The 142,591-nt window shown below is 46.8% G+C and overlaps 2 protein-coding genes, 4 long non-coding RNA genes and 1 pseudogene across 12 annotated transcripts in view; 4 read left to right on the top strand and 3 right to left on the bottom strand.

Annotated features, from left to right (window-relative positions):
• Positions 1-4,790, top strand: part of LOC113630432 (uncharacterized) — a 15,116-nt gene extending 10,326 nt beyond the window's left edge. Inside the window, exons 4-6 of one of the 2 annotated variants that reach the window (XR_003436966.1) lie at positions 26-185; positions 2,520-2,663; positions 4,439-4,790. This is a non-coding gene — a long non-coding RNA (uncharacterized LOC113630432). Of the gene's footprint in view, positions 1-25; positions 186-2,519; positions 3,906-4,438 lie in introns of those variants that run through there. The other variant, XR_003436965.1, reaches the window with a different exon arrangement.
• A 212-nt stretch (positions 4,791-5,002) lies between these two features.
• Positions 5,003-14,186, top strand: LOC113630431 (uncharacterized). Its single transcript, XR_003436964.1, has 5 exons — positions 5,003-5,107; positions 5,332-5,529; positions 10,181-10,250; positions 10,785-10,994; positions 13,454-14,186. It is a non-coding gene; the product is annotated as an uncharacterized LOC113630431 (long non-coding RNA).
• A 27,919-nt stretch (positions 14,187-42,105) lies between these two features.
• BAIAP2L1 (BAR/IMD domain containing adaptor protein 2 like 1) lies at positions 42,106-128,138 on the top strand. Of its 6 annotated transcripts, none has more exons than XM_027125779.1 (14): positions 42,106-42,381; positions 64,754-64,829; positions 69,785-69,871; positions 100,176-100,237; positions 100,342-100,413; positions 101,669-101,806; positions 102,473-102,625; positions 105,310-105,477; positions 107,909-108,056; positions 109,786-109,993; positions 110,616-110,693; positions 112,386-112,566; positions 126,896-126,933; positions 127,523-128,138. In XM_027125779.1, exons 1-14 carry the CDS (start codon positions 42,331-42,333, stop codon positions 127,593-127,595), a joined length of 1,533 nt encoding a protein of 510 aa, XP_026981580.1. In that variant the 5' UTR covers positions 42,106-42,330; the 3' UTR covers positions 127,596-128,138. The 6 variants fall into 6 exon arrangements, with proteins under 6 accessions (XP_026981580.1, XP_026981579.1, XP_026981585.1 ...); XM_027125778.1 differs by having other exon boundaries at positions 127,520-128,138; XM_027125780.1 differs by lacking the exon at positions 42,106-42,381 and adding an exon at positions 48,101-48,105 and having other exon boundaries at positions 127,520-128,138.
• Positions 78,332-78,439, top strand: LOC113630830 (uncharacterized; annotated as a pseudogene).
• Positions 118,446-121,239, bottom strand: LOC113630428 (uncharacterized). The gene is made up of 2 exons (XR_003436961.1): positions 119,943-121,239; positions 118,446-118,795 (listed from the first exon to the last, which is right to left on the bottom strand). It is a non-coding gene; the product is annotated as an uncharacterized LOC113630428 (long non-coding RNA).
• On the bottom strand, positions 123,403-127,251 carry LOC113630430 (uncharacterized). Its single transcript, XR_003436963.1, has 2 exons — positions 127,140-127,251; positions 123,403-123,669 (listed from the first exon to the last, which is right to left on the bottom strand). It is a non-coding gene; the product is annotated as an uncharacterized LOC113630430 (long non-coding RNA).
• Positions 128,139-129,607: 1,469 nt separating the features above from the next.
• Positions 129,608-138,049, bottom strand: BRI3 (brain protein I3). Its single transcript, XM_027125786.1, has 3 exons — positions 137,737-138,049; positions 137,129-137,231; positions 129,608-130,002 (listed from the first exon to the last, which is right to left on the bottom strand). The coding sequence occupies exons 1-3, from the start codon at positions 137,876-137,878 to the stop codon at positions 129,870-129,872; spliced, it is 378 nt and encodes a 125-aa protein (XP_026981587.1). The 5' UTR covers positions 137,879-138,049; the 3' UTR covers positions 129,608-129,869.
• Between the last annotated feature and the right edge of the window lie 4,542 nt (positions 138,050-142,591).

Raw genomic sequence — 142,591 nt, 5'->3', positions numbered from 1 at the left:
ACAGCACCCTCTCTCCCTCTGGCAGGCTCTAAGGAGAGCCAGACAACCGTCGGCTGGCCACTTTGGTGGAAAGACCTCCTTCCACACCATCTGCACTCTCCTGTCCGGCAGGCAGGCCTCCAGGAGAATGACTGTGATGCCCACAAATTCACCTGATTAGCCTGGAACCAGAACAGGAGAGTGAGGTAAACTCGGGCGGGGGTTCTGGCTCTAGGCAGCCGGAGGCTCCCTCTCCCACGCCACGGATCAGCCTTGGCAGACAACCTGGATGCCAGAGCCAGGATGCCTCCTCCCTGGCCCCAGCTGGACGGCTCTGCCCACAGCTGTCTCCAGGCCCCGGCTTACCAGCCCCTTCTCGCTATGTGATATTTCTCCCAACAGGATATGATTCAATTGGCCAGGTTTCCATCAACTGAAATTGCAAACCCACGCCTGGCTGCCTCTGGGCAACTGCCCCCAAATCCCGGAGCACAGGAGTCCTGGGTCTTTCCAAATCCTCCTGCCTCTCATTTACTCACAGATCTTGGGTCCCACTGCAGGCAGACCCAGCCAAGGCAGAGATACGACTTTTCTAGTCAGCCTTGTTTTCCAGGGGCAGATTTTCGGTAAAGCTAACAAAGCCCGAGTGTCAGGACCCCTCCTTTGCTTGGGCCCCTGGAAGAGCTGGAAGATGCTGGCAGTCATAGAGTGTTCTAGGTGGGGAGAGAAGTCAGCTTGGATTCAGCAAACATGTCTCATAAATTGCCTAAAGGCATTGCAGAAGAAAAAGACCTAGATTCCCAGGGCTCCCGGTACTTGGTGGTGATTTCCTTTCTCACTGTAAATCAACATTTGCTTTCATACCTAAATCCATATTGTATTTATGTATCCTTTCTCTCAAAGAGAATCCCTCAAATGGGCTGAGCTTCAGGCCTCACAGACCTTGGATCCACTCCTGCTGGTTTCCCCTGAGTCCTCATCCGTAGGGTGCTGGGGATGAGGGGCTGCCCCGAGACAGGCAGCTCCATGCCTTCCAGACTCACAGGGACACTGCCCAGGAAGTGGGTTGACATCATGAGTCAGAGAAAGATCCTGAGTGTTTCAGCATATGAGCCTTCAGTGTGTAATGGACGTTGGAGCTGAGCTCTGCGCCCCCTGCACCGGGCCCTCCCCCAGAAGACCACCGTGGTTGGGAATACCTGCTTGGCTGGTGTAGCCCTGGGCTTCCTTCACATCACTGAAGGGAGAGACTGACATCTCTCAATAACACATGGCTCACGTTCCCTTCTAGGGACATTTTTCAGCTTTGGAAAAGAAAAAAACAACCTTTGAAAATTCCTTTAAAAGTTAAAGCATGGCTTTTGGTGCCTCCCCCTCCAAATCAAAAACATGTATTTTTGCAAACGACAGAAACATCAGACGTCTTCCCTCCGTCATCTGTCTGGCTGACACGTTTTTCGGGACAGGCGCTTGCAAGGCTTAATTTATGTCTCTGTGTGTTTTAAGGAGCTCCGTGCTATCATTCTGATCTGGGAGTTGCCGTGTGGCCCTGCATCTCTCAGTCTGGTCATTCGTCCTTTCCTCACCTGTGGAGAGTCCGCCCCGCCCTGCGCTTTGTTTTGTATCTGTCGGTCCCCTCCCCACCGCACCTCCCTGCAAGCCAGTCCATCTGGGACTGTTCAGGTGCCAGATCCCCCATTCAGGATAAAGTCTCTCACATATGGATGACAGCGCGGGAGGGGCAGTAGCCAGGGCCCCGTCCCCACGTGACCTGGCGGCAGGGCTCTGGACACTGCCAGCTTCACCTCCCTGACCCCTGCCTCCTGAGTGCACAATGGACACCCCTCCCTTTTCAAGAGCTGCACCCTCTGTGTGCAGCCATCACCAGAACTAATGCATGGTTCATAGGAGGCTCTTGGCCCGGCAGTGGGCGCCAAGGGAGAGGAGCATGAGGCCCACAGAAGCACTTTGGTTCAAGGAACATTCTTTCCCTGATGCACATCTGTGCTGCCTGGAAGTGCATTAAAAAGAATCAGATGAGCTGCTACTTCTAAAATAGGTTTTGAATGTGTAAAGTGCCCGGGGAGGGCGGGGGGTGGTGCCGAGCTGACGAGGCGCTGGGGCTTCTTTCCGGCTTTGTCCCTGAAGCACAGGGCACCATGTGCCCTGCAGGGGCCCTCCTGGGCAACTGGGAAGGGGACAGGCCTGCCTCAGCAAGGGCAGGGCCACCGAGGCCTCCAAGCCTCAGCACTCTGCTCTCTCACCAAGCAATGCTCTTTCGGCTCTGTGGCTGTTTCAGGAAGAGGAACGGGTCTCTTATCCTGGCCTAACAAGGAGACCCCTCTAGAGCCTTTGCCAGAGACCCAGATTCGAGTAAAGCAGCCAAGGGGCCCGACTTCCTGGCTGGTCCCAGCTCCACCACCCACCACCTGGGGGCCTTGGGCAAGTCACCGAGCTGGAATCAGGAAAAGTGTGCCCTCCTGACTTGAAACTCCCCAGGTGGTATCCCACCGATTTCTGATCTGCTTTTCTCTGTGCAGACCACATACTACAGGATATTCAGAAGGACCATTTGTCCTGGGGACCAGACCTACAGAGCTACGAGCCAAGGAATTCTGAATCAACAAGGCATGTAAGGCCAGGACTTGGGCACAAGGCACATGCATCAATCATGGCTTCCAGTGGTAAGTGACTGAAATCCCAACACAACTTGGTCTTGCTAAAAGAGGGAACTTATTAGCGTCTACAGGTGAAAGGTGGCTTCAGGCATAGCTGTATCCAGGCACAGAAACAATGTTGTCAAGACTCACTGCTGTTGCAGCCCAGGACTGTGCTTTCCCCTCTGTTGGCTTCACTCTCAGGCAGGCCTGGTCCCCATGGTATCTTCATGGCCTTACCAGCCCTGTGGAAGACGGTCTCTCTTGTCCAAGGGCTCAGCTAAAGTCTCAGGGCCAGTCACTGTGACCAGGAAGATGGATTGCATAATAAACTTGGGGATGAGGGGTGTCATCACTACCCAATCCACAAGAAACGGTGGGGGGAGACCCCTAGAGGAAATTCGGAGTCATCAGAAGTCTATGGACAGCATGCTGGGAAAAGAAAAACATTAGGCATCCAACATGGAGTGAAGACAGGGACCCCGTCACTGTTCTGTGCTGTTTAGACGGATTGAGCCAATAGTTCATGGTTTGGGGTTTGTTCTCCCTGGTGGTCAGATTAGAGGAGTGGGCATTTGAGCTGAGCTGCCGAGAGTACAAGTTTGCCAGGTGGGCAAGGAGGGAAAAGCATTCCAAGCAGGGGGAACAGCACAAGCAAAGCCATGAGGTGTGAAAATGCAAGGCACGTTCATAACCGGTGAGCCTCATCCTTGCAGGCATCATGCGGATGGCAGGGAGCACAGAGTGGGAAGAGCTTTCATCTGGAAGTCAGGCAGACTCAGGTGCAAACCCCAGCTCTGCCACCTGCTCTGTGAGATCTCAGCAGGTCCCTACCCCTCCCTGGGTTCTGGTTTCCTCCACAGGACACTGATGTGTGCTGGAGATTGAGTCCCTTATGTCACTACTGTTCTCTGTGAGCTTCCACTACCTGGGATATTTGCTGGCTTTACAGTGCCACCTGCTCTACCCACCCACCTCACACACACCCACAGCTGTCACCTGGGCCTTGCCTTCCCTGCTTTACTCCGTAATGCAAAAAACTACACTTCCCAAGCTCACTTGCCCTCTGGCTTCTGGGTAAGTTTGGTTAATAGGAGGCACTAGTGCATGAAAAGATGCTCAAAGTCACTAATCATTAGAAAAATACAAATCAACAATGAGATATCCCCTCACACCCATGAGGATGGCTGCTATTTAAAAAACAAACAGGGCTTCCCTGGTGGCGCAGTGGTTGGGAGTCCGCCTGCCGATGCGGGGGACGCGGGTTCGTGCCCCGGTCCGGGAAGATCCCACATGCCGCGGAGCGGCTGGGCCCGTGAGCCATGACAGCTGAGCCTGCGCGTCCGGAGCCTGTGCTCCGCAACGGGAGAGGCCACAGCGGTGAGACGCCTGCGTACCGCCAAAAAAAAAAAAAAATGGTTAAGGTGGTAAATTTTATGTTATGTGTATTTTATCCAAATATTTAAAAATTGGAAAGCAGGATGAAAGAAGCCAGGGTCTGTGCCCCCACTTCTCCACATGGTTCCTTTTCCTCCACGTCTCTGGCACCTGCTGCACAGTCGCTCCCTCTGCAGCCCCAGCTCCCGAGGGTCCGTGGTTCTTGCCGTGACTCCCCCTTCCACCAAATGGCTCCGGATCCCGGGGTCCAGTAAAACCACTTCCTCCCTTGGCCTCTCCAGTCCCAGGGATGGTTGTGGCTTCCTGCATTGCTAATCCATGAGTTGCCTCACTTTACCCTTTGGTTTCTCCACTCTCTAATCATTAGAGTAACCAACAAATTCACTCTTTTTAAAAATACCCAGGTGGTTTCTCTTTCCCTAACTGGGATTGTCTGTTACACAACCTAATGAATGGCTCATGTGGCAGGTGTGGGCACAGGCCTCCCCGGCAGCAACTCCGGCAATCCCCACTGGCTGGGGTACACTGGGGGCCGAGGAAGTCCAGATGTTTGGTGCCTCTGGGACAATCTGTTCAACCAGGAACCAAACCTAAAACAGCCAGCCTGGAGTCTCAGCTTCTCTGGCGGGTGGGAACACATGAGGCAGACACTCCACGGGTGCAAAGGAGAAGTCAAAAGAAATCCACGGGACTTCCCAGGTGGTGCAGTGGTTAAGAATCCACCTGCCAGTGCAGGGGGCGTGGGTTCGAGCCCTGGTCCGGGAAGATCCCACATGCTGCGGAGCAACTAAGCCCATGTGCCACAACTACTGAGTCTGCGCTCTAGAGCCCACAAGCCACAGCTACTGAGCCCGAGAGCCACAACTACTGAAGTCCGTGCACCTAGAGCCTGTGCTCCGCAACAAGAGAAGCCACCGCAATGAGAAGCCCGCGCACCACGACGAAGAGTAGCCCCTGCTCGACACAACTAGAGAAAGCCTGCGCGCAGCAAGAAAGACCCAACGCAGCCAAACATAAATTTAAAAAAAAAAAGAGAGAAAGAAATCCACAAGCATCCTTCAGATGGTGGTTCTGTAAGTAGCTGCAGTGTTTCATTATTTACTCCTGCTTGCAGCGGACTCAAGCCTGGGCTGGGCCCTCCTCCAACCCCACCCCACCCCCGGGCCCTCTTGTGCCCTGGGCTGGCCGTGGCGACTCCCTGGGAGGTTGGTCCATGACCCCTCAAATCCTCCTACTTCTCAGATTGGCCCCTGGTTCAAGGTCTGCGATCCTGAGCTCATCTCCCTCCGGTCCCCAGAGCCACCCACACTGTCCCCCAGGGCAGCCCTTCTGCAAAGCCAGGAGAGAGAGGAAAACCTGCCCCACTCAGGTGGGCCGCGGCCCGGCCGGATCCTGATGCTTCTTGTTGAGAGCCGCCAGCCTGCCTCCCGGGCACAGGCAGACAGCATGAAGAGGCCTCCTCACTCTGGACCGGTCAGAGAGGCAGACAGCAAAGGTAAGACCCTGCCAGGCTGCCTCCCGCCCTCGCCACACCCAGTTCCACTCCCCATTTGTTCTGCAACACCGCCCAGCCCCCCACGCCACAAGCGGCTCGGAAATCTGGGAGGGTCGCCGTCGGCGCTCTGCACCAGGCCCTTCTCGGGAAGAAGTTGAGCATCGCCAATGTCCTCCTCCAGCCCCGAGCCCAGCACCTGTGGCCCCAGCACCACAGCGCCGCCCTGGCCCTCAGCCAGCCCTCAGCTCTGCACTGGGTGGGCTCCGGCCCCTTGGAGGCCCCTGCCGTGTTTACTGGGGGCAGAGCCAGGAAACAGCCGCCCTGAGCGCCACCTCCTCTTGGGGCTGAGTCCGCTGGGTGCCAGAGACCACAGGCCTTGCCCGGTATTCACGGATCCAAACTCAGCGGGTGTCCGAACCTTGTCAGGCCCCATGGGAAACCCAGCCCTGGCCACCCCCTGAGCAGGAGGCTGAGCTCCCCTCCTCTGCTCCCACCTTGGCCCATAAAATAGAAACTGCTTTCACTTCCACCTCCCAGGAAGACTGTGGGAGAAGCACCCACCCGGCTCTCCCTTCTCCATCCCTGTCATGGTGGACAAGTGACCGCCGTGATCGATTGTCAAGGGCGGGGCTGGTGCTACCATGAATCAAAGACCACCCTCTGCCCGCTCACCCTGGGCAAGGGCCTGGTGGACGGGGAAGAAGGGACAGTCCTTCCTGCCTCTCACGTGGGGTGGCAGCCCCCTCCTCTGCCAGCCCACGCACCTGGGCAGCAGGACCTGGCCTTCCGCTCTGGCCCCCCCGTGTAGTAGTGCGGACCCGACTCCCCTCACTGGCCCAGCTGGAGTCTAGGTGGCAGGGGTAGGTGGAGGAAGTCAGGCAAGGAGCAGGGAACCCCCTTCCGGTTTCAGAACTCTTAGGGGCCTAATTCCCCTCTCTGGTCTCAAACTGTGCTTTTATTCTTTGAACAAAAGAATAACAAGTGGCCTGGAGTCAGAAACCGTTTGCTCTTTGGCTGCAGCAGCATTGTTCTCTGCTTGGGGGTCTAGCTGGTGTCAGGGTGGGATGGACAGACAGAGGGGCGAGCCCGCGGTGGGCCACATCCAGCCCTCTGCTCCAGCCCAGAGCATCCTAGTCTCTTTTTAGAACCTTCCTTGGGGCTGAGACAGCAGAAGAGAACAATTTGTCATCTTGTGCCTGGGCTTAACCCATTAGTCTTTGTTCAGACAATCTCTTTAGACCTTAAATAAAGGATTCAGCTTCTTCCCAAAGAGCTGAGGACAGCAGGAAAGGCAGAGGCTGTTCAGGAGATTCTTCACAGTAAAGAAGGAAGTGACCTTGGGCATCCTGTGTTTGGGGACAGTGTCAGGAGTTTATAAATATTCCCTCTTCCCAGCTATTGAGATAACCTCCCAGCTCAGCTGTACTGTGATAATGCTGACAATGGACCTCTTCTGGCCCCCTTGGTCTGTCTACCAATTGACTGACACTTAGAGGGTGTAATGGGTTGGATGGTGTGTCCCCCAAAATTCATATCCACCCAGAACCTCAGAAGGTGACCTTATTTGGAAACAGGGTCTTTGCAGATGTAATTATTAAGGTTAGAGTTGAGATCATACTGAATCACGAGGTGCCCTAATCCAGTGAGAGTGTCCCTACAACAGAGACTGACCACCTCAGAAACAGGGGGCCTGGCTTCCAGGCCAGGAACACCTCGGTAAAGGAACTTGCAGACCCTCATCCACCCGTTCTTCTCTGCCCGTGCCCACCCATCCCCATGAGGGTCAGGATGTCCCCAAGCCCTTCCTCCTCTTAGTAAACTATGCCCTGGGCACACCCCAAGTCCCTGCCAACAGTTTACCCCAACCTAGTAGTCAGCAAACTCAGTGCAACTGGCACATCCCAGGAGACCTAAGGACAGAGCAGGGATGTCTGCCGCCAGCATCCTTTCTCTAGCCAGAAACGACTCCAAGTTATTCACAAACAATACCCCTTAAAGCAAGCCTGAAGATTACTTTGCAGCCCTTAACTTCATGAAGCGTTTAGACTTCCTTGGTTTAATGAATTTATGTGAAAATCTGGTTCTCCAAATCTGTGCATCCTCCTAAAAATAGTAATTCCGATCTCAGTGTGTTTTTCACAGTGTCGCCCCTTTGACACTAGCGATATTCTAAGCTTCATGAATTCCTTTAGTAACATGACATTCAACAGTTAGGTGGGATGTGTGGCACCCACTGCCATGCCTGACGCAAAATAAGCTTACAAAAGATATTTCTCGCTTGAAAGAAATGCAGTAAGGCATGGTGTTCTCTTGTCTCTGCAGTTACCGCAGTGCAATTCTGACTCTACCCCTGTGGAGTTAGCACAAGTTTCACAGGTTCAAGGGTACAGTCCCCAACAAGACTGCACCCACTTCAGACACCAGCCACACTTTGGAGGCCCCCAGGCCACCCACAATTCTGATCAAGTGGCCACAAATCTGGAAGGTTTTCACAACCCCCATCAGGTTCAACTATTTGCTAGAATGACTCACAGGGCTCAGGTAAGTGCTGTCCTTCTGGTTACAGTTTCATTATAAAGGATCCAGCCAAGTGAAGAGGCCCCATGGCGAGGCCTGGGAGGATCTTCTGTTCCCTCTCCTCGTGAGGTCTGGGTGTGCCACCCTCCAGCATACCCATGTGTTCAACAGTCGGGAAGCTCCACCAAGTGTCAGGGCCCAGAGCTTTTATTGGGGCTTCACTGTAGGTAGGACTCGTTGAATCACTGGCCAGGTGACTGAACTCAATCTCCAGCCCTCCTACCCCATCCCACCCCCAAAGTCTGGCTTGTTTCTTAGTCCATTCATGCTACTGTAACAAAATATAGACGCTCTGTATAAACGCTATAGTCTATATTTTGTTATAGACTGGGTGGCTATAAACAGCAGTCTGTAACACCATAGACTGGGTGGCTCATAAACAACAAACATGTATTTCTCACAGTTCTGGAGGCTGGGAAATGTGGGATCATGGCACCAGCAGATTCAGTGTCTGGTGAGAGCCTGCTTCCCGGTTCACAGATGGCCATCTTTTCACTGTGTCCTCATATAGCCAAAGGGGCTACGAAGCTCCCTGGGGTCTCTTTTATAAGGTCACAGTCCCATTCATGAGGGCTCCACCCTCATGACCTAATCACCTCCCAAAGGGCCCACCTCCAAATACCATCAGATTGGGGGTTAGAATTTCAGCACGTGAATCTGGGGGAGACAAAAACATTCAGATTGTAGCAGGCTGACATCACCTGGCTCAAGGACCCAGCCTGCTAGTCCCGTGGTTGGTCTCTATGGTCTCTATGGCGTGGCCACCCCCATCCTGAGTCGTCTCAATAAACTAAACTTAGTTGTGGGCCTAGGAGTCCACCATGTATAACAGGCACTCCTATCACTCAGGGAATTCCAAAGACTTAGAAGCTCCCTCCCAGGAACCAGTCACACTCTTTATTACACAAGAGCTCAGATCTTGAGTGATTATTTTAATAGGAGGTGCCACTGAACACAACACCTGAGTTCTCAGATTCTGGTGGCCACTCTCTAAATGTATCTGGGTTAATCCCACAGCCTCATGTGGCAGCACCTTCCAAGAAATGCCATTAGATAAAAACTATCAAAAGATATTCTGATCTATATCCCGTCTATGACTCTCGAAGAATATCACGCATGGATGCTTCTTCATATACCTTTTCCTGTCTTCTGGCATTTAAACCCTCCTCACCAAAGCTGCCCAGGCTCCTCTCTCCACTCCCTACTGCTGACTCCAAGAATTCAGCCCTGGGACTTCCCGGGTGGTCCAGTGGTTAAGACTCCGCACTCCCATTGCAGGGGGCCTGGGTTCCATCCCTGGTCAGGGAACTAGATCCTGTAACCAAGATCCTGTGTGCTGCAACTAAGACCCGGCACAGCCAAATAAATAAATAAATAAATAAATAAAAGAATTCAGTCCTGACCTGGGCCCCAGTAGCTCTCAATGTTTCCCCTCCTCCCCCAGGAAATAAACTGAGCTACAAAGACCATGCCTCCAATTTCATGAAAGAAAGGAAGAAACTTTCCAAGCTGTGATGGTTAATTTAATGTGTCAACTTGACTGGCTATGGGATGCCCAGATTAAACATTCTTTCTGGGTGTTTCTGGATGAGATTAGCACTTGAATCAGTGGGATGGTCCTCCCCAAAGTGGGTGGGCCTCATCCAATCCACTGAAGCCTGAATAGAACAAAAGACCGAGGAAGGAGGGATCCACCCCTTTTCAGTATGAATTTCAAAGTTTGAACCAAAAGGGCTGCTGGTGAGCGCTTGATTCCTAAGAACCAGATACCCCTCCTCCCCCACTGGTTCCCTGGGCTCTTTGGATTTCAGGGGCAATTCATTTGAATTCCTGTTTCTAACCAACTCTGTTTCCTGAATTTCTAAGCAATCCAGGTGCCCACTACTTGGAATGAAAAGGAGAGCATGTGTGTCTGCCTGGCCTGATCATGAACTGTAGTCTTCAGAGGGGAAGTGATGCTTCTAGGCGTTCCCGGGTCATTCTCAACTGACCTCACCTGAGGACAGATGCAGTGAAGGGCACCCTTCCCTGTCCAGGGCCCTCCTCACAGACACCCCCAATTGTTTTTCTACAGCACTGTTTTGCCTTGGGGCGGGGTCCACACAGAGCTCCTGTCCGGGAAGCCGTGGTGTAGAGAAAGGATGGTAAGTTCCAATCCAGCCTCCAGAACTCACTGGGTAATCTTGGACATGTTATTGGATTTGCTGAGCTATTTCTCTGCCCACAAATCGGGGGCAGGAGGGGCCCCCTTGCTCAGGCATCCCACAGGCTGCCGTGAGAACCCCAGACATCAACCGTGCAGCAGAGACCGTGCCTCTGGGCGCCCTTCCCACCCCTTGCTCTTCTTCAAGAAGTCTCCCTCCTCGGGGCGGATTCCATGCCCCGCCCCCAGAACGTCAGCTTGCAGTGCCACTGGCACCCTCCAAGTCCAGGGTCCCAGTGGGGTGAGCCCCACCCACTGCTGAGCCCGACCCTGTCACTGGTGGCCGTGCTCCCATCCCCAGCTCAGGGAGGTAAACTCTACTCCCGTCCCCCACCTCCTCTCTGTGGAAGCAGAAGGAGCGTGGTGAAAGGGTCCCCAATCCCTCGGGTTTCCAGGGATCCTACAAGCCATGCTGTGATGCTTAACTGCCAAATAGGAGAGGAGAAACAAATGACGTTTATTCTCCCATCCCCAGATCTCCCAACCCCATCCTGAGCATTCTGAGTGGAAACCAGACCCCATGGGTGCCCAGCCAGGATCAGTTTGGCAGAAGTACCTGGAGTGTGAGAAACTAATACGATCCATTCAACTTGAAGGCTAATTTTATATGACTGTGTCCATTTTTCCCCCAAGAAATTTCACACCTTGACACAAACGAGGAGATTCTAAGAAAGAGAAATTTAATGTCAGTAGCATTTCCAACCATGGAGGGGTATGTGGAAATGGGCCTTTTTCTCTGTGACCAGTGGCTTCCTGCGATACATGAAAGGAAGACCGCTCCCCCAACATGGTGTCCCTCCCACGACAATAAAGCCCCAAACTGGCTCATCTCACAAGGACCTTGTACATCTGATGGCGTCTTTTGAAGGCAGGTCAGTGAGAATGATACCTGAGCTGCAACCTAGCTGGCATTACCTGGCATACAGTGAGTGCCCAATAAATGCTGGCTGGCTGGCTGGATGGATGGATAGATAAGAGAGTGAGTTATTCAACAGTCCCATCACAAGCCAACATTCATTAAAGCCTTTCCATAACAATCTAGACATAGAAGAGTTGTTTGTGGAAAGGCAAGAACCGAATTTGCAAACCCTCCTGTTGACTTCATAATAATTCATGCTCACCTGCGTCTAATAAAATATGGAAGCAATTCTACAGGAATGTTTTGTGCTTTAGCGATTCATTTAACTATTTCCTCCAGGGGGCAAGTCATAAATCCTCATCCAGATGTGTGGGGAGTTCCACGAATAAATCTGCAAATATCAAGATGAGATGCTCCCCCCTGACCCCCGGCCACACGAGTTCTTGCTAACGGAAGCATGAAAGTGGAGACCAGCGGAAGTCATTCTGGCCTCTGCTCCCAGTCACGGTCCCCAAGCCCAAAGCTCCCCGTGCCTGACCCCCCTACTGCAGTGACCTGAAACGGCTAAAGGAGCTGAGTGCCCAAAGCACTTTCTTCAAGGAACTTTCCTCTGTCAAGTCCATGCCCGGCGCTTGGCAGGACCTCAGAGAGATGAGATGCTCTCCACCCCATCAGCCCTAATTCGAGAACACCAGGAAGGAGGCTCAGGTGCCACAGCTGCTGCCACTGTCCCTGCAGGCCCTTCACTGGGCTGAGTCCGCCTGCGTCAGCTGCCCCCCAACTCCTTGCAGATTCAAGAACCGATGAATACAGATAGCAACACCTGCCCGGAGCTGCCTGGCGTTCCACTCACGTCCTGATTTTCTGGGTCACCAATTTTTTTAATTAAACTTTTAATTTTGAAATAGTTGTAGATTCTCATGCAGTTAAGAAAGATCCCCAAGTCCCAATTCTTCCTCAATTCTTCCTCCCCTGCCCCTGTCCCCTGTGGTAATATCTTGCAAAATAGTAGTACAATAGTGAGTCACCAATTTTTTAAAATGTCACATCCCATGTCTATTTCCTAATGTGTGATAAGAAGTATATTTTCACCCAGTGGAGGCTCTTGTCTCCCCGTTCCCACTCCCAAACCTATTTGACTTCACCACCCAATTATTTCCCACTTTGATAAAGAGCACAGTGTACACAGCCCCACATTCAGGATTTCTCTCCCTCTTCCTTGCATTTTCTCACTTTTTTTGGTGGGGGGCCAAAACAGTCCTGAATCCACCCACTTGTCACTCTCTGGACCACAATGACCCTGGCATTAGCCCCTGTCAACGCTCTTCAGCAGAACCAGCTAAAGAATTTGTAGGGCCCAGTGAAAAATGAACGTACAGAGCCCCGTGTTCAAAAACTATTAAGAGGGACTTCCCTCGTAGTTCAGTGGTTAAGAATCCACCTGCCAATGCAGGGGACACGGGCTCAAGCCCTGGTCAGGGAAGATCCCACATGCCACGGAGCGACTAAGCCCGTGCACCACAACTACTGAGCCCACGCACCACAACTACTAAAGCCTGAGCGCCTAGAGCCCGTGCTCCGCAACAAGAGAAGCCACCACAATGAGAAGCCCGCGCACCAAAACAAAGAGTAGCCCCCGCTCGATGCAACTAGAGAAAGCCTGCACGCAGCAACGAAGACCCAAAGCAGCCAAAAATAAATAAATTAATTAATTAAAAAAAAAAAACTATTAAGAATTTCATTATGGCAGCAGCACAGCATTACACCAAGCTCGGGGCATTGGTCCCACACCCACAAAGCCCCCCTGCCCCTCAACCAGAGACCACCAGGAGCACGGCTGTCAACAAAAAGTTGGGCTTGTTAATTTGATGCAGGAAGAGTGAACACACACCATGGGGAACCCTGGGGCATCTCAGTCAGGACCTCTTACAGGACTTGGGCTTCTGTCATATGATCTGGGGGAGGGTTCAGGGAATCAAGCCTTCACTCTGGGTTAGATGCTATCAGGAATGAGGGGTGGTGCTATGATTGGGCATCTTAATAATTCTTATATAGAAGGTAAGAAGGACGGGACAAAGCTAGAACTGTGATAAGTTTAAAAAGAAAAAAAGAGTCACGTTAGCCAGGATGGGAGATGTTTGGTTGATTTTGCGGTTTGGATGATGTCCATGTTTTGTCTGTGTTCAGACGTGATTTCAGAAGTCTTGTTGCTGTCTCAACCCATCGTGGTCACAGAGTGGCTTTGTCTGAGGTTGGTGATCCGTGAAATTGTTTATGTCCAACAGGAAAATGCCTTTTTCTCTTTCTCACCTGTCATCTCCGGCTCAGCTGCCTGCAAGAGCCCGCACTTGCCTCTCCATCTTCACGCTCTTCTCCACACAGCAGCCAGAGTGATCCTGTTAAATCGTAAGGCAGATCATAGCTCTCCTCTGCTGAAACTTCCAGTGGTCTCTGAGTGAGTTGAACTGTGTCCAAGTCCTAACCCCCAGTATCTGTGAATGTTAACTTAGTTGGAAATAGGGCCTTGCAGATGTAATTAAGTTAAAGATCTCAAGATGCTATCATATTGGATTTAGGTTCTAAATCCAATGACTGGTATCCTAATATAAAAAAGGTACAGAGTATAACTGAATCACTTTGCTGTACAGCAGAAATTAACACAACATTGTAAATCAACTATACTTCAATAAAACGTTTTAAATTTCTATTTCTTTCTCTAAAAAAAAAAGAGGGCACAGAGCACACACACACAGAGAATAGCAGGTGTAGACGGAGACAGACTTTGGAGGGATATAGCAACAGCCAAGGAGCACATGGGCCCACCAGAAGCTGGGAGAGGCAGGGAAGGCTCCCCCCAACCCAGATTCTTTGCAGGGACCATGGCCAATACCCTGATTTTGGACTTCTGGCCTCCAGAGCTATGAGAAAATACATTTCTGTCTTAAATCACCAAGTTTGTGGTACTTTGTTGCCACAGCCCTAGAAAATGAACAGTCCCTTACTGCAATTAGAAAAGAACTTCAATCCCTTCCCCCGACCGCCAACCCCCGTGGGACCTTCTTCTCTCCAAACTCTTTCACACACAACTTCTCCCATTGGCCCCCACGCTCCAGCCACACCTGCCTAACTTTTCCTCCATCGCACTGGCCCTTTGCACATGCTGTGCCCGCTGCCTGGCATCCACCCCTCTGATCTTTCTTTTTTTTTTTTAATATTTATTTATTTGGCTGCATCAGGTCTTAGTTACGACATGCAGGATCTTCGTTGCGGTGTGCGGGATCTTTAGTTGCTGTGTGCAGGATCTTTAGTTGAAGCATGCGAACTCTTAGTTGCGGCACGTGGGATCTAGTTCCCTGACCAGGGATTGAACCTGGGGCCCCTGCATTGGGAGCACGGAGTCTTAGCCACTGGACCACCAGGGAAGTCCTTGCACCCCTCTGATCTTTGCACAGCTGGTCCTGGTCATCATTTCGGTCTCCATGCAGAGACCACATCCTCTGGGAGGCCTTCATTAACTTCCTTGATTAAAATAACACTCCCCTGCCTGCTACTTACCCTCTATCCTGTTGCTGATTTAATTTCCTCTTGACACTGCAATTCTATCATTTATTGGTTCACGTCTGTTGTTTGTCTCCTCCCCCGACGTGCGGGCTCCATGGAGTTAGGAACATCCCTCGTCTCCCAGCTTATTTTTATTGAACAAACACACGTATCATGTGTACTGTATGCCAGGCACTCGGCCAAATGCTTTAAAAATGTTACCTCATTTAACTTTTGTGAATAAGATATTTTACAGATGAGGAAACCGAGGCACAGAGAGTTTAAGTCACTTGCCGAAGGTCACACAGCTTGTCAGTGGTGGAGGTACCCAGAGTCGATGAGCTTAAAGCCTCTGCTCGACACAGAAGACTTCAGTCAGTGTCTGCCAGATGGGTGGATGTCCCCTGAAGAGTGAGCACCAGCCCCTCACCGGTAACCTACCAGGTGGGAGGGAGAGGGACCTGTGTCTGCACCTCACCCACTGCTCCCAGTAAGGCTCAGGGGTGAGTGAGGGAGAAAAGAGCAGCACTGTGGAGGGTTCTAGAACAGCTCCTAGCCCCCCAGGTATGGGATGCCTCCCAGGGTGTCAGGCTCCTCTCTGTTCCCACGCCCCTCTCACCTACATCTCTCCAAAGTGCCCTCTGCCCAGCTACCTGTCCACCTGGGCCCTGAGCTCCTGCGGAAGGGAGTCCAGCGTTCACCAGCAGTTCCTGCACCAGCCCCTCAGTGCCCTGTGACCCCTGCTCTGTGACCCTGCCTCCAGCTGATCAAGCCCACCACGTCCTGGAGCTGCTTCGGCAACCAGGCCCCCAAGGGTCATCCAGGGCCTGGGCCCTGGGCCGTAGTCCACCTTCCTCCAGCTACAGCGCCTGGGGGTGTCTGAAGAAGGGGGTGTCTTCTTCTCTGTGCTCTGGCACTTTCTGGCATGTTTTGTATGATATTAGCACTTTGGTGTATTGGTCATCACTCCCAGGAAGCAGAAAGGAAGTGAGTGGATAGAGAAATACATTTTGTAAAAAGGAGAGGGAGGGCTTCCCTGGTGGCGCAGCGGTTAAAAATCTGCCTGCCAATACAGGGTACACGGGTTCAAGCCCTGGTCTGGGAAGATCCCACATGCCGCAGAGCAACTAAGCCCGGGTGCCACAACTACTTAGCCTGTGCTCTAGAGCCTGTGAGCCACAACTACTGAGCCCACATGCCACAACTACTGAAGCCTACACGTGCCTAGAGCCCGTGCTCCACAACAAGAGAAGCCACCGCAATGAGAAGCCCGCACACCGCAACAAAGAGTAGCCCCCGCTCACCGCAACTAGAGAAAGCCTGCGCACAGCAATGAAGACCCAATACAGCCAAAAATAAATTAATTAAATAAATTTTCAAAAAAAGGGGAGGGAGAAATGGAGGGGAAGCATCATCGGAAACGAGGATGTGAGCGCCGCCCGGGGAAGAAACTGGAGGTGGGCACGGCTGGACGTGAGGGAGAGAAAGGAAAATTATGCTTTCACCCCAAGCCCCAGAGGAGAAGAAACTGCTCCCGAGGGCCCGGCCGGCCACTTCCAGGGCCTCAGCGACCCTTCCGGCTGGAGGCCTCGTGGTCAGCCCAGTTCATGATTCATAGATCAGCGGTGAGTTTTTATTTTCAGGTTAAAAAAAAAACATAATAGAATAACTATCTGGTTCCTTAGACAACTCCTTTTCCTCAGCGGTTCTCTCGGGCCCTAGAAGGCTGTAAACAGAGTTTATGGCTGCCCCTGGGTTTCCTTTAAGGTCTTCGGAGCTTCTGTTTCCTGCTGGCTGAGAGGTGGAATTGAAAGCAAGCTCTCAGCCACGAGCAGCCTCTGTCTCCAGAGGCATCTGATGCCGCTGATTCCACACTAACGGGAGGCACTTCTAGATAAAGTTTTCCACCCGCCTAGTCCGTAGGAAAACCTACTACCAAAACATCCACCTGCCTGTTCTAGATCGAAAGAAGTATTTCCCACGTCTTCTAATCAGCATCCTCCACAAGCAATCAGGATCCGGGAAAGAGAGGTCTGATTCAGGAAGCTTCCCTGGATTAAAATGAGAGTTCTCCTCCACCTCTCTTAAAATTACATCCGTCATATGCGTTACGCTTCACTATTTACAAAGCAGTTTTGCAAACATGTTTTCACCTGGCTTTCACGTGTCTTCTAGGGTGAAAACTCACTCGGGAAGCTTTCCTGACATGACCCCAGCCCCCCTCTGTGAGCGAGGGAGTGGGGGTAGCCTCGATGGGCGGGTCTGAGTCCAGGGCCACTTTGGAGCCCGTTCGCTAGCGGGAAGGTCACTGTTATCTAAGGACTCACACGTCCCTAGGACTCACCTCTCTCCTTTGACTTGTGATCCTGGTGAACCTAGGGAGTGATGAGACTCAGGCCCGGCCAACCCTCCTCCCTGGCCCCCTCCTCCTCCTCCCATGCGGATGTAACAGAGGGCTGGGCTGGCCACCCCCACCCTCTTCTCTCATGAGGCAGCGAGGTGCTCAGTCCAGACCAGATGGGTCTTAGGGTCTGGGGGCCGATATGGTCTGTCTTGTTCTCTGCCTCTCTCTGATTGCATCTTCTGGGGCTGACAGATATGAATAATTGGTCTTTTGTCCCAAATTCCTGGACCTTAGGAAAGAGGGGGCTCCATAGGATCCAGCTTGGATCACAAAGTTTCCACACCAGGATTTGGGACCCAAGTCAAGAGACACTTCCTTACTCAGGGACCATGTCAGGGAGGAGGACATTTACAAGGCCAGATGAGGGCATTGCTGATGTATCAGTCAGGAAAAGTTAGGTTATGCTGCTGTAACAAACAGCCCCCAAAATTTCAGTGGCAAAGAAAAAGAGAGGGAGAAAAGAAGGAAGGGAGGGAGGGAAGAAGGAAGAAAGAAAAAAGAGAGAGGGAGGGAGGGAGACAGGGAGAGAGGCTGGTTTCTCATCATCTTCATTGTTAGCTGCAGGTCAGCTGTGGTTTTTCTCTCTGTCCTCTTTATTCTAGGACCAAGGCTAAAGGGGCCACTTCTACTGGCACATTCTGGGTTTTCAGCAGAGGGAAGGGGTAATGTAGGACAAGAAAATGGGAGGGGATCCTGAGAAAGACGGATGAGGGAGCAAAGAGAATGAAACAGATCCTTCCTGACCCCCAGGAGCTCCACCCACATTTCATCCCATGGCCAAGCCTGATGTCAGTGGGTTGGGACTTGTAATCCTTCCTTAGGGATGGCCCCGTAGGGACGAGCAGCTGATGTGGCAATCAAACGGCTGCCCCACCTGGCCGCAATACAAACCAGAGTCTCACTTGTCTGTCCCTACTGTGTGCCGCCAGGCTGTCATGAGCAGCTCTCCTAACTCAGAGCTGAGACTCAAGGATACAGGGCAAAAGTGAATCCCATTTTATAGACAAGGAAACTGCAATTTCAGAGGGCGAGTTTGGCAAAAACAGACCAGATACTCCCTCAGCCCACCTTCTCCTCCTGGGCACACAGATGACATTTCCTGGTGGACTGGTTCTAGGACACAGAATATGCATAGGACTCATGCATGCTGCTTCCACACCCGAATATAAGCCTCTGTCAACCTCCCACCCTCTCTCTTCCCCTCCATTGTTCGCTGTGAAGGCCATGTTTCAAGACGGCAGCATCTAGAATTGGAAGGAGCGGGAGTCCCAGAATCAGCACTCAGCTTGCTGCCCCGCAGAGCCCCCGGATCTGCAGCACACGGAGATCTGAGTGACAAACCTCCAGCGTGGCAGGGCACGGAGAGACTAACACACCTCACAACACAGTAAGTCAGGACGCGGAGCTGGGGAACCGTGAAGCTGGGAGACGGGCCCCAGGTATTTGGGTTTGGTTTCCTCCAAAAGCGGAGCCTGTGACAAGGACTGGGTCAGGTAGTTGTACTGGAGGTGATCACGGGAAAGAGGAAGGAGGGAGCAAAGAGAATGAAACAGATCCCTCCAAAAGAGATGGGAGGTCCTGACCCCCAGAGGCTCAGGTCGTAACCTTATTTGGATATAGGGTTGTTGCAGTTTGTTGAGATGAGGCGATACTGGAGAAGGGTGGACTGCTAATCCAAGATGACTGGTGTCCTTATAAGAAGACAGAGACACACAGGGAAAGCATGTGATGACAAAGGCAGAGCCTGGAGTGATGCAGCCACAAGCCCAGGGATGCCAAAGGGAGGAACCCCCTACAGCTTTCAGGGGGAGCATGACCCTAACACCTTGATTCTGCAGTCCTAGTCCCAGAACTGTGAGCCAATACACTTCAGCTGCTTTAAGCCACCCAGTTTGTGGCACTCTGTTGTGGCAGCCCTAGGAATCTAATAAGGCGAGAAGAAGGAAAAGCTCATCAGCGGTGACTGAGCTGCCTCCCCTGAAGGCCACCGGCTCTCAATCCACCCAGGACACCTGAGCACCCAGGAGACTGTGACTCAGACTCGTCCCTCCAAGACCACGGACTGGGGCATCTGTGCACCAGCTCCTGCTTCCACTGGTGAAGGCTGTCCCTGGGGCCCGCTGGTGGCGGGGCCACCCCTGCACATGGCCTGAGCTTACCAGCTTTCCATTGAGCTGCAGATGACGTCAGAGGTGGACGTGGGGACATGGGGTGGGACAGGCGCCAAGAGCATCTGCTGCACCAGGACGTGGGTCCTGACCCATCATCTCTCTGTAGCACCACTTTACTCCAAGTTCAAGATGAAGACTGAAAGTCACCCAGGCAGATGTACCATTCACCGTATGCACTTTGGGACCTCTTATTTCATAGGTGTGCATGGATGAACTTGTCAAGATGTTACGAAGGGGAGAAAGAAGGAAGGGGAAGAGGAGAAATAAGGAGAGGAAAGTCAATATTAGTATCGTCATTTCAGGGAACCTGGGACACAGATTAAGTGATGTTTTCCTGGCAGCACGGCTAGCGAACATCTTCACACTAATTTACACGAAGCCCACCTGACTCCCAAAGCCCACAGTCATCTTGAACACAGATGATTTTTTTTTCCTTTTACAACCTGAAGAATCCACAGTCACAAGCACATCTGATCTGGTAAAGACAGAACGGGGAAGTAAACTGACGGAAACGTTGTCCTTGCTTGTGATGAATCGTTAGAAGATATACATGTATTTATTTGTGCACAAAGATTGCACAACCTTGGGTATGGAGCCACACACTTTAGGGGTTTGAAGGGGTGAAACGAACAGGCTCAGATTCCTGACACCGACACCTTGTACTCTCGCTTTGTAAGACAAGATGAAGATTTCTAATTTTGCTCATAACCAATTTAAGGGTCATGCTGGCTGCTATAACAAATAAACTGCGTCAGGGCTCAAAAAAAGTCACTCACCTTGGAAGTTTATTTCTTGTTCACTTAGAGTCCTGAGTTGGGATCTGGAATCATCCTCTATGCAGTGATTCAGTTACCCAGGTCCCTTCCATCTTGTGGCTCCTCCAAGGTTACTATGCTTGTCTGCACCAACCCAAGGGAAGGAAAGAGAGTTCTAAGACACATCTGGTTCTTAAAGGGTGACTATAGAACATATCTCCCAAACCAGGACACTTTTGAGAGTGAAAGGGGGTGTTATTAAGAATTATACCAAGACAATAAACTCAGTAAGGGCAAACTCGGATATATGATCTCCCTACTTCATAACCACCTTGATCTGGAAACAACCCGCTTCACTTTGCTTCACATGCTGTTGGTGAATATGGCCACATGGTATTCCACTGATCTGTTTTTGTGTGACGAACCACACTGAAACAGTGGCTTGAAACAATGACCAAACATTTTTTGGTTCACAAATGTGGGATGATCTGGGCTCAGCTGGGTGGCTCTTGCTCAGGGTCTCTCACATGGGGGGAGGGGGGCCAGGAAGACTCAACCGGGGGCCTCGTGCACATTTACCTCCCCGTGGTCTCTCCAGCATGGCAGCTCCAGGGCAGCCAAACTCATGCAAAGTGGCTCAGGCTCCAAACGACACATGTCACAAAAGAGAGCCAGGCGGAAGCTGCATCACCTTCTGAGTCCTGGCTTGGAAGTCCCACAGATCACATCTGCTTACTCTATTGGTTGAGGCTGTCACAAAGACCCACCCCTGGTCCACCTCTCAAGGGGAGAGCAGCAAGTACAGATGAGACCAGAAACAGTGTCAATGTCATTTTTGGGAAAACACAGCCTGCCAGGTATGAGCCCACCAAAACATGAGAAGCGATGGGTGCTGCTGGAAAACAGAGACAGGCTGGGCCTCCCCTTCCCACCTCTCAGTCAGTTCAGGCTGCCGTAACAGAAATACCATAGACCAGGTGGCATGTAAACAACAGACGTTTATTTCTCATGGTTCTGGAGGCAGCAAGTCAAGGACCAAGGCATCAGCAGATTCTGTGTCTGGTGAGCACCCGCTTCCTGGTTCACAGATGACATCTTTCCTTGGTATCCTCATGTGGCAGAAGGTGCAGGGGAGCTCCCTGGGGTCTCTTTTATAAGGGCACTAATCTCATTCATCAGGGCTCCACCCTCATGGCCTAATCATCTCACAAAGGCCCTACCTCCTGATACCATCACCTTGGGATTAGGGTTTCAACATACGGATTTGGTGGGGCACAGACATTCAGTCCATAGCACCAGCCCAACTCTAAACTCTAAGATGGAGAGCAGGACTTAGTGGACACTTGGCCATCTCTCCCACACCAACGCTGTCTGCAAAGCAGCCCACCACTTGGTCATTGGGCCCAGAGAGGATGGCCGGGTCCTGCTGCGGCACCTGTGAGATGTGGGACCACAGGAAGAAGGGGGAAGTGGGAGAGAGCTTTGCCCCAACCTCAGAAGCAGTTTCTTCCATGGGGTCAGTCTAGGCAGCATTGGACCTTGTATGGGAGGAAGAACCCAAAAATGTGGGTGCCCCCCAGCTTGGCCTGGCCTGATTATTCCACCATGAGCCAACACAAGGCTGGCAACTCATGGTCAGCCCATTAGAAACGTTTCTTTTTTTTTGGAAAAACAATAATATCGTTGGTGGCTAAAAGTTATTATTATTAAATGAACTGCTTTGTAAATGAACCCTGGGAAACATCTTAAATGTCAGCTTAAAGAAAACCAGCCATTTCTGCTTTCCCATTCTATTGGAATCCCAGCAAAGCAGGAACTGTGCTTTCCAACGCTGAGGCGTGCTAGACCATAACATGAGAGGAACAGTTCCTAGAAGGTTCTAGAAGGACCCACTTGGTCTACACCCAGAAGTTCTCCTATGCAGCCACTCAAGGCTCCTACCCAACCTCATCATCTGTGTCTCTTCCTTTTCTTTTTTAATAAATTTATTTATTTGTTTGTTTGTTTTTGGCTGCATTGGGTCTTCATTGCTGCACACGGGCTTTCTCTAGTTATGGCGAGCGCGGGCTACTCTTCATTGCAGTGCACAAGCTTCTCATTGTGGTGGCTTCTCTTGTTGTGGAGCACGGGCTCTAGGCGCACGGGCTTCAGTAGTTGTGGCACATGGGCTCAGTAGTTGTGGCTCACGGGCTGTAGAGCGCAGGCTCAGTAGCTGCGGCACACGGGCTTAGTTGCTCCGTGGCATGTGGGATCTTCCCGGACCAGGGCTCAAACCTGTGTCCCCTGCCTTGGCAGGCAGATTCTCAACCACTGAGCCACCAGGGAAGCCCTCTCCTCCTTTTTAAGGAGCATCTTGTCTTCCTTAACAGGTATGATTTCCGTGGTGGTTAATTATATGTATCAACTTCGCTGGATCACGGGAGATATATATATATATATATATATATATATATGTCCCGTTCTCTGGAGAACCTTGATTAATACAGTTTCCTTTTTGTGCCTAAAAATTCCTCTTTTTTAAGAGGTTCTTTTCTCTCCTTCCCCTCAGCTCATCATCCCTATCCTGTAAATATTACAAGATGAGAAGCGATTAATTCACCTGCAAGAAACAGGAGATCAGACTTCTGCCTTGTTTTTTTTTCATTTTATTGAAGTATAGTTGATTTACAATGTTATATTAATTTCTTCTGTACAGCAGAGATTCAGTTATACATATATATACATTCTTTTTCTTATATTCTTTTCCATTATGGTTTGTCACAGGATAGTTCCCTGTGCTCTACAGTAGGCCCTTGTTGTTTATCCGTTCTCTACATAATAGTTTGCATCTGCTCATCCCAACCTCCCAGTCCTTCCCTCCCCCCTGCAACCCCCCCTTGGCAACTTGCCTTCTTTTCTAATTACAAGTTTCTATAGAGGGAAACATTTGAGTTTCCTTTGCACAAAAAATGACAGCGATTTTCCAAATTCCTGATTTCCTCCATGAAAAGGTCGGGTGTGTGTCCCAGGGCTATGAACACAGAAGTTCTCACCTGCAAACTGACGTCTGTTCTGTTTAAGTGACATTCTCATGAGAATGTCCAATCTGGGTGGATTTCTACATAAAAGTAGAGCAAACCTCCACTTTCCTCATGAGGGTCTGAGGAGACGGGTCTAGCTTAAGTGAGGGTCTCTCTACCACAGCACGGCAATGGCCCCTCGGCTGCCCCTCGCTCCTCCTCTGGAGCTCCATCCCCTCCTGCCACAGGGCATGGGCATGGCAGGGCATGGGCAGTGGCGCGGCCCTTCCAGGCCCCCAAGAGCCCCCTGACCACATGCGACTCTTCCCAACTCCTCACTCACCTTGGTAGCTTGGAATCAGACGTTGTTCCCGGGAAGCTCATTGGTGTGAGACCACAGGTCTGCAGACAAGAGGGATCTGGACGCCCCCTCCAGGCCCAGCTCACTAACTTCAGGACCCCCGGCTCTGAGACCAGCCCCCTTGGGCCCCGTCGTCTCAGGTAGGCGTGCCGATACCTTTCCCCCGAGGAGTACCCACCCCCACTGAACACACAAACCCTCGTGGCTCCCCAGGACTGGGCCGACCAGACCCCAGGAGTTCGAGGCCCAGACCTGGACGCTGTCACTGGAAATAGGGAAATGCACCAGCAGGTGGTGGGTGCTGGAACCTTTTTGCTTTTTAATGGTTGGGACCTCAGTTATGTTCCCAGCAACGAGTGGCCTCTTGGCTTTTACCAACAGAAGCTTGTTTCCGAGGGGCTGTGAGGCCCAGGAAAGTGTGGGTCTCTGAGCTGTACCCACACTTCACAGGGGAGACTGGAGTAAGAGTCACAGGTGAGGTCACCTTGCTGCGTTAGATGGGGGGAATTCAGCTGAGAACACCGAGTGCACCTCACTCTCAGTCCAGCCCATGGCCCACGGCAGCAGGACCCCATGCAAGACCCCACTCCTGTCTCTGTCTGTTACCCCACCTCCCCCTTCCACAGATAACCATTCCGATGGGCTCCACGTGTACACTTGTTTTCATGTGTGCTCTGAAACACCTGTGTTGTTTTTGGTGCAGGTATTTTAATGGCCACAAATGCAAGCACTGTGGGCCTCATCGTCCTTCCGTTTCCAGGCAGCTCTCGGCTTTAAAAATGCTGCTTTGCGTTCATCTAACCCGTTACCCTGGCTGCTGCGCAATATTTTGCTGGGTTTCTGACCGCCTTGCCTGACCCCTCCCTGAGCGAGAACACCCAGAGCGCCTTCACCTCCCCGGGCTCAGTGATAGTGGAGGAGCATCCTCTGACATGCCCTCTACACACCCCTGCACGACCATCCCGGGGTAGCAAGCATCTTCTGAGTGCTGGGAGCTCTGGCTGTGCTATCTCAGGTATGTCCTCCGTGGACACAGAGGTGTCCTTTTCCTCACCTGCCGGGGGTGAGAATGCCTGGACCGGGCGGGGTGAGGGTGGGGGGATTGGATGAGGACATGCAGGTCTGGAAGAACTTTGAGACGCTGTTCTGTGTCAGAGCTCATTAATTCCCAGAAGCCACCCCGAGAGGGACATGTGTGGACCAAAGACCAGGGTCACCTGAAAGACTTGTACCAAGACCAGACGCCCCCCCAGGCCTGTCCTTAGCCAGGTGGCAATTAGTAAAATTCAGTGACATTTGGGTCCCCAACTATAGAGCCAGTTCTCCTCCCTCTAGTGAAAGTTTCCAGTTGACTAGGAAACAGGGATCTGGTAAGAGTGACAAGCCTGAGCAGCAAGAAGGGATGGGCACCGGATCTAGGGGGGCAGCTGGCTTCACGGAGGAGAAGGCACGATTCTTCCGCTGTGAAGTGGGAATGGAAAGCGGCGGGCAGACGGTGGCAGGAAGGAGAGAGCTCACTCTGCTGGCTTGTCGTTCCTGGATGAAGTTAGAGACGGGGGCGTCCGCTAAGCAGAAGGTGGTTGGGTAGGAGCTTGGGCAGCCGAGGAGAGAAGAGGAGGTACGAAGTCCTCATTGCAGAGAGTAGGAGAACAACCTACGGGGAAAGTAGTGGGATTGCCGGGCAGCACAGGGATGCTGGGAGAAGATGGAGAAGAGCCAGCCAGTGTGTGTGTCAACCACGCTGGGGTGTGCTCAGTGGGGGATGACGGCAGGAGAGAGACAAGGGAGGTGATTAAACGAGGGGTGATGAGTAAGGGAGGGAGTCATTCCGTGAGATGGTGGGAGCTCCGGATGAGGCTGGCGGGAGTGCTAGAGCGAGTGGGGGGCAGGAGAGATGCTTGGATCTCTTTTCCAGATAAAGTCAGGGTCCCGGGTGTGACTACAGGAAGGGGTGACTGGATCGGAGTGTTGGAAAGATCACTGGAGGTGAGGGAATCAAGGTAGCGAGAGACCAGGGGGTAGGATGGTCCATCCACATGGGTCCTGGAGAATAAGACAGGAGGATGGAGGAAACAGTAAGCCAGGAACCATGTCCCCAGCGAATGAGATGACCAGCAGACGGACAGCAGGTGATATGGCTGGGTTTTGAACGAGAAGGAGATGTCACGGGAGCACGGAGGATACTGACCCCTGCAGGATTCTGCAGTGCGCGGGGTGTAAGAGAAGAGCACCCATGAGTGGGCACCAGGCGAGGCGGCGAGCCAGGTAAGAGCCAGGAGAACACACCCAGAAGGGAGTTTGCTGGCCATGGATCTCACGGTGCCATCAGTCAAGTTTGAGGAAGGATGGGGGTGGGGAGGTGCGTTGAGTCAGAGAACATGCAGATCTGGAAAGACGGTCCATGGCTCGGAGGCTTGGTCCTTTTTAGGGTTATGGATTAACAGGGGAAGCGAGGCATGATGGGAAGAGCCCTGTAATCCCCTCAGGGGGCACAGAATCAGAATCGTTCCAAGCTCTGGGTTTGAATATTGTTGGCACTTCAGGCAACTGCTGGAGTGACAGCTCCCCTTGGTGGCGGAGGCAAGTAGAAGCTCTGCAGGGGGGAGCCCTAATCTTGCACCCAGAGAACAGGTGGCAACCGGGGCCCCAAATGCCTGCAGCTGAGGGGCGGGGTGGCTCTAACAGCAATGAAGCTCAGGTGCACCACCTATGCCTTTCCCATTATCCTTACCTGTTGGAAGATTCCAGCCCAATAAACTCATTGTCAGGAGTAAAAACCAACAGTCTCCCCATGTGTCACCTCTCCCCAGAATGTCTGCACGAATGGCTTAAAAACTGCTACCTTGTAGAAAGAAATGTACCTCCCTCCAACAGTAGAAGTTTCCTTCCTTCCAATGGTAGGAAGGATCCTGAGCTAATAGACGTGAGTGTGGAATACCAGCATCAGAATTTTCCCCTCCAACATTTTATGATAAAAATTTTCAAACTTAAAGAAAAATTGAAAGAACTTTGCAGTGATTACTCGTATACCCACCACCTGGATTCTGCAACTAACATCTTATTGAATATTATACTTACTTTATCACATATCTATCCAACTAGCCATTTCTCTGTCCAGTCAACAAGCCATCTAATAATTTGATGTATTTCAAAATGAATTGGGATGTCAGTGCATTTCATCCCTAAACACTTCGGCACATAAACTATTAACTAGAGTCCAATATTTGTTTACAGCCCTTTTGTTTTTCTTTTGAGGTAAAATATGCATGCAATAAAATGCACAAATCTTCAGCGTACCATTCAATACATTTTTGACAACTGCATACACCTGTGTAACCCATATTCCCATCGAGACAGAATAGCAGCATCAGCCCAGAAAGTTCCCTCCTGCCCCTTCCCAATCACCCCTCCCATCTCCCCAGACAACCACTGCTCTGATTGTTCCCATTACATATTTGTTTTTGCCTGTTTCAGACCTTAATATAAACAGAATCATAAAGTACAGTCATCCCTCTGTATCCAAGAGGGATTCTAGGACCCCAGAGGATTCCAAAATCCAAGCATGTTCAAGTTCCTTATATGAAATGGTGTAGTATTTGCATAAAACCTACTGCCCTTCCTCCAGTATACTTTAAGTCATCTCTAGATTACTTATAATACCTAATACAATGTAAATGTTATGTAAATAGTTGTAAATACGATGTAAATGCTATGTAAATAGTTGGAAATACTATGTATCTCCAAGGTTGGTTGAATACAGATGTGGAACCCGTGGATATGGAGGGCTGACTGTATTGCAGCAGCTGGTGTAGCAGCATCATATTTGAGAAGATGCCAGGTAATTCTAATAGACCTCTGGGCTGGGAACCTCTGCTCAGAACCAGGCGTTTTCTCACATTATGGTTGAGGAGACTGAGTCTGTGAGTGATTTGACGTTAGGTCACAGCTTGTTGGCTACAGACCTGGACATTGAACCCAGGTCTCCTTGCCAATGGCCTTCTGTTGACTGTACAACAGTGGTCCTCAAACGTCAGCATCCATCGGAATCCCTGCAGGGCTAGGGTGGGGCCCAAGAGTCTGCATCTCTCACAAGTGCCCAGGTTATGCTGTTGCTGGTCCAGGGACGGCATTGGAGAACCACAGTTCTAAAAGCCAAGAGTAAGATTTACTATTGGAAACTAATGATGTATTTGTACAGCTGGCCCAAATGGGTGAGCATCGCAACAGGCAAGAGCCGGAGGGGGACTAGACGCGGGTGGTGACCATATTGCAGTGCAGTGTCCTCATCCCAGCTGGCTTTCTTAAGATCTTTCTCAAGGGTTCCATTCAGCATTCACTCTGCAGGACTCTGTCATGTGTGTTCTGCAAGAATATCCGCACTTCACCTCATTTTCCCTTTAACTGGGGGGAGCCTCCCGCCTCTGCTGAATCAGTTACACATGTATCTCAGCTGATGCCAGGGCCCCTCCTCCCTTCAGCCTAGTTTATCTAGTTGTTTTCAAGACCCACTGGCAACTTCCAAAGGCTGGGAGCAGAACCCCTCACGTGCTGTGGGGGGGCATGTGGTGAAAGAGGTGCTTTTAGGGGAACACACTATATCATTTTTTCGTTTAATAGCTATGCATTGATTTTAATGTGCATTAAGAAAACAGCAAATCCATGAATTCACACCTACTGTATATTACTTAGACCAGTTCCTCTTTAAATAAGTTTAAAAAATGAATGATTTGAAGAGCCAATATTGACAGACTAATAAATCAGGTGCTTATAGGTGTGTGGCAAAGTCAAGGCTGACTAAGCCCTGAGAAACCTGCTTCAGTAATTCCGGGAAAAAGGTGGGCTGTGGAGTCTCACAGAGCAGCATGTCCTGTTAGCAACACTCACATTCTTTTTCCCACAAGCTTTAAATCCTTGTCCTAAAACATCAAAACAACTCTAGTTCTTTTGCATTTGTATTCTATGACTTATTTTGCATATTATTCTCAGTATCTTACAATAACTTGCTTTCTTTAAGATATGTGAATTTACATATTTGCTGCAATTTAAAAGTGTGATTTTTATAACATTTCAGAACTAGGATTCTTTTTCCTTGAGGAACACATTTTCAATTTTATAATGAAATTCAGCTGGAATATAAGACTGCATATAGGAAATTATCTTAGAGACAAAATTTCAATATCTTTTTCACTTATAAATGAGTTGCAACTCTATTCAGTTACATTCCTTTCTTTATTTTACACTCCACCTCATTCCATATAGACTTGAGATGACTCTAGCAAGAACACATGATAAAATAAAAATTTTAAAAACTAAGACTGGGAATTTAAAGTAAGATGTCAGGGGGAGGGAAAGTAAAAACACAAATATGCAGGCTTTACAGGTGCAAGTGGTTAATGTAGTAAAGTTGAGTTTCAAATTTGGCTTTGAGCTCCCTGGCAACTGAAGAGAAAAGAGACACACAATCTTTTCATGATTTTCATTTTGGTGAAAGAGAAAGCATGTCAGTTACTCAGGGAAAGCAGAACTTCTCCCAGGATTTAGCAAAAGATGAAATTTATTAGGATGGAGGAGCATTGCATGATGCAATGGACCATGACCTTGACATTCCTAAAGCAAAGAGAACAGAATAACCTCCCTGACACCATCAAAGGTGACAGTAAGCTCACCACATCGTCTTCCCTAATCCTCATCTAAGCCCTTAGAATCGGCCCTGGCTATAACGCTGCACTTCAAAGTTTCTCTTTATAACCAGCCAAAGTGTTTTGAGACGTTAAACTATTGATACCATCTTTCCGTCAATGACTCCCAAATTTATATTCTCCTAACTCCAGACTCAATCATCCAGTGTCTCCCACACATCTCCACTTGGGGTCTAGTAGACATTTTATTTATTTTTCCTAAGAATATCATTTTTATTGTCATCATAGAAGTAACGTATTAATAAATATAAAATAAATGAAGAGAAGTTAGCCAAATTACATTTTTTTTTTTTTTTTTTTGTGGTACACGGGCCTCTCACTGTTGTGGCCTCTCCCGTTGCGGAGCACAGGCTCCGGACGCACAGGCTCAGCGGCCATGGCTCACGGGCCCAGCTGCTCCGTGGCATGTGGGATCTTCCCGGACCGGGGCACGAACCTGTGTCCCCTGCATCGGCAGGCGGACTCTCAACCACTGCGCCACCAGGGAAGCCCCCAAATTACTTTTGAGTAATTATTTAAGATTTCTTTTGTTGTTGCAATAACAAACACCCTCAAAATCTCAGTGACTTAAAGAAACAAATGTTGATTTCTCACTTGTGCTACAAGGCTCAGGGACCTAGGCTGACTGCACAGCCTCCATCTGAAATGTTTCTAGTTTCCACGTCCAGGGGCAGAGGGAAGGCTTTAGAGGGTCTCTCATCAGCAATTAAATGCTTTGGCCTGGAAGTAACATCATTTCTCAATTCATTGGGCAGATCTGGCCACATGGTTTCACGCAATCACAAGACCAGGGAGTAAGATCCTACCATGCGCCCAGAAAAGGGAGAACTGAGACTATTTAGAGCATTAATAACTACTATAATTTTGCCTGTTTTTATCATTTGCCACCCCCAACTCCCCAGAACATGAGCTCCACAAAGGCAAGTATCTCTAGTGGTTTGCACATAGTAGGTGCTCAATAAATATTTCTTCAAGGAATGGATGGATTGCATGGTTAAATTCGTATCTGAAACAGAATGTTAGGAGTTAACTCTAAACCCCAAATCAAACGCATATACTGCAAACGTGCAGGAAAGAGGTGCTTCATCTATTCCTGGGCTGCTCTGGAAGCCCAGGAAATTATTTTCAAACTTTTTCCAAGGAGGGGTCCAATGGCTCTCACCAGGTTGGCACAGGTGCCTCTAAAACAGACCAAGAAAAAGTGATCCAGGAGGAAGGGGAGTTTGGCTATGGCAGGTACAATGCCAGACCCCACAGCCAATGTTAATATGTTAAAGGCATCAGGTGTGTCACCTCAGCTCGCCTCTCCGTGCCTCAGTCTCGTCTATGCTTTGGGCCCGCGGTGGGGATCAACTGGACAGGTGTTCTCCAAACTGGCCAGCAATTCACAAAAGCTGGGGTGGTGGGGCAGGGGTGGAGGGGGCCCCGTGCTCACCCGTGCAACCAGCGCGCCATCTAGTGGGCAGAGCGGGCAGTCAGGGCAGCGGGCACACACCAGGCCCTCCTGGACCCTGGGAGGCAGCTGGTGCTCAGGAAGGTTTAAGAGGCTCCAAGTCTATGCAAGCCCCAGAGCAAGACCGTCCTTTTCACCTTCCCTGCAGGGCAAGCTGGAACTCCAGGGCTGGGCGGCCCAGGGCGATCATCTCCTTCTGTCCATCCACACCTCTCTGATTCACGGACAGCAACAAAAGGACATTCAGGAAGAACAGGACTAGACAGGTGAGGTGAGGGTGACAGTTGACTCAGCACAGAATTGACTCGGTGAGCAAGATATCTTAATGCGGCATTTTAGAAAATCAAAATTACTGCAAAAAAAAAAACTATGACGAACAAAATAGCAAATCCTCAAAGAAAGATGGGCTCATTTTCCTGACCTTTCCATCCGCCTCAGACTCCAGTAGGGTTCACGGGGCATGTTACAGGCCCTATGCCTCACCAGCCTGGCCCCGGGAGAGCCCTGGAGGGAGCCAGGGGCACCTGCCACGTCAGCCAGGGGCCGGGCTGGGCCAGAGCCTGGGGTCCAGAAGCATGTCATCACCAAGAATGATATGGCCCTGAAGAAAATGGCCAACTCCAGTCCCAATGGGTATTCCGTTTACCCAGGGAAGAAGATTGGTCTCCATACGTTCTCTGCCGTGGTGGACACAGGCACTGAGCTCGGAGCCCACCCTGCCCTCAAGGGAGCCACCATAGTCGAGCTAAGACACATAAGGACAGGAGCAGGGCATGAGGGGATTCTCTGCCTGGACTTTAAATAACAGCAACCCCAGGGGAGACTAGAGCTCAGCTTCAGAGCAGCAAACCAGGCAACAGGAACGGCTGCCTCTGGGCACCCTTTCCCTGCACGGCTGAGGACACAGCTTCCCCCTTCTTGATTCCTGTAGCAAAGTGACAGGGTGACCCCTGAGGATGTCTCCCACCCTGAGATGCTGGGGTCCCTCCACAGACACGTCATCACACCAAGTTAATGCCCAGGGCCTGCCGTCCTTCATCTCCTCCACTGAGCACCAGCCAGAGTGGTGGCGTTTATCTCCAAGACAAACAGAGCTGCCCCCATATCCATGACTGGCTGTGTTTACCGATGATGTCACATCCATCCCAGGCTTCCTGGTGACTCAAGGGTGAGCTGCTGGTCAAGGTGAGTCATACTGTGACCCACCCAAACAAGGAAGTATGTGGCTCCCTGGAGTGACCCAGCTGGAGTGAAACCCTACAGATGAGACACGGCTGCTGACGTAAGGAAGGTCGACGAAGGGGCGTCTCAGAATGCCCACCCCTCACTCAGCACCTTGTGGCAGCCTCCATCAGTGCCCTGTGTGTAAGGCTCACAGCATCTCATTCCCATGTTTCAAATGAGAAAAAAAAGCCTCAGAGTGGGGAAGTATCCTGCCCAAAGACACACAGCAAGCAGGTGACCGGAGGGTTTGCTTACTCACTGGTGCAGAGGCAGCAAAATCAGGCCAGGAGAAATGATTTCAAAAGGCAGAAAGGGGAGAGAGGTATTCCAGAGAGGCAGGCAAACCAGGTTAGAACAAATCTATCAGGGAATGGAGATCTCTTACATGTGGGTTCAAATTCCAGCAGGTTCCTGGCTTCTTCCAAAGCAGTCTTCTCCAGACGGTTACCCAGGAATGGTTGCTTTCAGCCTGGTCACCTGGCCCTTTCTCTCCCATGACAATTGCTAAATATCGGTGATTCAGATGGGTGGGCCATCGAAAAACATAATAAATCAACAAGTGTTCACTCTGCACAAAGTAATGATAACAATAATTAAACTTAAAATGCATCTGTACAGTAGTTGCACAACCTGTGAGGGGTGTGGAAATTCCATGTGCCTCGACCAACAGGCTCAGGGCCTGAAGGTGAGGGGGAAAGAACTGGCCCCCCGCAGATCTCAGCGTGAGCTGCAATCTCTGTGACGGTGGAGTGAAGTGATCTGGAGATCAAAGGCAGCCTGGCAGGGGAGGGAAGGGGCAGGCTGCAGCCTCAGAATGTGAACCCGTGACCTCCCTTCAGCCAGCAGTCCCAGGACAGGGTGACTGGCTGGCCTACACAGCTGCTTCTCGCTCCTGTGTATTCTGAGAGGGAGCCTGGCCGGGTAGCTGCGTCTCTAGAGAAATGCCACAAAAGAGGCCTCTCGCTGCCCTCGGGGTCATCTGCAGGACTGTCCACCCTCATTCCGATCTACCAGGACATGGAGGCCCAGGGACAGGATGTGACTTGCTCCAAGTCACATAGGGACTGTTATCACTAAACAGAAATGAAATTCACCAGGCCTACCATCCAACTCCCTTCCCGCCATATCAGGCACACCATCCTGGTGCCCTGTCCCATTTCAGTGGCAGCAGGAGACCCCTGTCACCAAGTCACAGTGGGGACAGGCCTCAGGAGCCTAGGGCTACCCCGATGTCGAGTCAGGCTGACAACAGCCTGGCAACATTACAAGGCACAAACGCTGTTCCTTTTTCCCAGCTGCTGTTTCTACATGGAGGAAGAATCCGTTGAGTCTACACCCAAGGGTCAACCCGATAACCCAACATCTAGCTCAGTCAGAAGGAAAGGAAATACACCCAAATATTTTGTCTGCTTAATATCAAAGATCCAAATGTTTCGTGACCTCAGAAGCTCTGGTATTCTGTGCCAAAATCTCATCTCCTTTCGCGTTTAGAAGAAAGCTGCTACTATGGGAAAAATCTTCCAAGAATTATGAACTCAATTACAGCCCTAGAGATGGTTCTATTATTTTAGTTAACAATAATGCATGAAGACTTTTCTACTCAGGGCCCCTGGGGATATTGTCATCGTTGTTGTTTGGTGGGAACAATGGCTGACTCAAAAGCAAAGCAGGGGATTTATCTCTCTACACGGTTTTTATTTGCCAACTTTGAAAAATGATTCAGAAATGTGTCTCTTGGAAAAGTGGGTGTAAAATTGTGTTCTTCAATTTAAGTAAAATAAAAGTGCTCTTGGAAAGTGGCCTAAGGATATAAACTCACAATAGGGGATTTTCCAAGAGAGTCCCAATTTTAATAACATTCTCCCCCTTTGGTCTCTATAATCACGTACTTATTTGACAGTCCATGGGTCTTTTTTGTTTTCTCTCCAAAAGATGGTCATCCCCCCAGATGAAGAAATGTAAATATATTTAAAGTTTCAAGAAGCTCTTTTTCACCATTTGGATTTTTCATTTGAAGGTTCATTTGTGTTTGTTGACTTCAACACAATCTCAAATTCTCCCAAATTTTAATGACAATGTACGTCACTTTAGGAATGCTTTCAGCAACAAAGAACAGAAAACTCTGTGCTCACTGATACTGTCAGGTCCTCCTTTTCTCTCTCTCTCCACTTGCCAATCTCAGTTTGTTGATGTCAGTCTCATCTGCTAATTCGAGCTTGGAAGATGGCAGCACCGAAGTCACATCTGCTTTCTGGGAAGCTATTAGGGAGCCAAGCAAATGGCTGCCTGAACCCCCAACTCTTTTGCTTTTTCCCCCTCAGCAGATCTTTGTTTACTTCATCTCTTTGGCCAGAACTGTGTCTATTCTGCCATTCCCAACTCCAGCCCACATGGTAGAAAACTTGCCGTTATGTGCCTGCTTGTTGCCTTACCAAGGTTATAGCAACTATAGACTTTCAATATCTGTAAGCACAACAGATGAAGCCTAGAATGCATGCTTTTCATTGTTAAGTGCATCCTATTGAGAGAATTAAAATAGCAAAGCTCTTTCTACCATGAATCTGTGACTCCTACTTCTGGGCCCCAGGTACCGCCTGACACCATAGCCAAACGCCTCCTAAAAGTTTTATAGTCATTGGATACTAATGGGACATTACAAACCGGCTTACGTGGCAAAGTCTGCCTTTAGCACTCAGCAGAGTTTCCATTGATTCTCAAGATTTCTTGTACTTCCTGGTCAATGTCAGTAGGTTGGGGACATTTTTAAAGAAACACATAAATTACTACTCAAGGCCTTTGCTTAATTATTTATAATTGTATGCATTTGCCTAATGGAAATTTTCACTTTGTGCTGAATTTCAAGATCCACGGGGATAATACTTCCCCTTTTAGTAAAAGGTTGCATTCTCTCATCGTTTATTGCTCTCATAGATCCATGGAAATTCACAGTCAGAGCAGAGGCATCGTGTAGACAGAGAGAAAGGTTACAGAGGTCTGAGCTGGTCTGGAAACAAATTCACTGGAAATGCCAGGGCCCAAAGTTGAAAGGGCCCCATGTGATGAGGTGGTACCCAGCAGGCACATGGATACAAAGACGGGTGTGTGATAAGTGGGCTTGCAGACAAAACAAAAAAGTTCATCAGAGACAGGCTTCTGCTCTCCCTGAAAGAGAATTGAACCATTGAAAGACAGATCATCCTAGTGGAAAAGAATATTCCCTTCTATTCCACCCCCTCAGCGCCCCCTGCTGTTCACGTTGTGGAACTGCTTGACAATCCAGGTGTTTTCCTTGTGGCTTCACAGCAGGGACAGGGAAGGAAATGAGAATTGCTTATCTGGCTCAATAGATTTCTGTAAAAGCACTTCAGAGCATCTTTCCCCAAGTCTTCTCTCTCAGAAAAATTCCCAAGTGAAGGTAAAATTGTTCCAGAACTTACTGTGCTTGTTTATCAAGGGAAAATATTGGGCATACCCAGCAACGATTTAAGTCCTACAAAGAGGAAACTTGCAGATGTGGTCGATGTTTGGAATTTGCTAAACACAGAAAACAAATCTGCTTAGGAAAAGAAAGTCTGGAGCTCTCTCTGCTGATGCTTTCCCATGGAAAAATCAAGACAAGGCAGAAGAAGATAGGCCAGGCAGATCCACTTCCACAGATTGGCCATTTCCCCGTGAAGCCAACTCACTGTGGTGTTTTCAGGACAACAGACCAGTGTCTCCCTTTCTGCCCTTGGAAAAATAAAGAATGCTCAGGTTATCTTGGACTCTGGCAAAGAGCCTCTCTTTACAGAGGCCAACCTGCACCTAGAGAAAAAGAAAGACTTCAGAATCAGCACTGTGGACAGAAGTTTAAAAAAAAAAAAAACACAGACAATTTTAGAACTAAAAGTAACTTGAAGACCAACTACCCTATTACAGAGGTGAAAAAAACTGAGACCAAGAAGTGAAAAATGCCTTGCCCAGGCCCACATACAGATAGAGACAGACTGGTACACGATCCTTCCTGCTTGCCCAGCCTTTATCACTCCATAAGCAGTCTCACAAGGAAACTACAAAGGCCCTTTTAGGTTTCTGGCTGACTGACCCAGAATTTCTCCAGCTACAAATACTTTAAATTATAGGTTAAACGTAGGAAAAATATGTTAATACATAGCTGAGTTTGCAAGAAAAAAGGAAAACAGATACCAAAAACACAAAGGGAAGAAAACCAAGCCCTGGAACAGAGGTTATGGCAGCTCTTAGGGGTGTGGATGGGAGTATGGGAGCTGGAAATGGACCCAAATGTTCAGGTGTTTTGAATGTTAGGTGTTTTACCTACATGAGGACTGTGTAAAAAGGAGAGCAGACACTAAGACCCATTCACACGGTGGGACCCTCAAAAGACCACGTGTCAATAAGAGGGGCACTCAAAAATACTTAAATACTTATTGGCCCAGGGGGAGGACATGGGAATTTGACTTAACTGGGGTCTTGAACAGAAAAAATATATATATCCCAAGAGAAATTAACAGCCCAAGCCTGTGACATGGGGCAGGCGCAGAGTCTGAATTTTACAGTCTGCTGGGGGAGCTCCTTGGAGTACCTGGCAGGAACAAATACAAAACACTTCTGGAGGAATACTTTACAATTCAGGTCACATGGGGTTCCTAATGACAAATGGATCACTACAAAAGATGACCTCATAATTAAAAATTACCAAAATAGGTAAGGAAATGATGGGTCCACCATGCCAGAGAATCAGCAGATACAACCATGGATGAAAGAAACAATAAACAACCAAACCCAGCAAGATTAAACAAACAAACAAAAACCACACAGAATTATCTGGTAGAGACTATAAAGTAATATCGTAAATGATGAAAGACATGAAGGAATAGAAACCTGAGGAAATAACACTCTAAAAAATAAACTGAAAGATCTATAGCAAGAGATTGGATTAGTAATTTTGAAATTTCTCACAAAGCAAAGTTCAGACCTAGATGGTTTCACTGATGAATTCTACTAAACGTTTAAAGAAAAATAAATACCAATTCTTCATAAACTCTTCCAAAAAATGGAAGATGAGGGAACACTTCCCAACTCCTTCTATAGAGCTGGTATTACCCTAATATAAAAACCATTCAAAGCCATCACAAGAAAACAATACACCAATATCCCCTATGAATATAGACACGAGTCATCAACAGAATACTAGCAAACTGAATCCAGGAACGATAAAAGTATTATATACCATGACTAAGTGGAATTTATCCCAGGAATGCAGGGTGGATTCAACACATAAAAATCAGTCATTGTAATACACCAAATCCACAGAATAAAGGTCAAAAAACACATGATCATCTCAATAGACAAAGAAAAAGCATTTGACAAAATCCAACACTCTTTCATGATAATAACTCTCCATAAACTAGGAATAGAAGGGAATTTCCTCAGTCTAACTACTAGAACTAATGAACAAGTTCAGCAATATCGCAGGTTACAAGAATCAATTATATTTCTGTACACTTGCAATGAACAGTCTGAAAATGAAAATAAGAAAACAATTTCACTTATAATAGCATCCAAAAGATAAAATACTTAGGAATAAATTGAGCAAAAGTATAAAAGTTGTACTCTGAAAACTATAAAACGTTGTTTAAAGAAATGAAGGAAGACCTAAATAAAAGGAAGGACATTCTGTGTTCATAGATCAGAAGGTATAATATGGTTAAGATAATAATACTTCCCAAACTGATCTACAGATTTAATAAAATCCTTATCAAAATTCCTAATGCTTTTCCTGCATAAACTAACAAGCAAATCCTAAAACTGATTTGGAAGTACAAGGCACCCAGGGTAGCCAAAACAATCTTGAAAAAGACAAAAAACAAACAAACAAAAAGACAAAGTTGGAGGACTCACACTTCCCAATTTCAAAACTTACTACAAAGCTACAGTAATGAAGACAGTATGGCAGTGTCGTGGTAGGATAGATGTATAGATCAATTGAGCAGAATTGAAAGTCAAGAAATAAACCCTTACATTTACGGTCAAGTGGCTTTTTTTTTTTTTTTTTTTTTTGCAGTACGTGGGCCTCTCACCGTTGTGGCCTCTCCCGTTGTGGAGCACAGGCTCCAGACGCGCAGGCTCAGCAGCCATAGCTCATGGGCCCAGCCGCTCTGTGGCATGTGGGATCTTCCTGGACCGGGGCACGAACCCGTGTCCCCTGCATCGGCAGATGGACTCTCAACCACTGCGCCACCAGGGAAGCCCTCAAGTGGCTTTTTATAAGAGTGCCAAGACAATTCAATGGGGAAAAGAATCATCTTTTCAACAAATGGTGCTAGAACAACTGGATATCCACAGGCTAAAGGATGAAATTGGACCTCTTCTTATACTACACCCCAAAATTAACTCAAAATGAATCATAGACCTAAAACTATTAGAAGAAAATATAGGGGTAAATCTTTGTGACCTTGGGTTAGGCAATGGTTTTTTAGATATGACACCAAAATCAAAAGCAACAAAAGGAAAAAAATAGATAAATAGGACTTTAAATGTTTTTGTGCTTCAAAGGACAACCCATAGAAAAGGAGAAAATATTTGTGAATCTATGTATCTGATAAGGGACTTGTATCCAGAATAAATAAAGAACTCTGATGACTCAATAAGAAGATAAAATAACACTTTAAAAAAGGGCCAAGGATCTTAATAGACATTTCTCCAAAGATGATATACAAGAAGTACATGAAAAACGCTCAACATCATTAGCCACTAGGGAAATGCAAATGAAAACCACAATTCAAACCCTGTAGGATGGCTATAATCAAAAAGAAAGACAATAACAAGTGTTGACAAAGATGTGGAATGCTCATACATTGCTGGTGGAAATGTAAAATGATGCAGCCACTTTGAAAAACAGTTTGGTGATTCTTAAAAATGTTAAGCACACAATGACCTTATGACCCAGCAAATCTACTCCCATGCATGTACATAAAAGAAGTGAAAATATACATCCACACAAAAACTTATACACAAATGGTCACAGCAGTATTATTCACAATAGCCAAAAGTGGAAACAACCTGAATGTCCATCAATGGATGAATGCATAAACAAATGTGGTTTATCCATACAATGGAATATTATTCGGCAATCAAAAGGAATGATGTAGTGTTAGATGCTACAACAAGGATGAACCTTGAAAACTCTGTACTAAGTGAAAGAAACCAATTGTAACAACCATATATGGTATGATTCCATTTATATGAAATGTTCATAATAGGCAAATTTACTGAGACAGAAAGCAGATGTAGTGGTTGTGAAGGAAGGTCCCTGTAGGCTGAAATCCACATTACAGGGAAATACTGTAGTGGGGAGAACATTCTAGGCAGAGGGAACAGCTAGTGAAAAGCTCTACAGCAGGGAAATTCCCTGGCAGTCCAGTGGTTAGGACTCTGTGCTTTCATTGCCGAGGGCATGGCTCAATCCCTGGTTGGGGAACTTAGGGGAAAAAAAACCCCAACTCTACAGCAGAAATAAATTTGGCATGCTGGAGAAGTTAGTGTTGCTTGGATTGGAAGGAAGTTACAGAAAGGCAAGTGAGTTTTCAATTTACATTTGCTTTTTCAGAATAGGAACACTTAAAGCCACATCTAATCTCTGGGTCTTTAAATGGTAATTTGCCCCAAATTACTATTATCGGCTTGGACCCCTTCGGTCACAAAACATAGTGGAATTCTTGTGGACATCCCAGGGCACCCATCAAGGCAGAGAGCCCATTGGCAGGCCCCACAGTAAGTTCAGAAGAAGGCATAAACCTTGGACTTCCTTGGTGGTCCAGTGGTTAATTTAAGACTGTGCTCCCAATGCAAGGGGCACCAGTCGGGGAACTAAGATCCTACAAGCTGCACGACACGGCCAAAAACAAAAAGGCATAAACCTCAAAACAAGAGACAGTTTGGAGTGGGGCTTTCAAAATCTTATTGATGTTGTCACCAGCAATTGCATCTTACAACTTTTGTTAACATAAACAGGATTTTTGGTTATTTAAACACAAGCAGGAGCTAAGAGAGGAAAGCTTGGTTGCCTGCCCCTGAAGGTGTGGAGCTGATCTCCTCTGAGGCCAGGTCAGCCCTTCAGGCCGGGGTTCCGGGCAGTTGGAGAGCAGCTGCAGTGCTTTCTCAGCAGGCAGAATCTGCCTCTCACCTTCTCCTGAGTCATTCCTTTCTATTGATTCACTTTACTTCACGCTGAGCATCATGAAATCTCAGAACAACTAAGACTGAGGGTTTTCAAGTTTGCATGAAACCACACACCTGAAGAGCCTAATACAAATGGCATTTGGAGAGTGCGCCCATCTTTTTAAACCTATAGCACATTTGACTGTACCTCTACTACAGCTTTCATTGCAGTCCTCCTTAAATTCTACCTCCTGTACATGTATGAAAGGCTTGGGTCAAGGCCAGTATGCTCTGCACTCCTCCTGCCCCTAGGAGAACCCCTGGCACAGAGCAGATAATCAATACTCTCCTGTTATTTGGGACTGAGTGGCCCTAGTCCTGATGTCGGTATAGACCAAGAGCTGACCATCCTCTAAGGCTTCTAAAGAGTTCAATATGACAGTTAAATATCTGTTTGAAGATTTGCATACAACTGTGAACCTGGTCCTTCAATCAAATTCCAACCTTGGAAATCAAACTGGGCCATCTGAGGTATGTGCTGGTTTTATGGTGGTTTATTAATTGCCCCAAACCACAATGCTGAGCTGTGGGGTGTTAAAGGTTAAGCCTCTGCTCTCTTTCCAGCTCCTCGGCTGACTGCCTTGCAGCAAAGGGTGAAATGACCCCATTCATCAGAAGGCACAGAGGGAGGTTCTAAAACAAAAGGTAACCAACCTGACCTGCAAAGTTAAGGCAGCGATTTTCAAGTTTAAATAAAAACCGACAGACATCTTTGAAGAGCCCAATAGGTAACGGTGATAATGATACGGTCATCAGTTCACTCAATATGGCAAATAAAACCCACCTGGCAAATCTTATGAGTCAAATGCTAGAAACCTGTTAGGAAAGAGGCAGCTGCTTCCACTGCCTGAAGCCTAGGGCTGTTGTGTTATTTCCCCCAACACCCAAGGACACATAACCTTTTGGTTCCCAAGCATGATATGCTTTATAGCTTGCAAAACCTGATAACATTGTCCCAGAGTCCAAGTTGTTGGTTCTAAGTCCAGCTGCATCTCATGCTCTGGTGTTCCCACCTAGGTCACACAGTGCTTTCTTTGTGTACATTTCCCAGTGAATTTTATAACAGGAGCAGTTTAGAAGCCTCATGACCTAACAAGCCCATCAAAGATGAAATTGCACCCAGATAGAAGTTTTTAAAATCCAGCATAAGATCTCCTGCCCTGTTGGGTGAGTGTCTCAGATACGAAGCCGTGTTTCCCGCTCGGAAAACGGGAAACTTTTCTGGATCCTCAGGGTCTGGGCTGGGGCTGGGATGGAGACAGAACGGGGAGTTACTCCACAACACCTGCACTCACCACGGTCTTCTAAATCTCGATCTTGTGAATAGCACGATCTTGTGAATAGCACGGTTACATCGCATTGAATTAAAGGTCCTTCTTAGAGCAAAGTTTAAAAACGTACTGCTATTTCTGTAACCAGATCGTGGCATTTATTAATTTTTTCATATATCAGGAGCTTCCAAAAAGGGCTGCAAGTGGCAGCCCCTTTCCTCCACCTATGAGAGCCTATGTCCTGGGGTCCCGCAGATCTTTGAGGTCAGGGACACGGGTGCGCAGGAAGGGGTCAAGCAGGGAAATCAATACAACTGGGGGACGTGGGACCCTCTTTCCGAGTCCCCAAAAGGCAGCTAAGGGTAGCGCCCGCGGAGAGCGTGGGTGTCAGGGCATTCGTCGCCCGCACTGAGAGGGGCACTACAGGGCTCTAGGACCACAAAGGCCTGACGGACTTCGGTATGGGCTCCAAGCAGAACAGCCTCGCGGGGTCCGGGCCCCAGCGCCCCAGCGGCCCAGTGCGCCTCAGGTGGGGACGGTTGACCCAGCTCACCTTCGCCCCGCCCACATGGGGGCCGCTACACTCCGCCCACCCACCGCCTCAAGAAGAGTTGCTCGGCTCACTTGGCTCAGCGCGCCTCTGCCCCGCCCACACGGGCCTCACTGACCCGCCCACCACGGGCCGCCCGCTCGGCCCGCCTCCTTCCCACTGCCCCTGCCGCCTCAGGTGGGGTAGTCCCGCCCACTCGGGCCGCCCCGCCTCGCGGCCGCCCCGCCCACCCCGCCCGCCTCAGGTGGGGCCGCTTGGCCAGCCCTGCTCGTTCCAGAAGGGTTGGGCCGCTTCTCCTCAGTTCCTCCAGGGCGGCTGCGGCGGTGGCGGTAGCGCTGCAAGTTTTGACGTTTCGGACGCGGAGGCGCGCGCCTGCACTCCCCGGCCGACGGCTGTGGAGGCGGCTGACCCTCGAGGGCCCCTCAGCCGCGCCCCGGCGCTCCCGCCGCCCAGGGTCGGGCGGCCACGAGGCCCGGCCGCGTTCTCCCGCGCTCGCCAGCCCGGCGGCTGCAGCCATGTCGCGGGGGCCGGAGGAGGTGAACCGGCTCACGGAGAGCACCTACCGGGTAAGCTGGCCCGGGGCGGCCCAGGACCCTGGGAGTGCCGGGGTTCGGGGTTCGAGGGCGGGAGTCCCGGGGACAGTGGAGGCACGGGGGTTCGAGGCCGGGGAAGCGGGGAGGCCCCGCCGGCGGCCGGCAGTCCTCGCCGGGGGAGACGGTCGGGATTTTTCACCTTCGGGGTGAGGAGGGGACTTTACGCGGGAATGTCCTTCCCTCCCCCATCCTCTCCCCTTCTCCCCTCCCCCTCCTCTCCCCTCCCAGCGCTGGAGACGCCCAACAGATTACACATTTCACAAGCAAACGTCTGTGGGGAGAGTTGGGGGCGGGGGCGTCTTGTGTCGCCCCTGGGGCGCGTCCTCCTCCCCAGCTTCTCCTTGGGGTCGGTGACCGCGCCGGTGTGGCTGCGGCGATTAAGCTCTCGGAGAGCAAAGAGCCAAGCTCGAGTTTCCTCTGAGAATGTAGGGGGGAAACTCCCAGGTAATTAACAAGCGCCAGGTGAGCTGAGCTCGGCGCGGGGGCCTCCGGGGGGCGCTCCCTCTGAGACCCTGCCTCACGCAGCTTTAAGTTCAGCTTGGCTTTTTAGACGTCGATTATTTTGTGAGGTTATGGGAGTCAAAGAACGCCCGAGGTTTGAATAAAATAGACCTAACCTCAAGGAATGCGTCGATGGTCATTCTCGTAACTTTCACTTATTACGAGCGAATGTTTCCAGAAACGAACAGTTTTAGGATTAGTGGCCAGTTTAGTAAGTTTAAGTACTTATAAATGAATTCCAGTTGAAATAAGATATGTGTTTAATCATCTGATATTAATAGAATACAAAACAACTTTTGTTTTAATTCGGCTTAGGCTCATGGAACTCAAGTTCCCTAAATTCATTTGTAGCCATTTTTAAGACCCACAGTTGGGTCATTTTTTATAGTTTTTTTTTTTAACCCTAAAATTTAGTTTCTAGTTTTGCAAGGTCTGAGTGAATTCCTGAAATCAGAGTTTATTGACTTTTGTTGGCTAAGGATAAAAGCATGAAAATAGTTTCATAATCCTTCGAAGTTTAAAAGATTGGCTCCCTTCATCTGGATACACAAATACTGTCATATGTAGATTATACTGCATAGGTAGATACAGTAGGTACAGTTGTCATGGTATTTTGGGGCTCAGTAAGTAAATGTGACCAAATCCGTTCCTTGTTCATGTTTCCTTAATAGAGGGCAGTTTTTAGAAATCCCAGAAATTTGAATGTTAAAGTTTTACCTTTGGGTTGAGATTGTTTAATATTTAAATGATCCTGAAGATGGTGGGGTAGGAAGTGGGGCATGTTGATAAAGTGTGTAAATATAACATTTTTACTCTTGGACTTGGGAGTAGTGGCTACTCTGATGACTGTCCAGTTAAGGACGGTAAAACTGTACTTTTGTGAGGAATGCAGATCATTGCAAATTTGAGTGGAGTTGTGCTCCTCCTGCCTCCAAAACACAGACACATATATCTTTCCAACCTGAGATACCAAATCTGGCATGCAATCCTGAAGTCACTCTTCTCTGCTTTTTCTCCCAGTTCTTCCTGACTTTCACTTTTAGTGGTGACTCAGTGGAGGGACTGTACTCAAGTGAATTACAGTGCCACAAATGCCAATGTCGCATTACTCAAAGAACTGAGGCAGGAGGGAAAAAGTGTGGATTTTATAGTTTTGGTTATGTGTATTTATAGACATAAAGCATTGTAAATCATTTTCATATTTTGAAAGGCTGTAATACACTGAAGATTAGAGACCAGTACCTTATTGCTTTCTACTCCCAGGTGTCTTAAAAGATACAAAAAGCTCACAGATGTTTATTGACTGACTTTAATCACCATTTCCTCGTTAATGTTTGGGGTCATGTTTAGGTTGGGATGGTGGGATAATAATTTACATCTCCAGATAACAAGTTTATATGTAATCTATGAAGTGGATGCTGCTAGCTCACGCTTTGACTATGATGGAAATGCACAGTGAAATTTTATGTTCACAGGTCTTGATTGAAAGCCCACCATCCTTTCACCACCTCCTCTTTGGGTTTTTCCCCTCCCCCACCCCACCCCACAAAGACGAAAGCTGAAAACAATTTAAGTTTAATATGGTAAAAATCTCCCTGCAGTGTTGATGAACCTAGAAAAGAGGTCTCCTTTATGTTACCTGGCAAACCAGAATGTTTTACTAATAGAAACACAACCTAACCAGGTGTGTTTACAAAAGCCACCTGCAAATGAGATTTTATGACTTACATGGGTTTTAGATTTTTTTTTAATACTCAAATTTTTCTAACTTTGAAAAAAAGGAATACTTTAGAGAAAAGGAGGAATTATAAAGTGGTGTGATCCTCTGTATGCAGTATCAAATACCTTTAAATATTTATTTAAACATTTGCTGAGTTTTCTAAAATGTATACTTAGACAAATGATTACTGGAGAGCCATGCTAAATCCCGGGAAGATGTGTATTTTATGGCGTCACAAACAAATGGCATGGTAGTAAGTCCCAAAATGTCAGGTAGTGTCACTGTTGCTAATTAGAATTAAGCCAAAGATCCCTCTCCCTCCCCACTCTTCAGCCTATACTATGCCCATAATTTTCCCACAGCAGCTTGCTTGTGATTTTGTATGGTTTTCTAATGAGTACGTGCTTTAGTGGTACAAGGAAGAAGTAAAGTTCAAAAAAAACCCTTAATTAAAAGTAACCACACACACGCAAAAAGTAACCACAACCTTCCTAGAAGTTAGAACTGTTGGTCTTAGGAAGTTGAGGAGGGCTGGATGTGATGTCATCCAGGGATGTCACCCCTACATTAATCTTGCTGAAGCAGCAGTGATGGGGAAGGGGACACAGAGGTCTTTGTTTAAATGCCACCTTCTCAGAGTCCCACTCACACAGCTTTAAAATCCCAGATGATGCCATCCATCTCCCAGTCCCACCTAAGCCTACTTTACCTTCCCCCACTCCTCACAGTGCTTATGACCTTAGCATGTAATATATATTTACTTACCATATATGTTTATTCCTACTCCAACTAGAATGTGAGCTCCCAAAGGAAAGAAGCTTTGCTTGGTTGTGTTCTGAGCAATTAGAACAATTCCTGGCACCTAGCAGGTGTACATATTTGTTGAATAAATGAACATTTAATTAATTTCGTTAGCACCTGTCCTGTGCCAGTCTCCCCTCTCCCTCCCTTGACACTGTGTTTCATTCGAAGTGTACATCAGCCGTCTAGGTGGACATGGATCTTGTATACCATTGAGAAGGTGAGGCCCAAAGTCTGTGAGAGACCAGTGCCCACATGCCAGTTCCCCTGCCAGCCTCCATCCCTCTCCTTTTTTGTATAGAAATTTAGCTTGTAGTGGCCAACAAATGCACAAACCAAATGCATTTTCATACTTCAGTCATCTAAGATGTCACGCAGAAGTCTGTCATCGTTAACTCATCTTCATTGACATGTTTTGAACAAACCTTTCTTTAAATAAGAAAATGAGGTACTTTTGTTCTTTCACTGGGTAAAGCGAGCAGTCTAGGCCTATGTGCTAGGTTTTGTTTGTGTAAGGGTGGTTTATTTTCTCGACTTGGGTTTAAGTGGGGACATGTAAGTGAAAGTCCCTGCCTGGTTGGCTTCCAGTGTGGACCGTGGCATATAGGTCTAGCTTTTGAAGCTTTCAGTTGCTATTTATGTTTATTGTTGTTGTTGTGTAGGCTACTTGATATCTTCATGTGTTCCCGCCATAACACTACTTTCTTCAGGTATGCTGAAGATAAAATGGGACTTGCAGAAGACCGGACAACTTGCTCTTGGCTCCATGATGACTAAAAAAGGGGATTGTAAGAATCAGGTGCCAGGTAGCGGCAGAAAGCGGTGCCAGGTATCGAATATTAAACCGCACAGCCCAGTATTGTAGCTTTTTGTATGGTAAAATGAAAACACAAAGCCAAACACTGAATGTCCTTTCTTGTCATAACATTTTTCTTGATTGGAAAGAGGTTTTAGAACTACAATAACATTGCTAAGCAGACAGAGCAACATCCTTTTTAATGAAGGCTGGGGCCACTTGGACTTGTGACACCGAGTTTCAGGTTGCTTTTGAGTTTACACTTGTGACATTATTCCAGGATTAGGCATTAATTCTTGCCTTGCACTTTTATGGTAATGAGCTGCAGGCAGACCTGCAGGGGAAACCTAATGTCTGTGCAATTGCAACCAGTTGGATTTTTTTCCCCTCAACATTCCACACAGGTATTTATTCTGTACTTCAAAAGTAAAAATCATTATAAAAGCAGCACAAATATTCATTTAACTTATCTGTTAACATTTGCAAATGTATATATTTTTATTTCTAAAACTTATTTTTATTGAAGTATAGTTGATTTACAATGCTGTGTTAATTTCTGCTGTACAGCAGCACAGTGATTCAGTTATACATATATGTACATTCTTTTAAAAATCCTTTTCCATTCTGGTTTAATAGTTCCCTGTGCTATACAGCAGGACCTTGTTGCTTATCCATTCTTATTTCTAAAACTTTTTATTGAACTTTAATATGCCCACTGAAAGGTTTGCTTAGGTGTATAGAGCTCACTAAATTGTCACAAACTGAACCCACGTGTGTAACCAGCACCCAGATCAAGAAGTAGACCACGACCAGCCCCCAGAGTCCCTCTCATGGCCCCTGCCAGTCACTGTGTCCCCTCCAAGATAACTGCTCTCCTGACTTCTAGCAGCGCTAACTAGTTTGGCTTATTTTGTCTGCCTTCTTTCACCCAGTGTGTCTGTTGGATTCATCCATATCACTGTAGTAGTTGTAGTTAGTAGATCTAACTCCACTGTAGTTAGTAGATCCCCCGTGCATGCGGGATCTAGTTTCCCCACCAGGGATCAAACCTGGACCCCCTGCACTGGGAGCATGGAGTCCCAGCCACTGGACCACCAGGGAAGTCCCTGTTATTTTTAATTTGGGTCTTCTCCCCACTTAGATTGTACATGTTTGTGAACAAGTCCCCCAGATTATACTTCTCAGCATTTCCCACAGTCATTCATGTTTTATTAATTTACATGTGTGTGTTGGTTTTAACCTCAGAGGCTCTTTAAAACTATATTTTTTTCTGATACCAGAGAATTTCCAAAATTTCTATGAATATTTACACCAAAAGTAAAAGCCACCCAGAATCCCACAGTTAACTCTTACTGTCACTCTTTCCAGTATCTGTCAGTACATCTTTCCATGTCAGTCAGTATTGTGTGCTTCATCACTTTGATGACTCTCCATTCTTCATCAGAATTTATTGATCCACTCCCCTTTTCTTGGATGTAAGATGGTTGCCAATGCTTTGCTATTAAAGTACTGCACTGAACATCATTGCAGGTAAAGCTTTGCACAAATCTGGGATCTTTTCCTTAAGCTAAATCCCCAGCAGGAGTTGTGGGTCAAAGGGTAGTCAACATTGTAGAGCATATTTGTGATACATTGCAAAATGCCCTCCAGAAGACTTGCCCCAATTTATGCTGTAATCTGATCCTGTGAGAATGTACCTTTCCTGAACCTCAACCAATTAAGTAGGTCTTTTAAAACTGCTTCCTTTTTTCTTTTTTTTTTTTTTATAACCTTTAGAGGGTTTAAAAAAAAAGTAGTAGAACATGTATACCTATAACATAGAGTAGCTTGTGGACATTGGCTGGGAGAACACCCTAGATTTCATGTCTAGCACTACCGGGTATAATTTCCCCTATAAACTTTGTACTTGTAGATGTGTCCAGAGTAATTACAGCTCTGTGGCCCCTGAGGCCTGTATGTTTCTGTTCTTACTTTCCTCAGCCTTGATTTTATACTTCTCTTTATGTTTTCCAGACCTTGAGTCGGTCTTTCTGGTTTATCATTATTTTAAGGACTGTGTTCTGGTTGTAACTCAGATCTTTATGGTTAAAGGTAAGAGTTGTGGAAATGAGATGAAATGTTACTGGTTTCTCTCTCGTTCCAAAATAAATGAAAAATATTACCAGAACGTGTTCCCAATCTAGGAAGCAAAATAAATAAGCACCCCTCAGAGATGTAAGGGATTGCTCAGGGCCTTCTAGAGCTGTGTTCTGAGAGAGAACAGCCAGTGGGTGAAGATACTTCTGGGTTTGTTGCTTAAACTGGTTTTATTTGTATGGTAATTTGGAGGTTAAAAGTCCCTAAACAGTAGCAATTCCTCCAATAAAAATATTAACGGCTAGCTGTGGTTAGCTCTAGGGCAGGGGGCAAGGGGCTTTTACTTCTTACTTACAGTCTACCTTCTGGGGTGTTTACATTTTATGTGAGCGGGTTACTTTTATAATACTTAAGCTAAAAAAACCCCCCTAGAAATTGATAAATCTATTCCATTTTAATGGATAAAAAGTTTTAAAAACTAAGGTAAAGTGTGCCACTTTCTACCTCTGTTTCGCAAATTAACCTTCTGAGGGTAAACCTAATTTAAAATCTTACCATTTTCTCTTAATTTTTACTTATGCGGGTACATTTTTAACTTTTACTAACCTGAGACTGTGAGTGCAACAGAAGAAAAATTCAACAAAACTGAGAACCAAATTCTAGTTCTTACAACTATCTTTTCAAAGTCTTACTCCTGATGTTGCAAGCAGCTGATCCACTTCGAGTGCAGCTGTATCCTTGAACTGTACGAAAGCAGTAAGATGGACCAGAAAAGGTACAAAATTGGTGTTAACAACCTGCCAAAGTAAGAAGGGATAAAAGTTCAGATGATAAGAACATATTGCCTATAATAAACAGGAAAAAGACCTGGGTGTGGGTCAGGACAGATCTCAGATGACAAGTCCAGCTACTAGCCACCCTAAGTGCTTCCCTTTGACCTTCCGGATGGAGCAGCCCCCTCCTGAGTTAGGAGAAGAGAAGCTCCAGTCTGGGGGGGCTGGGGGAAGGGAGGGGAGAGGAGGACCAGAGACAACCCTGGTCACCTCTTGGATTCGGATGCCTGAGACCTAAGCCAACAGACCAATCCATTTCTGGATGCAAAAACTCAAGTGACAGAAGAGAATCAGGAAAATCGCAATGATAATTCCTTATATTTAAGTGCTGCAATTTAAAAAAAACTTTTTTAATGGTTTCAATTGACCAAATGGTGTATTTTTTGCGGGCTTCATCTTACACTGGGAGCAGCTTGAGGTGCCGGCCGTAACTATGTCTGATGGTACAATATATTTCTAAGTGTGTAAACACTTTAAACATGCAAAACGCTGTTCTTACATGACAGTCCAACTGTTGTGCCCCTGAGACAGATGACTTCTTCAGCAAACCAGTCCATCCTTTGTGTTACCCCACATTCTGGTATGTACTTGATAATGCCATATTCCTCCATTTGACCTTGCCTTCAATTTTCACATCTGTGAACAAGGGTGAGGATAGTACCCACCTCATATGGTTGTTGTGAAGATTAAACATAATAATGAACGAAAGCTCTTAGAACAGTGTGTTGGCTGCGAGCAGTAGTAGCTTGTGTTTGCTGGACCATACCACCCTACCTGCATTGATTTTCATGTGTTTTGTTTACTGCTTATCCTCAGCATCTAGTAGAGTGACTGACACATAGGCAGGTAAAAGAATAGTATTAATATTATTGGCACAAATTTGTCTCTCAATCGACGAGCTGTACACTCCTTGAGGATTTTTTGAAATCTCTCATTGTGCTGATGGCACAGTAAGAACTCAAATATTTGTTGAATAAGTACGGATGTATGCTTATCTCACAGTTTGTAACTAAATCCTCACCTGCTCCATGGCCAGTGAAACTGAGATGGCACTAACAATCACAGCTACCGTGTTCTGAGCATCTGTTAGGGATGCACTAACTAAGCTTCCCACCTACATTTATTCCTTCTGCAGCTCTCTTCTTGTGCCCCAGGCTGTACCAAGCACTGTGGTCACCACTGGAAACCACCCTAGAGAAGAAACAGCCTGTGCTTTTCTAAAGTTTATAATTTATGACAGGACAACAATGCCAGCCTTTCCCCTCCGCCTTGGCCTGCCCGGGATCATCACTTCTGCGTCCTTGCTCCTTCCCCCCACCTCCAGCAGTACCAGAGGCGTCCTGCCTTTACCAGTTCCGTTCTTCAGACTTTGTTTGCTTTGTCCCAGTATTGGAAGAAAGGAGGAAAAGAGTGATGTATGAGCAGGTTAAGGTCAAGAAGAGTTTCTTAGGCAGTTTGTAAGAAGTCTTTGGAAAGTTGGCTATATGAGAGAAGTAGATGAAAACAAAACAACAAAAGTTTTAGAAGTTTTGATTCCCCTTGCTGGTATCAGAACTGTATTTAACAAACTTGAACTATTTTTACATTATTTTGGGTTTTTGAACAATATTTCTCAGATTGCAAGGGCTGGGATTTTTTTTTTTTTTTTTAAATTTATTTGTTTGCGCCGAGTCTTAGCTGCGGTAGGCGGGCTCCTTAGTTGAGGCTTGTCAGCTCCTTAGTTGTGGCATGCTAACTCTTAGTTGCAGCATGCATGTGGGATCTGGTTCCCTGACCAGGGATCAAACCTGGGCCCCCTGCGTTGGGAGCATGGAGTCTTGTCCGCTGCACCACCAGGGAAGTCCCAAGGGCTGGGATTTTAATGCAAAGCAGAACGACCTGTCTCACAGGATCTTATTGAGGGCAGTTCATTAGAATTATTCCAGATATTATGTAAGAGTGGTGTTTGGAAAGAACTAGTGAACTAAAAAAAGGAATGTCGCTTGCGATATGAAATCAGCAGTTTACTGCTGACGCTTGAACAACACGGGTTTGAATTTGTACAGGTTTGCTTATACTTGGATTTTTCTCAATAGTAAATACTACAGTATTGCACCATTGCATTGATTGAATCTGTGGATACGGAGGGCCATCTATACTCAGATTTTCAACTGGGGAGCATGGGCACCCCTACGCCTCATATTGTTCAAGAGTCAACTATACTTTGATCTGGTAAAGTTCCTGTTGCTTGTTAAGTACTTGGGGACTTTCTAAACAAATGCAACTGAGCACATGAGACATTCTTTCCTGTAAATTCATTGCTTGCTTTTTATTCCGTGACACACCTTTTAAAATTAATAATAACCAGGCAGGCAAGAACACTTAACCAAATGGTCTAGCGCGCCCTGTAGCCTTCAAAGTGTATGTCTGTCAACAGCTATTTTAAACCCAGTAACTAATCAGTTACTGTTTCCTTAATACATGCCATCTATCTGTGGTAAAGTTATATATTTCTAAATGATTTTCAAGTTATATTAAAGGTGTTTTGCATTTCTTACTTTCACCATGTCAATCTAGATTGCCTGGGTATTTTTTCATACCTGTCTCCCTTAGACCATGCATTTTCTTCTTTTTTTTTTTTTTAAAGATTTTTTTTTTTTTATGTGTACCATTTTTAAAGTCTTTATTGAATTTGTTACAATATTGCTTCTGTTTTATGTTTTGGCTTTTTGGCTGTGAGGCATGTGTGATCTTAGCTCCCCGACCAGGGATCAAACCTGCATCCCCTGCACTGGAAGGCGAAGTCTTAACCACTGGACTGCCAGGGAAGTCCCGACCATGCATTTTCAAGGGCTGGAACTCTTACCTCATTCATCTTTGGGTTCTGTACATCCAACATAAGGTTAGGCTCACTGTATGTGTGTAATAAAGAGTGAACAAGTGTGTAGTTGTTTCAAAGGCCCAAACGTGAGGACTTTACAAGTTAGTGGAGTGATACATAAGTACGTGTTCTCTAGTACTTGCCATGATCTCCCTCCCTCCCTCTGTCTCTCTCTCTCTCTCACTCTCTCACTCTCACTCTCTCACTCTCACACACACACACACACACACACACGCGCGAAAATACCAGGAAAGAAGCAAATTTCCAGATTCTGATCGAAAGTTATGTAAGAGTTGTCCTAGCACTGTGGCTTATAGGAAGGATTATTTCCATTCTTTCAAATAAGAACATGGACCTGTAGGAACCAAGCAAAAATGAATGCTAATATTATCATAGCTGGAGTTTCAAGAAGTGATTTTTTTTTTTTTTTTTTTTTTTTTTACCGTACGCGGGCCTCTCACTGTTGTGGCCTCTCCTGTTGCGGAGCACAGGCTCTGGACGCGCAGGCTCAGCAGCCATGGCTCATGGGCCCAGCCGCTCCACGGCATGTGGGATCTTCCCGGACCGGGGCACGAACCCGTGTCCCCTGCATCGGCTGGCGGACTCTCAACCGCTGCGCCACCAGGGAAGCCCAAGAAGTGATTTTTTACTTTAGTCTCACAGGTACTACTTCCTCTGAAGTTCAAGGTCCAAAAGTTGCTTGAAATCTGGGGTAGGGTCCCCAAATCCTCTTGCTGATGGAGGCCAGTGTGGGCCAGACATTGCTACCATGTCTGATAGCATTGGCAGTTAGTAAGCTAGGATTGCCTACTCTCAGCCTGGAAAGGGTTTTTAGTGCTGCCAGGAAATACGTGCAGCTATATGGAGTTATAGCACCTGCTGGACCTTGGACCCAGTGTAATCATCTATACTTAAAATTACAAGGAAGGGCTTCCCTGCTGGCACAGTGGTTAAGAATCCACCAGCCAATGCAGGGAACACGGGTTCGAGCCCCAGTCTGGGAAGATCCCACATGCTGCAGAGCAGCTAAGCCTGTGTGCCACAACTACTGAGCCTGCACTCTAGAGCCCTCATGCCACAACTACTGAGCCCGTGTGCCACAACTACTGAGCCTGTGCTCTAGAGCCCACGAGCCACAACTACTGAGCCCGTGTGGCACAACTACTGAAGCCCATGCGCCTAGAGCTCGTGCTCCTCAACAAGAGAAGCCACCGCAATGAGAAGCCCGCGCACCACAGCGAAGAGTAACCCCCACTAGCCACAACTAGAGAAAGCCCGCGCGCAGCAACGAAGACCCAATGCAGCCAAAAATAAGTTAAAAAAAAAAAACTACAAGGAAACGTGGTTTCAAATGATTCCCCTCATAGACACATGTGAAACTTTTGTCTAGTGTTTAAAGTAAAATGAAACTTTCTTTCACTGAAAGTGTTGAATAGGGTTCAGGCCATTTTTTTTCCCCAAGTTATGTTATCAGATGGTCATGAACACTGATTACCTATAACATGGTTCTCCCTCCACAATTTTCTTTAAAAATAACAATTGAAAACTAGTACACTAGTTTACTGGGTGGGATAGCTCTGGGACCTCATTTTCTTGACACGTTTGATAATTTCTTCCAAAACGTTTGAACAGTCATAGAACACACTTCTTTCTCACACCAGTATGTTGGGACCTTTTTGTTTTGCTTAATTGTGCTTTGGCTTCAGAGCAGTTCAAGCTGCCTAAATGAGTAGGGAAGGTGGAGTTTTGTCACAGAAATCTGTTTCTTTAACCAATGAAATAAAAGGTCCCGGAGATGTAATTGCTTCTAGTAACAGATCTTAAGAAGCAGCAAGACGTACCTTTCTGGTTCTGATCACACTGGTTCTCATCACTTGGTTGGTTCTTAAAGGAGCTTGGGATCTACCAGATGCTCTCAGAACTCTCTCAGAATGTTCTAGGAGAGGCAAAGCCCAAAGAGGTGGCCCTGTTCTTTACTGACCACTAGCCCAGTGGCTTCTGGTGCAGAGGTCATGTTGCTGGGGGGGGGAGCCATGGAACCCTTGGCGCCTCGTGGCTTCATTTCTGGCATGCCCTTTGCCCTCTGAATGAAGGACCACTTTTGCAGAAATAATTATCTACAAACCAAAGCCTGGTTATGAATAAAGAAAGGAAAGGAAGAAGGAAGGCAAAACAGTGTTTAAGTCATAGTGAAAGTTTCATGGAGTGGGGTTCCCTCTGTGGGCTGAAGATTTCCTATGACACTGTCCTTCTAGAGGGACACGGTAATGATTTTTTGCCAGAGAAAAAGAAAATGGAGGAACATTTTTGCCAAACTCCTTCCCCAATCATAGCTGGAAAGATAACTGCCAAGCAGGAGATTGGTCTCAAAATAGCTGGGTTATCTTTTTCTACTAATGGATCTAACTGATTGAGCAGCGGAAGTTGCTGCTAACAGCTACATGGGCATACATGCTCTACTGACCAGGAGCATTGTTCTCTCTGGTCCTGGACCAGTGTTCACAGAGGACAGTGGATGACCTGCATCTCAGCACATCTGGGTCTTCTGTGGGCAGGCTAGTTAGAAACCACAGCTTTGTGGCATTTCTCAGCATTGCGGATTTAGACCTGAACCCTTAGCAGCCTGGGATGTCGAGAAGAGCAGGGTTTTTGTTGTTGCTGGATTGTTGTTGTTGCTGTTTTTTTTTTAATAGCTTTATTGAGGTGTAACTTATAAACTATAAAATTATAGTTTTTTCATCTATTCACCAGTTAATGGACATTTGGGTTGTTTCCAGCAACGTATTTTTTTAAGGACTGTGTTATTGCCTAATACTTAAAAAGTAATTTAAATGTCAACTTGGAAAAACATAGGGTTGGGGAGCAAAGTTCACAAGGAAAGATGTGGCACTTGGAGATTTTGTAAGCCTGTTATGCCTTAGTAGGTAGAGGGCAGAATCTTGCAGCTTCTATGAGCCTCTGTTGGAGCTGTTACGTTGAGCTAATGAATCTGCGAGCAGTGCATTACCTCACTCCACCAATCCTTGCTGTGGCTAATCAGCCCCCCGGGCTATTGTGTCTGTGTGTTCAGATGAGCTAAAGGCACGTGATGCAGCTGATTCGTCCACGAGCACATACATCTCATATAATTTTAAAAGAATTCAAAAACTGCTGCTGCGAGTATACCTTGGGCATTAGATAGTCCAGGTACTGTTCTTGGTGCTGGAGGTGCAGTGGTCCTTGGCCTTAATTTACTTAATTTCCTTAGTTTCTACTAAGGAGACAGAGTAAACAGGTAATATCCTGTAAGGTAGTGACAAACCTTTTGATGAAAGAGAAGCAAGAAACAGCTGGAGAGAGGGCGGGAGGAGGAGGGTGGAGGAAGCTGTCTCTGAGACCCAGGTGGGCGGGTATCCAGGAGAAGGGCCTCCAGGCAGAAGGAGAGCAGGTGCAGGATCCCTGCGGTGGAATTGGTTTGGCCTGTTCCGAGCACAGCCCAGAGGCCATTGGCCTGGAGCGCAGAGATGGGGGTAGGGAGGGGAGGCCACAGCCCAGACTGGCTTGATTGCAGGCATGATCCATGCTTTTGGTGCCTCTTCTTACCCTGTGGTGAAAAGGACAAAAGTCACTAATGACTTTATTCCATGATAGACTTGAGAGCTGAGGATAAAAACCACCTTTCATTGTTTCTCTTCCCCTGCTTAGATAGTTCCAGTCCTGTGTCCTTTTTTTAATGCTGACAAGGGAAACGGTTTACTGTACTTAAAAAAAAAAAAGTACTGTTTTTCACCCATTGGGCAAAAAAAGTATGACACCAAGTGTTGGTGATTGTGGTAAAATAGCACAGCGGTTGTAGGAGCACAGATTGCAGCAGCCACTTCGGAGAAAGTAACAAACCCGAAAAATCTTCACGTACCCCATGCCCCAGCAGTTGTATTTCAAAGAGAATTCTCACCCACGTGCACAAGGAGACATCGACAGCTTCTTGCCACACAGTTGGTGTTAGCAAAAACCTGGAAGCCGCCTAAATGTCTCTCGGTAGAGGAAGTCCAGAAACCAGCTCACGCTGCTGTGCGGCCTGGAAGGTGTGAAATTGTGGGGCAGCCCGGCAGCCTGGAGTCTACGAGTAGAAGGTCTTTTTCCTCAGGGAACCCTAGTTTCATTCTTAGAGCCTTTCAGCTGACTGAAGGAAGCCCAGTCAGATTTCTGAGGGTAATCTCTTAAAGTCTACTGGTAGTTAGCCACATCGACAATTCCTACCCGGCCGCACCGAAATTAGTATTCAATTGACTAGGTACTGTAGCAGACACATAAAATTAGCCCACAAAGGGATACCATACAGAAGTTAAATCGGAATAAACCCAGTTAATACATATCAAGGTAGACAGGTCTCAGAAGCATAACACTGAATTTAAAAAAGGATGTAAAATGTATTACATGATACTGTTTATTTTATTAAATGTACAAAGCAAAATTATTTATCAATCCTGACTATATGTGTGTATAAATATGAGTTAGAAAGTTTACAGTCTTAACTAGTGGTTCTCTGGGGAGAAGAAAAAGGGATATGAGACTTGGATAGGGTGGCCGAAACACCTTGTGGTTTCGCAGTGTCGTTCTGTAACGTTTTGATTTCTTTTCAGCAAAGGAAATTAATATGACAGTGTTAACCATTATGAATTCTTGGGAGGACTGCAGGTAGTTGGAGAATCTTCTTTTTCTCCCCCACTCCCTCCTTTTTTTAAGGGAAAGAAAAGGAGAAGATCAGAAATACTTGCCCATGTAGAATTGGTCCATATTGTGATGCTATTGGAAGATTAATTATATTCATCTAAAATCAGGAGTAAGATTACAAGCAGGCATCCAAAAAGAAAAAATATTGTAGAGACTCCCATAATTTCTCACCCTAAAATAGTGCTCTCTGTCATAAAAGCGTTTTCATCCCACTTTATTGCACAATTCTCAAGGAACTTGTCTGGAGGCCTGAGTGGTGCGCGCAAAGGTTAGTGCCCAGGCCTGACTCTGCCTCTCACTGCCTGTGGGATCTTCGCTGAGGTTTTTGTTTTGTTTTGTTTTTTTGCGGTTCGCGGGCCTCTCACTGTTGTGGCCTCTCCCGTTGCGGAGCACAGGCTCCAGACGCGCAGGCTCAGCGGCCATGGCTTATGGGCCCAGCCGCTCCGCGGCATGTGGGATCCTCCCGGACCGGGGCACGAACCCGTGTCCCCTGCATCGGCAGGCGGACTCCCAACCACTGCGCCACCAGGGAAGCCCTTCGACGAGGTTTTTACATTTAACATCTCAGAGCTTCACGTCTCATCTGTAAAATGGGGAGGATAACCATCGCCTTGTTAGGATCTAATGAGCAAACCCGTGTGAAGTGCTAGGCACAGAGCCTGAAATGTAGGCTGCAGAGTGTCAAAATGTATCTCAAAAGGAAAAAAAGAGTAAAGAGTTTTGAACTGAATAAAGCAGATAATAATTACACCTCCAGTTTCCTTTGTACTGCAGACTTCTGGAGGTTTTTGCGTTCACGGTCTCTCTCATCCTGACGTGACGCTTTGAGGCAGGAGAGCCCGGATCGTTTGTTTTCATGTTACAGAAAGGAAGCGGTAGTGCCTGGAGACTTCTGTGTAAATAGGAATGCTCATCCATCTGGAGAGTTGACTAATATTTTCTATCTTCTGTCTTGCAACGTTAATTACTACAGTTGATTCAGTGCACTGTCAGGTGCCTTGAAGAACACACAATAGGTGCTCCATAAATATTAGTTATTATTTCAGTGAATTCTTGTACCCCTCATGAGGTGGAAATTAGAGGTTTTCCCATATAGAGGAGGAGACTGAGGCTCAGCATGGAGGGATGCGATTTGCCTGAGGACTCAAGGCCAAAGTATTTTTTATGCAATAGTCCCCCACCCCTCAGGTTCATTGCTACTAGGGTGGCATGTTACAAATTATAAATGATACAAATTGATACATAATACAGGTTGCTAGCTGGTAGCCTAGATAGATCATACAGACTAGGGGGCCAAAACATTGTTCACGTTTGACTGACAGGAAGCATTTTTGTGTATTTATATCTTCGAATATGAGTATTTTTGCTCTACCTCAATATTTCAAACAAAAAACATCTTAGTTGTCTAACTTTCCTTTACTTGGCTTCTGCTCCCCATTCAAGATGGGTATGAAAAACATGGCTCTTCTGACCATCAGTTAGCCCACAGGCATCTGCCTTTTTACCAAATTTACTCATCAGTACTTTCCCTAAAGGCAGGGGACATAATTACATACTGATGATGTTAGTCTAGGAACAGCAGCTTCCGACAACACATGCAAGAGGAAGTGAGATTTTTTACAAATGACTTCTATCTAGAAGTATTCTCAGTTAGCCCTTATGAACAGGTATTCTTGTCACATGAAATTAAAATGTGCCTTGATTAGTTTAAGCATTTGTGACATTGCTAGATTAATTTGTATGAGATTATTTAGAATAAAATATCGAAATTTTCAGAGACATACAGTACCTGAATCAAGTTATAAAAAAACTCTGTGTTAGAGATTCTTAAATCACTTTTAAAGTTTATTCCAGTGTAAATATAACCCACACTTTTCAACTGAGAAAATTAAGCACTGAAATATCAAATAAGTTGTCCTTGGTCTTGTAGAGAACTGGAAAAAGAAATGGAAAGAGAAACTAATTCTTAGGAATTTAAAATCAGCTCAGTTTAACTAGCTAGCTAGTCATAATTGTATTTATGCTTCATAGTCTATAGTTTCATACTGGTAAAGGTAATAATTTTTCAGTAATGAAAGAAAAATCTAAATGGTGAGAAAGTTAAAAACCATCGTAAGATTGTATGATTCGTTTTAAAATTATGATCTGTAACGGTACAGGAGGCAGAGGAAATGTATGAGATAAATGGACCAACTAGAAATCTGGTGGAAAGTGCCTGTAGGGTCTGAGTGGCCTGTTCCTCAGCAGTTTTGGAAATAGCTGAGCACTGATTCTCCAGTGCTGCGGAGCTCTTGTGATAGGACCAACCCTCTTCATTATGAGACACAGCACAGGTACAACAAGATGTTGCCAGTCATCTTATTTTAGCCTAGATGATCCATATTCTTCCCTGAATGAAGATGAAACTCATTCTGGTTCAAAGTGGTTTGCCACATTATCCTCCTTGCCAAGCAGTAACTGTTGGGATACATCCTAAGCTTTTGTTATAGATGGTAACAAAATAGTGCTTCTTGGCCCGATAATGCCTTTTATAATTTATTTTGTTTCTGTACTTGGAATCTTAAACCTTTTATTCCTAGTGCCAAACTTAAAATGGATTTGTTCATTACTGCTGGTGATTCTCTCTACATTTGAGGCTCTATAAACAATTCAGGTCTTGCCAGGCCTTGACACAGCATGACCTTTGACCCAGCTGCTGCCCTCCCTCCAAAATATAGGACCCATCCAATTCACAAGGACATGCACTGTAAAAATTTTATGGATTGTGGAATATGACAGCGCACTGCTTTTTTGTTCCTGGGTTTAAAAATAACATGTACTTCAGCTAAAATAACTAGATTAATGGCCAACAGCCAGTGTCGAAATGGATTTTCCACTGTTCAGAGAGGCCAGAATTTCCAAGGGAAACATTTCTGTAGCTAAACCTAAAATAAAGAATTGAAGTGTATGTTGAACTTACAAGCTTAAAAATTCTTATATTTTCTCTGAAGCTGATTGTAGTCTCACGTCTTAGTTGAACTTTTTTCCTGTTGAATCATTTGGATAGTGGTTTATGCTTGGTATTAACTTTGGAAGTTCTCATTATTTCATTGTTTTTGAAATTTTAAGATGGGAGTTATATGTAAACATTTCAAGAATTATATCAAGAAATCAAATTATACTTTCCCATTATTTGAATACGCTGAACAAAGAATAATCTTAAGAAAAAACACAGATCTTAGCTTCTCTTTGTAACTGCTTATCTGCTAGAGGACGGAGCTTGCTCTGTTGATTTCCTTATACGTATTACCATCTAGACTCAGCCACGTGAGATTATTTTAAGAATTTTAAATGATGTTTTAAAAATAGTTTTATCTTTTTATTAGAACTTATATTCTTACCATCTAGACTCGGTGTTGTAAGATTATTTTAAGGATTGTAGATGAGGTATTTGAAAAATAGTTTTCTTTATTAGAAAGCAACCATTTTCTAATGAAGTTATTAGATTTTAAAAATTACTGCAATCTCGTACATTGCCGATGAGAATGTAAAATAGTACAGCCAACTCTGGAAAACAGTGTGACAGTTTCTTATGAAGTTAAATGTACACCTACCATGTGACGCAGCAGTTGAACTCCCAGGTGTTTATTCTAGAGATATGAACACTCATGTTCACACAAAAACCTGTACATGATTGTCCATATCAGGTTTATTTGTAATTGCCAAAAACTGGAAACAACCCAAATGGTCAACAGTAAAATGGATAAACTGTGATACATTCATTCTCTGGACCACTGATAGCAAAGAAAGGGAACAAACTTGATACGCCCAGCAACTGGGATGGTTCTTAAGGGCATTGTGCTGAGTGAAAAAGTAAATCTTAAAAGGTCACATACGGTGACCCACTTATATTACATCCTCACAGTGACAAAACTATTGTGACTGAGATCAGCGGTTGCCAGGGCTTAGGATTGGTGGGGAGGGTGTGGCTGTAAAGGGGTGGCATCAGGGAGATCTTTGTGCTAATGGAACAGTTCTGTATAATAACTGTGGTGATGGTGACTGTTACACAAATCTATACGTGTGATAAGGTGTCATAGAAACAAAGCACACACCGTGCAGATTAGAGACATGAAAACTGGTAAATCCAAATAAGGTCTGTAGTTTAATAGTGTTGTACCAATGTTGGTTTCCTGGTTTTGACGATGTACTGTGGCCATATAAGTTACCATTGGAGGAAGCATACATGGGAACTCTTTGTACAGTTTTTATAACTTCTTGTGACTCTTAAACTATTTCAAAATTAAAAGCTTAAAAACAAAACAAAGAACTTGAGGAAAGATAATAGAAATAGCAGCTGTGGCGACAGGTCCCCGTGATCAGGTACTGAGGCTGACCATCTTGCAGAGGGACTGGTGAGGGGTCAGCCTTGGCTCTGGAGCTTCATGGCTGCTGGTTGTGAATGAGGCTCAAACAGCTGACTGACTCCAGGAAAACAAGCTGAGTGGACTTCCAGTTAAGCATGGCCTATTGACCTCAAGTCTTTTTCTTCTCTTCCTTTTGAGAATACATTAAAATGATGGCAAAGGAACTTAAAGAAAACGCCTGTAAATCCATAGTGTAGAGACCTGAAAAAGGAAATATCAGTTGACAAAAGGCCTAAAGAAATTTGGGTTGTTAGAAATGGACGGAGGTGTGGTAAACTGCCTTAAGAGAACTGAAAGAAACTGCAGAGATGAGTACCAGTGAGAGCTGAGCCCTTCACCCCAGAGAACCCCCAAGGCTGGGGAACAGGCCCCACAGAAGGTAGAGATGGAGGGGACACGCAGGGCTAGAATAGGAGTTACACAGGTGGTTAAACTGCCAGGTCCCCTTTCCTGCCCCAGCCACCACTATTACAGCTGCTCCCTGGGCGTGGCAGCCTGGAGATTCAGTCTCAGGATGTGTTGAGTCAGAGGCACTCTTGACTTGGAGACACCAGCTGAGGTACTGGAATTCAGGAAAAATCAGCACAGGAAACCTGTGGGATTCCCAACCCCCTTCCAGACCTGGGAAAGCTGACCACCTGGTGATTGCCCCTTCCCCCGCCCAGTGATAGGAAATTAGAAACTTCTCTGGAGAGACCCAGTGGCCCCTGGTTACCGTCACTTGGCCAGTTTCTTTACAGCTGACTTGCTGTCCAGTCACTCTGAATGAAGCCTACTGGTCAGTAGCCACCCTGTATGCACGCGCACACACTTCCAGCCAACATTTTAGGGCTTTACTCCTAAATACAAACTGACAGTCAAGGATCACCAGACATTTGGGGAAAGCCTCCAACACAAAAGACAGTTGGATACCAAACAATGAGAAGAAATAACCAGACAGTATGGGGAACTGGCAGAAAATATCCCCCAAATTACAGTTTATTCAGATAAGAGATGATACTGCATCCGTAAAACAACAGGATGCTTTTAAAAATGAATAACCAAAAAAACCTGAAAGAGCCCAAATTAAAAATATGATATCAAAAGTTTGAAAAGCATCAGAGGAGTTAGAATGTACAGTTGAGGATATCTGTCAGAGACAGAACAAAAAGTGGAAAATCAGAGGAAAAGGGTAAGATGATTAGAGAATAAATCCAGGTCATATAAAATCCTCCTCAGAGTTCCAGAGAATGAAGAGGCAAGAATCAAAACAGGAACACTTTTCAGACCTGAAGGACATAATTTTCTCTATGGGTAGGGTCTGTTGAGTGCCCAGTGAAATAAATGAAAAAAGTACCCACACTGAGACAGACCACTGGGTAGTTTCAGAGCACAGGGATAAAGAGGAGGGTTCCAGAGATAAACAAGCCCCCTCCCACCACCTGCCCCCCACCAAAAAAAAAAAAGTCGTATACAAATGACAGCTGACTTCTCAATAGCAAAACTGGATATTGAAGACTGGAGCAATATCTTTAAAATCCTAAGGGAAAATCACTTTCAACCTGTAATACACAGCCCAGCGAAATACCAGTTAAATGTCAAAGTAAAGATAATTTCAGACGTGGGGACTCAAATTTACCTCCTGCGTCATTTCTTAGGTCACTCTTGGAGAATGATCTCCAGCAGATAGCAATAAATGAAGAAGGAGGGGGCTTCCCAGGTGGCGCAGTGGTTGAGAGTCCGCCTGCCGATGCAGGGGACACGGGTTCGTGCACCGGTCCGGGAGGATCCCACGTGCTGCGGAGCGGCTGGGCCCGTGAGCCATGGCTGCTGAGCCTGCGAGTCTAGAGCCTGTGCTCCGCAACGGGAGAGGCCACAACAGTGAGAGGCCCGCGTACCGCAAATAAAATAAAAATAAAAAAAATAAATGAAGAAGGAGGAAGATGTGGAATCCAGCTAATGAGACTGTCACACAGGGGACCAGAAAGGGACATGCAAGGGCAACAGTGTGGCAGGCACGGTCAGGCCAGACTGAGTAAGAGGACGGAGAGTCCTTGGAGGAAGTTCTGGGGGAAAAAATGGAATGGAAGATTAGCTGACAGCTTTGTACATTTGAAAAACAGTGATAGGCTCCTATGAGATCCGACGGAGCGTGTGGAAACATTTAAGGTAGATACATAGAAAAATCTAAGGCAGGGGTGGGAATGAGACAATTATTAATCCCAGGAGAAACAAAGAGTATATCAAGAAAGGAAGCATAATTCTTTTACATTCCTTGCATTGTAGTGACCAGTATTTACAAAGTCATAATAAACCTTGACTGTTGATTTACCAGGAAACTGTTATTTAATTATATAGGAGAGACTGAGAAAGGGAAAGTAGGGTTGTCTACCGTAGCAGAAATCCAGTACTTATTGTCCAAAATTGAGAAGCCAAGAATATTCATCAAAACTATGGCAGCAAATACAAAAGAGCACTTGCAAGCAAGCTGTTATGTGGGTGTAAGGCCAGGGGTGGGGAAGGGTTGGGGCAGGGGTTCTTTTTCACGATAAGCCTTTATACTGTCTAATAAAGTTATTATAGTCTTTTTCTACTAACTCATAATGGAGGACCTTTTTATCCCGAAGAGTAATGTGTCAAGTATCTGCCGCTTTGGATGTTGTATGGTTTTTTATTCTTTTTGTTGCTTGGTCCTCTACAAACAAGGTACACATTTTGGGAGAGGGGTAAAGGGATCTGGCTGGTCTATCTGGAATGATTCATATTGTGAACCTTATGGTTTGTAGGTGTGACAGATGTACTGTCACCGTGTGTTCTGGGTCACGAAGCCAGAGACCCACAGGAATGATTTCTTGTCTGTACTTCAGATTTAGGGTAGCATTTTAAATTTAGGCCAATGTTCTAAATAGTTGCCTGTTTTATACTTGTCACAGCACTTCTATGTTTATGACCTTCTAGTGATATAGAAATGACACTTTTAAAAATGAAAACCATGACATCTGCAGAGATAGAGCATCATGAAGTCCATAATGGGAAACCACGTCTCCCCCTCCACTGCCATGAGCACAGGACCTACCGCACACTCCATGAATAATGAATGAACTGATGGCTGGGAAAAAAAATGCCAGTGACCACCTAGAAAGAAAGTTCTAGGCTAGCCTATGTCTTAGGGCCGTCAGCAACACCCACCCCCATCCCTTCCCCAGTAATTAGGCAGAGCAAAAACAACATCTCTTGGAAATTCCCATTCTACTGATAGCCAAAACACTGCCCATATAATTAAGTTCCTATCATGCGCCCCTGTTTCTTAGCACTATCATGACAGCCATTAACTTACCTAAACCCAAAAGGGAGCATCAGCTTCTGGACTCATGGCCCCCACAGGGTGTACTTTGTAGAGATGGAATGTCTGCTACCTGCTTCATTTACAGTAAATTCTAGGCAGCTCCTGGGCAGGCAGGGAACTGCCAGGGTCACATGCACCTCACTACTCCATCAGTTAGGATGGAAGTGCTCTTCACCATTTTCAAATCATGACTTTGTGGACGGTACCATCAGGCACACGTGTGGATCCTAGGCTATGCAGTGACACCATCTAAAGATTGCTTGGTCTGCTGTTCGCTTATTTTATTAATTTATTTATTTTTGTTTGTTTGTCAGAATGTTATGGAACAGTTCAATCCTGGGCTACGAAATTTAATAAACCTAGGAAAAAATTACGAAAAAGCTGTTAATGGTAAGTCTGTTTTCTAAATTTATAAATATAGAATGCATATGAAAGCCATTCATTAAATATTTTACTTAATTATTTTTAAATGCTACTGAATTTTTAAAATATCTTTAAATTGGTAGAAACCATTTATAATTAATCTGTAGAACTTTGCAATGATAGGATATTAGTATACTTGAAATGAGTAAGTTGAATAATAGGCTACCAAAAGTGACATATCTTAAATATCAGATTTTGCTTTTTGACACTGCTTAATCTTTTATATCATTGACATAAACATGTTTTCTACTTTTTACACCAAATTCTTTGTAAACTAATAACATATATAAAAAGTGTACTTAAAATTTTAAGATCCTGAAGCATAGGAATTATTCTCCTTTCTATTTATGTAGAAGAATTTCTTGTCTTTGGGTGTATCACTTATGATAGTAATATGAGAAATAAAATGTTTAGCCTGAATGGAAAGACATCTAAATTAAAGGTTGAACTTAGATTCTCATTTCAAAATGAGTGCTTAATTTAAAATGAACTCAGGCATTGGCTTTTGTCTCTCTGTGAACCAGAGTTGTTTGCTGGTTTGAACAGATTTCATCTGAGGAAGCCAATGTGCATCTACACATGCATTCCCCTCGCAAAAGGGGAACGTTATCAGTGATCACCTTGATGTGGACCATTTTTTTAAAGTCTTTATTGAATTTGTTACTGTATTGCATCTGTTTTATGTTTTGGTTTTCTGGCCCCGAGGCATGTGGGATCTTAGCTCCCCAACCAGGGATCGAACCCATACCCCCTGCATTGGAAGGTGAAGTCTTAACCACTGGACCGTCAGGGAAGTCCCTTATCAGTGATCACCTTGAAAACTCAAGATGCTAACAATCACCAAATTCTAACATGGTCAGAACAATTCTCCATATGTAGCAAGTGTCACCCCCAAAATATTCAGACCCCAGTTTCACCACCTACCCTGGTTCACTAAGACCAGCACGTAACATAAGTAGAAAATTTAGTTTCCAGCGGTTTGAGATTTGAAGAAAGCTTCAGACCAAGCTTTGTGTCTTTTTTTCCCCTCTTCTTTCTCTCTTTCACGATACCCAACCTTTGGCTGCTCCCTGATGATGTTTTGAAAATAAACCTGCGCCCTCACACCCTCAGTAAGCCTGCTCCAGGAAAGGGGAGGTGCTGGCAAGACTCAGGACTTTGGATTACGGACGAACTATCGTTTCAGTCACTGCAAAAGTAAACTGCTTATTGACTTCCTTCTGGATCTCTGTGCTCTTGGCCAGACGTGTTCAGTGTCAGGAAATGCAGCAGGCCTGAGATTTCCCTCCCTCTCCCTCTAGCCGTACCAGTGACTTCTATGGGTGCCCCCTCCCTCCTTCAAAGAACTGGAGCCTTGTTTTGGAAGCTGACTCTCTCCTGATGATTACCTAGTCACAAGACCACAAAGTCATCGCTTTATCCATCCCCGGGAAGGAAATCACTCTGACCTGCAGTGATTTTTTTCTTTCTAGCACGAGCTGCCTCTCTGAGGCAGAGTTTTACAAGGTGACGCAGTGAAGAGCCCACAGCTTAGCCTCCTGCTAACAGGGCTTCTCCCCAGCAGCCTCTACCACTTTAACACGTCCTGGGGCCTATTCTGCGTTTCATAATGTGTTCCAGGATTTCTGCAGGCCATCTGTTTTTGGCTGAAGCCATTGAGAAACTTCAATAAAATGTGTAAAGTCGTTGGTAAGAATCTGTAGTATAGTCGAGGATGCCAGATGTGCATTCAACAGTTAGATTATAGCCCAGCGCAGCAGCACAGCTGATGAAGAGCATAGGCCGAGCAGCGGCACAGGAGTTTGAGAGGAGGCCGGTGGAGTATGGAGTAGGCAGAGGCCGTGTAGGAGCTGAGCCAGCTGACAGACATTAGGTTTCAGTAGGCAGACGCTGCTTACTAGTGCTTCAGGCAGAAAAGACAGCATCCAAGCCGATACCAGGGGTCCACGCTAGCATGGGTGAGAAGCTGTGAGGGAACAGTAGAACATAAGGTGGAATAAGGTCCTACTATGAATGCATTTGGATGCAGCATCTGTTACCTATTGCCGCATAACAAACTGCCTCTAAGCTTGGTGGCTTAAGACAACAATAGTTCATTATTTTCAGTCGTCCTGTAAAGGCTGTGCAGTTGTCTGTACCCCTGGGACTCTGCGGTTGCAGTGGACTGGGGCTGAGCTCACTTCCTCTCTCAGGCATAGCTGGCTGTCCCAAGAGTACAAGCCCCGTGGGAGTTATGCCTGCTGGTACCCCATTGGCCAAAGCAAGTCACATGACCAAACAGCCTGTCAGCATCCTAGACAATTATACCACCTGGGAATTCCGGGAGGTGTGATTCATTGAAGGCCATGACTGTAAAAATCTACGATGAACTCTGTGGAGTGTGACAGGCTTACCCTGTGGCCAGTGGGAGGCCATTGAAGGCTTTTGAGCAGAACTGTAACCTATTGAAATCATACTGATATTTTAAGGAAAGTTTTTCTGGTAGAAATGTGTAGTTTAGGTTGATGAAGTAGTTGATCAACCACTAAAAATTAATAAAGCTTCATTCCTTAAAACAGTAAGTGGTAGAAAATCTCTAATATATCCACAAAAGGGGACAGAATTATGAAAATATTAGTTTATTTTTCTGGATAAATTATAATTTTTAAGTTAATGCAGCTTTATCATAAAAGCAGGATATTTTACTAGACTAAGAAGGTTAAACAGTTTTAAACATAAGTCGGCAGTTAATGGAAAAATTTCAATGTGTGGATGCAAACCAAAAATTTTATGTAAGTGCTGTGTAGCCCTGTGTTACCATTCCCCCCCGTTAATTTGCTTTTTAGCTTATCAGCACCTTGCAATTTGAAATCTTCCCACTAAAATACTACATATATTAACTTGACAGTTTACTGGCTATAAACCTTGTTTTTCGGTGGAGTCATCTCTTTTTCAGTGCTAGCTGAGACCAAAGAGTCAAAAAGCACCATGATTTAGAACTGCCGGGGTTGTGTGCACTGCCTCTGCTTCGCCATTGACCTTGGGCATGTCCCAGAATATCTCTTCTGTGCTCCACTTCGTGAAACGGGGTGATAACATCATCACCCTATGTCTTAATGTAGTGTGGTAGATTAATTAATTTAAGTAATGATTTGGAAAGTTTACATAAATGCTATTTGTTACTGCTCTTTTTTATAATTACGCTTTACAGTTATCCTTAGTCTTATGAAACAATAGTATAGTAGAGCATTAGATTTCATGAACTTGTATATATATGTAGTAAAAGCTGTAAGTTTCCTAATTTTTTTAATTCTACAAGACTTGCAAAAATAGATTAATTTGCCTTGAAAATACTACTTTTTTTGGCCTGCAGTATCTTCAGCGGGACTTGGGCATTAATTCATTCTGTGACCTCCTCCCCCACCTTTTTAAAACTTGAAATACCTTTTAAAATTCATCTTTTAAAAACAATACCCATGGGCTTCCCTGGTGGTGCAGTGGTTGGGAGTCCGCCTGCCGATGCAGGGGACGCAGGTTCGTGCCCCGGTCCGGGAAGATCCCACATGCCGCGGAGCGGCTGGGCCCGTGAGCCGTGGCCGCTGAGCCTGCGCGTCCGGAGCTTGTGCTCCGCAGCGGGAGAGGCCATAACAGTGAGAGGTCCGCGTACTGCAAAAAAATAAAAATAAAAAAATAAAAATAAAAACAATACCCGTTATAAACTGGTGTGGCCTCAGGTTTTCCTCTCAGTGAGAGGAAAGGAGCCTGAGAGGGGTTGCTTAGGGCTCTTTTATCTCCCAAATCCTGTGGTCTCCAAAGCTACCGGGCAAAGTGATGTCTGTGTATGAAGCTGGCCTTTGAGCAAGATAAAATATTTTCTCCAAAGTCACACTAAGTAGGCTAGATCTTATTGAAAAGCTTGCTTGTTGTACACCTTCAGTCTCCTGAAACCCAGCCTGTGTAAAGTGACAGAAGGAGTGGGTATTATCAGCTTCCATTAGTTTGTCCAATACTCACACTGTTAGGGCATTTTATAGATTCAAACCGTTTGTTTCAAAAAGGATAACTAACTTGTCCAAGAAGGTCATGTTGTTGGAAGTAACAGTAGAATTCAAACCCAGATTTGTCTTGCTCCTGACTCCCACCTACAACCTCCCTGCACCCTCCAAAAAAGAAAAAGGAAAGGGGAAAAAAAAGGAAAAGAAAAACAAATCAGAAGCATATTTCTGTACCTTATAATGTAGTTTTCAGAATCAGTTTGAAAGGAGAAATGTGATTTTTAAGATAATTAGAATCCAGCTTGTATAGCAGTAAGAGTTTTCCTGTCTCTGCCAAAAAAGAGCAGAAAGAAAAGCAGAGCATTCAGTTATTTTTCAGGTAATTTCATTTTTTTTTTTGAAATGATAATGTATTTCAGATTTCATAGATTTCTCTCCTGGCAACAAGTATGGTAGTTGCTTGTGTCTCAGAATATCTTTTTCAATAGAAAAAGTAAAAATGCCGTAGAAGGCCCAGGCGCCTAGACAAGCCCACACCAGCCCCTCTAGCTAACAGTATTGCAGACCTGTATTGCTGTAGAATGACCAGCTTGCTGCAGTGGATGTGTTCCAGCCCCAATTCTGTGTTAGGAACATATCCCCTCTGGAGCTGGCCTGAGGAGCAGGCAGAACCTTCTCCGGACCCCCAGCCTCTGCCGCTGCTGAAGGTTCCCCAGGGCTGGTCGGAGGCGAGGATCCCGTGAGGGCTTTCCGGTGGGTGGGGGGCCTGCAGGAGTGCAGTGGAGGGACCTCTGCCCCTGGCACAGCTCACAAGCTCAAGCCCTGCCCCCTGAGAGCCACGCTTGCCTCAGCCGCGAGGGACTCCGGGGTGTTTGGAAGAAAACCTCTGTGTCGTTTCCTCCTTTCCATGTGTAAGTGATGATTGTGTGTGTCACCTTCCCTGTCTAGCTATGATTCTGGCGGGAAAAGCCTACTACGATGGAGTGGCCAAGATCGGTGAGATTGCCAGCGGGTCCCCTGTGTCGACAGAGCTGGGTGAGCTGACCGTCCGTTACATATACACCCAACTTGAGCGCGGTTCCGGAGCCTTTGTCGTGCGAGCCCTGATGAGAACATACAAAGTGGCCCGGATCCAGAATGGAAAAGAGGGCTAGCCCAGCACTCGGGTTTGTTCACCTCTGCGGTGATTGACTCCTCCGTGGTCTGTCCAAAGTGGAGGCTTAGTTAAGCGCAGGCCACTAGGAACTGGGCTTCTGCCTCTGAGGTTTGGGCCCTAGTTCCCTGCTGATCCCTGAAGCGTGAAGCCGGGGGAGCCTTGAGCCACATTTTTAACTGAAGGGGATGTGCACGCAGCCTCCGGCCTCTGGCAGAGCGTTTCCTGTGACTCACCTTGCAGAGAGTCCAGCCTCTTTACGTTCTGCTCTTGGCTGTCGCTGCTTCCACAGTTGCTCTCGGTTGTGATTTTTCCGGTTTTGCTGGTATGAATCGATCCCCTGTGCACACGTGGAGGGCGAGGGCAGCCGCACCCTCGGCAGCACCAAGGCTTCTATTTACAGAGCCGGTTCACTGTACCATCTCCGAAGCGGGGAAAGGTGGATTTTTTTTTTAATAGTCCCACACATAACCATCATTTTAATAACTTGTTAAATATGTTTTACTTGACAGAGGGTAACATTTCAGAGTTTAAAATGTTTGTCAGAATTTGAAAGGTTCAGAAAACCAGAGGAAAGGATTGGTAAAGTGTGTGTTTTAAAGAAATGTGTGTTCCTCTCCAATTAAAACGTGGAAAGGGAAGCAGAGGGGCAAAGGCGCATATGTTTAAGGTTCAAATAATTCACACCATTCGTATGTTAAGTGTCTTGAGGGTTTTCAGGATTGCTTGGAAAACTCCTAACTGACCCATAAAAGCCAAGGAACAAATTCAAGGTGTGATGATGGTTCTGGGGTTGGGGGCTGGGCTGCTGCATCTGCAGTGGATCTGGGCGCTCGTTAACATTCTCTGACAGCTTTTGTACCGGAAGAGTTCATAGTCTTGAAACCTGTAGGCAAAAGCTAAGCCTGAAGTGATGCTGGGTGATGAATAAGTCAGTACTGCGATACTGAATAGAATCAGTTACGAGTAGAAAATTTTCAAAGCGCTGACTTGTATTCTGTTGTTCTGGCAAGGTCTGAACTATAGTAACTCTGTCCAAAGTGGATCAGTTTAATAAAATACACACTGTGTTATGTAGACAGAAGCAGACAGTAAAATTTAGGACATTTGAGGGATGATTGGGGTGATTATAGGGTTCCAAAAATAGAACTAAATTAAAAAGAAACAGCCTATTTGTGTCAGGCATCAGGGGAAAAAAAAGTATGACCCTTATGTTAAAACATACGGCGCTTTGACTCACCGTCATTCAGTTTGCCTTTTTAATGTTTTATGATTCTTGCCACTGTTTAAATAAGACTTCTGTTCCACACCTTATTTGATTCAGCTGTGAGTTCATAATGTTGAATCAGCTGTTTCCACAGCAACCGTGTTGTTATAAACACGAGCTTAAAATTTCGGTTTCAATAAGGAAAATATGTTGCTATGGTGCAGTTTCTTTCATGTGTTTGTATTTCATTCAGAGGGAATGGAAATTACTTGCTGCCATTTTTGTTCCAAGTTGTCCTTTTGCTTATATTCACTCTATCATGTAGTTAATTTCCTACTCATTTGCAGCCATTCCATGATAAAGTGCAATCCTAGTAGGAGTTGCTTTTGGAGGCCTAACATTTACTTCTTTTGATTTGCTTAGTTTTTTATTTTGTTGTTAAAGTTTAGACTAAAATACTACCCTATATCTGTTTAAATACCTGTATGGAAGAGCACTGGACAATTCATAGAAAAAAGAGAGACCTAAAATTGATTGTACCTTTCTTGTTTTTCAAGAAGATTTTCTGATCTAGTTACTGACATTTTGGTATTGGCCTTCATACTTTATTATGAAACTTATGTTACAAATTCCATTTGTTAAAAACTGAAGGGGTATTACATATGTGAAGATTATGAATCATTTCAAAATTTTCATTCCTGAAGAGTATTATCTCTGAAAAGCCTTTCTTTTCCCACGCCCCACCCCCGCAAAAAAAAATCCTATAGTTATACAATTTTCCGTTTAAAATTTTTGCTTTGGGAGGAAAATACCCTCTGGCTAAAAATATTTACTTAATTCATAGAAATTTGTAGTGAGGATTCAACTTGGAAAACTTGGCCAAATACATTATTAATGTAAATCAGGGTGGCAAAGCTAAGCATTTCAGTCTCTTCTCATTTTAGAGGAAAGAAAAGGTGTGTGTGTGTGGGTGTTGATTAGCCTTTTACTTTTTGTCTTCTGGGTCAGCCTCTGTTAGTAGCACAGGGCTGCAGCAGTACCATTTCTGACTTCTAGCTATGGGTGTTTTCATTTTGATATCCCTCTTTCGGCATCAGCTCACCCAGTACTGTGTGAATCATTTAAGATGCTCTTGCCCACGAGTAACAAAATACCCAACTAACAGTAGTGTAAACAATAAGGATGTTTATTATCCCACATAAGAAGGCCAGGAACAGGGGGTTCTTGGTTAATCATTACTAAGGACTTTGGTTCTTTCTCTCTTTCTTTCTGTCCTAAAGCCCAGCTCCTCATGGTACCAGGGTGGCTGCCCTGCCATTGCTAGTCTCAGGCATCACACCCTCCCTCTTCCCACTATGTCCAGAAGCAGGAAGGAGCACGCTTTACAGAGGAGGAAACCTTTTCCCAGGAGCCCCAGCACACACCCTCTTGTTCTCTCTGGCCTGATTTGGATCACACGCCCATGACCCAGCAGCATTGTTCCCAGGCATGGTTGGCCAAGGGATACATCGAGGGGGAGAGGGCACAGCTGTTAGGAGGACACCCGATGGTGCCACCAGTCAGCCAGCTCTGGTTATCAGAGGTCTTGTTTCAATGCCTTTTAGTGAAAGGAAAGGACTTAACACGCGTTACTGCTTTAGCTGTGCTGTGAGCTGCAAAGTGCTGCTGCGTTTTGCTTGTGTCTCTGATTGGGATAGTGTTTTTCTCCCACATGGGTTGTGTGGTTTTACTATCGTGTGTGTACTTCACACTCTATTTATGATTGTTGTTTCTCCAGTAGACCACAGCCATCCTTCCCAGTCTATTCCTATTTGGAAAGTGGGACTCCCAAGCACAGAAGATGAATTAGGGATGTGGGGTAGTTTTTGTTTTTCTGTCCTTTTGCTTTTCTTCTCAAGCTTTTGGGTATCTTTTCATCACAAACTCTTGGGGCATCTTCCCTGCCTCCGCTTCTCTCTCCTTTCTTTCCTCCTCTCATCTTCCTCTCTGCTGACGTACCTGCACGGTCTCACAGCCTCTTTCATCACTGCCATATTTCTTTCCAGGCTTTTCTTCCGGTGAGTTTGTGCCTAAGAGCCAACATTGAGTGCTTGCTCTCCTCGGGCGCAGGACCCAGTGCCTGACAGGGCCTTTAGTTCAGCGTCTCATTTAGTCCTCAGAGCCGTCCTGCACAGATCTGGGTGCAGGCGCTTCCACTGTCTCCGTTTTCCACGTAAGACCCAGAGGTGAAGTGTGTGCCTGGGTCACACAGTTAGCAGGTGGTCCGACTTGAGAATCTGAGCTCTTCACCTCTGCACTTACTGCACTTCACTGAGGCGAAGGGAAAGGAAAGAGGCAGCCAATCACGGGTTGCTGAAGAGGAAGAAAACAGGAAGCCCACGACGGGGACCTTTTCAAGAAGGAGATGAGAGGGAATCCTTGGTGTCAGAGCAGCCGAAGACTGGGGAGGGGCTGGCAGGTGTGGTGATTGGAGCTCACTGGCCCCCTCAGAAATGGTGGCTTCACTAGGGTCCTGACCATAAACACCAGGTGTTACAGGGTTGAGGAAGATGGAACTAACAGAAGTTTTACTTACATGTGTATGCCTTCTTACACGTATTGCTTGACTTTTGTACAGCTGTGCTTCACATAGAAACTCAGGTCTCACTAAGTGCGTGCTGTGTGCCGGGTCCTTCGTGTGTTGCCTCATCTCATCCTCAGGAGCCTCGTGGATAGATGTTTCCTCTGAGGTCTGCAGAGTGGATGCTCACCCCGCGTTTCCCTGGGGAGGCTGGTAGACCATAGGGTAAACTTGGCAGTCACAGCCTTCTGCATGGTGGTGAGATAACCTCCATGGGCAACCACATTGGGTCCTGTGTCCTTAGCCATGTGCTCTGCAGCCAAGCAAGGCAGAGCAAGGGCTGTGGGGGTCATGACCTCTGCGAGAGGATGGTAGGCGGCATTGGTGCTGCTTGGGAACGATCCTGTGACCCAGGACAGGGAGGCCAGGCCAGGTCTTATTTTCCCCTGAGACTGCCCAACACCTGAGAGATGCTCAGTAAAGCTTGTGTTGTTACAGTGCCGCTGTCAACTTACACCACCCTGGGCAACACGTCACCTTATGAGTGGTTGGCAGGACTAAGGGAGAGGACAGCAACACGTTCTGGGTTGTTTGAAGATGAAATGAGATAATGTGCCTTGTGTTTTCTAAAGTTTCACAGACCAGAAAGATGCCTCTCTGTTGCCGCTTCATATGTTCACAAGTATTTGAGAATTCAAAAATCAGTACCAATTTTTTTTCATTGACATTATTCTCTTCCATAAAGTAGGTGATACGTTTGTAAGAATATACATTTTTGCTTGATTATTCAAGAACAAATTATTTCAGTTCTTTCCATTGTATCTTCATTTTCTATTTCATTAATGTCTACTCTTACCCTTGTTTTCTTCCTTGTACTATCTTTGGGATTATTCTGCTGTTCTTTTTCTAATTTCTGAAATGATACATTTAACTCATTAATTTTAAATACAGGTAGGCCCACAAAGATGACCATACAAGTTAAAACCATGCAAAGCCATCTTAATAATCAATGGGGAAAATTATGATTGTCCTGTGACCTTTAAAAATGTTTGCCAGAAACATTAAAAACTCTCTCACTTTCAGTTATAAATGTGTAAGGAAATGGAAAAAATAAAACTGATATTTATTTAGTACACAGTACTTTAAAGCATTAGAAACACTGATAGTTAAAGCATTTTTATTTATTTGTAAAAAACTCGAGTCGTTTCAACAACTCTTGTCGCCTTCTTGTATAACTTAAGATACAATATGCTTTCGCAAATTGTCATGCTCCTTTTAAGCTTGGATCAGCTTCCAGCATTTTATCCTCGGTGATTTCAATGTTGTGAGATAGCCTTGAGAGTTCCTTTAATGTGAAGTTTTTTGGGCTGGTATCACTTTCTCGGAAACACCTTCATCCTTTTCACCACAACCGCTTTCCTCAATTATGTTGATGATTCTGGGCTTCACTCCATTCTTGTGGCTGTACATCCAGGGTTTCTCAAACAGTAGCAGTGTTGACGTTCCCACAGGCAGGTATTTCTTCTGTAACTCCATTTACAGTCATTGTTACCACTTTTAATGTCTTTGCTGTACTTCCTCTTTCAGTTATTCATATTTGTAACACATCACATGGGTTTGTTACTGGGAAACAGGGAGGCAACACACCTACACACTTTGCTGTCTGTGTGCTCTATCTGCAGTCCTTGCAGCAACACCACACTGTCTTAATTACTGTAACTTTATGATAAATCTTGATATCTAGTAGGAGATATCAAGTAAAGTAAGTAGACCTTATTCGAGATTGTCTTAGCTATTATAGGACTTCTGCATGTACACGTTCTTTAGAATCAGCTTGTCAGTCTCACTAAAAAAAAAATATCGGATTTTTGACTATAGATTGAATCTATAGATGAATTTAGAGAGAACTGACTCAATCTTCTAATCCATGAAGATGGTATATCCTTTTAATTACTTGAGACTTCTTTAATTTCTGTTAGCACCATTTTGTAATTTTCATTGTAGAAGTCTTGCACATTTTTATACATGCATTTTTAGATACTTATGACATTTTTGTCCTATTGTAAATGGCGTTTTAAATTTTTTTATTTTCTTTTTTTATTCTGTTGAGATTTCAATTTGTCATTCTTTTTCATTACTATAAGTTCTATTTAGTTCTTTTGAAATCTGTGAATTTTTATCATTTTAATAGCTTTATTGAGATCTGATTAACATGTAGTACAATTGCCCCGTTTAAAGCGTATAGTTCAGTGGTTTTTAGTATATTCACAAAGTTTTAAATTATCACCACAGTCAACTTTAGAACATTTTCCTCACTCCAGAAAGAAATCACATACCCATTAGCAGTCACCTCCCATTCACCCCCAACTCCAGTCGTATTTAACCATTAATATATTTTGTCTCCTATAGAGTTGGTTTTGCTGGACTTTTCACATAAATGGAATCATACAATATGTGATCTTTTGTCACTGGTTTCTTTCACTTAGCACAATGATTTCAAGGGTCATTCACATTGTAACATGTAGCAGTACTTCCTTTCTTTTTATGGATGGATAATATCCTATTGTATAGATATACCACATTTTGTTTATCTGTTTTATCAGTTGATAAGATATTTAGGTTGCTTCTACCTTTTAGCTATTAAAACATACTGCTGCTATGAACATTCATGTACAAATTTTGTGTGTACATACGTTTTTCTGTCTCTTGGGTATATACTTAGGAGTAGAATTGCTGGCTCATATGTTAACTCAATAAATTTAACCCTTTGAGGAACTGCCAGAGTATTTTTCAAAGTGAATGCACCATTTTATATTCCCACCAGCAGTGTATGAGGGTTCCAACTTCTTTAAGTCCTTGCTAACACTTGTTATGGTCTGTCTTTTTGATTATAGCCATCCTAGTGAGTGTGAGGTACTACCTCATTTGAGTTTTGATTTACATTTCCCTAGTGGTTGATGTCGAGTATCTTCATGTTCTTACTGGTCATTGCATATCATCTTTGGAGAAATGTCTATTCAGATCCTTTGCCCATTTTTACTTGGGTTATTTGTCTTTTTATTATTGAGTTTGCCAATCAACTTTTAATAAAGTTTTGTTTTTCTCTTTTGATTCTTTTTATTATCAATGCAGTTTGAAGTTCTTTCTTTCTTTCTTTATTGGCTGCGTTGGGTCTTCATTGCTGTGCGTGGGCTTTCTCTAGTTGTGGCAAGTGGGGGCTACTCTTTGTTGTGGTATGCGGGCTTCTCATTGCAGTGGCTTCTCTTTGTTGCAGAGGATGGGCTCTAGGCACACAGGCTGCAGTAGTAGTGGCATGCGGGCTCAGTAGTTGTGGCTCACGGGCTCTAGAGCACAGGCTCAGTAGTTGTGGCACGTGGGCTTAGTTGCTCCGTGGCATGTGGGATCTTCCAGGTCCAGGGCTCGAACCCGTATCCCCTGCATTGGCAGGCATTCTTAACCAACGCACCACCAGGGAAGTCCCAGTTTGAAGTTCTTGACAGTCTAATTCTGCTGATGCTTTATTGTGCCTCTTGATTCTCATTCATGTGGAAATATTTCTGTATGGGTTTTATTGTCATCTCATTGTTCTCTTCCATGTTGGGGTCACCTATGGAGGTGTAAAAGTTTTGCCATTGGAAGTCACCAAGAAATGAAAAGTAGAAATGCCAAGGAATGGTGGAGCTTCTCTCATTTAAATATGTTTAATTCTTAGAAAATAAAAATAGTTGATGGAATATGACTTACCATTTGATAAAATTCTTGTAAAATATTTAGAATGTGCAAATGAAAATGCTCCTTTATTTTCTGTCATATCCATACTAACAAAGGTATTCTGCCAGTTTTGCAGGGAAAGTGACTCAGATTTTATGGAAAATATCTTTAAATGTCTAAAATTTGTAAGCTCTTCTAATTATCTAAAACTTAAATAATGGCAGGTTTTAATTTTCTATAAATAGGCTAGATACACATCCTTCTCCCAGGAGTCATTCCTGATGGTTTGCTCTTGAAAACGAAAGGTCCTTTATGACTAGAGTCTGTTCTCCTATTATAGAGACTATTGAGGAAATGTGTCATTGCTTTTTCTCAACTATAATTGAAAGTAATAGGAAAATTCTAATGATTCAAGAGAATTGCCAAATTTTAGTCATTTTTATGTTAAATGCGCTGAACCACTAGAAGATAACAGTAAGAATTAGCATATATTTTGAAGTAGCCTTCAAATTCGCTCTGTTAAAGCATCACCTTTTATCAGTTGTACCTTAACTGAGCAAACAAGAGCCAAGGGGCTGGTCAGCACTGATTTGAAACTAAAATTTTATTGGGCCACGGCCGTGCCCACTTGTTCATGTGTTGTCTGCAGCTACACTGGCAGAACTAAGCGGTTGCAACAGAGGAGACCTGAACTGTTTACAACCTGGCCCCTTGCAGGCCCTTACTTGACAGCAGAAGGCCTTTAGGGTCATCCAGTTGCTTAAGCCACTCAGGACGGAGCCATCGTGTGAGGGATTTGATATCCTTTTCTCCAAAGAAAAAGCAGCTCCTTACCATCTGCGATCTAAGTGCTTGGGTTTAATTAAGACTATACTTTCCAGGATCATTCCTGTAGTCTGTTACTAAATGCTTGGGTTTAACACACATTAACAGCATGATCCCAATAACCACAGCATGTAAGCAGCTCTGGGGCGACACCGCCTTGCCCTGTTGGGAGAAACAAACGAACAGACAAATGCAAAGCCAAAGACCAGAGCTCTGTAGTCAGGATTTGGCAAGTAAAATATTTTAATCCACTGTGTTTGTTAAATAGTAAGTCATATGAATAATAATTCATGTGACTCAGGTCGTCAGGGTGTGTACCTGTAGCTGTGCACATAAATCCTTATCACAGATACACAGTTCAACTCAAGGAACAGTGCTCATTTAAAAGAGGAAACTGAAATTTGTCTAAAGCTTCCAGTTTTGTCCCTAAATCAAATGACGTTTATTTTCTAAGACTTAGGAAATATGGAAATGGTGGAAAGGGAAAACAGAAATGGTCAGGGGAAAATATTTTGGCAAAATATTCAAAAGAAACTTTGAACCAGTTTTTTCATCTTTAAACCATAGAAAAATAAAGCTTGTTCTCACTTATTTCTCAAGGAATAACAGGGGACTTTCTTCAGGGAGTTGACAAATTTCCTGTGAGGTATAAGGACCTCAGCATTACATAAGTTTAGACTGTGTTATTATGTTCCAATTCAGCCAGCTATTACATTATTTATGTATGTATGTATGTATGCATGTATGTATGGCTGCATTGGGTCTTCGTTGTGGTGCCCAGGCTTTCTTTAGTTGCATCGAGCAGGGGCTACTCTTCCTTGTGGTGCGTCGGCTTCTCATTGTGGTGGCTTCTCCTGTTGCAGCGCACGGGCTCTAGGTGCGCGGGCTTCAGTAGTTGCAGCACGCGGGCTCAGTAGTTGTTGCATGCAGGCTCTAGAGCACAGGCTCAGTAATTGTGGCACACGGGCTTAACTGCTCCGTGGCATGTAGGATCTTCTCAGACCAGGGCTTGAACCCGTGTCCCCTGCATTGGCAGGTGGATTCTTAACCACTGCACCACCAGGGAAGCCCACATTATTTTGAATCATCTGTTAAATTGTTTGGGCCAGTTTCTTAAATTGATCACAAAACAGAAGATTTTATCTCCTCACCATCAGGGAACCTAGAAGATCATAGGTTTTCTTTTGTTATTGATAGAGTGTTCATTGGTCATGCAATTAAACAATATGTATTTATTACAGTTTTGTCTTGTTGACACTCAAAATCCAACCTGACAGTCTTGGGTCTTAAAAATAAGAGCAGAAGGGACTTCCCTGGTGGCGCAGTGGTTGAGAGTCCACCTGCCGATGCAGGGGACACGGGTTCGTGCCCCGGTCCGGGAGGATCCCGCATGCCGCGGAGCGGCTGGGCCGGTGAGCCGTGGCTGCTGAGCCTGCGCGTCCGGAGCCTATGCTCCGCAACGGGAGAGGCCGCAACAGAGAGACGCCTGCGTACCGCAAAAAAAAAAAAAAAAAGAGCAGAAAACAGTACGTGAAAAATTTTTTAGATGTTATTCATTCAGAGAAATATCATAAATAGATTCCTAAGGTCTAGATAAAATAAAAGAATTCATGCCAGAGTCAATGAGAGAGCTAAGTTGAGTCAAAGCAATTGTTGTTGACCAAAACCATTTATCTTTTAGTTGCAGGTGAGGCTCACTTTTTTTTTTTTTTTTTTTTTGCCGTACGCAGGCCTCTCACTGTTGTGGCCTCTGCTGTTGCGGAGCACAGGCTCCGGACGCGCAGGCTCAGCAGCCATGGCTCACGAGCCCAGCCGCTCCGCGGCATGCGGGATCTTCCCGGACCGGGGCACAAACCCGTGTCCCCTGCATCGGCAGGCGGACTCTCAACCACTGCGCCACCAGGGAAGCCCGAGGCTCACTTTAAAGAGATTAAAATCCTTTCCGCAAATATAGGAAACAGTTAGTAGGGAATTTATTTTATTTGGTTAGCATTGTACCTGACGTATGCATATTAACTCCAGTACTCATCGTGATAGCTCTCTGAAGTGTGGGTACTATTATTATTATTATTTTCATTTTACAGATGAGGAAACTGGGGTTCAAAGAGAGTTAAATAACTTGCCAAAGTCACCCAGCTGGTTAACGGCTGGTTAATTTGAGCTCAGGTAGTCTGCCAGCTGTGTGGCCTGTTACGCTGATTTAATTTTCTACATGTTGAAAAGATGGGCTTTTTCTGATGTGATTTATTTTATGGCAGTCAGATTGTCCTGTCCATTATCGTTCAGCAGATAAAAGGTTGTGTTAAATAGTGGACCATCATATAGTCTGAAACTGATTCATCATGTGAGTATGATTCTGTATTTTGTGTTTTTATCAGATATAATCAAGAGTTTGTATTTTGTATTAGCATTTATTACATGACCATTTATTCCAACTTTGCAAATGACTTGCCATTTCAGTTTTCAGGTGGCACCTCGTTGGGAGCAAAAAAAGATCTAACTGTAGAGAAAGATAGGCTTATAATTTATAAATGTATAATTTATAACATCTGTATAAGCACATACCATATAAGTCCATATATCATCTAGGCATATTGGTATAAGTATATATAAATTTCTAAAACTGAGAGGATGTTCTGTGTTGTAAATTGTACCTCCCTACAGAAGTTATTATAAGAAAAGCATTCCTTCTTCCAGCTTTGAAGTAACCATATGTGCAGATGATGTATTATAATTAGTAAAAACTACAGGTATAAAAGCTAAGATGTCAAATCAAGATGAGTCATTTTAACATTTAATGCTTCCTGACGGCATGATGGGCACATCCTGAATGTCAGTCTGAATGTCATTACCTATTTTTCAATGCACTTTATGATACTTGCCCGTTCTCTTAAATCTTTGAATTTTAAAGTGTGTGAAGGGAAAATTATCTTGTTTAAACCCAGTTTTCACAATTATTTAAATTGGTCTTTTTCTCCTCAAAGGATATCATGTGTCCTGTCAACTCCGGATGGGGAGAGGTTAGGACTCCTTATTCTCAGGCTCTCAGCTGTGGCCAAAGAACAGCGGTCAGGGGGCCGCAGCAACTGTCCAGGTCTCCACGAGGCAGGGGCCTGAGGGCTCCGCCTCGTGACCGCTTCTTTCGTCATTCACATCAGTCACGAGAGCCACCGCATCCTCTCACAAATGCCCACGGGTGTCTTACTCTATTCATGGCACTATGCTGGGCTTGAAATCAGGAGTCAAACAAAAACACAAAGTTCTAACACACAAATAGGGGAAGGGACTTCACAGCAAGAAAGAGTGGCTCTGGTCAGAAGCACCAGACACAGCAAAGGGTACGGCCCCTGCAGTAGGTTGAGGGGGGAGGACAACGAAGTTAAAGGGAGAGGGACACGGTGGAGACAGGTGTAGTTAGAATCGTGGTGCGGGTGAGGCCTGCCTTGACCCTGCCGGCCACATGTTCCTAAGCACATGGGCATGCTGCGGAGGAGAGTGACAGCCTTGGCGGGGGGGACGTGGTAGATTCCTTGTTAGCGCACGTGGGGTTCTGAATGTTTTTGGTCTTCAGCCACTTGGAAGTAAATGCACTTCCTTAGGTACTCTTTCCTGGTCTGGATGCCTTAAAATTATTAAAAGTAAGGATGCCAGTGTAAATCAGCTATCCCTCAATTGAAGGAAAAAAAAAAGTAAGGATGACAAAGGAGCACATGAAAAGATGGTCAACACCATTAGCCATTAGGGATTTGCACATCATAACCACATGAGATACCACTTCACACCCCACAGCAGCTGTAATCAAAGAGACAATAGTATGTGTTGGCAGAGATGTAGAGAAATGGGAACCCTTGTGCATTGCTGGTGGGAATGTAAAATGGAGCAGCTGCATTGGAAGAGTCTGTCAGTTCCTCAAAATACAGAGTTTACCTTATGACCCGGCGATTCCATTCCTTCGATGTCTCCTCAAGAGAAATGAAACATACGCTCATACAAAATCTTAGCATTATTCCCAGCAGGCACAAGGTGGAGACAACCCAAATGTCCAGCAGCTGATGAATTGATAAACAAAATATAGTATATCCATACCATAGGGTGTTATTCAGTCATAAAGAATGGAGTACTGACACATGCTACAACATGGATGAACCTTGAAAACATGCCAAGTGACAGAAGCCAGATTAAAAGGCCACGTATTGTAAGATTCCATTCATACAAAAGTTCTAGAGCAAATTCGTAAGAGGCAAAAAGCAGATTGGTGATTGCCGAGGGCTGGGGAGAGGGGAGAATGGGGAATAACTACTTGATGGGTACAGGGTTTCCTTTTCAGGTAGTGAAATGAACTGGATAGTGTGGATGGTTGTACAACATTGTGAATGTCCTAAATGTCACTATTGGTCAATTTAGGTTATGTGTATTCTACCACCAAAAACCCCCCAAAAATAAGTATGCCACTCTGAGAAGTCCCCAATATATGGGATATCCTAATTAATTCATACTAAAAACAATATAATAGACACTGTAATGATTCAAGAGGCTAGTGGTACACATTTCCCAGCCCCTGTGAAGGGTTTTAGTTGGCCCCGCCCTGATGGTCCTTTAGCAGTGTCTGCTCTAGGGAGGTTCCAGAGGGGGAGATGGCAGCAGTTACAACAAATGTGCCACCACTGCCCTGCTCAGTGAAACTTTCAGTGAGAAGTAAGCTCTAGGATGAGCTTAGAAATGTTTGTTGATGGACTAAATGAGTGTATCAGATAAGGGTGTTGGGCTCTTTGCATTCTAACTCTATGAATCAGGTTTTTCTGGGCTTTCTTGAAACCATGACTGTCATTTACAGCATTAGTAAGCTTGGTCCCCACCTTCAGGGTATCTACAGCTTAGTAAGAGAGATTATGAAAATATATACATACATAGCTTTAACACAGGACCCAGTGCAAGAGTAAAAGTTACAAAGGCTACCGGACTTCATGGGAGGAGGCAATCACACCCACATGCAGGTGGAGGAGGTAGAGACAGACTGAGTCAGGGGATGCTGTAATCCTGAGTAGGAAGGGGTTGGTTTCTGGTGGAGGGAGCAGGTGGAGGGGACGGGGGATATTTCAGTTTGCCTGGGATTCAGGGTTCATGGAGAGGATTGTGAGTGTAGGTTAGAATTGGAGCCTTATTACTTTGAGTGATAGGCTACAGATTCTGTGTTTGTATGTCTCATTTCAAATTGAAGTAAGAATATTATTAGCACTAAAAGGTTTTGCATTATTAAAAGCTGACTAATATTTTAGGAGCATGAGTTCAAAGATAAAAATTATGAGATGACTAAAAAGGCAAATTAAATGGCATGCTCTTTACAACTAAAAACTGGACTCTTAGTGTCCAGAATAAGTCTATTCCTGTAACTCTTGAGTGCAGTGAAGCTAATATGTGTATATGTCTCGGGTATTTATAACTCAAAGCCATAGCTGATAGCAGCTTCCATTTTTATAACAGTAGAAACTTGTGACATACTAAGGTTTCTTTTTTCTCTTCATATGTATATGATTAAATGTTTTAATATCTCACTTTTATTCTCTACTCAATCCTGCCCAACTTTGCACGTCATATTAATATTTTAAAACAACTTATGAATCCTCTAGGAAGTTTAGAACTTGTTTTATAATGAGTATTAAAATACACTTCAAGCTTTTAAAAAATTAATGCTTTTACTGAAAAATGAACCTAAGAAGCAGTTTCCTTATTATTTTAAAATGTCTGTTTTAAAATAATTAAAACCCGTGGCTATATAAACTATCTTGGGCACTGCTTTTTTTTTTTAATCAAAGTATAATTGATTTATAATGTTGCATGACTTTGTGGGGTACAGCAAAGTGATTCAGTCATATATATATATATATATATATATATTCTTTTTCAGATTCTTTTCCATTATAGTTTATTACAAGATATTGAATGTAGTTCGGTGTGCTATATACAGTAGTACCTATATTTTATATATAGTAGTTTGTATCTGCTAATCCTAGACTACTAGTTTATCCCTCTCCCTGCTTTCCCCTTTGGTAACCATAAATTTGTTTTCTATGTCTGTAGTCTTATTTCTGTTTTTTAAATAAATTCATTTGTATCATTTTTTTAGATTCTACATATAGGTGATATCGTATGATATTTGTCTTTGTCTGACTTACTTCACTTAGTATGATAATCTCTAGGTTCATCCGTGTTGCTGCAAATGGCATTGTTTCATTCCTTTTTTTTATGGTGGAGTAATATTCCGTTGTATATATTGATATATACCACATCTTCTTTATCCATTCATCTGTCAGTGGACACTTAGGTTGTTTCCATGTCTTGGCTATTGTAAAGAGTGCTGCTATGAACGTTGAGGGGGCACTGCTTTTTTAACTTAACATTCCACACATATTTCTTTGAATTCATAAGTAATCCATTTACTCATCATTTTGATGGCTGCCTACATTTCACTTCTTTAAATTTTCCTCTGTTGGCATGGAGGTGGAGTCCCAGTGCTGGGGAGGAGGGTGAGCATTGTGGTAGTGGGATGACTACAGGGTTTGTTCTTTGCTCTTGTGAAAAATTGTCCTTTAACTAAAGAAAAAAGTCCTTCTATGGTTTTCTGAAAAGCACATAAAAGCAAATATTCAGTAATCAAGGGATTACAGTAGTTTTTCTTTCCTCATTTAAATAACAGTATGCTCAATTCAGTGAGCATCTCTGCTAGGCATTGTTCTGATCACTTAGGGATAAATCAATACGTACAAGTCCCTGCTCTTGGGAACTTGCGTTCTAGTGGGTGGTAAACAGGTCTAATTTGCCGGGCAGTAATGAGGCGAAGGGCCACTGATGGAGGAAAGGGGTGAGCGCAGCTGGTTTGGGAGGGGCGTCAGGGACATGCAGTCAGGAGGGAGAGCGGTCCCAGGAGACCGTTCCGTGGAGGCCGGCAAGTGCAGCGTTCCTGAGGCTTGGTGAGCTTGGGTCCCAGTTGGGAAGCCGGTCAGTTGAGGTGCAGTTCAGGATGGGGGGAGGGAGGGGATGAGGGCTGGAGGTGGGCTGCGCGGGTGGGACCAGGCCCTGTGGGGCCTTGTGGGTCATGGTAAGAACGTTGCCTTTTGACCTGAGGTGAGGGTGAGGGGCCTCTGAAGGCTTTGGACTCCGGAGTGGCAAGGTTCTTCCTGGCTCTGCTCAAAGAATAGGCTGTAGAAGGGTGGGAGCAGGGACACGGGCTGGGAGGCTGTTGTCCCAGTGCAGGTGAGCTAGAACGTTGGGTCGGCCTGGGATTGAAGGGAGAGGCAGTGGGCTTGCTGTGCACTGGCCGCCACCTGTGAGAGGGTGTGGTGGATGAGGGGTCAGGGTTTGTTCGTAGATGTCTTAGGTTTGGGATGCCTGTTAGACCAAGCGGAAATGTTGAGGCAGCAGCTGGAAACGTAGGTCCGGAGTTCATTGAACGAGTAGCTTTTTATCCCTGTGGGCAAGACGGGCCCTCTTTCGCTCTCGCAATGTGCCCTGTGGCTTCCCTCAGTCGCAAGGAAACCAACAGTTATAAGCATCACAGCGAGTCAGATGCTTCACCTCTGTGTTCTCATTTGATTCTTGCCAGGTCGTATCGGGGGCTGTTTGTTTACATGTCCATCATACAGATGAACCAGGGATGCAGGGACCAGCCCTCCCCACCCCACATAAAGCCTCACAGCCACAGTAACGTGCCAGTCGGGCTGGCAGCCCAGCCCTTTTCTGAGCGTTCTTCCCCAGTGTAGCTGTACTGCAGGCTGTGGGGTTCCCTGCCGTTTGCAGTGGATCATCATCTTTTTATGCCTCCCTAGTTCCTTTCCTAAAGCATGTTTTTAGTTTGTTTCAAAAGTTTAGGTGCATCAGGCAAGGTGGCCATCGACCGCTCTGTTTGACTTGGAGTTAGGGCCTGTGTGTGTGGTGTGTTTGGGCTGTGACAGGTGTGGGGAGGCTGATTGTCATGGGCTGCCTTGGGGATTCAGTCCTCTACTTTGGTTTTACTTCCTGCACAAACCAAACATTGAGCTGAAATGGCTTCAAGCAACCAGGCCGGCCCTCACCCAGTGCGGCCGTGCCTCTGTGATACTGCCCCCCCAGAGGTAGCCTGTTCCATTTTAAAACAGCCCTAATAATTAAAGTGTTCTGGTGGATGTTGGGTACACATGCCTGTCCCTGTAATTCACACATACTGGGCATCATTCTGTCCTAGGGTACCCGGTAGGGAAAATCTAATTCCTTTTGCATATTTGAGTGAGGATGCAAAGTAGTTGAGAGCACAGGCTCAGGGTCGGACATGAGTTCAAATTCCAGCCCCACCACCTTTAGTACTTTTGTAATTTGGGGGAAAATCATCTAACCTCTCAAAGTCTCAGCTTCCCCTTCTGTACCGTGAGGTAATAGAGCTACTTCTTCTTGGGCTGTGAGGACTAAATGAGGCCATTTCTGTAAGGCAGCTAGCACCGTGCTTGGCACAAGGCAAGGACTTGACACCTGTAAGCTGTCCATGAGGATCATACAGTTGTCATCTTGCCGTCTGAAGTAGAAGAAGGTGAGGAATACTTTTGAACTGTGAAAGCACCAAGTTATCCTGTTTGCTCAGTTGTCCCTTTGGAGTAAGAGATATAATAAAACAGATTCTGGATTTTGTGGAATCTCCCTTAAATTCACGTCATAATAGGACTGACCAACATCCACGTGGGAAGTATGGTTTTAGATTAATGTCTTTCCATCCAAAAGTTGGGAGCAGTAGCCCAGTTTTATTTTGTGTTTTTAAACTTGCCTAATTAGAACTGGTTGCCTTAAAAGAAAACAATAAAAAACCATAGTCTTTTGGAAAATTTCTTCACTTAAAAATTTAAGATGGTTTTACTCAGTAATACTGGATGGAAACTGTCTCTTGGTGCCTCCTCTACCTGTGTATTGTCCTCATCTTTGTTTTTGGGGGTCCTGTTTTAATAATTTTAAAGAACCTAAAATTTTTTCAGATGTAGCATTTTTCAAGCTTCAGTGAAAATGCCTGCAGTCAATTAGTGGTTCCTAAGACTAACTGGTTGTCAGCTTCATTCATTATTGATAATGCACACCTGCTTTCATTTTTGTTGGCATCAAAATGGTTGTATTTTAACCTTAATCTACTAATCGATGAAAAAGGAGAATAAATAATTAATGTTAATTTACCTCACTTGGTGTAATAACTTATGGAAAACTTCTAATGCTGTATTTTACATTCAATGTAAAGAAGACAACTGCTTATAATCTGTATATGGATGCAAAATTGATAAATTATTTGTGTGATATAATTGATACACTTGAACAAATTCACATTGTTCTTTTAGGTAAAAGAAGAGTAGTACATTAAAATCCAACTTGGGAAATATTTTCATTGCAAATCCTGTACTTTGTTTAACTTGACAGCACTTATGTGTAGCAGGTAGGCTAAATTAGTTTAATTGCTAATCAAAAATGAAGTGGATAATAAACATTCAGTTTGCTTCCTGAATCAATCTAATGACAGAATTATCACCTAAGCCCTGAATCTCCACCCTCCTTGACATAATACTTGGTTATAATTTTCTGAGGGGACATCTCTACTAGGTATTACCTTAGGTATTGAGAAGACTAGATCTCTGATATTGTGGGATTGCATTTGCTTTACACCTAACTGAAAAGACTTGATTTTAAAATATCCAGAAGGTTTTCTAGTGATAATTCCCATTGAGATTTAAGTCCTGTTGTTAGGATAATAGTAATATTTTATTTTTAAAAGCATTCTTACATAAGCTTAAATTTAATTCAGTGTGTCAGTCATATGGGGTTTATTAGTTTCCATTTTTTCTTTCTGCAGACCTTATTTAGAAAAAGAAAATGTTTCTTAAAAAAGGAAAAATGTTTTAATGTTTCTTTTTCTAGCTACCTTCTAAATTCACTTTTCTTCTATTGCCAAACTTCCAAAACAAGTAGTTTATACCAGCTTCCTCCCTTCTCCCTCGTCTCTCCCTTCCTCTCCCACTTTTTATCAGGAAGCTGGAAGGAATCAAACACTGAGTGTCTAGTGTGTGTCTTGCTCTTAGCACATTCCACTTGTTAGGCACTTAATCCTCACAACTCAGGTTGCCAGGTGTCCAGCACTGAACCCACAGAGTCTGGGATTGTAGCTTCTTGCTTGGCAAAATGAAAATTTTATAAACAAATATGTCTCTTGTTTTTTTTTTAAAAAAAATTATCTTGTTTGTGACTCAGAAGCCTCTGAGACTGGACCTCAGTGTTACCAAATCTTGGTGATAGGAAACGAAAGATGACAGGAACTTGCTCCTGGAGCCCTGAGGATGGAAACAGCCCCACCTGGAGCCAGCCGGCTCTGCTGTGGCTGCAGATGGATGCCCAGTGCTCACACGTTAGGGACCAGGCATTTGGGTTCCGCAAAAGTCACTTTTCCTGTAGGCATTTCTGTAATCAATATATTTATACCAATAAAATCAAACACTACAGATGCCACTTTCTGATAGGTCCAGCTTTTGCTGGTTTTCTTCTCCTGCTATCACTGAACTTCCATGCTTCACTGCAGTCACCCTTTCATTTGTTTGTTCAGTATATTCATTAACAACCAGACTTTTAAGGCCGGTGTGTTCCAGGCAGGCACTTGGGGCCACAAAGGTAACGGAATCAGAAGATCAAGTTCTCTTCCGTGTGTAACTGCCAGAAACATTCAGACACTACGTGTGTGTTCCTCCAAGCAGGGTGCTGGTTCCTAATCACTGCAGGTTCCAGATGACTGCTGTGAATTTATTTTTAATTAATAGACTTTAGTTTTTAGAGCAGTTTTAGGTTTATACAAAATTGAATAGATCTCACACAGTTCTCACACACACTCTCTCCCCCACTCACTATTTCCCCTGTTTTTAACATCTTGCATTGGTGTGGTGCATTTGTTACAAATGATGAACCAGTATTGGTACATTACTATTAACTAAAGATCATAGGTTATATTGGGGTTCTATGAGGTTGACAAATGTATAAACAGCCACCCCCCACCAGTCCTTGGCAATCACCGATCTTTTTACTGTTTTTGTAGTTTTGCCTTCTCCAGAATGTCATTTAGTTGGAATTGTGTACTATGCAGCCTTTTCAGACTGACTTCTTTCACTAAATGACATACATTTAAACTCCCTTCATGTCTTTTTATGGTTTAATAGCTGGTTTCTTTTTAATCCCTGAATAATACTCAGTTGTACAGATGTACCACAGTTTGTTTATCCACTCATCTGGGTTGTTTCCAGGGTTTGGCAATATAAATAAAGCTGCTATAGGCATTCATATACTGTACAGGTTTTTCCGTAGGTATAATATTTCTAGTCATTTGGGTAAACACCTAGGAGCACAATTGCTGGATCAAATAAGACTGTTTACCTTTGTAAGAAATTGCCAGACTATCTTGAGAAGTGACTGTACCATTTTGCATTCCCACCCATTCCTCTTGCTCCACTTCAGCATTTGGTGTTGTCAGATTTCTGGATTATAGCCATTCTGATAGGTGTATGGTGGTATCTTCTTGTTTTAATTTGCAGTTTCCTAATCATATGATATGGATCATCTTTTCATATGCTTATTGGCCATCTGTATATCTTACATTTTAACTGAGTTTGTTTTCTTATGGTTGAGCTTTAAGCAGTCTTTATATATTTTTTACATGTATTTTGGATACAAGTCCTTCCTTTATCAGATATGTGTGTTGCAAATATTTTCTCCCAATCTATGGCTTTTCTTTTCATTCTATTAAGTGTTTTTTGTAGAGCATAAGTTTGTAATTTTAACGAAGTCCAACTTAACCAGTTTTTTTATTTCATGGATCATGCTTTTGGCATTATATCTAAAAACTCATTGCTAAACCAAAGTCATGTGTATTTTCTCTGGTGTTATCTTCTAAAAGTTTTATAGTTTTGCATTTTACATTTAGGTGTATGCTCCATTTTGAGTTGCTTTTTGTGAAAAGTATAAGGTCAGTGTCTAGATTCATTGCAAGTGGGTGTCTAGTTGTTTAGCATCCTTTGTTGAAAGGACTATGCTTTCTCCATTGTCTTTGTCTCCCCTGTTGTCTTTGGGTTTCTTTTGAAAATCCTTCTAAATGGAGTGTCAGTTGTAATCCACTGTTATTATCCCGAAGTCCTGTTGATGGGTGATGTGGTGGTAAAATATTGGAGAGGGGGACCATTCTATAATCTCACGTTTAAATCTCCATTGTTTTGTTTTGTTTTGTTGGGTATTTTTGGTTTTTACAGTGGGCCACAGTATCTGGGATGTGACCTTCGGAAGAGTTTCTTAGCCTTTTTTCCCCTCCCCTTAATTGAGACAGGAAGGCTAGAGGGGCTGCAGGTACCTAGTTGTCCTTCCCCAGATCAGATAAAGCTGAGGAAAAGTGTTTCCCTGGAGGGCTAGCCTTCCTTACACAGAACAGAACAAGAACAGAACAACTCTGGGCAGATTTTTCAAAACGGTCATTTTCTCCCTCCCCCTGCCAGAAGCCCCAGAGGAGTTTTCTCCGTTCCTAACAGTAAAAACCTGGTGGCAAGGATGCCTCCTACAGATAAAACTCATGAGCTGCCTGTTGTTTTTAACTCTCAAGCTGGTCCACACTGAGCCTCCGGCAAATCCTCAGTTACCGTTTGGGTTCCTGGCAGCCATGGCTCCAGCATCGGTCTCTGCTCCTGGTAAACTCTGATTTTCCACATCCGCCTGTGAACTTAATTCTCTGATGAATCTAAGAGTTGTTTTTCAGTTTGTTTAGCTTGTTTCTTGTTGTAAGTAAGGGAGTGACGACTTCCGGGCTTTTTACACGTCGGAGCAAAACCAGAAGTGCCCTTGCAATTTGTTCTAACCCGCAGTGGTCAGATGTATCTCTTCTCATCATGGATCAATCCTGATAGATACTGTTTAACTACAGTACTGTAAAGGCTGTGAGGTGGAGGAAAGCAGAGTGTATTCTCTAACTGTGTTCTGTTTGATAATAGGAGAGTAACAGTTTTTCCTTTGGGGACCCTGGGAATCGGGGGTGGGGAGGGAGGAGATGAGTTTAGGAGAGGTCAGTGTCTGTTTCTCTCATTCTGTAAGTTTTAAGAGTTATTCCGAAGCATTTTAAACATAGTACAATAAAGCATACTAAAGAATATATAGATGTATATGTATAAGGAACAAAAAATAATGAAACACGGTGACTAGTTACAAGTTGGCAACCTAGTATGTGGATTTTATTTCTAGAAAACAAGTACTCACCCAGAAAATGGCGTGTTGAGGAGTGTGGGCCCCATGCTGTTGGCATATATCATGCATTATTGAACTAATTTGCTACTTCTGTCTGGACGCACACACCTTATCAGCCAGTATTTCTCTTCAACTCACAAGAAAGTATCACACTCCCCCAAGCCTCTGAAGTAAGTATTCTAGTTATCACCATACAGGTGAGATTACCTGGAGAGAGGTTAAGTAACTTCCCAGGTGTGCACAGCTAAGAGGCTTGTCTGGCACCATTGTAACTTCTGGCAGACTCTGACCTTTGCCCAGTCTTCGTGTCCCTTGAGTTCTCTGTGGGTGATGACAGCCCAGAGGACCCCACTTTCTGAAGATGCTTCAATCTTTTAGCTTTCACAGTACCCCGGCCCTTTCCAGACTCCTTTACCAGCCTATCATCTTCTTCATGAGCTCTTCTTCCTATAGATCTTGTGCTCTATCACTAAGAGATCAGCAGTAGCTGCTGGCCTCTTATTATGAAAAACCAACATCCTTTAGGCAATCTCTTGTAGACTTTTATATAAAAGTAAGTTCTGTTCGTTCTGTATCTAAAAGGGACTCCACTCTGGTGGGGTCGGGGGCAGGGGTGGTGTTTAGGTTTGTGGTTACAGCTTTTGTTTGGCTCAGAGGACTTGTCACTTTCAGATCTTTGGCCATTTCTACTATTTTCTAAAATTGAGGTTTTCAGAGGTCTTACTATTAAATAAGTAGAACATTGATGTTATTTCCCCTGTCAACAGACCTCTTCATCTCTTCCTTACCTTTATCAGCTAGTACTGGATGTACCATCAGAGAAGGATGAAATCATTTTATTCTTCTCCAACAATAAGCAAATAAATTTAATGTTGGCAATAAAGAACTAGCATGAGATAGCCATGTATCAGAAACCCTAAAAGGGGATGAATAGTCAGGAACGCAAGATAATAACTCTCAAATGCCAGGTCTTCATGATTAGATTCAGGTTATATTAATGCTATCTAAGGCAATTTGTGCTCAGAGTATCAATTTCGACACACAGTGTTACCTGCCTCTCATTTGTGGCATTATTTTTGACTGTCCAGTGAAGGTGTTGTCTGATTTCTCCAATGTACAGTTGCTTTTTTTTTCTGTTGCTACTTTCAGACTATGTAAATATCTTATTCCTCACCAACATTTGTATCCTAAATTTAACACCTATTAATGATTTTTGCCCGAACCAGTCTTTACTGTGATGGTTGCAAACTCTACTGTGATGATTTTCCAGCTCTAACATTCCCTTCATACTGACCAGTTGGCACTTGGCATTCCATTTTTAGCAGGAGCCCTCCCTTCTCCCTCATTTCTTTCTTTTTAAATTTATCTATTTATTATTGCTATGGTCTCATGGATTCTATGAATTTTTCAATGATTTATAATATATTACTGTCCTTATTTTGGTGCTCAAACTGTCCCATGTTTGGCCTGTAGGAGCTCTTCTGAGCTGACTCTTTTACTCATTCATTCATTCATTCATTCATTCCTGTGCACTTCCTTACTCTTTTGCGTAACAGTGTGTTCTGGGCTCATCTTGTCCTTTTACGCCTCAGCTGCAGAATCCACAGCCATTTTTCTGAGGAGTGTTGCTTCCCCTTAGTGGGGAGTGATTTTAGAAACCAAGATTTGGGTACTAGGTGTGCTCATTGCTATTGAGATGTCATCTGGGTCCTTTCAGCCAACAGAGCTAGGAAATATATACATGTGTATAGCTTATATTGTGTACATACACAAAAATAGACATGTGTATATATGTATACACACATATATTCATACACAAATAAATGAGCAAATGCACTTACACTTACGTATTTTGGAAATGTTTGAGAACCCTGGCTCCCGGTAACATCAACATATTTACACACTTTCTCAATCCTATAATACATCTAAAATAGCTTTGGAATTATTAGAAATTTTATAAATTTATAATTTTATATTATAAATTTATATGTTAATATATTTGTTATGTTATAAATAAACTTAACTATTATTAGAGTTATGAAATATATTTTAAATACCAAAAAATGACCATACTAACTCTTGGGAAAAAGAGTTCAGTTTGTTTGTAGTTTTACCATTCACCCTGTCTACTGATTTTTTTTTTTTTTTTTTCCTATTCTGTATATTGTGGTAAAATATTGTAGAGACTTTGGATTCTGTTACCCTCCTCTTAAGAGTGTGGAGTTTTATTCTAGCAGACAGTTAAATTACTGATGAATCACCTGACTTTGTGGAGGCTTAATTTTGGACTTTTTTCTGGTGGATCTATTTTGGTTTTGCCCGTAGTCCTGTGACTCAGTCCTCATTCCTAAGGTATAGCACTTCTCAGTTTCAGTGGGAAGCCTGTGGTGTTTACCAGACCTTGAATTTCAAACTCTATATTCCCAACACTGTGTATCCTGAGAACATCCGCTAAGCTTTCCAACCTTCCAACTGTTGCTTTTGCTGCATTTCCTAGTCTCACCCTGAGCATGTGCAATTTAAGTGTTAGTCAAGGATTTGAGGGGAATTTACATACAGTTTGAGGTCTCCCTGCTCCTCCATTGTATGAGTGAGTATTCCACGATTTATCCATTCTTATGTTGATGGACATTTGAGTTGTTTTTAGCTTGGAGATATGATGAATAAAACTGCTGTGAACATTCTTGTACATGTCTTGGTGAACAAATGCACTCATCTGGGAAAAATATCTAGGAGTAGAATTGTTGGGTAATAGGGTAAGCAGATTTGTTTATCAGATAACTGTCAGTTTTGCCTTTTCTGGAATGTTTTATAAATGGAATCATACAGTATGTAGCTTTCATTGAGCATAATGTGTTTGAAATTCATCCATATTTTTATGTCTAGTTCATTTCTTTTTATTATTGGGTATTATTTCATTAAATTCTTGAAATGGGTGCTTAGAGCATTGATTTTTCACTCATTTTTTTCTAATATATGCATTTTGAGGCTATAAAATTACCTGTAACCACAGCTTTAGTTGCATCTTACATGTATTATATGCTGTATTTTCTTTTATCATTTCATTTCAAAATCACTTTAACTTCCATTGTGCTCTCTTCTTTGACTTACAGGTTATTTAGAAGTCTGTTTCATTTCCAATATATGGACATTTTCTAGTTACCATTTTGTTAATGATTTCTAGCTTAATTGTGGTGCATTTAAAGAACATTCTAAGTATAATTTCAGTTTTTCTGAAATACCAGGAGGCTTTCTTGTGGTTCCTTTTTAGTATTTTTTTTTTTTTTTTTTTTTGGTACACGGGCCTTTCACTGTTGTGGCCTCTCCCATTGCGGAGCACAGGCTCCAGACGCGCAGGCTCAGCGGCCATGGCTCACAGGCCCAGCCGCTCTGCGGCATGTGGGATCTTCCCGGACCGGGGCACGAACCCGTGTCCCCTGCATCGGCAGGCGGACTTTCAACCACTGCGCCACCAGGGAAGCCCCCTTTTTAGTATTTTGTGTTTGCTTTAAAATGAAGTTATTGGATAAGCTTTACATGTAGGGTGTATATAGGTAATGTATTCTTTTTTTTTTTTTACATCTTTATTGGAGTATAATTGCTTTACAATGGTGTGTTAGTTTCTGCTTTAGATAATGTATTCTTTATATGTATTATATAGTATTAATATGTTCACTAGATCAAGTTTCTTTATTGCATTATTCAGTCATCTATATCTGTACTGATTTTTTTGTCTGCTTGTTCTATCAGTTTACTAAGAGAGATATATTACAATCTCCTATGATGGCTATTGATTTATCTGTTTCTTTTTTATAATTTTGGTTTAGAAACATTGAGACTACATTGAGATGCACACAAATTGAAAATTTTTCTATCTTCCGGATGAATTGAACCTTTTGCCATTATGAAATGACTGCTTTATCTCTAATAATGCTTCTTGCCTTCTTTGACTATTTTGTCTTCTTTGTTTGGTCTTAATGTACCGGCATCAGCTTTCTTTTGGTTAGTGTTTGCCATGTATCTGATTCCATCCTTTTACTCTCAACCTTTCTGTATTTAAGTGTGTTTCTTGTAAGCAGAATATAGTGGGGTGTTGGTTTTTTTTTTTTTTTTTGCGGTACGCAGGCCTCGCACTGTCGTGGCCTCTCCCGTTGCGGAGCACAGGCTCCAGATGCGCAGGCTCAGCGGCCATGGCTCACAGGCCCAGCCGCTCCGCGGCATGTGGGATCTTCCCGGACTGGGGCACGAACCCGTGTCCCCTGCATCGGCAGGTGGACTCTAAACCACTGGGCCACCAGGGAAGCCCCGGGTGTTGTTTTTTTTAATCCTAACAATCTTTGTCTTTTAATTAAACTATATACTCCATTTACCTCCAGTGTAATTACTTTTGCTTTCTACTCTCTGTCCTATGTTAATTTCTTCTCTAGTCCTCTTTTTGACTATTTTTTCTCCTCTCTGTTAGCTTGATAGTTATATGAACTTTATTCTTTTAGTGGCTACCCTGGAGATTTCACCATGCATCTTTTCTTATCAAAGTCAGTTGTTACTTGGCACTTTACTTTCATTTCTGACAATGAAAGAACTTTGGAACACTATATAATTCTGTTGTATAACTTCAGTTTGTCTCACTTGTTTTCATCAGATGGGATAAATCATGATCAATGGTAGAATAATTATAGTCTCCATGCAAGGTGTTAATTAGAACTGTAGAACTATGATTGGGTAAGTCAAAAGCTAGACTTTGGAGGAACGTTGGATGAAATGCTCACCCTATCACTGACTTGGCATTGTGCCTATGTGCACATTGTTTATTTGCACAATTTCAATACTGATGAGAGAAGAGCACCTCCACCTGCATCCAGGGACTTGGGAACAGCCATTGGGAGCTATTCTTAGATGCCGGCAAAGCCTTCCAAGCTGGGTCACATGTTGGTGGGTACTACTCCGACTCTGCTAACAGTGCTGGTGACCCTGAGTACATACTTGTGTTTTTTAACGTATCCCATCTATGTGTAATTTGCTTTTACTTTCATTATATTTTCTCTGCATCACACTGGGTATTTGAAAAACTCTCAGAAAAAGTATATCCTTTTTCCAGTGACATTTTTTCTATCAGTTTTCCTTTCATCCATACAGTGTAACTTTAGGCCAGTAGTGGGTTGGCTTCCATCTTGTCATTTTATTGTCTGATTCCACTCAAAGTCACACGGAGGAAGTAGTGTGCGCCTGTCACTGCTCTGTGCTATCTGGAAATAATAAATGTTCTGATTATCCACAATCAAATATAAATGAAAAAGAATATTTATGCCTACATGTTCTGTGCTACTCACGTCTGTTAGTAGTGTCCATCTGGTTCCTCTAAATTTATACTGTGAATTGATGAAGAATTATCTAGTTGAAAATAAATTAATAGTCCAATGACTAACCTATATTTCAGATGAAAACTTTCTTTGTGTTCATACTAGTAATATTTTTTAGTTTTTGTTTAACTTTTGAAGTCCATACTGCCTATTGGCTAGATGTGTATCTTCATACAGTATTGTCCAAAATGTTGGACATATTCATAGTTCCTAAAATTAGAGTGATACCATGAGGAGCTATTATTTGTATGAATTTTAGAGAAAAATTGATGGTAGACATTGACTTTTAGTTGTATCAAGTTCATGATTTTAAAAAATTTGTATATTTTTAAATTCCCTTAATATTGTTATTTAAGAATATAATTTATTCAGACCGAATTACATTACTGTACTTACTATGAGTTTCTTCCCAAAATATTGACTCAGAACCTAAAAGGGAAAAAAGGAAATGGTTGATCCAGTACATACGGTGCTGTAATTTCTGGGATCAACACTCTGATTCCTGTTTAGACGTTTACTTAGTTCTGCTCCATTAGAATCTGGGCCGTTTTCTCGACTGCACCCTCTTGTTTCAAAAATTTTTTTTCTTCCCAAATGTAATTTATGAAAAAGTAGGTTACAGGGCTAAGAGTAAAACGTGCGATACCACATTTCAGACATAAAGTAACACTTGCTATGTTAAGAATAAACTTCTGTAGATTGAACATAAAGGCTGTTTTCATTTTCTGTTTCAAGATACTCTTTTGGCAGCTTGCAAAATCACAGTAAAGATGTTTTTTAATCCTTTCTATGACTGAGGACTCAGTGGCTACTGCTATGAGGTTGGCATTTAAATTCCACGAACTGTGAGGGACAGGAATAACAGGGGGGAAGGTCAGGTGTTCCGTCTCTGCCCACAGAGTGAATGGGCTGTTTCACTGGGCCTTTTCACTGGGCGCCTGCGGGGCGGGGAGAGACTGTGGACGGGAGGGGGAGAGTGAGGAGGGGGCTCGGGTGGCCGGGGCCCTCAGGCCAGAGCGCCGGCTTTAGCAGCGCTGGCGTTCCCGAGGGCACTGCACAAGCACATACTTTTGACACGCTTCTCAGAGGTCCATGTTATATAAGGTTGTAAAAATTAAGTTCATGACAACATGAAAAAAAAAATGTGAACACTTTGCTACTAGCCTGAATCACTCTGAATGATTTAAGCAAAATTATTTTTAGACCTTTTTCTTTTTTAAGTAGATCTGATTTGCCCAGGATAGAGTGCTTGATTTGCAATTAATTGAAGTGGTTTTTGTTGTTGTTGTTTATTTTTCATCTCCAACTCGGAGTTATGGGTTTAAAATAGATGTGAAGGTAACTCAGATTATTTCAATATATGAAATGACATATTAATGTAATTATATTCTTGGTCATATAAAGGCTTCCTTTGTGAAGAACTCTGGTTTATTTGTTTCATGTTGAGCTTTAGGAGAACTGAATTATGGGATAAATGGAGTCAGTGTCACTGAGGGTGTAGAGTGGGTACCTTGATACCCTGGCACGTGGACCATCAGTGCTGGGGACGTGTCTTCCCTCGCTCTCATGCTTATCCAGCAGATGTTCCTAGAATCACATGGTGCTTAGGGACTTACATGTACCTATAACCTATTAACATGGTTATATCCTTCCAGGAGATTCTCTGTCCCCACCACCCACGATGGTTATTTTAAGCAACACTGCTCATGGTGGGCTTCAGGCCGAGGAGTTGTTTTATCTGGGACCCCATGGGAGGGAGTGACATTTTACATGTAGATTTGGAAAGATCCCTGGCACCTGTGAGGGAGGAGATCCAGAAGAGAACAAGCTGGGAGTCATGAGAAATAAGAGCTTGAAGGAGGAGGGCGCCTCCTAAGAGGTCCAACTGGCAGGTGTAAACATGTGGGGCAGAGGGCCTGGGGAGACCCCTGCCCACCTCTCCTAGAACAGGTCATCGAGTGAACATCGACTTCACGTCATCCCCACGTGCCTTCTCTCCTGGGTAGGGGAGGGCTGGCACATTTGTTGCCCAAGGAAGCAGGATGAGTAAGAGGCATGGTTCCATGCTGGAGGTGCCCAAGTGATGGCACGAGGGAATGAGTCTGTCATTGGCCGTAGGCGGGGTGTCGACCCCTCATGACTGGCTGGCTGGCAGCCAAGAGCTGGTATTAGAGACAATGAGGGCGGGGTGGGGTTCACTCGTAGGCCTGCCGAATACGGGGCGACTAGTGGGACATCCAGGTGGACATGTTCAGGACGGGCAGAATTTCTGAGTTAGAAGATGGGGGAGAGCCTGGGCTGCCCCCTTAGAGTCAGATGTCTTCAGGTGTTTCCAGAACTGGGCCTACTAAAGTCATTTGCATAGAGGTGCTCGCTGAAACCAGAGTCTAATCAGTAATCTTTTCCTCTTCCCCCGTGTCTACCATACTCGTCCTTTTCATTCTCCCTCATCCACAGCCTTTCAGTTTGCCCAAAGAACTCCTTTTTATCTGCCCACCGAACCGTAGGATGGTCCGCTCGGCATGTTTTGTGGTTTGGGATGATTTGGTGGTGGTTCCAAATAACTCTTTTGCTCCCAGTTTTTGGATATCAGACCCATTTGGTTCCTGTAGAGAAGTTGGCGGGGGGGCTCTTGTTCACCTTTAGAAGTGGCCATCTCGCTGCCTTTCTGGAGCGACACTCCTTTGTCCCAGAACATTCTCTTCTGTGCAGGCATTTCAGAGAACGGTGTAGCCCCAGGAGACGCGAGGCAGAACACTGTCCCTGCTGCAGTTTCCTGTGGTGTTGAGATTTTCCAGAATGATACGAGAACTAATGTGAGGAAGAGAAAATAACCTCTGTCTTTTATGCCTGACAGATAATCAGATTACCCAGGATTAGATGAAAATAAGTCATTTGTTCCTATAGTTAGTACTATAATGACCAAAATAATCTCTTGTAAGAGAATTTAACAATTAAACCAGATAAATAGGATTCAGCTTAGGGAATGAGTAAATGGCCAGAGAACAACGTGAGTTTAAAGACAAAGTTGGCGAGCTTTTGATGAACGATGTTGTGGAGTAAGTTTGCTGTCAGCTGTGTCCATCTGACCCACCCCCGCTGTCAGGACGCAGCCGGTGTTCCCAGTGCCACGGGGCTGGTGCCCACCTGCTCTGGGAGCAGCCAGGGACTGGGCTTCATCCACCACTTTACTTCCCTTCATATCTTTACAAAAACCACGCAGTGGCTTTTTGCCCTTACGTACCTGGTTTTGTCCACAGGCCACGTTCTCATAGAGATTTCGAGTATCCACAAGAAACTCAACGAGAGGCTTGATGAAAATGTATGTGAACTGTTTTTATATTTACCAAATATACTTATTTTTAAATTTTATTTCACTTCAAGTCTCAAACCTGGTCTGAATTTTTCATTTCCTTGTGTTAACAGTTCAGAAAATTCCATAAGGAGATTATCCATGAGCTGGAGAAGAAGACAGAGCTTGATGTAAAATATATGAACGTGAGTACCTAGTTCTGCTCCACCTCCCGTAGGTGGAGGTGGCCCGGGGCCAGGGGCCCAGCTCTCGCGAAGGCTGCACTTGCCTGATGGCTGAGCTCGAGGACAACTTCCCCCACTGCTGACTCAGCAGCAGCAGGTATGATGGAGCTGGCCGTCGAGTGTGTACACAGCCGCATAACACCGACAAGGTCCCTTTGGGCTGAGTGGGCCAAGTGCTAACACTTGGGATCTTTACTAAAAAGCATAGCAGGAAATCCTGCAGGGAATCATACACTTCTGGAAAACATTGTTTTCAAGGAACATGCATATGTGGATGACACCTGCATCTGCGTTAGTGCAGCTGTTGCTTTCACAAACCGACACTTGTGGACATGAGCCGTGTGGGAGGACGCCGTCTGGAGCTCCCTGGGGCCCCGGTCCCATCGTGGTGTCTCTCCCCTGTTGCCCTACGGCAGTGTCGATTCCAGCAGTTTGCTCCTTCCGCCTCGCCTTTCTGCTGCACAGTAGCTGCTTCCTTGGCCGCCCGAAGCTCCCCTTCTTCACAAGCCCCGCATGGCAGTAAGCGGTGGGGGTCACCCTGAAGTCGTCCTGCTGCCCTGCGTGCACGTGCTCTGTGGCCCGGAGGATGTAATACCAAGCCCTTTACGTGCATTGTCTGATTTTTATCCCCACAGAAACTCTGTAACATAGGTACTCTTACTATATCCCCACTGTACAGATTAGAGGGTAAGCATGGATTTCAGAAAAATTAAGTAATTGCTGAGATCACACAGGAAATGAGGGATGAAGCCAGAATTCTAACCCAGGTCTGTGAGGCTCCAGAACACTGTTTCACAGCCCTCAGAATCACCGGAAGTGATGGCTCTTGTTCATTCTGTTTCTTGAAATCGTTAAGTCATAAAACAGTCAGGAGTGTGTGAGTTGATATTGTTCATTTATTCACCAAAGCACTTACAGGCCACCCAGTGTCCAAAGACCTTGGAGAAAAAAGGAATAAAAGAAAGAAACGACATTGTTTTCCTCCGAGAAGCTGCCCTTCTGGTCAGGGGCTCATCATATAAACGGGGAACTTTAGGACAGGACATTGAAGTCGAAGGAGCGGAGTGGGGTGGTGTGAAGTGGGGGTACCTGCAGCCAGGCAGGGCAGCGCGAAGCGTGGGCCTTTTGCCACCACGCCCAGTGGAAACGCAGCAAGAGTAACCGCCTGACACTGCCTGGTGCTGCAGTAAAAATAAGTGCAACGTTTAACTTACAGGCGACTCTCAAAAGATACCAAGCAGAACACAGGAATAAATTAGATTCTTTGGAGAAATCTCAAGCTGAATTGAAGAAGATCAGAAGGAAAAGTCAAGGAGGACGAAATGCACTCAAATATGAACACAAGGAGATGGAGGTGAACTTTTCAGCACTATTTTACTTTATTTTGGGGTTGATGGTTTGTACAGTTAACGGGGAAGCGTGCTCACCTCAGTCAGTCTATGCTTCATCCGTCACTGTTCTGCTGTTGAAAGTTAAAAATAAGCATTTCGACTTGGTAGGAGCTGAAGGCCGCAGAGTTGCCCGGAGTTAAGTTAATAATTAGTCAAGAGCATTGGCATTTTCTCCCAACTCAGGGAGGGTCAGGGACTCCCCAGTATAAGCATTACTATCTCCATTTTACAGATGGGGAAAGTGAGGGCTAGGTTAAGTCACATGGTTGGCACTTGGAACTGGGATTTGAACTTGAACTTTCTGGTTCTGAACTTTTTGGTCCCACGATTTTCCAGTAAAACATAATCATATCCCTGGATTACAAAGTAATATTTTGTGCAAATTACCCAGTGGAATGTAAGGCCTTTGGCAACTTCTCTCCAAGCATGAGTCAGGGATCTCAATGAGAATTTGCCATCTGCTCAGATCAGGTTACAAGTACGTCGTTTTGTCTAATGTTTATCTGCATTTAGCACTTACTCCATTATCAAAATAAACCAAGCATAAAGATGGGAGAAGATAAGTGTCAGGCTGTGTAGCTATTTGATTCCTCATGTCATACTTGTATAATTACTATTTATTTTCCTAGTATGTAGAAACCATCACTTCTCGCCAGAATGAAATCCAGAAATTTATTGCAGATGGTTGCAAAGAAGCTCTACTTGAAGAGAAAAGGCGCTTCTGCTTCCTAGTTGACAAACACTGCAGCTTCGCAAATCACATTCATCAGTATCACTTACAGGTGGGTGTGGTGGCAAATTGCGTTGTGAGGACTAATTTTATTCATATTTAAATGCCCTTGAAATGCTTCACCTTCCATACGTGCCCAAATATAAAGCGAAAGGCTTATTTGCCAGGGAGAAGATCACAAGGAAATAAATTTTTTATAATAGTTATTTATTTATTTATCTGGCTGCATTGAGTCTTAGTTGCGGCACACGGGATATCTTAGCTGTGGCATGCGGGATCTTTCATCGCAGTGCGCGGGCTCTAGAACGCGTGGGTTTAGTTGTCCCATGGTATGTGGGATTTTAGTTCCCTGACCAGAGATTGAACCCACGTCCCCTGCATTGGAAGGTGGATTCCTAATCACTGGACCACCAGGGAAGTTCCCCAAGGAAATAATTTTTGACCAACTTGAATGTGTAAACTTTCAGAAATGTAGATGAAATGGTCAAATGCTTGTTTATAATGTTTAATTTAGTAACACATTCATACTTATTGAATAACTGAGAAATGGCACTTTTTTCCTTTTCTCACCCATGAGTCAGCTTTTCTTAGACTCTTTCTGATGCATCTTCAACATCAGTGTCTTCCCCAGAACCACGGGGTGAGTCCCAGCAGGCCCCAGGTCCAGCCCACCTGGGTGGCCTGAGATGCTCACCTTGGAGGTCCATGTAGATGGTGTTGCTGGAAATTCTATCCCAGGCCACAGACCCCATTCACAGCCTCAGGACAGCTGGTCGGGGCTCCTTTTTCACTCCTCCTCAGGTTGTGTGTCTGTTCAAGGTCGCATCAGCTGCGTGACTGGATTTATCCCTCTCCTTCAGCGCATGCAGTTGTGAGGTTATATTTCCAGGAATCATTACAAACCGTGTGTTAAATTTCCTTTCCTCTGTTTTTTTGTTTTTTAAATTATGAATTCTATTGGGCTTATGTAAGCATCCAGAGCTAGCATTGACTGAAGTCAAATATTCATTGTTATTCATAATAAAGTAATTTAGAGAGCACTCCATGATATGAGAAGCTTTGTAAGAGCTTGAATATAGTGCAACTTCCTCTTTTCAGGGGGAAAGAAAACTTGGACTTGTATGTATGCATATATCACAGGTTACATATTCCATAAAGTTTTTGCAACTTTAAGGAATATTCAGCTACCAAATCTAAATACCTAAGGTCTCAGGTTGTTACAGGAAAGAAAAATATGCTGCATTAGATGATCGCTTTTGTCACCAGTGCATACGTACTAATGTTTCCATGGTGACACTGTCCTATTGGGGCAGGGTCGTGGGCCGGAGGGGCACAGAAGCAACCTTGAAGCTCTCTGTGGTGACACCACCCCCCAGCAATGGGGTCCTTGCTGTGTTGTGAGGCAGCATGGCCTATTTCCAGACAGCTCTAGTTGGTGACAGTCTTTCTTACACTTAACCTTGAGTCCCTATTACGTTTTTTAGTGTGACGCAAGCCAGATCTCCTCCTTTCCCTAGCAGAAGTCTCTTCAAGTCTCTGAAACCGTTTTTGTGCCTTCCCTGATCCCAGTCCTGGATGAAGCAGGCTTAGTAGTTGGTCCGCGGTGTGTCTGCGTCACACGCAGGGGACAGGGTGGTGTGAGGGGCGGGGCTTAGGATTTACACCAACTCCCCCAGCCCACTTCTGATGGACACAGAGCCTAGATGAAAAACAGTGTGGTTGTTATGAAAATAGTTTCAAAAAAGATCCCCTGCTTCCCTTTTCCAACTAGATTGCCGCCCTGGAAAAAGGGGTTCTCGGAAAGGCTCTGGGGAGTCTGGGAGTCCAGTTGAAGGAAGAGCCAGGCTGTGGGAACCAGGACAGATGCCTCTGCCTCTGGGGCTAAGGGGTCTCGTCGCTGTCCTTCTGCATCTCTCTGTTCTGCAATCCAGCTTTTCTGCAAAGCCCATGGTCTGCCTGCCCCAGAGCCCCAGCCGGCCTGTGGGCGGGGCTTCCCCTCAACACTTCCCCCGACTCTGGAGACCCACCACGCTCTGCTTCTAGTCCCTCTGTCCCCGTAGAGGAACTTCTCAGGGCAGGTCTGATTCACTCCTCTAACACGCCAGTCCGGTTTCCCTGAGGTCCCAGTAGTTGAAACCTCAGGGTCCTGGATCTACCACGGAAGGCTGTGTTAACCAGTTACTCAGCCTCTCAAAGTTCTCAGTTTCCTCATCTGTGAAATGGGGATGAGAATGGTACCTACTTTAGGATTGTGGGGCAGATGCAGTGAATTAACAAGGATGAAGTACTTAGGACAGTGTTTAGTGCACGCGAACGTACACACACAAACAGAGTCCACTCTTGGTCCTGTCGCTCGGTCAGAGGTGCTTCTTGTGGGAGGAAGACAGTGGGGATTGGCAGTTCTGGGACCGCAGGGAAACATGGGGATTAAGACGGATTGATCCGCCTTCCCTTTTAGTTTTTGAACTTCTTCTGAATCATGTACAATCCTTGTATTAGTCTTGAACTCTGTATTCACCCTGAGGGAGATGTAAATTCCTTCAGAACAGGAGCCTACATCCTCAGCAAATAAGACACAGCAGATCCCCATAGGTGCTTAAGCTCCTCACTGAATTGAACTCATAGTTCCCACACTTCCAGTGGTAAGCCAGGAATACATTAGTAGTAGTTGTAATTTGTGTCAGTCCTTCCAACAGTACACGTTTCTCTTTGGTTTTGTTTCTTTTGAATTTATAGTCTGCAGAATTGATCAATTCCAAACTGCCTAAGTGGCAAGAAACATGTGGTGATGCCACCAAAGTACCAGAGAAAATCATGAATATGATCGAAGAAATTAAGACCCCAATCTCCACCCCAATGTCTGGAACGCCTCTACCTTCACCCATGATCGAGAGAAGAAGCATGGTAAGAGCTGGTTGTCTCCTCAAGATTTTGGTTGTGTGTTTGCTAAATAAGATTTCAGCCATATTTGCACGACAGACCAAGGCCTTCTTTGTTAGTGGAAATCACAGGTTCTCCTGTACTACTTCTAGGGCCTGCCTTTCCTTTTATCCCCTTACCTTCAGATTTGAAACTAGATGTGAAAATGTTTCACACTGTGTTAGCACTGTAATCTTTGTTTTGGAGATTTTTTTTACTGATTCTGTTTTTAATTGTAATGATTCCAACTTTATAAGTTTATTCCCATTGAAGGAAGCGTAAAGTGTCTTAGAACACAGATTAGCAAAACTCTGGTGCCATTCATCACTACATAAGGCACCTGAGGAAAAAAATAATCACCCCAGTATTCCAGGTAATGAATTCAAGCATCGTAGTTCACTGTTCTTTGAATATGGGCTCTATTATTTTTTCACAAACACGTGAGGAGATTCAAATCCAGCAGGTAGTTTGAACACATGTGTCAGTCCACCCTCCCTGTCTATATAAAGCCCTGTGAAATGACAGCAAAGATATTAATGACCAGCCATCAACCTGCCTAATAGATCCATAACCACATGGGAAAATAAAGAGCAGGTGCTGTCAATGGACCAGAAACACTGAAAGGAGTCTCCAGAGCGAGAAAGGCAAGGTCAGCGTGTGGAGAATGAAAATAGAAGGACATGTCAGCCCCAGGGAAGATGTGCAGGGCAAGGTTCCTGCAGAGGGTGGAGCCGTCAGTTCAGAGCCAGTGGATCCAAGAAGCGGGGAAGAAACTGGGGTGTCCTGAGTGTTGTCGGCTGGGGAGCTGGTTCAGACTGTCCAGGCTGCTTGGTCCCTCCGCTTGTCCCACCTGTGCTAAATCACAGGCAGCCCGGGCTTTCGTCTGTGAACTGAAACAGCATGTGTGGACCGAAGGGTGGGGCCCACTCCTGGGGGTGTGTCTTGCCTCTTCCCCACATCGCATGCGATCAGGAGCACAGGGAAAACACAGACTGTCGTGTACAGTAAAAAGAATGGGGACTGCCACCCAGTACAAAGATGGACAGACAACCAGCGGTCACTGAACAAGTGGGGGAAACCAGTGTCATAAAAAGACGCACCAAAGTGAAAACTGGAATGACGAGTAAAGGGGGCAACAGAGCCAACAGGGCAGAGGAGAAAAGAGATGAAAGGCTATTACAACCACAGAGAAGAGTCAGCTGTCTTGGAAATTTAAAAGGATTATTATTTCTAGTTAAAATGGTATGTCTGAGATTCGCTTCAAAATAATCCAGTTGTGGAGGAAGATGGATGGGGCATACAGGAAACGAGAATGTCTGTGGATTGGTAATTGTCGAAGCTAGGTGTTGGGTACATGGAGATTTATTGTGCTGTTTTCTCTACTTTTGTACCTGTTCCAAATTTTTCTAAAATTAAAGTTTTTCATTTCCCCCTCGTCCCCTCCAAAAACACCCCAAAACAAGAGCTGGACTCCTTAGCAGAATGAATCAGCTTGGGAAATTAAGCCAAAGAACTCTCCCAAAATACAGTGCAAAGACAGGATTTAAAAAAAAAAAAAAAATCAAAGAGGTTATCAATGTTAGCTGGGTTGAAACGTGGGAGGTACATCCAGCTGCCGCCTGGGGCCTCACTGCCCGCATGTCTAGTGGGGATCTTCCCGCTCAGCGTGTCCAAAACCACATACCTGAGGCTGTCTCACTCTAACCCCGCTTCTCCTCAGTCTTTCCCATCCAGTAAATGGCGACTCCATCCTTCCAGCAGCGCGGACACCGGACATCGACCCTCTCCCTCTCTTAGGCCATGGCTAGCCCGTGGGTACACACTGTTGTTTCCCACCACTTCTACCCCCACCCTGCTCTAACCGAGGTCCGGCAGAGGTGACCGCGGTAGCCTGGCCTTTAACACAGCAGTCAGGGTGATCCTGGCTGAATGGAAAAGACCAGAACCTCAACAGATGGCAGAATGCTAGCGATAAAGAGAGGATTCTGAAAACTTTCAGGGAGGGCAAAAATAAATTACTCACAAAGAAAAGAGAATCCCACTGATACTGGAAAACAAGATGTTAGAAAGTAATGGAGTAATGCACTCAAAATTCTGTGGAAAAATAATTTTAAATGTAGATGACTTTAGCCAAGCAGCACTTAAAAGGGAGCCTAAAAATCCATATAGACAGGAAGGAGATGAGTGCTTTCCAAGGGGTGGGGAAAATGGGGAGTAACTGCTTTAAAAAAAAAAAAAAGACAAAAATGGAAAAAAGGACATGGTGTTCTTGAAATAATTCAAAAAGGGGCATTGCCCTACAAAAAATTTGGGGGGAAAATGGAATTTAAAGCATGTAATGCAAAACAGTCCGGGGATCTGTCTAATGCCATTGCTGTGTTACACTAATGTTAAACTAATAACGAATGTTTCACAGGTTGGGCGAGATTATGACACCCTTTCTAAATATTCACCAAAGATCCCCTCGGCTCCTTCAGCCAGAGCGTTAACCAGCCCTTTGATTGATATGTTTAATAACCCAGCCACAGTCGCACAGAATTCAGAAAGAAAAAATAATTCAACAGGTAAGATACTTAGTTGGATTTCTTTTAAAGTACCTTTAAAATTTTTTAAATATTTAGGATAAGTGTGCCTTGAGATAGAGGTAAATACACATGTATGGTAGCACCCCCTCCACACTGGCTTGGAGGAACTCACACCTTGTGATGGGGTCTAGGTTTATTCTGAAACCATAAGACACGTTGCTTTGACATATGCCAATTCTATATACAGATTGATGTTTACATACAGTGAACATTCCTATTGAAAGGTGTTATATTTTAAAAGAAATGGGATATAACTTACAGAGCCTCACGCTGTGTTACGTATTTGTGGCAATTGGACTAAAATTTCTTTTTTTTTCAATGAAACAAACTGTAGAAGTTCACATGACAAAATTAATGGTTATCAGTCTTACCAGTAAGCTTCGTTTAAATTATAATCAGTGTTTTCATTGTCTCTAACAGAGCACTTCATGGTTTCTGGGGGCTTAGGTTCTAACTGCTTACATTTCTTAACCCGGTTGACTCTATTTCAGTAGACTGGGACCAGTTATTGTTTGCAGGCATTTCAGGTGGCTTTGGTTAGGCTCCACTCTGCCTACACAGAGTCTTTGGCACCCAGGACCTCGAGACTGTCGTGGCGCCAGACCCGTCTCTTTTGGGGGGGACTCACGGGCCCCTTGGGTGTGAAGTCGTGGCAGTCACACAGTGTGTTGCTCGCGAGAGCCCACGGGCTGTCTAGCGCGTGCAGCTCTTGGGGAAGAGATGGGATTTTCAGAATGTCAGCTGGAAAGATGATACTCTGTAGCCATTTGCCTTTGAAGAACTATAAGTTATATATAATATAAAGTTAAAATATACAGTGCTGTGTGCCGCCCAGTCATTCAAATGATTCTTTGGTTCTTATTGGTAAAAGCTAAATGAAAACCATTTAATTCAATACAGCCGAGGTAATTAGACTATGCGGCATGTTGAAGAGATAGCAAAGTTTACATTGTACTTATTAAGAATTTGCGAGAATGATGCAGAAAGAGATTTTGCATTATTTTATAGTAAATAGTGGGCTAGCAAAATTTGAGTGGAAAAAAAATATGGAAAAAAAATTTTCCATTCCAATTTTGGGGTGGCGGCGGTAGTGCCGGTCGATATCAGCCTGCGTTGAGCTGAGACATGACGGAGTGCAGCGTTAGGCTGTGGAGCCAGGCCGCCCGCATCTGGTTCCATCTGGTTCCAGCTTCTGCCACGGGCACCTAGGGGGAGGAGTCAATACACGTGACTCACCCTCACTACATCCCTGCCACGCGTGCAGGTGAGCAGCCGTGGCAGCAAGAACGTCTACATTTCCAGTTTCTCTTTTTTGTGGCACAGGCCTTGTGATTTGTTCTGGGGGAGTGCGGCAAGGAAAGCAGTGGGCCACTTGGTGGTGGAGAACTTTGCCTCTTTAAGAGCCGTCCTGATTGAATCAGTGCAGATGAAGCTTGGCTACACTACTTTATCCTCTCGGTCTGGAAAAGAGCCTTTAGCCACAGGGATCCTCCTCTGAGAGGCCTCGGGCCATGGCTCTGCTGCTGTCCCTTGCTGTCCCTGTCCATCCAGACATGGGTGGAGGTGTGGAAATACAATCCGATTGGTGTCTCAGTGGAATGAGTGTGCTGGAGAGATGGGGGCGGGTGGTTTCCTGGGCTTGGCTCCTTTGAACTTGCCTGATCATCCTTCCTTGAAAAGCCATCACTGCTCGGTTCATTTTTGACAGGTTCTTCAGATGACCCCAGTTTACAGCGATCGGTTTCTGTTGCCACTGGACTGAACAGGGTAAAAAAGCAGAAAGTGAAAACCATCTTTCCGCACACGGCCGGCGCGAACCAGACCTTACTTAGCTTCGCGCAGGGAGATGTCATCACGCTGCTCATCTCCGAGGAGAAGGACGGCTGGCTGTATGGAGAGCATGAGGACACCAAAGTGTAGGTCTCGGGAGGGGGTCCAGTGGTCCCACGCCGAGAGGGCTGCTGTCTCTCCTCGTAGCAGGTCTTCCTTGTGGGCAGATGAGCATTTTCACCACAGTTAGGTTCATAGTTTAGTGACAGTTACAGTTAACTGCAGTTGTTCTATTCCCAGTCATTCCCCAACTGTTCTCTGTGTGTGTGTGCGTATATAGATGAATTTGATGCGTAAATATATAGGAGTCGCTTCTGAAAGTAGTTTTAAATGTTTTTTTCACGTGACTTCAGATTTCTCAAGATATACTTTGTTAAGATTTAGCATGTGAATGGTTTAAATGCCAGTGTCATCATTTCAACTGGACGTGCATAAGCTTTACAGGAAGTAGGTTAAATCAAGTTTCTGTGTAGATTATTCAGGTATTAAGTAAAACCAATATGGAAACCAAAGACAAAAAGGGAATCCAAATAAGAGTAATTCTGTATATGAGAGACTGCGATGAGAGTGGCCCGGCCGGCCCCTGCGCCGTGACCGAGCTGTTCCGGCCCCTGCGCTGTGACCGAGCGTTCCTGGGTGTGTTTATGCTTTGCTTGTCTGCTGGGAGCATCCCAGCAAGGTCTTTTTCTCCCCACTCTTCACCTGCAGGAGGGGTTGGTTCCCGTCGTCATACACAAAGTTGCTGGAGGAAAACGAGAAGGAGACCGTGAGCGTGCCCGGACCAAGGTAGGACCTGCCTGTGGCTCAGATGGCCCAGGGGCAGAAAACGCACCTCGACCTCGTGTTCTCAGGCGTGTCGGAATTAATCTGGATGTGTAGCAGAGCCCACGGGGAAGCCGCAGATGGTGTGGAGTAGGGGGGGGTTGCGGGGGATTGCTGCTCCGTGATTGCTTCCTTCCTGACTTCTGTTGCCCATGCGCTTCACTGACCATCTGCTGGAAAGAGACGTGCCCCAGAACCCCCCTTTAGCCTCAGAAGCACTCTCCCTACCTCCTACCCTACCTCCAAGGCCCTTGTGCTCTGTCTTGGTCTTACTCGGCAGCCTTTAACACTGATGAACACTTTATCTGGAATGTTCTCTTGACCTTGCACTCTTTATTTTCCCTCCACCTCACCACCCATCCATCTTCAGTACCCTTTCAGATCTCTCCTCTGCCTTGTGCTTAGACATAGGTGTCCTCGGGATCTGCCCTCAGTCCCTTTTTCCTTTTCGGTGCTTCCTGGGCCACCGTGTCTGCCCCCTAAGCTTGAATTACATCAACGGGCTTCACTCAGCACCTCTGTGCCAACACTGCCCCCTCACGTCTGTATCCCATCCAGATAATGATCATTATCACCATCACTTAGGAACTGTCCAAAGTGCCTTACACTGACCAGGTCATTGAATCGTCATACAACCTTGTGAGATAGGTCCCTGCTTGAAAATTGAGAAGATGGGGGCACGGAAAGGTGTAATAACTTGCTCAGGCAGCTGGAAGTGGTGGACCCAAGACTAGACTAACCCAGGCAGGTCTCTCCCAGCCAAGAAAGACGTGAATGTTTGTATGTGGTGTGGGTCCTCAGAAACATGTCCAAACTGAACGTGGCATCGTCTTGGCCACAGTGTTTCCCATGTCAGAGCAACCGTCCTGACCCATCCCGCTGTCCCCAGCGGACCGCGGATGCCGCACCTGATGCCCCCCCCCAAGTCCTTCCATTATACTTGCTCCGAGCCATCTGTGTGTTTCTGTCCCTTGCAGAATAGCTCAGCTGCCAGTGGCCAAGGACTGAAACTAAATATATATATATATATGTGTGTGTGTGTGTATATATATATATATATATATATATATATATGTTTTTTTTTTTTTTTTTGGCGGTACACGGGTCTCTCACTGCTGTGGCCTCTCCCGTTGCGGAGCACAGGCTCCGGACACGCAGGCTCAGCGGCCATGGCTCACGGGCCCAGCCGCTCTGTGGCATGTGGGATCTTCCCGGACCAGGGCATGAACCCATGTCCCCCGCATCGGCAGGCGGACTCCCAACCACTGCGCCACCAGGGAAGCCCCTAAATATCTTTAGGATGTTGAAATGCTGAGACTCTTTAGTCCGCAGTGCTCGATGCTTTTGCTTAAGGCATTTGCTGTATTTTCTTATTGAACTCCTTGAATTAAGAGCCAGCCCCTAATTGAGCCAGTTTTCCTCTCCTTTTCTTTTGTCATGTCTTTTAAAGGATTTCTTTTGAGTGTACATTTATAAGTCAGCAGAAACACTGCAGTGTCATATACAGTGTGTGTGTGTGTTGGGGGGGTAATCTCCTCCTCCCTCACCGTATTAGATTATTAATCCACCGCAGTTCTGGCCATAGGAGATTGGGGATGTTTGGGGTGCAGGGCCAAGGTCTCATCTAACTTGTATCCTCTGGTTCTTGTTCGCTAGCTCGGTATCAGTACGGAGCGTGAGCACGATGAACTTATCTGAGAAAAGCAGCGTCGTCATCCCCCCACCGGATTACTTAGAATGTTCGTCCATGGGGGCGGCTGCAGAAAAGAAAGGAGCGGTTTTCCAAAACGCTTCTACCTTTAAAGCACCAGTGTCCAAACCAGAAACCACGTCTCCTGTGAGTAAGGCCCAGTGTACCGCGATCCTGAACAGCAGGCTCTGGTGACGTGGGGTGCTTTTCCCTCTACACAGGAAGGTGCTGACCCCCAGGCGGGGTGGAGACTCCCTCCCAGGGCCTGCAGATTCCCCTGCCACACAGCCTTTCAGCTTCCTTACCTTCAGTCCCCCTTTTGTTTTTAGTTTATCTGTAAATGACAGTTTACACACAGTAGGCCCATCATTTGCCAGACTGTATCAGGTTTTAAGCTCTCCTTGCTTTTGTTCATGGCTGCAGTCCTTTAGACCTGTAGTGACCTTTTTCTGCATTTTCTTCAGTTTTCATATTGTTTTCTGAAGGAAGACTTAAGGTTGAACATAGTGATCTGATCATTACACCTTCAGAAAGGGTGCTGTGTAAACCCTGTGTGTACGTTATCTGTAATCCTAAACAAGCGGGTAAGAGGCACAGAGGCTGTGAGTCACTTCGTCTGTTCCTCTGACAACTCTGTCTTCTGGGCCAGGCCCCGGTGTGGGCTCTGGAGACGCAAAGATAAACAAGACCAGCCCCTGGCTCTGCTGGAACTTAGGTTCTAGTGATAAGAAGCAGACGATGAGAAGTTAACACAAATATCAATGCTAGAAGCTACATGGAGGAATGTAGCAAGGTGAGGTGATGAGGGATCGGGTGACCTCTTGGATGGAGGTCAGGGTTTGGGTGTTCTGGGAAGCTGACTCTGAGAGCGAGTGCGGGTGCTGATGAGAGCCGCCCGGGCCCCGTATGGAAGGGAGAGGCTGGCCCGGAGCCTCCACTGCCCCCGCCGAGACCTCTGGGCTGGGACGGCCCTTGGAGCTGCCTGGATTGGGGGCAGCATCTGGGGGCCGGGGTCTTAGCCAGAGCGATTCCTGAGGAGCGCTGCCAGCCGAGGGCCATCTCCCCACAGCCAGAATCAGTCCCAGTCCTGAAGGGGATCTGGGCAGCACATGACAGAGCCTGCAACGGAGCACTTCTCTGGGGGGTGACATCTGAGACCCAGGGGTCAAGGGGAGGAGCTTCCCAGATAGAAGGAGCAGAAAGTTTAAAAGTCCTGAGGGTGGTGGACTCGGCACCCTCAGGGAGCAGAGGAGGGAGGTGAGGATTCCAGGGTGGCGGAGCCTCCAGAGGGGTTCTCATCTTTTTTTAAATTTTATTTTCAGTGTAGATTATACAGTAGAGAAAGGGGGAAAGGATGGAGGAAAGGGGCTGACTGAGAAGGAAGAAGAGCACACGGGGAGGAGCCGGCTGGCCGGGGCAGGGATGCGGGTCCACTGTGCTGACGGGAAGGCCGAGGGCCGGGGCCAGGGTGCAGCTGGGAGGACAGACTCGAGGGCTGTGTTGGGGGATGTCTGTCAGTGCCGAAGGACGGATCACCAGCGGACGGGGCGGGCAGGGAGGTGCTGAACAAGTTCAAAAGAAGAGAATTGGTGCCAGAGGTGTTTTGCAGAGTGAGAAAGTGAGCGTGCTCCGGAGAGAAGTGGGATATGAGCTGTTGGTGCAGTAAGCCTGGGCCAATGTTTCTGCTCGTTTTCCGTTACCCTTCGTTATCGTGTGCTCCTTCCTGTGGTGCATGCAGAAGCCATGCCTCCCATGGGGTGTGTTGTCACCCCTAGTGGGGGCCTCTGTTCAGCTCTGAGCGGGGCGGGGGCGGGGTCGCTTACAGGAGATGGGAGTGCTCCCAACGATGGGCCCATCGTTGCTACAGTGCGAGCGCAGGTGTCGGGGACCGTGCCGGCCCCCTCACAGGCCGAAGCACGTGTTTTGGTCCAGGAAATGCACTGTTCTGAAATCTCATTCAAAAATGCCTTTGGCTTCTCCTCTTAAATAAGCATATACTGTGTGATTGTTTGCAAATCACCCCAACTAACTCCAAAAATTATTTTCAGAAGAAAATGGAGCTTTTCCATTTTGTTAGCAGTAGATGTCAAAACTGGACAAACTGCTTGGGAAGGGCACATGTGAAATGCTATTTTATTAAAGGCCCGAGTATATTTTAAAACAGTATTCAAACTCTTTGGAAATGATCTTAAGGCATTTCTGAAAGCATTAACAATTCCTTTTGCTGGGGAAAAAGAAACTTTGCAATTTGCACGTCACAAAGCTCAGAATCCAGGCACGTGAGGGCCGTTGTTCAGGTGGGACCTGTCCCTCTAGTGCCTTCTCCTGGCTTTGATTTGCAACTTTTTCTTATGGAAAAATTCGAACATAAAAATGGACAGAATAATCTAATGACCTGGTCCCCCAGGTTAGCTTCAACAGTTCATTTATAAATCTTGTTTCATCTCTCCCCCACCCACTCCGAGATCAATTTGAAGCTAACAACTGACAACATATTATTTCATCTGTAAATATATTAAAGATCCTCTTTTTTTCTCTCACATGACCACAATGCCAATTATCATATCTTTTAAAATTGACAATAATTCCTGAATATCACCACCTGGTCACTTCAAATTTCTGATTGTCTCATTAAAAATTTCTTGACAGTACAGTTGTTCGAATCTGGACCCAGGCTAGCTCCCTACATTGTAATTGGTGGTTCAGTCTCGTGATGAGTCTTTCCATATCTAGAGGTCTCCCCTGTCTCTTTTTCCTTGTAATCTCTCTGTAGAAAACCCAGGTTACTGGTCCTGGCGGGTGTCCCCAGTCTGGATTTTTGCTGGTTGCATGCACATGGTGTCCTTTACTGAGTTCCCCTTTGTTCTGTATTTCCCGCCTTGATCAGAGTCTGTTGTTGTTTTGTTAGTTTGCCTGTTTTGTTTCGTAGAGCATTTCATCAGTGGTGGTGGTGGGTATAGGCGTCTGCTTGTTTCCTTCCGTGATGTCAGCAGCCATTGATAATGACCGCCCGGCTCCATGGATGTAGGTTGTACAGGCAGGCCTCAGAGATGTTGCAGGTTTGGTTCCAGACCATCTCGATAACGCAAGTCACAGGAACTTTTCCGTCTCCCGGTGCACATAAAAGTTATGTTTACTCTATACTGTAGTCTGTTGAGTGTGTAATAGCATTATGTCTCAAAAAACCTCAATTTAAAAATACTTTATTGATAAAAAATGCTAACCATCATCAGAGCCTTCAGTGAGTCGTAGTAGTGACACCAAAGACCACTGATCACAGATAACTGTGACTATAATAATAATGAAAAGCTTGAAATATTGCAAGAATTACCAAAATGTGATGCAGACATGAAGTGAGCAAATGCCGTTGGAAAAATGATGCCTATAGCCTTGCCACGACCTTCAATTTGTAAGGAAAAAAAAGAGCAGCATCTGTGAAGCACAGTCAAGTGAAATGCAATAAAATGAGGTCTGCCTGTATAGTGCCTTTTAGGGTAGAAGAATCTTGCCCCCAAATCATAGCTAGCACTGGAAGTACAAATGAAAACACATTTTAGCTAACAGCACCGATTTTAGAAAATAACATGTTTTAATTTTCAGTATTTTTACCACGTGGATAAAGCTCAATGAAGAAAGCATTGGTGTACTTCTTACCACACTGGATGGATAGATTGAAAAATCCTGGTTTTAGATATCAATATAGTCAGTAATGATATTCATTATTAAGCATTTGGCAGTTTAAATGAGCTCTAACTTTATTTTTAAACCTCTCTGTTGGCTGGATCATAATAGACTGTCAGTATTGGGAGGCTGTCTTGAAAAGCATGGAGACCAGCTAGGCAGCAGCACCGCACGCAGTGCCCACCTTTTTATCCCTTCCCACTTGCTGGGCAGCAGAGCTTCAAGCACACTGCTTTCTCCCCAGGCCCAGGGTGGCCTGGCTGCCCTGGGGCCGCCTCCTCTGTGGCAGGCCCTCGTGGAAGCTGCTGCCCTGCCCCCCGGATCAGGTGCAGGGGTCCTCAGCTCACACCCTGGGGATCCTGGTCTGCGAGGTCCCAGGGCTGCCTCCAGGCAGAGCTCCACACCTGAAGCCCCTCCCCACCGAACCCGTAACTTAAGGTCTCCCGACAAAGCCCAAAACCCGATGGCTTCACTGGTGAATTCTATCAAACGTCTAAAGAACTAATACCAATCCTACTCAGACTTTCCTTAAAAGTGGAGAGGAGAGAATTCCTAACTCATTCTGTGAGGCCAGCATTGCCCTGACACTCCGGTCAGGCCCCCTATTTCTTTTTTTTTAACATCTTTATTGGAGTATAATTGCTTTACAATGTTGTGTTAGTTGCTGCTGTATACAAAATGAATCAGCTATACGTACACATATATCCCCATATCCCCTCCCTCTTGCGTCTCCCTCCCGCCCTCCCTATCCCACCCTTCTAGGTGGTCACAAAGCACCGAGCTGATCTCCCTGTGCTATGCGGCTGCTTCCCACTATATCTGTTTTACATTTGGTAGTGTATATATGTCCATGCCACTCTCTCACTTCATCCCAGCTTACCCTTCCCCCTCCCCGTGTCCTCAAGTGCATTCTCTGTGTCTGAGTCTTTATTCCTGTCCTGCCACTAGGTTCTTCAGAACCTTTTTTTTTTTTAGATTCCATATATATGTGTTAGCATACGGTATTTGTCTTTCTCTTTCTGACTTACTTCACTCTGTATGACAGACTCTAGGTCCATCCACCTCACTACAAATAACTCAATTTCGTTTCTTTTTATGGCTGAGTAATATTCCATTGTATATATCTGCCACACCTTCTTTAAGCATTCATCTGTTGATGGACAGTTAGGTTGCTTCCATGTCCTGGCTATTGTAAACAGTGCTGCAGTGAACATTGTGGTACATGACTCTTTTTGAATTATGGTTTTCTCAGGGTATAGGCCCAGTAGTGGGATTGCTGGGTTGTGTGGTAGTTCTATTTGTAGTTTTTTAAGGAACCTCCATACTGTTCTCCATAGTGGCTGTATCAATTTACATTCCCACCAACAGTGCAAGAGGGTTCCCTTTTCTCCACACCCTCTCCAGCATTTATTGTTTGTAGATTTTTTTTTTTTTTTTTTTGGTACGCAGGCCTGTCACTGTTGTGGCCTCTCCCGTTGCGGAGCACAGCGTACACGCAGGCTCAGCGGCCATGGCCCATGGGCCCAGCCGCTCTGTGGCATGTGGTATCTTCCCGGACCGGGGCACGAACCCGTGTCCCCTGCATCAGCAGGCGGACTCTCAACCACTGCACCACCAGGGGAGCCCTAGAGCTTTTAAATATTCTTATATGAAATAAAAAAATAAAGGCCACTAAAATGAAAGACTGAAAAAGGCCTTCCAGCCTGCAAGACAGAAATAGGGGGCCTATCGTCAAAAAATCTACAAACAGGGCTTCCCTGGTGGCGCAGTGGTTGAGAGTCCGCCTGCCGATGCAGGGGACACGGGTTCGTGCCCCGGTCCAGGAAGATCCCATATGCCGCGGAGCGGCTGGGTCCGTGAGCCATGGCCGCTGAGCCTGCGCGTCCGGAGCCTGTGCTCCGCAACGGGAGAGGCCACAACAGTGAGAGGCCCGCGTACCACAAAAAAAAAAAAAAAAAGCTCTAAATATGTAATGAAAACGCCCTCCTTCTGTGATTCCAATGGCGATTAGTTGGCGTTGATTTTGCAAATGTCAGAATAATGAATGTGGACGAACACTTTTCTTAATAATAAGTGAAACCTTGCAGTAAAAGGGAACAGGTATAGAGTCGATAGTTACAGTGAGGTCACATTTATAACGTTGGCAACAAACATTTCTATGGTATCAGACTACTGTGACCAACGAAACTTTTTTAAACCCAATCACATGGCACGTGAAGGTACACTTTGTAGAGGGGATCTGCAGGTCGCACTGGAACTCGTCCATGGAACATTTATTGACGAGCTTATTACGGTCCAGGCCCTGGGCTAGGCTCTAGGGTAACAAATAGGAATCAACCCCGGAACTGAGTCCAGTGAGAGCTGTTTATTGGGGCTGTGGAAAAGGTGCAGGGTGACAGGAGGCGGGGAAGGCCCTGGCTCAGGCTCCTGGGAAGCATCAGAAGTGGCTTCTTGGAGGCAAGCATTTGAGCCGAGTCCTGAAGGAAGAGCTCTGATGAAACCCAAAGCCTTCAGACGGTGTCGTGGGGTCTTCGTGGCTGGGCGCGGTTGGGGCAACGGCGGAGAAGCGGCAGGATGGGCAGGCCAGGGGTGACGCTCCCCGAGCCGGGCCGCCTGGGCTGTACTGCGTCCTTTCCCATCCTTCCGGGTGGCATTCGTTCATCCAGGGAGGGGACGGTAGGAGTCCCGTCCACTGCTGGGGATGGGGCGACAGGATCTGTCAGTACTTAAGGGGAAGAACTGATAGAGCTAGTGACTAACTGCTGGTACCTACACGGGAGAGAGTGCTGTTCTGTCTCAGCTCTGGGAGCAGGTCTGGTTTACTCATGTTTACATATTTTGGAGCCTTTTTTTTTTTGGATAATTTATATAACGAGCACATAACATTAGATCTTTAACATGCCAGCGTTAGAAAGAAAAAACATTCTTACACATTTAACTACTAGAAAAATATAAATATTTATTTTGGAGGTTCTGAATAATTAAAAATAATCAGCGTCCCATAAGTATGATTGTATTAATTAAAGACGAAGTTACTTATGGTTTGTTAAAGTACCTACAATTTGAGAAACCACCCCCTTCCCACTTTTGATTAAAAAACAGATAAAAGTTGCCTTTCATGGAGGTATTTATATATTTTATGATTTGACTATTAAGGAATGGCTTTATGGTAAAATTTTTATCTCAAATTCTACTTTGCAAATAATCAAACTGATAAATTATCCCACTCTTGAGACAGAAATAAGGATGAACTCTTAAATTAATATTTATCCATCCCATGCTTTAAGTAAACAAAAGTATGTTTTAATATTTTTTCACCTCAAATGTTGCCATTTGCTGGGTACATTAAACATATGCTGAAATTAGGTTTCCTTTTAAATCCGGCGGGCAGTCGAAGCTACAGGTTTTGGCTAAACAGCAAAGTCCAAGTTTGGTCAGGGTCTCCTTGTAAAAATTAAAACATCTAATCATTACATCTCATTTTAAATACTACTTCTAAAAATAACACTTCATAAAAATAATCCAGAGAATTTTTGTTTGGGTAGAAAATTTGGAAAACATACAACAGTATTAAAAAGAAAATTCTATTTATAATCTCACTTCTAGGATAACTCCTGTTAACATTTCATTATATTTCCTTTGAGATACAGATAAATATTGATATATTTAGATATATAGATATTTTCCCCTCCCTCCCCAGCACCCAACCACATGGTGGGATCATAGCATTTTCTCATATCACCTTAGAAGCATTTATGCTTCTAACGAGCCCCAGCACTGCTGCCTGGGCTGTGATGAGCTGCAGGCCTGTGGCAGGAACCCTGTGAGCCCATGAATAGCACCTCTGTGCCCCTCTCATCCTCACGGATCAGCAGCATGTAGGTGTCCCTCCATCAGAACTCCGTTGATGAGACAAGTACCACCGTCACCTGTGTGCTGTTTAAGACGTACCAATAGGTTACTATGTTCTGATCTGGAGAATAATGGAAAATGCTAATTAATAAAGGCCACAAGAAAATATTAATTGGCTTTTAAAAATCATCAAAGGCCACAAGGTTCGTGCACTTCCTGAACGAGGCGCTGCCATCCGTCATTTCAGAGCCTCTCAACCAGTCACCCTGACTCTTCTGGATGTTCAGTTTTCCATGTCTGTAAACGTGCATCTAACCTTGGGCTGAAGACGGTAATAACCCAAAAGTAAGTACAGGGCGTTCACAGACGCATCATGAGGTATAATGACTGATTCGTATTCCATTTCTATCGCTTCATCTTTTGAAGTAATATTTCAGTATCCTCTGCAAAGTGCCAAAGAAAAAGCTGCAACTGTCAGCGGTGTACACCCTCAGATGCCTCCGCTGCCTACAACCTGTCCGTTACACAAGCTACCGCGTTTCATCGCTACCAAGTCAGAGTGGGAGTCCAAGAGCACAGCAGAGCGGACAGAAGGACCAGCTCTGCCCCAAAGAGAGCCCCTGGGGAGCAGGTGAAAAGGCCTGTTTTTAATAGGCCACCTAGTCGTCATGGCCTCTTGCAAAGGCAGCAGACACAGGATCCAATCATCTGTGCGTCGGTAAACAAACCCGGAGAGATTATGGATCAGGCAGAAATGTTCCGGAACTGGGCGGCCCAGCAGAGTGGCCACTGGACACGGGCTGCTGAGCACTTGAAAAGTGGAGAGTGCAACTGTAAGGAGCTGCGTTTTTAATTTTAAATTTGTATTTTCATCTAGTCATACAGTGAGCGGCTGCTGTATCAATCGGCCAGGTACAGATCACACAAGAGAGAACGAGATTTCATTTAGAAACCTGATCCAGAGGGTGATGGTCGAGAAGCAGGTACCACGATGAGGCCCTTCCAGGACCTCCCTGAGGGCTGGAGACACAGCCCTGGAATTTCGTATCTCAGAGGTTCTTACGCCCAACTGGGCTGGTCATCTATCTTTCCTAAACTGTTTACACCAGCTGATAACACTGGAGAAAAGTATGTTCTGTCTCAGCCAGACTCTGGGGTCTGTGGGAGCTGGTAAAGCAGCCTAACACTTTTTTTTATTGTTGTTGTGGTACGCGGGCCTCTCACTGTTGTGGCCTCTCCCTTGCGGAGCACAGGCTCCAGACGCGCAGGCTCAGCGGCCATGGCTCACGGGCCTAGCCGCTCCGCGGCACATGGGATCTTCCCGGACCAGGGCACGAACCCATGTCCCCTGCATTGGCAGGCGGACTCTCAATCACTGAGCCACCAGGGAGGCCCCCCCCTAACACTTTTATGTGTAGTTTTTACACACACACAACCATCAGAATACTGTCAGTTACACGTCGAGTTTTGTTTAAACACCAGGATACCTAGGGTATACCTGGGAGCCACCCACCAGAGAATGTTCCTGAACCCAGTGAGGTGGACCCAGCTGCCCTGGGACGTCCCATCTCAAGAGATGAGATGCAGTCTTTTCAGTACCAGGGGCTGGGGGTCGGTCACGTGCTCTCTGCCTTAGTGGCAGTAGCTTTTAAGTAATCCGATAACTGGGCTTTAAATAGCTATTGAGAAACCAAGCCCTCAAACCCACACACTTTGATTTCAAAGCACGTCTGGCGACCTGTAGGAGCTGCGCTGAGTGGGTGCTGCCTCCACCCCCCACCCCTACCCCCCGCCTCAGCGAGTGGGCACGTTGGTTTCAGAAAAGAGCTCCATGACCAGAGCAGTTGGCTTTCCCCGTCTGGGCTTCAGTTCCCCATTTAAGAATAAACGGGTTGGGCTTCCCTGATGGTGCAGTGGTTAAGAATCCACTTGCCAATGCAGGGGACACGGGTTCGAGCCCTGGTCTGGGAAGATCCCACATGCCGCGGAGCAACTAAGCCCGTGTGCCACAACTACTGAGCCTGCACTCTAGAGCCCGCGTGCCGCCACTGCTGAAGCCCGCGCACCTAGAGCCCGTGCTCCGCAACAAGAGAAGCCACTGCAATGAGAAGCCCGCACACCGCAACGAAGAGTAGCCTCCGCTCTCCACAACTAGAGAAAGCCTGTGTGCAGCAATTAAGACCCAATGCAGCCAAAAATAAATTAAAAAAAATAATAAAGGGGTTGAACTGGGTCAGAGGTTGTGAACTGGGAGAGTCCAGCCTGCAGCTGAGGACTGAGTTAGTTGTTAACACGTAAAGCAGTGTCACTCAGGGCTGCTCACACCGCGGACCACGCAAAGCTGCTCTCCAGCTGGCGGTGGAGAGGAAGGGACGTTCTGTCCGAGGAAGCAGCCGTGCAGGAGGGCAGGCACCAAGGAAGCCCTAGGGCCCGTCCCTCAGGGGCAGGATGGCTCGGTCCCCAGGGGTGTGGAGGATTCCCCGCGAGGCTTCTCAACAGAGCCTTGGCCGGGCCGCGGGTCCCATCACCTCTGTGCGTCTGCCTGTGGCTGCGGGTCTGAGCTGACCTGTAGGCTGGGACCGCGTCATCTTCAAGGCACATGGGCACGCAGTAGACACCCAGGCAGAACTCCGGGGTGGCGGGGAGGGGGCGTGATGCGGACACCGTGACAGCCAGCAAGGGCCACCTCCAGGTGGACTGGGGTTTAGGGTTTTTCGGGAAAAGTCACCAGGCATGTCCCATGCCTGTTCCCACCTGTGGGCTGTCTCGCCATCCAGTCCCCAGGCCTCCCCGGCCCCGCTGTCCCCTGGCAGCCTGGCCACTCGTGGGGAGGGAAGCATGCCGGCTGCCAAGAGGGGACACAGAACACGCGACAGGCCGTGGCCACGGGTGCAGCCCAGCAGAGGGACCAGCACCTGGGAGTCGTGCTCTGTGAAGCCTGAGCGAAGTGGGGGTGGGACGCGTGCTGCGAACTGGAGCAGAACCCGAGAGGTGAGTGAGGACTGGTGTCTCCCCGACGGCGGGCGGGGCGGGGCTCTTCCGAGCGCATGCTGTGTGGCCCACACTGCGACAGAGGAGGTGCCCCGGGCACGCCAGGAGCTGTGCCGAGATGGGTCACAGAACGACCAAGAAGGGCCTCCAGAGCCCTCGGTGCTCCTGGACAGGGCAACGTGTGCCAGGCGACAGAGGAGGGCAAGATGGGGTGTGGGGGGAGACCCCGAACCCCTCACCGCAGGCTCGGGTAGGCAGTAGAGGGACAGGCGGCTCCCGGCTCAGCCGGCGGGGGGTGGGCCGTGCGGGCAGGTCTGGGGCCAGCGGATCCTGGGCTCCTCGCTGGGCAAAGGAGGTGCCTTCGCAGAGGAGAAGGGAGCTGGGAGGAGGGCGGCCGTGGCAATAAGCTCGCTGGCAGGTGTGTTAAAGAGGACACCTTTCTGAAAAGGTCCTTATTTCTTTTTTGGTAAATATTGAATACCATATACAGAAAAGTGCAAGAAAAGTCACTTTTCACAAAGTGACTCCATATAACCAACACCCAATCAGGAACTGGAGCATTACCGGCCCTCCGGGAGTCCCCCCAACTGTCCCATCTCACAGTCCAGACTGCCCTCTTCTGGACGCTGGGTGCCTGTCTGGTCTGGCCCTGCGTGGACAGAACTGTGTCCTCCTGTGGTTCCACTGGTGTCTCAACAGAGGCTGTCATCCCTCCTGTTAGAATAACTGATTTACAACGTTGCATTAGTTTCAGGTGTACAGCACAGTGATTCAGTTATACATATGTATGCATTCTTTTTTAAACCTATTCTTTTTCATTACAGTACATTACATGATACTGAATATAGTTCCCTGTGCTATACAGTAGAACCTTGTTTACCTATTTTATGTATAGTAGTGTGTATCTGTTAATCCCAAACTTCTAATTTATCCCTCCCCGTGTTCCCCTTTGGTAACCATGTTTGTTTTCTGTCTGTGAATCTATTTGTTTCGTAAATAAGTTATTTGTGTCATATTCTATTTCTTTAAAATATTTATTTATTTTGGCTGCACCGGATCTTAGTTGCAGTATGTGGGATCTTTGTGGCATGTTTAGTTGTGGCACGTGGGATCTTAGTTGCTGCATGCATGTGGGATCTAGTTCCCCAACCAGGGATCGAACCCGGGCCCCCTGCATTGGGAGCGTGGCATCTTACCCACTGGACCACCAGGAAAGTCCCTATGTCATATTTTAGATTCCACATATAAGTGATATCATATTGGTTTTGTCTTTCTCTTTTTGACTTCCTTCACTTAGTACAATAATTCATAGGTCCATCCATGTTGCTGCAAATGACAGTATTTCACTCTTTTATGGCTGAGTAATATTCCATTGTATACATGTACCCCATCTTCTTTATCCATTCATCTGTTGATGGACACTTTAGGTGGTTTCTGTGTATTGGTTATTGTAAATAGTGCTGCTATGAACGTTGGGGTGCATTTATCTTTTTGAATTAGAGCTTTGTCCAGATATCTGCCCAGGAGTGGAATTGCTGATTCATATGGCAATTCTATTTTTAGTTTTTTAAGGAACCTCCACGCTGTTCTCCATAGTGGCTGCACCAATTTACATTCCCACCAACAGTGTAGGAGGGTTCCCTTTTCTCCACACCCTCTCCAGCATTTGTTATTTGTGGACTTTTTAATAATGGCCATTCTAACCAGTGTGAGGGTGGAAACTCACTGTTGTTTTGATTTACATTTTTCTAATAATTAGCAATGTTGAGCATCTTTTTATGTGCCTGTTGCCCATCTGTATGTCTTCTTTGGAGAAATGTCTAAGCCTTCTGTCCATTTTTGGATTGGAATTTTTTTTGTTATTGAGCTGTTATGAGCTATTCGTATATTTTGGAAACTAAGCCTTTGTCGGTCACATAGTTTGCCAAGATTTTCTCCCAGTCTGTAGGTTGTCTTTTCGTTTTGTTTATGGTTTCCTTTGCTGTGCAAAAGCTTGTAAGTTTGATTAGGTCCCATTTGTTTATGTTTGCTTTTATTTCTATTCCCTTGGGAAACTGACCTAAGAAAACATTGCTACGATTTATGTCAGAGAACGTTTTGCCTGACATCTCTCCTGTTGTTGGGATAGGGCTGCCCCATGCATCCTAGCGGGTGTCTCAGTGCTAATGTGCACGCATGCTGCTTGTACCAACCAGGAGTGGGCTCGCTGGGGCATGTGCCAGGGCCCGGTAGCTTCGGGCTGCCGTCTTAGGAGTCATTTTGCTCTCTTTCCTCATAGCACAAGTTGTTACTTCTTGCCACTTTACCGCCAGGGCTGGACTTCAGCGCATCTCCTCCAGTGTTTGTTTCTCTCACCATGTCGTGTCACCCAGATAACACAGCCTGTGAAACCATGGCTAAGCTCGTTTCAGAGTTCAGTCAGGCTCCAAGGTTTCTGCCTTGAGGGCAGCGGGGGCACTCCTCAAGTTGAGGACACACAGGGGAGGGGGACAGTGTCCTGCCCCAAGGACAGGCAGGAAGGTGGTTTCTGTTACATGCCCTGCGGAGGCCGCATCCGGGGAGTCCAGCTTGGCAGGACGTGGGCCTTCCAGGCCGGGAGGACGCAGCCGGCCTCCCCCCTGAGCCACAGTCACAGCCTGGACTCAGCCTCCCCAGCCTGGGGGCACCTGCTCTGGGCAGCAGGTTAATGCCAGCACCCTGAGCATGTGTGGGACTGCACGACAGGCATTCTGGGGTATTTTTAAAATAAATCATAAGTTAGCCCTTACTCATCTTGTAACATGAATGTTACATCAGAAACTGCTCACCCCGAGGCCTGCTGAGCAAGCCCGGCAGCCCTGTGGGGACAGGCCCTTTTAGGATGTGCTAACGAGCAGGGCAGCTGCTTTGTGCTTCAATCCTGAGAGGGAGACATTGAATCCGGACATAGGGCTGGCTGCCCCTGGTGCTGGGGCTCCCCCTCGGGATGACCTTACTGGCCCCAGGTTCAAGGTCAAGGTGTGAGGTCCCCAGAGGCCCGGAGACAGCAGGCGCAGGTCTGCGAAGTAGCCCTGGTGCCCCCAGCCCCCTTCTGCCTTGAGTCTGTACATCCAGCACCCAGGAGAGGCCATCCCAAGGGAGCCCTGGCCTGGCTTTTACTCCAGGCGTGGCCTTCAGCCCCAGGCTGGCAACTGGCAACAGGAAGTGAGAGGAGCTCAGAGGCCTGCAAGCCCTGAGACCATGGGGCATCCTGGGAGCTGGCCTGGTGGCCCTGGTCAGATGGCATGGCACTGCCCTCTCCTGGGCAGCCATCTGAATAAGCCCTCCAGCTTGGGCCAGTGATTTCTTACAACAGCCAGAGCAGATTTAAAGCAGATTCTTTGTGGAATGAAGGAGAGGACACACAATCACCTGGTCCCCGGCCACACTGGGAGACCCCGAGCCCCTGGGAGCTGGAGGCCGGGGCTCCGAGAGGGCTCTGGCAATTCCTGAAGGCAAAGACAGTGCCTGCACTGTTCTGTCCTCTCTCTCCCGCAATTACGGAACTTCTGCAAGATCAGATCTCTGCTTGGCAGTTGGCACCAGTCTACGGCACCGAAACCCAACAAGGTTTTCTTTTTACTGTTTCTCATGGCATCGTTCAGGATCGGGCTCCCAAAAAGCCAACCTTAATCACTACAGTTTTGCACGTGAATTCAGGCCACAGGCAGGGAGCAGCAGACCTTGCGTTTCCCTCTAAGATGTTCCAGCATTTGTAAGGGTCCCTCACTGTGTTTCAGAATGTCTTCTGTTCTTGCCCTTACGCTTCCGAGTGAATTTAGATAAATGAGACAATGAATTGAGACTCCAGGGCACTCTGACACGTGCACAGCTTTAAGCAGTCCCTTATGCTTTAGATGTCTTTCCCTTCAGTTCTTATTAAAAATGTCCCAATTTCATGAGCCTTCCATAAACTTCTTTTTCTTTCCCACAGAATGATGCAAATGGGTTTGCAAAGCCTCCTTTTCTCAGGTATGTTACTTTCCTCCACCAGGGCCCTCCCCCTTGGTCAGCCTAGGAGAACTGGGCTTGCAGGATCTCAGTTCCCCGACCAGGGACAGAACCGAGGCCCTTGGCAATGAAAGTGTGGAGTGCTAACCACTGGACCGCCAGGGAAGCCCACCGCCCATTACAGAACTGTCCAGAGCTTTAAACATTTCAGACAGAGGGCAGCGTACCTCTCTGCAGTCCTGTGTGGGGCGGGAAGGTGGTGGTGGGAGAGCCTTCTAGGACAGCGGCTGCATTATTAAGTGCCAAACGCAACACGAGGCCAGGGGAACTCCCTTCTGGATCAGGGCAGATGCTGGGCAGGCCCTCCAGGCCCCGCTCCCAGAGGACCCCCAGGCCTGAGGCCTTTCTCACTGTAGCCAAAACGAAACAATTAGCAGCTTATAATGGGCGCATGGAGAGAACTGTCACAGAACAAAACTTCCATGTTCAGAAAATGTCTGGGATTTATATAAGCTATATAATTTTACAGAACAAGAGCAAGAGTTATTAGCTCTTTTTCTGAACCAAATCCCTGTCTTACAATTTTTTTCTCCCCCCGCCTCCCCAGCAGAGAAAATCCCTTTGCTACTGTGAAACTCCGACCAACAGTGACAAATGATCGCTCAGCACCAGTCATTCGATGAAAAGGTGGCCCCAGATTCTTCTGGTTCCCCGTTCGGTTCTCGCTTGGGAAATGATAGGTATACGTTTGTGATAAGTGCTGTCCTGTTGTAAAGCTTCACCGGAGGGTGCCTGATTTTACATGTATTCCACTCGAGCAAATCAGTGCATTTTCTAATTTAACATAGCTGGGTTTACATATTTCTGTCTTTAAGGTAACTACATCATAGTTTAGCTACAACTCAATCATTTAAAGTATTTTCTTCCTATTCTGTTCAAGAACTGTAAATTTTCAAGTACTGTAAATTTGGTTCCAATCCTATTGTATCATTTTCTTTTAATATTCTATGATTTTTTTTTTTAATAGCCAGAATAAGGGATAGTTGACGCTTCTGTGACTGGCTTTCTGCACCTGAACGCAGATAAGATCACAGTTTTACTTTATAAAGCATGTGCTCTTAAATAGCATTACGATGTTTAAAGAAATCACTGTGTAGATTTGCATCCCAGCATGCAAATAACCTTAAGCAATATAAATTATGAGAATATTGTATAAAATTTAACTTTTTAACTTAAAAACTTCTAAATGTTTGCCTAAGTCAAATGCAGCCCTACCCAAGATGAAGCATCCCGCAAGTTCTCGTGATAGACACAGCGCTAAGAGCACTGAGAATTCTCCTATCACAGCCATGATATTAGCACTTGAATACTTTCTAAGAGGTACTGAATTCGGCGTTCTGAGCTACCAACTGGGATACCAATGAAAACATGCCAGGCCATGCCACATGCGGGCCTGGCTCACAGGGTAATAACACATGCATCTGGGGACTCCACACGTAGAAACCCAGGCTCCTCTCACTAAGCTAGTTGACCAAAGCTGCCTCCATCACTGATTTACTCTGAAACCTGTTGGGGTGCAAGTTTCTCCACTTTTCAGTCAGGTGCTGAAACTGCAAACAGCACTGCTGAAGCCAGGAGGACCTCTGGGAGCCGGGGGAGGGTAGCGGGAGGCTGCACCTCGGCTGAGCCCCACGCCGGCATACCCGGAACCTGGGCTTCTGCAGCGGCGCGGCAAGGCAGAGCCAGTGGCAGGGTTTATCCCTGGCTGTCAGGGACTACGCCCAATTTGGAGGAGGAAAACTCACACACAGGCCATCCACTGTATGGGGGCAGGGGAGGGGGGCTTGTTGCTGACCACAGCTTTTGGCTTTGCCATGAATATTGTTTTTCTATAAGCTTGAAATTGGTCAAGGTCAAATGCAGGTAAACCAGTGTAAGCGTGTGACGCTTTGGGTTCTTGGTCCTGTCTTCCTCCTGGCTGGTCGGCTATGACCGCTTGGTGGTGGGGGTCTGGGACTGTGTGAGGGCTCCCAGGACCCGCAGGCTAAGGGCCTCTGTCAAGGAGCAGACCCTTCCACCAGCCAAGAAAACACAATCAAATTAGTCACATGGCCCATTGCTCCTCTCACCGTTTAGTAAGAGTAGGGTTCAGAAGCCCTTTATTTTCAACAGTGTGGAGGGAGTGAGGTGTAGAGGCTTGTTAATTAAGGGAAAAAGGGCAGGGGGTGTCACACCGTGGCCCCGGCCCCCAGAGCTCTGCTGCTGGGGGGTCTTCTGGTTACAGGGATGGCACGGGTCCTGGGATTATCAGATGCCACTTGCAGGCCCACCTGGCTCACCCAGACCCTCTACACCTCCACAGAAGGGACGACAGCCGTCACTTACCTGCGTCACACAGCACGGGAGGCCTTGCCTTAGGTCCTGGGCACTGGGGTGCGTGCTCTGTAAATGTCAAGGTATTAGGTTTCATTATAATAATACAAACTTGAAAACAAGCACAGTTTTTGAGCTGTAAATGCCTAATGAGGAATAACAGAAGGTCGGTGTGAACTGGATAATGTTGAAGCTGACTTAGGAGAGGTAACGCTCTTCTCTATTTTGTATATGTTTGAAGTTTTCGTAACAAAACTTGATTTCTGTAAGTGGCAGATTTCTGTAAGTGGCAGTGTGCACTGAATAAGCGAAACCAGGTGAACAACGGTATGGATCTCATTTATTTAAAGCAGTATGTCTCACCTTTCCCAAACTGAAGACTGCAAAAAATAAAAGCAGTGCCTTACTGAGCTGTTGTTGACCTGGGAGCCGTGCGCGGCCACACTCCCTGTGGCTCCCGCGCCCAGTCCACCCACCTCCCTTTACAAAACAGTCCTGAAGCTGAATCCCATGAAGCTATTGTACACGACATTTACATTAGAAAAAGAGAGCTGGGTGTGGGGAAGCCAGGTGTGCTGTTCCCTTTAAGTAAAGTTTGCTCCACAGTTGGGGCATCTTCGCTTCCTCAAGGCAAAACAGCAGATGAACCCAAAGGGGAACAAGACGATGGCCAAGAAGATGCCCAGGAAGGTGAAGGAGTCCTCCAGAACCCCGACCCTGCGGAGAGAGAGGGGGCACGCGGGTTAGGGCCCTCGCAGACCCAAGGCCTGCCAGCCCAGCGGACCCCTGTCCCCAAGGCGCCCTCCACCCACGTCCGCAAGCCTAGGCGCCTCCAGAGCTGGGGCGCTGGTCGTGGAGGGGACGGCCAGCTGCCACCGGTGGCTGCACAGAAAACGTGAAGAGGAGAGAAGAGCCGCTTGGGAGGCACCAGCACCTACTGATAAAGGCAAGAACATCCGGCTGCCATATAACCTGCCACATGTTTTCTCTTACAAAATGAGGAACAAGAGACAAATGCTGGTTTCTATAAAAATTCTTATGTCTCTGAGAACAAAACCAAGAAACCCAAATCCCTTTAGGATATTTTTTTCCCCAACGTTGAAAAGTTTTAGACTTATTTTCCCATTCCCTACAGGGAAATTCCGAAAATAGTGACAGAGTTTGGATTTTGTGTGATTTTTATTGGTTTCGGTGGGGGGAGCAGACTTTAGTGAAAGACTACAATCAGCCATGTTCACACCATGTTCACACCATGTCACTTATCTTGAGAAATTTAATTTCAAAGCTTCCTCTTCGGAAGAAGTCATGATAACCTTCAACGTGCACAGTACATAATCCCTGGGACCGCTAGGGGTCATCCCCGCACTGTGTGCCCACGAGGGCTCCACCCTGGGTCGGGTCCTTTTCAAAGGCCCCGAAGGGGGGAAGTAGGAGCCATGTGCTCAGCTCCTCGGGTGACGCCCATGATGCCCACCCCCCAGAAGCGTGTCTCTCGGGCCCCGCAGGCCCAGCCCCGCGCCAGCTGCAGCGCAGAACCAGTGCCCCGTCCTCGGGACCCCAGCCTGTCCCCCAACGCACACACCAAGGTCCTTGGGCTTCCTGAAGCCACCTTATTGTCCTCAAATACGGTAAGGATCCTTTATGCCCACGACCCTCCTCTGGCCGCCTGTGTGGAGAGGAAGGTTCAGCCCAACCAACAAGCGTGGGCGGCGGCGGGAGGGGGGGCGGGGCGGGCAAACAGGGCTGTGGGGGCCCAGCGAGGGGCAGCTCAGCCGGGACACTGACTCCAAGCCCTGCCCCAGAGAAAAGCACGCGGTGGACACTCCACTCCCGCAGCACCTCCCAGCGGGCCTGGCCACTGGAAGCCCTGGGAGCACTGCAGAGAGACCAAGGGCGGGGGGGGGGGGGTCTTGGGGACCTGCCTCACGCCCCGAGTTAGTTGAGGAAAGGCTCTGAGCAGCCCTGCAGCGGAGACACCTGCTGAGCCCAGGCTCACGGACGCCGCCCACAGGCCAGGCCCGCCCCAAGGGAAAGCGCATCAGCTGGCCAGCATCTGTCAGCAGGGCCGCCATTTCCGGCACAGACAGTACAACACAGGCTGTCGGGTCACCACGCTGTGCCCCGTGCCCGCCCAGACCCCACCTGCCCCAGCTTTGAGGCCCTCTCAGACTGGGTGGCAGAAGAACGTGCTGAGAGAGCACCCGAGGCCACGCGGCCGAAGTAGGGAGCGGGGGCTTCCAAAAGGCCCTGAACCACCACCTGTGGCTCCACACAAAGGAGGCCGTGACAGGCTGCCCCGGGCCCAGAACACGCCTGCTCTGTGCAGTCGCTGCTGACAGCTCCTACACCTACTGGTACTAATCAGGCCACCCGAGAATAACTGGAGGCGGCCAGACGGCCTGGGACCACTCGGGGAGCCATGGCCCCAACTCCCTGCTTCCTCCAGGCACCGAACCAGGTTCCACCTACAGCTGAAATCCCCAGACTCACACCAGTTTGCACGTTCGGTTAGAATGTCCAAGGGAGGAGAAGCACAGGACAGAGTTGAACTAGGCCTCACAACTGTGTCACCTGCACCAGCTGAGAACCTTCTGAGCCACCAGGGTGCCTCGTGTCCCCTCCAGGGGCCACTGAGGCCCGAGAAGAGTGACTACCAGACGCTCCGTACTCTCTCACTTAAGGATCAAGGCTGTTCAGAGGCAGAGCTTAGAACCCAGGGTGTCCACTCAAAGGCTCCAGGAGATCCCAGGAGGAGGCTAGGGCCAGGCGGGGTCCTGCCCTGCTGCGAGGGCACCCAGCGCCCCCTGGCTGGAGAAGCCCTCCGAGTGGCAGCCATCTCCCCACAGTGGAGGGGCGGGGGCTTGCCCTGGGCTGCCTGGTGCCCGCGCCCACGTGAACTGGCCCGTCTGCGACTTGTTCCTGTCCTCTGGGGTCAGGGGTCAAACAGCAACAGCCCCCCATCTGCCTCTTCCCTAATTCTCCACCCAGACCCCAGACCCTGGTCAACACTGTCTAAAGCTAGAGGAAGCCCAGGAGGGCTGGTCACCCTCATCCGGGCCCTCCCCACCATGAGGCCAGTGGACTGGCCCCGCGTAAGCACAGCTTCCCAGCAGCAGTCACACCAGCCGGGGGAGGCCCGGCACCCCAGGCAGGAGGAACACGCTCCCTCATTCCACAAACCTGCAGTGCTTTCTGTCCAGATCCATCACTCACTCAAGCCAGAGCAAAGCAGGCAGCTTGGGCCTCCCCTTTCCAACACCCTCAGTCAGGAATCCGGGTTTGATAGGATGAGACCCCACGCCCTCTCCCCCGTTCACCTCCAGCCCACCCCAAGAAGTCGGCAGAGCCAGGCCGTTTCCCTTCAGCAGCCAGGGAGGTGGGCAGAATCCGGGCCCTGCTAGCAGGTCTGCTCCACACTCAGACCTTCCATGAAGAACCACGGCCCGACCCGCCAACGTGGCTTCCCAGCCCAAGGGACCTGCTACCCGCATCGCAGTCCACACCTCTTACCCACAATTCCAAATGCCAAAAGCTCTGAACGCAGAACTTTTTTATAAGTTTGTAACAAACCCAGCTGGCAGCCACATGTGACCTGAACTGATGTGTGGCCATTTATAGTCTTAATGTGTCCCCTTAATGGGAATATTTGTGTCTTGCTGCAGAAATGTTAATATTTGACCATGGGTGCTGCCCAAACCTCAAAAGCAGTGCTAGCACGATTTACTGTTTTTAAAAATCCAAAATCTTCTGAACTGAGAACACAACCTGGTCTCTAGGCCAGTCCTGACGCAGCAACAGCAGGCTGCAGAGCAAACCTGTCCCTCTGGGGCCACGTAGGAGGGAGGGGACCCCCTGCCCGTCCTGCCAGCCTCTCCTAAGTGGCGTGGCCTCTCTTTCTCTCCAAGCCCCTCAAAAGCCTTCACCGTTTCAGACTGAGCTTCATCTCTTCATCTCTTCATCCACTGGCTCAGAATCCAAACTGAGCAAGCGGCCTCAGCAGCGGGTTAAAAGGCCCCTCCCCCATTCCTGAGAAACGGGGGTGGGGAGGATGCGGAAACTGGAGAAACCTGGGAACTGATTCTGAAAACACTTCCTTAAGGGACTCTGACCTTACGGGGAGAGTGGTCACTCGATTCCACTGACACCCATCTGCTCAGGGAGCTGGGCTGGGTGGGGCCCCAGGACGAGCGCGGCGGAGACCCTGCAACACACACGTCCCATCCCATCCTCACCACCCCCCGTTTCCTCACAGCGTCCTCCCCGTCCCATCGCGTCCCCCTTACACGAAGCTGGAGCCCGGAGCCTTGTTCAGGCAGCGAGTGGCCTGGCTGGGAACAATCCAGACCCCAGCCCAGGGCCTCCCTACCCTCTGAGCCCCCCCGGTTAGTGCCACCACTGCTCCCAGCACAAGGCCTCAGGTCAGGATCTGCCGCAGAACCACCCCAGACAAGCCGGGAGAGGGGAGCAGAGGGCTTCGTGCAGGTGGCCACGAGCCTGCGGACAGGCAGGGGTGGGGCATGATGCCCCACAGCACCTGGCCAGCCCCCTCCAGAGACCAGGTCATACCTCGCCCCCAGCTGTCCCAGGGTCCCATGGGGGCAGGGAGCCGCCGGCCACTCCAGGGGCGCTTCTGAGCAAGCCTGCGGCCGGGTAGCCCAGAGCCTCCCCAAGCAGAACAAATGCTGAGGGAGGGCCTGCAAGGTGGCAAGGCCTGCCTGGGGCTCCCGGGGCTCCCCGGACCCCAGGCTCATTCCAGGCACAGCTGGACAGAGAGGCCCCGAGCACTCCCAGGCCCCCACGGTCGGCACGCCCTGCCCGCGGCAGCCCGGGAGCCGGGGCCGGCTCATCAGTGCTTGGGCCGGGGAGAGCCCGCTCCCAGGGGCGAGGCCGGAGCCCCAGCCTCATCACTGTCCTGACCTCTGAGCAGCACCCGACCTCCACAGCTGTTCCTTGAGCCCGTCTTGGCTTCCAAGACCCCAGCCGTTCCTGGATTCCCTCCTACCTCTTTGGTCACCCCCAAGACCGGACGCCCAGCTGGGAGCCGGCTGCAGCCAGGCCCCACGCCTCGACGTGCCTTCCAGCCTCCGACCCGCACTGCCCAGCGCCCTCTGCACAGGCCCTCCCACTGCAGCCCCGGGCCCCCAGACTCGAGGTGGCCTCATCCAGGGACAGCCCACGCCCCAGAGGAGGACAGTTTCAGAGAGGCCCGAGGCCTGGCCGAAGCCCCACCAGCCAAGGCGGTGCTCAGTCCACAGGGGCCGCGGGTGGGCAGGGGTGGGGTGAGGCTCATGCTGTCTGCAAGGGTAGAAAGAAATGCTCTCATAGCGCCTAAACAGAGAAGATGTTTAAGGGTCAGGCTGCTTAAGGGAAAGCTCAGACGGTGGCAAAGTGACAAGTGGCACAGGCCTCTGACGCCAGGCCTCACTCAGAGGGAATCACAGACGTGTGACTTCGGCAAACTCCTGCCAAGCTCCCAGGGAGGGACGGAGCCTGGCAGGCTGGCTGGGAAGGAAGGAAGTGTGGTCACATGAGAAGCCGCCTGTCTCCCAACCCTATGACGCTGGACAGGGGCCACACCGGCTGTCCCCAGGGACTAGGCACCCTCTCCCCAAACCACCGCGGAGCTTCCTTGGAAGCACCCGGCCTTCCCCTGCTTCCTGCTGCCCACCTCCCCGGGCCCCCGGCCCACTCCGGCAGCAGAGGGCACTGCAGGCAGGGGACCGGGACACCCCTGTGTAAGAGCCCAAGCGCCGGGAGGGCCCTAACCGCCAGCATCTGTCCTCAAGCTGACAGAAGGGCCCATGGAGGACACGCCTTGGAGGGCATCAGAGTGTGTGCTCCCAACCCGGGCCCCCAAACTTGTTCTCAGAGCACCTGCTCCCCACTGCTGCGCCCACCACCCAGAGGCCGGGAGGCCAGCGATCCCGACAGAAGGCAAGAAACTTGTTCCGGTGCAGGCGCCCTCCCTCAGCCTTAGAGCAGCCCTGAGCCCAAGCCCCTCCTCAGAAGAGCACAGAGATGGTGACCCACATTCTGCACTTTGGGGGCTGAGGGCAGAAGCCGGGGCCTCCACTGTGACCGCTCCCACCCCAGGAAAAGGGAGGGATCAGGGGAAATGCTCCCGTCCTGCAGCAGCCTGGAAGCTCACAACCCTGGGGGATCCGTGCCCGTAAACTCCACTGCTGGTCTCCCCTCCCCCACGCTCAGGGCCTTGGGCCAGCAAGAGCCTTGGACCATCCCATCAGACACCCCATCTCCCAGATGGGGAAACGGGCCCAGCTGGCAGCTGGCAAGGCCAGGATCTGAGCCCAGCTCGTCTGGCAGGCTGGGCCCTGCGGGGAGACGCTGAAACCCCAGCCAGAGGGCTCTGCTCCAGGTGCGGCGCCTCCTCAGCTGCCAACCTGAAACCCCTCCTTACACTTAGAATATTGCTCGGAACCCCTCCCGCCCAGAAACAGGCCCTTGAAATCGCCCAGCTAGGCTCCTTGGGGACAGAAGGGCCGTGCACACAGCAAGGCTCTGGGCACCCTGAACCAGCCTCAAAGCCAAGCACAGCGGGTTTCCCGTCGCCCACCTCTCTGTGCAACTTTCCAAAAGGATTCCCAATGGCTCTCTCTGCAAGGGACCAGCCTCCCAGACCGTGCCCCCCATCTCCAAGCCCACCCACATGCCCCCAACCCCAAGAACTCTGCCGCCCACAGGTGCCCAGTGCAGGGTGCAGAGAGCTCCTCTCCGGAGGCAGCCAGTTGTCTCCCCTCCCCCTTCACATTCTCCAAAGGCTAGAGTATCACCAGATGTGTCCGAAAAGACACCTGCTTAGGGTTTGCATATCAAGGTCCACCTGGCCGGCACGCAACCCAGAGGGCTCTCCCCTGCCCACAACCCCTTCAGTAAACTCACAGTTGGTTTCGCGGGTCCAGCCTCCTGCCCCCACTTCCGGACGTTCCCCCTCTTCCCAGGCCCTTGTCTCCCCATACAATTGACCCTTGTGACTCAAACTGTTAACTTCCCTTCAACTCCACTCTGGGCATCCCTGATACGCTTTTGAAATTAAGCCTAAGTGTAAGCCACGGCTTCTCAGTTCCATCTCACGAACTCCAACTTCCTCCACCACCCACCTCCCCACCCAGGCTGAAAGCCCAGTCCTTGCCAAGTCTGCCCTGACTTTCTAAATTGTCCATGCAGTCGAATTCACCAAGGGCAAGAACCAAATCTTATCTGAATTTGAATTCTCAAGACCCACACAGAACAAGCATATAATAGCTGCTTCTCAGGCCCTACAAAAACAGAAAATTCTGGAGGCTCAAGGTTGAGAATCTGAAATATCGCTCCCACCCCAAAGAACCTCGGCGTTGCTGCCCTTATGCAGGTAAGGGCCCTGATGGCATGAAGCAGCCCTGACAGCGGCCGCTCCCCTGGCCCCCTGGCCTTCCAGCTCCTCCAACACGGGCCACCTGAGTCAGGGCTCTCCTGCCCACGCACTTCAAACTGACCCTCCCAGGAGAAGAGAACCTTCTGCCACCTTCAAGAACCAACCGCAGAGCAAACTTGCAGCTCCCAGAATCGGAGATAAGAGGCTGCCAGTCCAACTGCTACCATTTCTTCATCCCACCCACTCGGGATTCAATGGCCACCAAAGCACATAACTCCCCCAGAAAACAGAACCCAGCTCCCTCTGCCCCATGAAAGGTGCATGGACCCAAGGACCACTGAACCCATTCTCTCCCATACCCCAGTGAGCAGCCTGTCCCAAGACTGACCGTGTCTCCAAACGATCCTGGTTTTATGAGTTTCAGTAAGTGTGTTCTTAGAGGTTTCTGGGGCCCCCAGGCCCGTGACATACCTGCAGACAGGGCAGCCTCCAACGACAACGATGGAATTGGCAGGGTACCGGGTGACATTTCGGCTGTGGATGCTGTAGACCCTGGGGTGGTGCGTGGGTAACCCTGTGGGCAGGAAAGCACATCAGAAGGGGACAGGCAGGAAAACGCGGGGAGTCAGAGATCTACTTCTCCTGCCCTTCCCCACTCCCCACCAAAAACTCGCATCCTTTTCAAAATCAAGACAACAGCGTCCACTAAGTGCCTACTACGGGCTTTATCAGGTGTTAACTTGCAGACAGCATCTCGTTAATAAAGTTAATTTGCAGAGAGATAATAATGCTTCCCGGGAAGGGCGAGCCGGGCGCGCGCGACCGCGCAGGTGGGCTGACGGCCCTCGGGCGACACCCAGACTCGGGGTCCCGACATCAGGTTCGCCGAGCGGAGACTGCCCACCACCGGGTCTCCCCTCGGCCGCGCCCCTGCCGCGTCCGGAGAAAAGTTGGTTTCGGGGTTAAAGGTCGTCACAGAACTCCGCCCAAAGTTTGCTCCCGGGGCCCCAGGCCCCGCCCGCTCGGCCAGCTCCAGTCCCGGGACGACCCCCACCCCGCTCCCCGGGCCCCGGGCCCACCTGTGACGAGGTAGGGGTAGGGCGGCGGCGGGGCGGCGGCGGGGATGGCGCCGTAGCCGTGCGGGCCGCACGCGAAGTCGCCCTGGCCGGCCTCCAGGTTGTAGGCGGGCGGCCGCTCCTGCAGCAGGGGCTTGTGGTCCATGGCGGGCGGCGCCCACCGCGCCCGGCCCGGCTCCCGCTCGCGCTCTGACTCCGCTCCGACTCGGACTCGCGGGGACGCCCGGACGCCCGGCGGCGGGCCCCGCTCCTCGCGGGCGGCGGCGGCGGCGGTGGCGGCGGTGGGGCTGGGCCCCCTGGAGGCGGGTGCCGCGGGCTTCCCCCCGCGCCTCCCCCCGCCGGTCACAAGACCCGGGTCACGTGGCGCGGCTCCCGCGGGGGGGTGGGGCGGGGTGGGGCGGGGCCGGCGGCGTCTTAAAGGAGCCGCGCCCGCTCTCGGCCGCCCCGCGGGCCTCCAGTCCGGGCGTCCCCACCCGGCATCCGCGACCCCAGACCTCACACAGCGAGAAGAGCCCCCGCCCCCACGCCGACCCAGAGACGCCGCACTAGGGGCGTGACCTTATGGCCTGTAGACCTGTCCCTCCCGGCGCTCCTGGCCCGCTGGGCCTCGGGGGCCCGAGCCCACCCACCACTGAGGAGGGCTGAGGCCTGGGGGGCAGGGGCGGCCCGGAGGAGGTGCTTGGCCGGACGAGTCCCCAGGCCGCCCCCTGGTTGTCACCGCCCCGAACAGAGGGGCCGGGGCCTCCGCATTCTGAGCGACCCTGTGAATCGTGCCTGCTCGTGCTCAGTTGGCGTTCAATTCCTCGGTTTTCTTTTTGACAAACTAAATTCGGTAATTTATAGGGGTTGTGGCCACTGATTACAAATTAACTCCCCTGTTGGGAACAAACCCTAAATATCGGGCACCGCTGTGTGGCAGCTTCTGTCCCACTGTTGCTCCTCGGTTCGGTAATCTTCACGGCAACCCAAGGAAGTACTGACCCCTGGTCCACAGTCCGGAGACGGCTCCGAAGAGGGGAGTGACCTAGACTGTACCACCAAGGCCGCTCAGTCCCACGCCCTCACGGAAGCACTATGTCACATGCTAAGAGCTTAATGGTTTTGTAATAAAACTTTAAACAAACAGATGTGTGAGCTTCAGGCCCTGACACCCTGTAGCTCCCCTGCACCCCTCCCGGGCCTTCTGCAGCGTTTGGGGTTTCCCAGCCTTTCTCACGTGACCCGCACTTTGATCTAGCTCGGGGACAACTCTCAGACCCCGCCTCATTTTTAATTTCTCTTAAGAGACCATCGAGATTCTTTATCGCAAGTGTAGCCCAACAATCCGGTGGGAAGGGAGGAGGGGCGGCCGGGTAAGGGCCTGGCTGGCACTGGTGGGGGAGAGCCAGGTCCAGAATGGAGGCTGGCCCCGAGTGGCCAAGGACTTCCGGCCAGCAGAGGTCCTGTCTACGGTGGGAGGCCCTGCACTCCAAGGGGCAGCTGTGAGCTCTGACCAACCACAGGGGGAGAGCAGCCAAAATCAAGACCGCGCCCTCCCCCCCCGCCCCCGCCCGAGGGAAAACTGGGGCACGACCCAAGCCTCACCAAGGAGCGAGGAAAAGTGGGCTCGGGGCAGGCCTCCTAAGATTCGTCAGCTGTGGACACTCCTGCGGGACCCCCATCCTTCCCCGCCTACCCCTCAGCCTTTCCTATCTGACTCAAGTTAAGTTGGCAGATGTCTTCAATTTCATGGTTAATTTTCCCTTCCTCACGTGTCTGTGTTTACAGATCAAACTCCGAAGAACCCATAGCCTCAGGCTCCCTTCTCGTCCAATAATAGATTTTCGCCCCCCGCAGTTCCCCCCCCCCCCCGCTTGGCAATGTCTCAGTGAATGACAGGATGTGGGACTTCCCAACAAAGCAGGCCCCTCCCTGTCATTCCTTCATTGAGCCGAGCTTGACCGGCTCGCCAAGCTTCCCCCAAGCAAGGCCTGAGGGGAACAAAGATAACTGGCCACGGAAAAGGAGCGGTCCAGTAGGAAGCCTCACTACAGCAGTGCAGGAATCGAGGCTTGAGGGGGGAGAGTTGGAGGTGCCTCTGAACGCTGGGTGCCCCGGGAGTGCCCCCACCTGAAAGTATGGCCAGCAGTGACTGGTCCCGAGGGACCAGGGGACGAGCATTCCAGGCAGAGTGAACTGCGGTCCCAGAGAGCAGCAGCCCACTACCTGCCGAGACTCTAGGTCACCTGGTGCGGCCGGAGCCCTGCGAGGGGGCTGAACCGCTGGGAGTTCAAACAGAAGTAGGAGCATCAGATATCCTATTAGAAAAATGACTTCGGCTGCAGCGTGAAGGGTGAGAGGCGCAGGGGGATCAACGAGGAGGGACAGCTGCAGGGACAGGGAGGAGAGGCCAGGTGCGTGAGGTGGAGAGCCCGCTAAGGCCTGGCGACCGCCTGGCTGGATATGGGAGACTCAGGACGCTAGGGTCTCGGGCTCAGGTGACAGTGGTGCCAGGACCTGGATGCGGATCGGGAGGAGCCAACAGGAGGGGACGGGGCGGGTGGGGAGGCTGAGCGGCCCGGGTGGACCCAGATCGCGCACATCCTGAAGCAACACTTAACCAAAGGAAAGCGTATGCATCCGCGAAGCACTAGCCTTCGGATAAAGACCTGCGCCGTCTCAGTGGCAGTTCACCCACAAGTATTTTGGAGCAGACACTCTGCCCCAGGAGGCAACAAAACTGGCGACATCCTGCCTTGTGGAGCTGACACTCCAATGGGGTGGGGCCGGTGCTGCGAAGTCGGCGGGGGCGGGGGGGGGGTGCAGAATGAGCAGGTCAAGGGCATAGGGAGTGAGGCAGGCAAGGCGGTGCAGTGAGTGGTGTGTGATTTTACTTTGCTGTTCAGAGGCTGGTCCAGTAGGTGGGCAGAGTCTGGAAGGAGGTCGGAGAGCCAGCCGTGAGGAGGCCGGAAGGACCAGCTTTTGCGTGTTTGCCAGTTTGCTGGTGTTTTAAGGGAAAGGGGAAGTAACAGCACAGTTTGTAAGTTGGTGGGAACAATTGGATGCAGACGAGGGGGGTGTGGGAGAAAGAGGGGGGGAGGAGGAAAAAGGATGTGGGGTCCCTGGCAGAGTCCCAGACGAGCCACTCACAGAAGCCGGAGAAGGTGGAGCATGTGGGCACTCGGGAAGGTGGGCAGGAGGAGGGAGGGGACGCTGGCTTCGATTGCTTCTGTTTTCTATATGAAACAGGAAGCAAGTCCAGCCTCCGGGAGTAACCTCACCTCCAAGCTACTTCCTATCTCAGTTCATCCTTGGGGCCATCCTGAGAAGTAGTCACCAACAGCCCCCAATCGCTTGACGAGGAAACCCAGGCACACAGAGGTTCCGTGACTTTTCCGCCGTCTCCCGGCCACAGAAGGTGGATCTCTGGATCCCTGATCCAGCACAGGTGACCCTAACGATCCCGGCACGTGGCCTCCATGGCAAATGCATGAGAGGAAAGCCAGCCACTGTGTGCTGATTTTAACAGAAACACTTCCTTCTTGAAGAAGGCTTGGAAACATACCTTCCTCTGTGCGTATTTTTCAGGTCTCTGAAATCCTCCTCGCAATCCACTTTTATATCATGCATACATTAACAGAAGAATTTTTTTAGCATTGCCAGTTCCACAGAAATGAGAATATGATTTTAACTGCTATCCGTGCATGTTTTTGCTGGGAGCACTCAGCAGGGGACCTTGTCGGGTAGGGGACGTGCTGGCCCCTGGCCAGGGGGCCAGGGAAGGTGCCACTGTCCTCCAGACCTTGACTGTCACCAAGGACTGTCCTCAGGTATAGCCAAAGGAAACCAAAACCGGGACTGCGCCCTTTCTGGCAGGCTTTGAGAAGTGCTGATAACCCGTCACATGGGCTGCTTGCGCATCTGAGAAGCTAGCACCTCACGGGGTTGGGATTGTGGCAAAAATAAGGTAAAATTTTTAAAAAGGAAGCAAATATCATTTCCAAATTCAAGGCTGTAACTGATTACAAGTGCCTGGCTTGGAGAAAGCCCTTGCCAAATATCTCCTAAATGTTTATCTTAGATGAACACCGAGTTTTCCATTTGATGGCAAGCCTTACAGTTCTACCAGGAAAATCTTTCTAAATATTTTAGAAATTAAGCACAGATGTTTTTACACAACACAAACGACAATTTCATGCAAATCACAAGGTCTGTCTTGTCGCAAGTGCAATACACGGGGGGCAGACCTCGTTTTAGTGCACCTTGCTTTACTGCACTTTGCAGACCTGCATTTTTCACAAGTTGAAGGCCCGCGGGAAGTCTGTCGGCGCCACTTTTCCAACAGCATTTGCTCACTTCATGTCTCCGTGGTACATTTTGGTAATTGTCCCAATGTTTCAAGCTTTTTCATTATTATCTTTGTGATGGTGATCTATGACCAGCGATCTGTAATGTTACTACTACGACTCACTGAAGGCTAAGATGAGGATTAGTATTATCAATACATTATTTTTTAATTAAGGTATGCACATTTTTTTTTAGACCTAATGCTCTTGCACACTTAACAGACTACAGTGTGCTGTAAACATAACTTTTCTATGCACTGGGAAAAGAAAACAATTGTGTGACCCGCTTTATTGCGGTGGTCTGGAACCAAACCCAAAATATCTCCGAGGTCTGCCTGGATGTTTTACTATATTTAAATCCATACTACGCCCTTCAGTCTCGAAGAGGTGGTCCTCACTGCATAATCCTGCCCAGTAGAACACACTTACTTGTGCAATGAAACACAGAAGCATCTCCTTAAGTCAACATTTTCTAGCAATTCTCGCAAGAACAGAGAGTAAGTTCTGAATAGAAAGTTTCTAGCTAAATAAGT

The sequence above is a fragment of the Aethalodelphis obliquidens genome, unplaced genomic scaffold (assembly GCF_003676395.1).
Source record: "Aethalodelphis obliquidens isolate GAN/ISIS:26980383/991018 unplaced genomic scaffold, ASM367639v1 scaffold30, whole genome shotgun sequence".
In the NCBI taxonomy this organism is placed as follows: Eukaryota; Metazoa; Chordata; class Mammalia; order Artiodactyla; family Delphinidae; genus Aethalodelphis; species Aethalodelphis obliquidens.
Note: the sequence above shows the minus strand (reverse complement) of the source record. Positions and strands in the feature narration are given on the sequence as shown.

What these genes read in the sequence shown, in the direction of transcription:
- BAIAP2L1 (XM_027125778.1), top strand. Translation starts at nt 42,331, where the DNA reads ATGTCGCGGGGGCCGGAGGAGGTGAACCGGCTCACGGAGAGCACCTAC. An exon ending in ACGAGAGGCTTGATGAAAAT is followed by an intron (nt 100,238 to 100,341) that starts GTATGTGAACTG and finishes TTGTGTTAACAG; the next exon opens with TTCAGAAAATTCCATAAGGA. An exon ending in ATGAACACAAGGAGATGGAG is followed by an intron (nt 101,807 to 102,472) that starts GTGAACTTTTCA and finishes TTATTTTCCTAG; the next exon opens with TATGTAGAAACCATCACTTC.
- BRI3 (XM_027125786.1), bottom strand. Translation starts at nt 137,878, where the DNA reads ATGGACCACAAGCCCCTGCTGCAGGAGCGGCCGCCCGCCTACAACCTG. An exon ending in CTACCCCTACCTCGTCACAG is followed by an intron (nt 137,232 to 137,736) that starts GTGGGCCCGGGG and finishes TCCTGCCCACAG; the next exon opens with GGTTACCCACGCACCACCCC. An exon ending in GGAGGCTGCCCTGTCTGCAG is followed by an intron (nt 130,003 to 137,128) that starts GTATGTCACGGG and finishes CTCTCTCCGCAG; the next exon opens with GGTCGGGGTTCTGGAGGACT.